This window comes from Lissotriton helveticus, chromosome 11, assembly GCF_964261635.1.
Source record: "Lissotriton helveticus chromosome 11, aLisHel1.1, whole genome shotgun sequence".
Classification (NCBI taxonomy): Eukaryota; Metazoa; Chordata; class Amphibia; order Caudata; family Salamandridae; genus Lissotriton; species Lissotriton helveticus.
In genome coordinates, this window is record NC_136072.1 from 367,704,604 (window position 1) to 367,848,782 (window position 144,179).

A 144,179-nucleotide genomic window follows, 5' to 3' on the forward strand; every position below is an offset into this window, starting at 1 on the left:
TGTTTAAGTTTTCGGATGTTGTATACAGTAATAAGTTTATTTTAACAAGGCTGACGTTGAAACACAGTTGATTCATAAGGCAAAGGAAAAAGTTACGCTGCCTTGTACAGGTGTTTTAAGTGGTAAATGATCATTATATATTTAAGCACTATATTTATTATTTTTGCAAGGTGCTAACGCTGAGTGTTTTTGTCTGTGATAATGGGTTGCAGTCCCATAGTCCTTAGGGGTGGGTTTTAAGTCCCATATCCTATTTCTTTTTATCTGAAGGAATGGGTTTCAGTCCCATAGTCCTTAGGGGTGGATTTTAAGTCCCACATCCTATTTCTTTTTGTCTGAAGGAATGGGTTTCAGTCCCATAGTCCTTAGGGGTGGGTTTTAAGTCCCATACCAAATTTTAAACGCCAGTGGTTTTTCCGAACTTCAGGCTCATTCGTAAACTTTTATAGGGGGTTTGAGTCCCACCTATACAAAAATTGGTTATATCCATTATCCAATTTTTAGAGGGTGTTAGTCCCACCTAAGTTTAGGGGGTGTCAATCCCACCTGGCAAGGGAGTATTACTCTCACCTTTGTTTCTATTTTTGGTCTTAGTATCATTTTCTTAGTACTAAGGAACTTACCTATGTTTAGGGGGTGTCAGTCCCACCTGTTTAGGGGGTGTTAGTCCCACCTGAGTTTCTAAAATTTGTTTTTAAAGTCTAAGTCCCATTTTCTTAGTGCTAAGGGACTTTGTTGGGTTTTATTCCCATGTACGTAGTCTACACACTACTTCTTCATTGTAATAATTTCTCTACATGCTTTTGTATAACTTATTGGTAAGAAAATAGGTAATTCTGTCTTCTTTTGATGTTACAGTTTTTATCTGTTTTCTCTTGTATTTATATTCTTCCTACTCTCATGTTGTATTTCTTTAACGTATATATTTGAGGGTTGGATTTTTAACGCTATCTTGATTCTTATACTTGTGTCTATTCGTCTTGCATTCCTGTCTGGCCAGTAGGTGTGCATGTCGTTTAGCCGTTGGTATTTTCAATTTTCGTCTTCCTTTCTGCTGTTTTCTTATCTTTCTTCTGTTGTTGAAGGGAGAGTGTATAGGTTATTGTATATTTGCCTGTCTTATTCATGTTTCTATTCTAAAGGAGGATGGGTTTTATTCTTCTGTTTGTTGTATCTTCTTTGGTTCTTTCTTAACGTAGTTCTTTTTGATCTTTGTTCTTTCTCTGTTTGTTTTCAATTCGGACAAAAGGGGAAATGTAGTATTCTGGTATCCTATCAATGCATTACATGTTCTATCCCTTTCTACCCCAGCTTGTGGAATGTTGCAGCTATGATGCATTGTGGAATGTTGGGGCTCTGTGGACTGAAGATTTCAGTTAGCATTGGGCTGAGCATCATGTTAGATGTTCCTGGTGGGGCGTTATTACCATCTTGTCTACTTTATTATAAATAAACAAATTTAAATGATCATCAGCGTGGACATCATCACTACACAATTCCCTTGGGGTCTCCTTCTCCCTCTTCTTCTTTGTCTGTTACTGCCAGTACTTGAATTGTTGCTTGACAGTGAGTCATTGCTGGAGGCATCCGAATCTTGGTCTACCTTAGTAGGTGCGATGTAGTCGGGGTCGGAGTATGGATACGTTTTTACATAGGAAAAGTGCTTCAAATACTTTTGGACCTTTTGTTGGGTCAAATTTTCCTTATACTCGTTGATCTCCTTATTTAAATTCTTCCAATTTCTTTTTAGCCCCGCTTTTCTCGTACCCAGGTTGTGGCATTGAGTGTGTGCAGGAACCGGGACGCCCATGAAGCCGGCCATTTGAGCGCTTGCATTAAGCGCGTCCTCTTGTATAATTTTCTTTTCCCCACACTACCTGGAGGCTCGGCCCTTGTTTAGTAACACGGTGGTTACTGGGCGTCTGTGTATCTGAATGTGTTTTGCGAAAGCTTTTAAAGTTGTAAATACGTACGTATGATATTTCCCATCACTTTGTGAGGAACCCGACACCCACTGATAATCTGTATGAAACTACCCACTCATGATTGAATCTGACGAGTGGGTTGAATGAAAAACTACACAGTACCGAGTGGGTAGTACGAATCACCAACACAGACGCAGTCTGTCACCAAACAGCACGATCGTCTGTGGACTTTATTCTGACTAGAATCACTAGTCATTAAAAATCATCCTAAACATTGTCTTCACATGTTTGGATGCAATGCATGAGGAGAACCACAAGCACCATATATGTATATAGCACATGTACCGTGCTTGTGTCTGTTTGTTGCCCCAACCCCCTCCCTCTTTATTTTCACAGGTTTTTTTCCTAGGAATCCTGGAGAAGAAAACGACTTTTTAACAAACCATGAATTTGTAGTTTCTGTTTTTCCACGTAGTCTAGGGCAGGGTACACCTTAGCATGTGTACACCACCCAGACTACAATCACTGGTCCTGATGAAAACCTTATATTCACATCATGGTTGAAACATGTAGACCAATATTTTAACTCACCACACGACTTTTTTGGCACCACCAGCCTACCTAATCAGGCAAATGGTGTCCCACATTATTTTATCCGTTGCCCAATCACTCCAGAATAAATTCGACGAGTGAGTAGCATTGGACAACTTTTAAATATTCACTGACAATTCTGTACATATAAAACAAAACAAAAAACCCGCTCCACTGTAGTCAGGTGTCGAAGCACACCCGGATGGCACTCGGCTGTCCGGGTGGGACTCCGATGATGAAGCATGTCACCAACTAGGTTGGTGAGTGAGGAGTCTTCTAAAGGACAAAGTCTGTCCTGTGTTGTGTGGCACTGTGTGCACCTCGATATCTTTAATTTAGAGGCATTATCTAGCCTCTAGGGGTTACTCCTCCACTTGTTGTTAAATATTGATTAAGGGGACCAGGAGTTTCCTCCCTACAGCCAAACACCCTTTCTCTCCCCTTTTGTTTCACATACGTCTGTATAGAGTGGCATGGCGAGTGAAAAGAGATGGATTGGAATTCAGCCTAAGTGATCGCCAATGGCTGAAATTAATCCAAGCCTTCTATTCTTCACCTTGTTGTTTTTTGTTGTCTCTGGCTAATTGAAGCACAGGCGTGTGATTATGTGTGACCATGTGAAAAGACAATATACAACATCAAACTTTAAGACCTAAATTGAATGTTTATGGAGCATATGTCCTGCTAGCTGGACTTCCGCATAGAGCTGAATATGTGATAGAATGTGGTGTAAGATTTCATGCTGGTCACACAACGAATGCAGCTCCAAGGGAGTCACTTGGTAGCTGACTAAGGTGAGTAGTGGGCGGAGTGTGTTATTTACAAAAAAAACCTTTCATCCTCATTCAAATCTTGTGTCTACACCAAGACTCTTCAAGAGTTGATGAGGGCCTGCACAGATGGAGAAGACTTAGACTTACAGCACAAAAGACCAGACCCATACTGGGTATCTGAACCACCTATGGCAAAAATGTTGAAATCGATTCCTTATAGCACAGGTGAGGCAGTGTAAATAGCGAGCCAGACTCTCTCTAGTGGACGTGGGCAGTCTATTTTCCCCTAAAGACAATTTTACAGATACTAGACCCAAAGGTTGCAATTCACAGGATATTTATCAAATATATTTGCCTCAGTATTTTTTGTGTGGAGCATGATATTCCAAAAGACCACAGTCCACCAGGGAAATGCCAGAATACCACAATGGGCTGTGTGACTCAGGAAAATAATATATAGAATTTTGAGAAGGAATTGGGGAAGTTGTGTAGCACTTTTCATTGGTTAGTACTCCGGTCATAAGAACTGAAACTTGATTTTATTGTCCACTGCCTGGGGTCAGCGTGTGGAGACAACAGATATTTGTGGACTTGAGAGTGTCTGTCAGCATGAACCACCCTTTAGTGTGTGCAGTGCTCATGAAGAGAAGAGTGAAGCTGCTTGTGAGAGAGCGTGTTAAGGTTGGGCCCAATCGGAGAGCATGATTGCTAATTTCAACTTGATTCCTATGTAACCATTCCTGCCATTTTCTCAAAGGATTACTGTGCGGTCCACCAGAAGATTTTCAGTAATAAGCAGTGCAGACACATGCTTCGCTCACCTATATATTTGGTACTTTCTTCAAATGGGTCTCCACGTTGACATAATACTAGTGGTGACTAATTTTAATCTAAAGCATTGAGACATGACGCATCCCACAGCTTCTCTTGATCATTAGTACCTTGGTCGAACTTGTTTATTTTAATCTTTCTTGTTTTTCTTTTGCACTTTTCAAACTCACCACCACCATGTGATATTTTGGAAAGAAAACTTTAACAGTCTGTTGACAATGTTTGAAGCATGTGAACTAAATTTGGTATAATAGGATCTAGGGGGGAGGGAAACCCACGTTCAAATTATACATTCCTATCCGGTATTGTGAGACTTTTTATCTCAGTCAGTGTAGCGTGACCTATACTCACTTTTTTGGGAAAGGAGTTCATAGAGTGTCAAGTCCACTTTACAGTATGTCCCACTTTTTTGTAGGATTTTTCAGTTGTTTTGAACCCGTTTTGCCCTTTAGTTGGGTTATTAAACTTATGCGAATTATTGTTCAAGACTGTAATCCCTGTGTGAGTTGTGGTCTGTGCAGGTTTTTTTGGTTTATTGGACCCAGGGTTTAGCCATTAAATTCACACTGTATAATTGTAGATTTTTTTTAGATTTTTGTTATCGTTTCACATGTTCTTTGTAAACCTCCAGCACAAAGTCACTCCCATGCTGCCTCGAAGCCTGGCCTTTAATTCCTAACTAGTGCATCTTCTCTGCAGCGTCGTCTTCCATAGGTTCGGCTGAGTATCCCAGACTGCGCGCCCTCTCTATGAAGGGTTCTCTGCAGGCAGGAGGAGAGCTACTGTTATGACTAAAGCAGACACTGAAGGGTATCTTTTATTTGATTTCATACTGGAATTTTATATAGCGCAGAAAAATCCATTGTTGATGTCAGAAACCCTTAAATAAATGCAGAAATCTATAAAAAGTGAAAAAATACTGCTAGCAGGCAATACATATAAATATATACCCCAAGCCACAATAAACTTAAGAAGAAGAACGCAGCGTGTTGGGACCTGTTTTTTAATTGGGAACGGGTTTGCTGAGTTACACACATACACACACACACACACACACACGCACACACACATACACACACACACACACACATATATATATATATATATATATATATTACAAAAGTAAAGGAGATTACACACTGAGTCATCCGATTACACACTGAGAACTATGCAAAAGTTAGATGGGGAAAGGGTGGTGAACTATCGAAGCCCATACCCGTGAGCCGTGGTGTGCGCCAAGGCTGTGTGCTGGCACCTACGCTCTTTTAATTGTACGTTAATGATATACCCACGTATTTAAGGGACTGTGACCACGACTCTCCTAGGTTAGGAGACGAGGCAATCACGGCATTACTCTTTGCCGATGATACAATCCTCATCTCACAGACCCCGAAGGGTCTCCAAAACCTGGTGAATTCTTTTTATGGTTACTGTGTAAAGAAGGGGTTGGAAATAAACTCATCTAAAACAAAATACATGTCAATAAATCCGCAAAAAGTCCTTTAGGAAGAATTTGTCCTTAAATAATCAAAAAGTGGAATATGTGGGGAGTTTTAACTACCTAGGTATTACATTAGATAGCAATTGCTCATGGAAGGGACACCTGACAAAAAGTAGGTTGGCTTTCAAGCAAAACTCTATGCCCATTCTAAAAGTGCACGGAGCTAGTGACTCCAAAGCCATCACGCCGGCACTGGAAGTTTTTAAAGCAAAGACTCAATCGGCTGCACTTTACGGTGCTGAGGTCTGGGGGCATTGCTGTAAACACAACTTTGAACGGGAAGAAAACCACTTTTTGCGCAGGTTACTAAAAATACCGACCAGAACCCCCCAGTTCCAGTATTTTTAGATTTGGATTTGTGCAACTATAAAAATGGATTGATAGAAATTACTCAGATCGATGAGTACAAGAAAATTGCGTGGTTAAAACACATTGAACTCTGGTGTATCAGGCTAGGACTGTCCCATTTTTGGGACGAACCCCAGAATATGACCTCTGTGTGTAAAAAGATTTTTAAACCTACCTATTGGCCTTATGTTAATGATGAGCCATCTCACCATCCATCTACTGGTATATTGACTCAGAAATTCTTGTCCATAAAATACAATGCTGCATTCGAACCGTTTATGGATGAGATAAGTCCACCAATAGCAAAAACCTTATATTTGCAATTCAGATACGGGGTATTACAAACCAATGCTCATACATGTAAATGGGGAGGTAACAATAAGGATGGTATCTGTACCCTTTGCCCATTAAAGGCCAAGGAAGATGATGCTCATCTATTGTTTTTCTGTCCCGCTTATGCGTCATTTAGACAGCGCTGGATAAAATCCTTGTGTAAAAATATGGGTGTCAGGACGTATAAAGAGGCGGAGCGTATCATCGACGATTCTGACGACGGGGGCAACATCCCACCCCTCTAGGAGGGGAAGACATGTTACTTACTGCAAATGCGGTTAATCCTAACCAAAGCCCCAGCATCACAAAATGGATGTTGCTGCCACAGACACGAGTTTGGCCCCCTGCTGCTGACCGAAACTCGACAGAGGATCTCCTGTCACAGGGAGGTGTCACACCACCCCAGACAGGAGATAGTGGATTGTAGCAGGGAGGGATGAAAGAAACTAGACACTGCCTGGGGCGCACAAGGTGTCCCTGGGCAGATTCTAGTCAAACCGGTTCTGGGGGCATCCTGCCCCAGTCCTGACGCGAAACTGGACAAAGGGAAAGGGGTGTAACCACCCCCTTCCTGGGTCCCACCCATAGGAGGGACCTAGCAGGTAATCCAGCCCCTTGATTTGGAATAAAGGTAGGAGCTGTGCAGATGCACATCAGATTATCCTGACTGAAACTTATGAAACAAAACTCTGGACCCTTCGACATCCCACTCGACATGGAAGACTGAAGAATCTCCCTTGTGGTCAAGGAGTGACCACCCTGTGCAAACAGGCACCATCCAGCACCTCGACGTTTGCTCTGTTGTAGTTCCCGCCGGAACTCGAGCGACAGAGATCAACAAGAGCCAACGATTCTGACTTCTAACAGCCCGATCCACAGTCTATGCAGATCTGGGACCCGTAGAGGTGACCTGAAGCGTGGGAGCGGCTATCTTGGAAAAACCGCAAAGCGCTGACCGTGCAGCACCCGAGGCTCCCTCGAAGCTGTGCATTGGAGCGTGAAATGCTCCAGCCCCGAGCAGCTTTTGCACTGAAGCTCACCCCTCCACACTTGACGAGTGATGCGTGGGGCCCTTTTGCATTTTCCTGCTTGACGCGTTGGTCCGGTCACTTGCCCGTTGGCTAGTGGCCCCAGAACCGATGAACCTTTGAATTTACACAGCTGGTCTGGTTGCTCCAGACTGGCACTCGCTCCCCTGAAAAGGAGCACCCGCTCTGACCTTGCTGGTCCCAGTATTAAGCCTTCTTCGAATCCTGCATGGGTTGTCTTTGCCAAGGTTTGTTGACTCCGATCCGGAAGTCGACACCGCCGACAGCGAGAGCCTTTGTGGGACAGCTCGTGATCCACTCCTGGACATCCTCGGTGCCCCAGAGTCCACGTGGCAGCGGAGACAAGCTTCACAACATCAACCTGATTGCGCCCGACATTGCCTGGTTCCTTCCTGGTTCCTTCCTGGTCACTGGCTAGTGACCCAGACTCTGTCCCCTCTGCTTTCAGGTACCCTTCAACTTTGATCCACCCATGGATCGCACCGGACACTTCTCTTCTGGACGCCTGCAGCATCTTCATCTCCAGGCACCATAGAACTGCGTGAATAAACCCAACACATCTTTGCACCTGTGCACCCGCTTCCTGTGGGTGAGGTAACTCTTGAACGCCGATGCTCCTGTAGAGGTTTACACCTCTAGTGTCTAAGTCTAAAGTTTTGCCCTTCTAGTCCAGTCGGAAGACTCTTAAAACTGTAAAACGATAACTTTTATGCACCATTGACTTTACATTGGTGCAAGCTTGTGCTTTAGGCACTGCACCCGAATCCCGCGGGCTACTCCGGTCCTAACTGTGGTTAGTCCAGTATAGTCCAAGCGATTCCCAAGGCCCTAGGCCTTACCCCCGATCGATTAGTGATTGTTATACCACTTTTTTGATATATGGTTTGAGTGGCCACCGGCCTCATCCAAAAACGTGCGACTTGTATATGTTATATTGTGCTTTTGTTTAAACGCTTGTGCTTCATTGCTCATAAAGAGTAGTGGGGATTATCCTGAGAATAAATACATATATTTTTATAATATATAACTTGTGTGGTGTCCTTTCATTTGGTATTACAGGATTGCATATGGTAAAACGGCTGGCTTCACATGCCCTCTTGAGTTAAGCCTTTAAGGCTGCTTAGTCCATGCTACCCCTAGGATAGCTTGTCTATAAGGTTGACTTACAACCATCACCATAAGGGATTGTTTGGACTGATACAAGGTGCCCACAGAACTGTGGACATCATATACCAGGCCAACTTCTCACATTGGTGAGCAGCGGTGCGGATTTGAGCTTGCTGTTGTTTTTACCATTGCAATCTTTATATCAAATTGAAAGATCACATTAAGTACCTAGGTACATATAAACAAAGCTTAGCATATTTAAGGTCTACTGAACTTAGTAGTTGTAGGTAGAAGGGCTTAGCACACGCTGACTACAACTCACTAGTAAAGTACAGTAGGAAAACACTTAGTGTAGGTAGGTGCATCACTTACACCACACTAGAGTCATGTCTGGCACAGGTGAAGCTACAGGCTCTCTACCTGTGACAGTTGACCCTCCACAGGCAACCTCCAACTATGACAAATTCAGCCAAAGAGACTTGCGTGCCTTGTGCACAGCAACGAAGCTGAGAAAGGGTCACAACCCTACCATTCCAATCCTGATAGCCATCCTGGAGAAGGATGATCTTGAGAAAGCTAGAATAGTTCCCTCAGGGTCAGGAGAAGGAGTGGATCCCCTAGAGACCGAGAACACCTCCCCAGAAGTAGAAGAGTAGGCAGACCCTGAATCAGAAGTAGAAGAGGAAGAGTCAGATCAGGAAACAGGGGATAACCAGGTATCAGTTGCAAGGCTTAGTTAAGCCAACTTGGTCCTACATGGAAATCGAAAGGGCCAGCCCCTTCCCAGAGTACATATCAGAGTTCTCCCAGGCAATAGGAGGGAGAGATCACGTTCCAGAGACTCTCACATTTCTAGTGCCTCAAGAGAATCTCAAAGGGGAATGACTCCTGCCCAGAAATTGGAGCATGAGACCAGGATGAGAGCTGTTAAACTCCAGATAGAGAGGGAGGAAGTAGCCCTGGCCCAAGCTAGACTTGCCTTGGCAAGAGAGCAGACATTGAGTGGTGAGATACCCACTGGTGGCAGCATTATCCCAAGAGATAAGGACAGGTCCTATGATAATAGAAACCTGAGTACGATTGTGCCCCCCTACAGAGATGGGGATGACATCCACAAATGGATAACTGCTCTGGAGAGGGCCTGCATGGTACAGCAGGTCCCTTCAGATCAGTGGGCAGCAATCTTGTGGCTCTCCTTTTCTGAGAAAGGGAGAGATAATATCCTCACAGTTAGACCTGAGGATGCTAAAAACTACTCTGTCTTGAAGAGTGCTCTTATTGAAGGGTTTGGCCTAACCACTGAGCAATACAGGTTGTTGTTCAGAGACACCCAAAAAGCACAGACTCAAGACGGGACTGATTTTGTTGATTGTGCCACTAAGGCTCTGGAGGATTGGTTGCAGGGAAGTCAAGTTTCAGACTGTACAGGATTGTACAATCTTATAATGAGAGAACAGATCCTTAATAACTGTACAAACCAGCTGTTGCATCAACACCTTGTAGACTCTGATCTGACCTCTCCCCAAGAATTGGGAAAGAAGGCAGACAAATGGGTCAGAACAAGGGTTAAGCAGAAACCCCAGAACCAAGGAGGTGATCAGAAGAAGGCAGACCAGAAGGGTCGTAATCAGAAAGATAAAGATCAGAAGTCTTCTACAGGCCCCCAAAATAGTAATAAGGAGGGTGGTTCCCAAAATGGAAACAAGAAAAAGAAGAATGATGGCCCAAAGAAACCTTGGTGCAATACTTGTAAGTCCACTTCCAACTGGGGAAGTGAATGCACTAAGAAAAATCCAGTCCCTACCACTGCAGCCCCTAAGGCAACTGCTCCCCCTAGTACAGTCAGCAGTGGAGGTACACAACCCAAGGCTATAGTAGGGTCAACCCTGGGTACTGAGATGGAGACTGGCTTAGTCAGGATCCCTACTCAGTCAGTTCTGATCTGTGAGGGGGACATAGCTATGTCTTCTACTGTGAGTCCTAGTAACCTGGGCAAGTACAGGCAGACGCCTTTAATTAATGAGAAACTGGCTCAGGCCTACAGGGACACTTGTGCCAGTGTCACTATGGTGACACCTAACTTTGTGGACCCTGAACAGATGATACTAGGTGAGAACTACCTAGTGACCAATGCTAGCAACACCACTACTACACATAGTGTGGCTGTTGTTAATTTCTCCTGGGGAGGGGAAACTGGCCTCAAAAGAGTTGTTGTTAGTGCAGACCTCCCAGTTGACTGTTTGTTGGGCAATGATCTGGAGGAATCAGTATGGTCATAAGTGGAGTACAGGACTCATGCAGAAATGCTAGGGATTTCTGCCCATGTCCTTGCTGTAACCAGGTCCCAGGCCAAGAAGTGCCTACCTGAACCTGTGGTGGATCTTGAAACAATAGACCAACCACACCCCAAGAGAAGGAGCAAGAGGGTGAAGGCAGAGCCTTCCCACTTGCCCCAGGTTGAGGATCAGACCTCACAGGAGGGTGATTCTGTGATCCAAGAGGAGACTGTCTCTGAAGAGCTTGAACCTGATCAGGTTGAGTTTCTGGGGACAGGGGGACCCTCAGGGCAGATGTGGGGCAGGCTCAGTTGACTTGCCCTCACTTGAACCCCTCAGACAGCAAGCTTCTGCTGAGGCTGCAGGGAATGCTCAAGGTACCCATAACGTATATTGGGATCATGGGCTCCTTTATTCAGAGGCTAGAGACCCCAAGCCTGGTACAACCAGGAGGTTGGTCATACCTTTGCAATTTAGGGGCTTCCTTCTAACCTTGGCCCATGATATTCCCCTTGCAGGACACTTAGGCCAGAACAAGACTTGGGACAGGCTTGTCCCTCACTTTCACCGGCCTCATATGTCAGAGGATACCAAGGAGTTTTGTCGCTCCTGTGTCACCTGCTGTAGGAGAGTAGGGTCTGCTATCCTATGGTCACCCCAATTTTTGCTTTTTTACTTCACTGGTTTTCGACTTAATGTGGCTGTGGGCCTGCTAATCAGACCCACAGCCTGCTGTTCTCTCTCCAAATTCACAGACATGTACTATAGGTACATAACCCAATTGGTACTGGACTCCTTGTCAGCCCCTGTACGGTGCACTATAGGTGCCCAGGGCATAGGGGCATCCAAGGCCTACCAGGGGCTGAAGCATAGCTTTTGCCACCCCTGGCTGGTTCTTAAATTGACACAACTGGCTGATCACTCAGCTGGGGCAAGGTGGTGTAATCACCCCTTGCTTAGGTATAGTATACCTATGTCTAAACCTATATCTGGACACATATATACCTATCAGCCACTCCTATAGCAGGCCTTAACAATCCTGGGGGCAGAGTGCTTGGTTTTATGTGAGATAGTGCTCAGGCATGAGCTGAGCCTGTCTGCAGCTTGCGGGACCATTTCCCTATAGCTGTTCCAGTGATACTGCCATACCATATGCTCTTAAGTGCATTATAATCCTTACGGTTATTGCAACTCCGGTTTGGCTTTATCAAAACATGTCGTGTTTGGTGTCATACAACGTGGAATGCTACCCCCTCGACGATTCTGATGGTGGGGGCAGCGTCCCATCCCTCCAAGAGGGGAAGACATGTTACTTACTGCAAATGCGGTTAATCCAAACCAGAGCCCCAGCATCACAAAATGGATGCTGCTGCCACAGACACTAGTCTGCCCTCCTGTGCTGACCGAAACTCGGCAGAGGAGGCTTGATCAAAGGATCTCCTGTCACAGGGAGGTGTTACACCACCCCAGACAGGAGATAGTGGATTGTAGCAGGGAGGGTTGAAAGAAACTAGACACTGCCTGGGGCGCACAAGGAGTCCCCCAAGCAAATGCCAGCCAAACCAGTTCTGGGGCTTTCCAGCCCCAGTCCTGGCGGGAAGATGGACAAAGGAAAAGGGGTGTAACCACCCCCTTCCTGGGTCCCACCCATAGGAGGGACCTAGCAGGTAATCCAGCCCCCAGATTTGGAATATAGGTGGGAGCAGTGCCAATGCACATCAGATTATTCTGACTGAAACTTATGAAACAAAACTCTGGACCCTTCGACATCCCACTCGACGTGGAAGACTGAAGAATCTCCCTTGTGGTCAAGGAGTGACCACCCTGTGCAAACAGGCACCATCCAGCACCTCGACATTTGCTTTGTTACAGTTCCCGCCAGAACTCGAGCGACAGAGACTGACAAGAGCCACCTATCCTGACTTCCAACAGCCCGATCCACAGACCATGCAGAGCTGGGACCCGTGGAGGCGACCTGAAGCGTTGGAGTGGCCATCTTGAATTTTACCACGAAGCGCTGACCGTTCAGCACCCGAGGCTTCCTCGATGCTGTGCATTGGAGTTTGAGAAGCTCTAGCCCCGAGCAGCTTTTGCACCGAAGCTCACCCCTCCACACTCGACGAGTGCTGCGTGGGGCCCTTTTGCATTTATTTGCTCGACGCCTTGGTCCGGTCGCTTGTCCGTTGGCTAGAGGCCCCATAACCGACGAACCTTCAAACTTGAACAGCTGGTCTGCTTGCTCCACACTGGTACTCGCTCCCCTGAAAAGGAGCACCCGCTCAGACCTTGCTGGTCCGAGTATTAAGCCATCTTCGAATCCTGCGTGGGTTGCCTTTGCCAAGGCTTGTTGAATCCGATCATAAAGCCGACACCGCCGACAGCGAGAGCCTTTGCGGGACAGCTTGTGATTCACTCCAGGATATCCTCGGTGCCCCATAGTCCACGTGGCAGCGGAGACAAGGCACCCGACATCGACCTGATTGCGCCTGACATTGCCTGGTTCCTTCCTGGTTCCTTCCTGGTCACTGCCCAGTGACCCAGACTCTGTCCCCTCTGCTTTCAGGTACCCTTCAACTTTGATCCACCCTTGGATCGCACCGGACACTTCTCTTCTGGACGCCTGCAGCATCTTCATCTTCAGGCACCATCGAACTGCGTGACGAAACCCGACACACTTTGGCACCTATGCACCCGCTTCCTGTGGGTGAGGTAACTTACTAGCGCCGGTGTTCTTACACTGGTACACACCTCTAGTGCCTAACTCTAAAGTTTGGTAGTCCAGTCGGAAGACTCTTTAAACTGTAAAACAATAACTTTTACGCACCATTGACTTTACATTGGTGCAAGCCGTGCTTTCTGCACTACACCTGAATCCCGCGGGCTACTCCCGTCCTAACTGTGGTTAGTCCAGTGTAGTCCAATCGATTCTCAAGGCCCTAGGCCTTACCCCCAATCGATTAGTGATTGTTATACCACTTTTTTGATATATGGTTTGAGTGGCCACCGGCCTCATCCAAAAACGTGCAACTTGTATATGTTATATTGTGCTTTTGTTTAAACGCTTGTGCTTCATTGCTCATAAAGAGTAGTGGGGATTATTCTGAGAATAAATACATATATTTTTATAATATATAACTTGTGTGGTGTCCTTTCATTTGGTATTACAGGATTGCATATGGTAAAACAGCTGGCTTCACATGCCCTCTTGAGTTAAGCCTTTAAGGCTGCTTAGTCAATGCTACCCCTAGGATAGCTTGTCTATAAGGTTGACTTACAACCATCACCATAAGGGATTGTTTGGACTGATACAAGGTGCCCACAGAACTGTGGACATCATATACCAGGCCAACTTCTCACATTGGTGAGCAGCGGTGCGGATTTGAGCTTGCTGTTGTTTTTACCATTGCAATCTTTATATCAAATTGAAAGATCACATTAAGTACCTAGGTACATATAAACAAAGCTTAGCATATTTAAGTTCTACTGAACTTAGTAGTTGTAGGTAGAAGGGTTTAGCACACCCTGACTGCAACTCACTAGTAAGGTACAGTAGGAAAACACTTAGTGTAGGTAGGTGCATCACTTACATCACACTAGAGTCATGTCTGGCACAGGTGAAGCTACAGGCTCTCTATCAGTGACGGTTGACCCTCCACAGGCAACCTCCAACTATGACAAATTCAGCCATAGAGACTTGCGTGCCTTGTGCACAGCAAGGAAGCTGAGAAAGGGTCACAACCCTACCATTCCAATCCTGATAGCCATCCTGGAGAAGGATGATCTTGAGAAAGCTAGAATAGTTCCCTCAGGGTCAGGAGAAGGAGTGGATCCCCTAGAGACTGAGAACACCTCCCCAGAAGTAGAAGAGTAGGCAGACCCTGAATCAGAAGTAGAAGAGGAAGAGTCAGATCAGGAAACAGGGGATAACCAGGTACCAGTTGCAAGGCTTAGTTAAGCCAACTTGGTCCTACATGGAAATGGAGAGGGCCAGCCCCTTCCCAGAGTACATATCAGAGTTCTCCCAGGCAATAGGAGGGAGAGATCACGTTCCAGAGACTCTCACATTTCTAGTGCCTCAAGAGAATCTCAAAGGGGAATGACTCCTGCCCAGAAATTGGAGCATGAGGCCAGGATGAGAGCTGTTAAACTCCAGATAGAGAGGGAGGAAGTAGCCCTGGCCCAACCTAGACTTGCCTTGGCAAGAGAGCAGAAATTGAGTGGTGAGATACCCACTGGTGGCAGCATTATCCCAAGAGATAAGGACAGGTCCTATGATAATAGAAACCTGAGTAAGATTGTGCCCCCCTACAGAGATGGGGATGACATCCACAAATGGATAACTGCTCTGGAGAGGGCCTGCATGGTACAGCAGGTCCCTTCAGATCAGTGGGCAGCAATCTTGTGGCTCTCCTTTTCTGAGAAAGGGAGAGATAAGCTCATCACAGTTAGATCTGAGGATGCTAAAAACTACTCTGTCTTGAAGAGTGCTCTTATTGAAGGGTTTGGCCTAACCACTGAGCAATACAGGTTGTTGTTCAGAGACACCCAAAAAGCACAGACCCAAGACTGGACTGATTTTGTTGATTGTGCCACTAAGGCTCTGGAGGGTTGGTTGCAGGAAAGTCAAGTTTTAGACTATACAGGATTGTACAATCTTATAATGAGAGAACAGATCCTTAATAACTGTACAAACCAGCTGTTGCATCAACACCTTGTAGACTCAGATCTGACCTCTCCCCAAGAATTGGGAAAGAAGGCAGACAAATGGGTCAGAACAAGGGTTAAGCAGAAACCCCAGAACCAAGGAGGTGATCAGAAGAAAGCAGACCAGAAGGGTGGTAATCAGAAAGATAAAGACCAGAAGTCTTCTACAGCCCCCCAAACTAATAGTAAGGGAGCCTTTCTCTGCATTCACTTGGGATCACTGCAGCAGCGGAGCGGACATTTCGTCTTTTCCGGCCACTTCGCCATGCCTCGCGGCTCCCGCTCCGCGGGCGCTGCTCGTGGCTGTTGTACTTGCCGTGGGCACTGCCTCTGGGACCCGCCTGGCCGTTTGAGGACCTGTGAACTCTTTGGTGACCATCTGCCCCACACACACACGGACAGAGGCGGGACTGCGAGGACCAGCTCGCACAGTGGCGCTGATCGGCTGCAGCTGGTCCTCTTCCCGCCCCCTCCAGCACCTCCCCCTTTTTAGGGAGTAACTGCCACGCGCACGCGGGACGCGCGCGGGACTAAGGCCGGGGCTAAGCCCGGGCAAAGGGCGGGCCGTTTGAGGCCGTTCGAGGACGGCAGAGACCGGGACCGGGCCACCCCCCGTGGTCAGAATCTCCAGCTACCCCAGTTGCCACCTGGCCCCCTCCACATCGAGGTCAAGATGTGCACCAGGGAAACAAGGAGCAAATCGATGCTGGCTGCGGCAGGAGCTGTTAAAGGTACCATCGATAATTATTTTGTCAAGGCAGGATCACTTTTGACAGATGAAATTTCTGTGCTTGAAAGACGCATCTCTCAGGAAATTGAGTGGGTGAGGAGATCATCAATGGGCCCATTGGCCCTGGCCAAGACCCCTGAAGGAAGGCCTGAGGCTAACATTACTAACCTTGAGGGGTCGGGGGCGAATCTATCAACTACCAGCCCAAACCTCACTAGGGAGGCCTTAAATGACCTTGAGGACATTAGTCTAATGACCCTACCGGTGGGCCAAATACCACCCACCCCATTTCTAATTCCCAGGTCCGGATCTGACTCTGTCACAGCCACTACGAGCGAGAATGTTTCGGATCTTGCAAGGGGGGTAAGGGAAGGGGCAATTCAAAAAAAGAGGAAAGGAGGGCAAACGAAGGGAGGATGTAAGGCAAAAACACCTAAGGCTACACCCGCAAGCGATGTTGCCACTTCTGGCACCAACACCCTTGGCCAACTTTCCAAGATTAGTGCGGAGGCTCCTTCAGTACTCACCGTACCAAAGGGTACTTCCTCTCACCCCATTAATAATTCATTGGATTCTTCTAGTGAGGATATAACACTCACAGACATAGGCGCACTTTTTAGGTCTTTTCTAGCCCCCCTTGAAGCACGGCAGATTAAGATCGAAGCCGGACTGGTTAACATTGAAAAATCTACAGTCCAGCTGGCAGATAGCCTGAAAATAGAAATTAAGGGAGCTAAAAGGGGGCTGGAGCCAAACCATAACAAGGGTATTGCGAAAAAAGACACAGTTAATTCTCAAAACATACAACACAAAGCCAATAAAACCATGACCCCACAACCCCAGGCTATAACAAATATAACATCTTCGCTCGCACTAACCCAGCCATCATCGCATCCCCCCCCAATTACAACCACACATCCCAGAACTATTGCTGCTTCTTCATCAGATAAACCGCAGAGTGACCCTAAACCTAGAGATAACATTCCAAACAATCCTTGTAAAATTAAACCCATGAACCTACCACCAGAAGCCTCTCCCTACACAGTCATCTTGGTGGGAGTACCCGAGCTAAAACCCACTGCCACAGAGACGACCACCTCCCTCAGGAACAAAGTCATTAACTGGTTGTCCATATATAGACCTCTTCCGCAAGGTACAACCAGTGATGTTCTTATGGTGAGACGAACTGCCTAGGTTGGAAACACAAGGAAAACAATTAGAGGCAACTGTGTGGTGGTTAGTTTTAGAGAACACAGGACAGCCTCTTACATCTGTAGCTGGGCCCTTGAAGACCAAGTGAGCCAAATCCAGTCCCTCCCTCTCTCATTCTTCTACCCATCGAACATGTACCATTCAGAAGACCAAAGATGGGGATACCATCAAGAATTATTAGAAGAGTGGGAGAGAGATCGTGATGGGAGGAGGGACACCTACTTCCACTGGAGTACGGCCCCCGAATATCCACCCCAATATGGCGACGAAGAGTGATGGGAGATTAGCACTAGGAGGAGGGGCGGTAGGGGGGGAAGAGCTAGAGGAGTCCCGGGGCCCTATAGAATTCACCAGCCAGCTTACCTCCAGACCTCAAATAGGTATAACAGCCTCGAAATGGTTGATTGACTGCTTAAGCCCACGGTCAGGGACCTGCACCAATTTCCTCCATTAGACGATTCCGAGGATGGAATCATCCCCTGTCAACAACCCCAAGCTTTACGAGAGGGGATAACTGTTTCTAATGACCTTACGCTGTCCCGAGATCTCGGTCTTCCCACAACTGATACACTGGGGAAGGGTAGGAAACCAGGGCCCGGTCACGAGGATTTGCCACAAGATCCAACGGCAAACCTCGTCTCCAAAGTTTTACCACCCCCAAGACCTCCATTCCTTAACTTGATTTCATGGAATATAGCCGGGCTGGGAAATAAAACGGATTGTCCTGAGTGGGTTCTTTTTGTTAATTCAAAAAGCATCTGCCTCTTTCAGGAAACTTGGACAAGAGAGGAACATACACACCCGGGGTTTGCAGTGTTTTCAAAACCTGCTAAATGGGGGGGTAGGGGACGTCCATCAGGAGGGTTGGCAACTTGGGTGGCCTCTCATCTAGGTTGTCAGGCTAGACAATTACCAGTTGACTCAGAAGACATATTACCGGTTCTTCTAGAATGGCCAAATTCTACCAAGTTGATGACAATAAATGTCTATTCGCGACCTGTAGTCTTGCAACGCGAATTTAATACCATTGAGGAACTCTCTGCTTTCCGGAGTGAAATCCCAAGAGACCTCCCATATGTGGTTGGAGGGGATTTGAACTCGCACTACGAGCCACTGCCGGGCCTTCTTGATGGGCCCTCCCTAGAGGAGGATTCAAGATGGCTGATACCTGCTACGGTGGCACCTCCTCCAAGAGCCTGGACCTCCCTCGCACTACAGATCACCGCACTTACCCTTATCCATGGTCTAAGGGCTTGTAATGAGCGCACTAAAACAGATACCCCAAGTAAATGCACCTACAATAAAGTAGGAAGGGAATCTAGATTAGATTACGTCTTAGTTCAACTGTCCTGCTGGCAACGAAATATCGATTTCAGGGTACTGGACAGAGGGGACAGCGATCACAACGCCCTCAAACTCGAATACGCCATACCAGGCATCGAGGACTTGGGACAGGACAAAGAAAGTCCAAAGACAGGGTTATTCCTGGAGAATAACAGGAGAAGATTCAGGTGGGGGAAACTGGTTGCAAGTGGCGATAAGTTACCCAGGCTTTACGCTAGAATTACCCCTGTGCTGGAAAAAGCTTTTGATCTCGCTGCAGATCTGGGGAATGTGAAAAATAGAGATCAGTTATGGCGAACCCATGGATAAGTAATAAGCACCATGGAGTTTGATCTCTTTTCAAACGGCATTGTTAGACCCAGTGGGTTGTATAAAAAGTCCTGGTATAATGCCACATGCCGAGACTCGAAACGTGAACTCCTACTCGCTATCAAGGCGCGTAGTTGCAGAGAGGAGATACAAGCCAGAAGACGGGCATATAAGACACTACTGGTAAATGCCAAGGCCGAGTGGGACCAACAATACTGGGAGGAACTCTCAGGGGCATTAACCACCAAGGATTCTCGTAAATTTTGGCGGTTAGTCAACAACGGGTCAGAAGACCTGCCATTGGCTATTGAATCCAATATTGCCCCGAGCGTTTGGCAAAATCACTTCCAGTCTCTATACGCAATAGAGGACGCGGCTGTGTCTACATCCTACCGCACTTGAGTCAGTGGCGAGGAGGGTGAACCCTTTACAGAAAAGGAAGTCCGGGCAGCAATCGCGGGCCTGGCAGTAGGTAAAGCACCAGGCCTCGACGGAGTGCCTGGAGACCTCTTTAAGCAGGAGCCAGGGATATGGGCTCCCTATCTCCTGTTAATATTTAACGCAATTCTCAAGGGAATGGACGTACCGGATACTTGGCTGGGCGCAGAGGTGGTCCCAATATATAAAAAGGGTTCCCCTCTCCTCCCAGCCAACTATCGTCCAATAAGCCTCATTGACGTATCCCAGAAGTTGTTCGGTAGGCTGATCTTGGACCGATTGCAGAACTGGCTCGAGGAAACAGATACCCTGAGCCCATATCAAGCAGGTTTCAGGAGTGGGGTCTCTACAATTGACCAATTGTTCAGATTAAACCTCATGTACTGGAAGACTGCATTGATCGAGGGTGGCACCTTGTACACGGTTTTCGTGGACCTATGTGCCGCCTTCGATCTGGTGCCAAGAACAAAACTGTGGAGGGTAATGGAAGAGCTAGGTGTTCCCAATGACATTCTCGCAATCTTGATAAGATTAATTCACAACAACTTTGCACGCGTCAGGTGCGGGAGAAGTGGCAATTTAACTGAAAGATTCCCCGTTCGCAGGGGGGTGAGACAGGGCTGTGTGCTCGCACCGACCCTGTTCTGCCTCTTTGTGAATGGGGTAATCGCGCACCGGGCGGGGATTGCAAACACCGATGCCCCAAAACTGACAGGCAGCAGGGTGCCCGCAATTATGTTTGCAGATGACACCCTGCTGCTGTCCAAATCCCCGATGGGCATACAGCGGGTGTTAGACGGTTTCCTTGAATTCTGCACGGAAAGAGGACTTGAAATTAACCAGCAGAAAACTAAATTCATGATCCTAAACCCCACGCCCTTCAAGCGCCCAAACCCCCTGCTTGGCACAGTGCGCTTGGAAAGGGTTCACACTATAGAGTATTTGGGTATAACACTTGACCAAAACCTCACGTGGGCGGAACATCAGATAAAGGCAAACATGAAATTGGCCCAGAAGGCAGGTGGTATTATGAGAATTGCGACCAAGTCATCACACCGCCCTCTCAGCCCTGCTATCCAAATCTACAAAGCACAGGCACGGGGGGGGGTGCTACTTACGGGGGAGAGATGTGGGGCCACACCCCATCGTCCTCTTTGTTAATCACAGAGAACAAATTTTTGAGGCAGCTGACTGCTCTTCCACCAAGTACCCCACTGCTGCCCTTGAGACTGGACCTGGGCATGAGGCCTATCACGGAGGAACTAGGGCTCAGACCATTAACATTTTAGCGTCGCATTTGGAGTAGCCAAGATCTTCTCCCCTATAGATCTGAGTTGCAGGAATTTTTATCCCTACCCAACGCCACTAAGATCCCTTGGCTAAAATATATCAAGACAACCTGTGCGACCCTCGGATTACCTGACCTATGGTCAGACCTGGGAAGCACATCCATCAGGATTCCAAGGAAAGCGCTGTCCAGGGTATATTATGATAAAATGCTTTCTCGAGCTCTGGACGGTGCACGCGAGGGTTCTTTGTCACATCGTTTTATTAAAATTAAAGACTTCTACAACCTGGAAAGTGTTTTGAATGGCATGACCGCTGCGTTAACTAGGAAATTATTCCTGCAATGGAGATACGGGACCCTTCCTTTAACGTCCTTCACCAAAGCATGGTCACGTCGGCCGCCTACAGAGAAGTGCCCGGCATGTGACCATGCAAAGGAGAATGAGGCCCACGTGATTTTCTTTTGCCGTGCCTACCAGAGAAGCAGTAAATTCTGGTTGGTTCCCCTCCTCAAAAACTTGGGTTTTAGAACATTTTTACCTGCTTACAGAATCTTAAAAACAGACTTATCTCCGCCAATTGTGTTTGCTGTGGCAATATTTTTAACTGCGATGTGGCACACCCGAAATCGATTGATTAAGATGGCTGGAGAATCTTGAAAATTGCCACCCCTTGACTTATTGCTCAAATCTTTAATGCTTTTAATATTAATGATTTACTTGTAATTTTAATTTTAATTAAATACAGCTATTTTGTATATCTTTTATGATCTTGTGATCAAAATAAAGATTTGAAATGAAATGAATAGTAAGGAGGGTGGTTCCCAAAATGGAAACAAGAAAAAGAAGAATGATGGCCCAAAGAAACCTTGGTACAACTTTTGCAAGTCCACTTCTCATTGGGGAAGTGAATGCACTAAGATAAACCCAGTTGCTATCACTGCAGTCCCTAAGACACCTGCACCCCCTAGTACAGTTAGCAGTGGTAGTACACAACCCAAGGCTATAGTAGGGTTAACCCTGGGTACTGAGATGGAGACTGGCCTAGTCAGGATCCCTACTCAGGCAGCTCTGATCTGTGAGGGGGAAATAGCTATGTCCTCTACTGTGAGTCCTAGTAACCTGGGCAAGTACAGGCAGACACCTTTAATTAATGAGAAAATGGCTTAGGCCTACAGGGACACTTGTGCCAGTGTCACTATGGTGACACCTAACTTTGTGGACCCTGAACAGATGATACTAGGTGAGAATTACCTAGTGACCAATGCTAGCAACACCACTACTACACATAGTGTGGCTGTTGTTAATTTCTCCTGGGGAGGGGTAACTGGCCTCAAAAGAGTTGTTGTTAGTGCAGACCTCCCAGTTGACTGTTTGTTGGGCAATGATCTGGAGGAATCAGTATGGTCAGAAGTGGAGTACAGGACTCATGCAGAAATGCTAGGGATTTCAGTCCATGTCCTTCCTGTAACCAGGTCCCAGGCCAAGAAGTGCCTACCTGAACCTGTGGTGGATTTTGAAACAATAGACCAACCACAACCCAAGAGAAGGAGCAAGAGGTTGAAGGCAGAGCCTTCCCACTTGCCCCAGGTTGAAGATCAGACCTCACAGGAGGGTGATTCTGTGATCCAAGAGGAGACTGTCTCTGAAGAGCTTGAACCTGATCAGGTTGAGTTTCTGGGGACAGGGGGACCCTCAAGGGCAGACCTGGGGCAGGCTCAGTTAACTTGCCCTTCACTTGAACCCCTCAGACAGCAAGCTGCTGCTGAGGCTGCAGGGAATGCTCAAGGTACCCATACAGTGTATTGGGATGATGGGCTCCTTTATTCAGAGGCTAGAGACCCCAAGCCTGGTACAACCAGGAGGTTGGTCATACCTTTGCAATTCAGGGGCTTCCTTCTAACCCTGGCCCATGATATTCCCCTTGCAGGACACTTAGGCCAGAACAAGACTTGGGACAGGCTTGTCCCTCACTTTCACTGGCCTCATATGTCAGAGGGTACAAAGGAGTTTTGTCGCTCCTGTGTCACCTGTCAAGCCAGTGGCAAAATAGGTGGCACAACAAAGACCCCCCCTTATACCTCTACCTGTGGTGGGGGTGCCCTTTGAGAGAGTTGGGATTGACATTGTTGGACCAATGGATCCCCAAACAGCATCTGGGCACAGATTTATCCTGGTGGTAGTGGATCATGCCACCAGGTACCCAGAGGCAATTCCCCTGAGGACCACAACAGCTCCTGTTGTGGCAAGGGCCCTACTTGGAGTTTTCTCCAGAGTGGGCTTTCCAAAGGAGGTACTTTCAGACAGAGGTACTAACTTTATGCCTGGATACTTACAGGCAATGTGGAAGGAGTGTGGAGTGAACTACAAGTTCACCACATCCTATCACCCATAGTGCAATGGGCTTGTTGAAAGGTTCAACAAGACCCTCAAGGGAATGATAAAAGGATTACCTGAAAAGCTCAGGCGTAGATGGGACATCCTTTTACCCTGCTTACTCTTTGCATACAGAGAGGTCCCACAGAAGGGGGTTGGCTACAGTCCTTTTGAACTTTTGTTTGGCCACCCTGTGAGGGGTCCATTGTGTCTTGTGAGGGAAGGATGGGAGTTACCTCTCAAAAAGCCTAAACTTGATATTGTGGACTATGTACTTGGTCTCCTCTCCCGGATGGCTGAGTACATGGAGAAAGCATCCAAAAACCTGGAGGCCAGCCAAGAATTACAGAAAGCTTGGCATGACCAAAAGGCTGTTCTGACTGAGTACCAGCCAGGACAGTGTGGGTGTTGGAGCCAGTGGCCCCAGCATCTCTCCAGGACAAATAGTCTGGACCCTACACCATACTGGAAAAGAAGGGGGAGGTCACCTACTTGGTGGACCTTGAAACCCCTAGGAGCCCCCACAGGGTGCTCCATGTGAACAGATTGAAAGCATTTGTTGACAGGGAAAGCATGGGCTTCCTCATGGCTACAGATGGGGATCAGGAGGGAGAGAGTGACCCTCTCCCAGACCTGCTTTCCCAAAACCCTGATGATGGCTCAGTTGATGGAGTAGCCTTGGCAGGCAGCCTCACTGACCAGCAACAGATGGACTGCAGACAGGTTTTGCAAGCCCATAGACACATTTTTTCACTCACACCCAGTCAGACTAACTGGTGCACCCATGTGGTGGACACTGGTGACAGTCTACCTGTGAAGAATAAAATTTACAGGCAACCTGACCATGTCAGGGATTGTATCAAGGCTGAGGTGCAGAAAATGTTAGAACTTGGAGTGAATGAGCCATCAGAGAGCCCCTGGGCCAGCCCAGTAGTCCTTGTGCCAAAACCTCATACCCAAGATGGAAAGAGAGAAATGAGATTTTGTGTGGACTATAGAGGTCTCAATGCTGTCACTAGGACAGATGCTCATCCCATTCCAAGGGCAGATGAGCTCATTGACAAATTGGCTTCTGCCAAGTTTCTGAGCACATTTGATCTGACAGCTGGCTATTGGCAAATCAGGTTAACTGAGGAGTCTAAGGCCAAGACAGCATTCTCCACCCCCAGTGGGCATTATCAGTTTGTGGTGATGCCCTTTGGTTTGAAGAATGCACCTGCCACCTTCCAAAGGTTGGTGAATCAAGTCCTTTCTGGGTTGGATGACTTTTGTGCAGCATATCTAGATGATATTGCTGTCTTTAGCTCTACCTGGGAGGATCACCTGATCCACCTGAAGAAGGTTCTGGAGGCCCTGCAAAAGGCAGGCCTGACTATCAAGGCTACTAAGTGCCAGATAGGGCAGAGCAGGGTTGTGTACTTGGGCCACCTAGTAGGTGGGGGTCAAGTTCAACCATTGGAGAGCAAAATCCAGGCCATACAGGACTGGGCTCCTCCAACTACCCAGACACAAGTCAGAGCCATCTTAGGCCTGACTGGGTATTACAGGAAGTTTGTAAAGAACTATGGGTCCATTGTGACACCATTAAATGATTTGACATCCAAGAAGATGCCCAAAAAGGTTCAGTGGACAGTTAGCTGTCAAAAGGCATTGGATGACCTGAAGAAGGCCATGTGCTCTGCACCTATCCTGAAGAGTCCTGACTACTCCAAACAGTTCATTGTTCAAACAGATGCTTCTGAGTTGGGGGTGGGAGCTGTGCTTTCACAACTCAATGTAGATGGTCATGACCAGCCCATTGCTTTTATTAGCAGAAGGCTGACCCCTAGAGAGAAACGTTGGTCAGCTATTGAGAGGGAGGCCTTTGCTGTGGTTTGGGCCCTGAAGAAGTTGAGACCATACTTGTTTGGCACTCACTTCCTAATTCAGACAGACCATAAGCCCCTCTTATGGCTTAATCAGATGAAGGGTGAAAATCCCAAACTGCTCAGGTGGTCCATTTCCCTACAGGGGATGGACTTTACAGTGGAGCACAGACCAGGGACTGACCATGGCAATGCAGATGGTCTCTCCAGGTATTTCCACTTAGAACATGAAGACTTATCTGGTCAAGGTTAAGTTTAATGTCCCTGCGTTGGGGGGGGGGGGGGGTGTAGGAGAGTAGGGTCTGCTATCCTATGGTCACCCCAATTTTTGCTTTTTGCTTCACTGGTTTTCGACCTAATGTGGCTGTGGGCCTGCTAATCAGACCCACAGCCTGCTGCTCTCTCTCTAAATTCACAGACATGTATTATAGGTACATAACCAAATTGGTACTGGACTCCTTGTCAGCCCCTGTACAGTGCACTATAGGTGCCCAGGGCAAAGGGGCATCCAAGGCCTACCAGGGGCTGAAACATAGCTTTTGCCACCCCTGGCTGGTTCTTAAATTGACACAACTGGCTTATCACTCAGCTGGGGCAAGGTGGTGTAATCACCCCTTGCTCAGATATAGTATACCTATATCTAAACCTATAGCTGGACATATATATACCTATCAGCCGCTCCTATAGCAGGCCTTAACAATCCTGGAGGCAGAGTGCTTGGTTTTATGTGAGATGGTGCTCTAGCATGAGCTGAGCCCCTCTGCAGTGTTGGGACCAATTCCTTAATGCTGTTCCAGTGATACTGCAATACCATATAGACTCTTAAGTGCATTATAATCCTTACGGTTATTGCAACTCCGGTTTGGCTTTATCAAAACATGTCGTGTTTGGTGTCATACAACGTGGAATGCTACCCCCTCAACGATTCTAACGATGGGGGCAACATCCCACCCCTCTAGGAGGGGAAGACATGTTACTTACTGCAAATGCGGTTCATCCTAAGCAGAGCCCCAGCATCACAAAATGGATGCTGCTGCCACAGACACGAGTCTGGCCCGCTGCTGCTGACCGAAACTCGACAGAGGAGGCTTGATCAAGGGATCTCCTGTCACAGGGAGGTGTCACACCACCCCAGACAGGAGATAGTGGATTGTAGCAGGGAGGGTTGAAAGAAACTAGACACTGCCTGGGGCGCACAAGGTGTCCCTGGGCAGATTCCAGTCAAACCGGTACTGGGGCCATCCTGCCCCAGTCCTGGCGTGAAACTGGACAAAGGAAAAGGGGTGTAACCACCCCCTTCCTGGGTCCCACCCATAGGAGGGACATAGCAGGTAATCCAGCCCCTTGATTTGGAATAAAGGTAGGAGCTGTGCAGATGCACATCAGATTATCCTGACTGAAACTTATGAAACAAAACTCTGGACCCTTCGACATCCCACTCGACGTGGAAGACTGAAGAATCTCCCTTGTGGTCAAGGAGTGACCACCCTGTGCAAACAGGCACCATCCAGCACCTCGACGTTTGCTTTGTTGCAGTTCCCGCCGGAACTCGAGCGACAGAGATCAACAAGAGCCAGCGATCCTGACTTCTAACAGCCTGATCCACAGTCTATGCAGAGCTGGGACCCGAGGAGGCGACCTGAAACGTGGGAGAGGCCATCTTGGAAAAACCATGAAGCGCTGACCGTGCAGCACCCGAGGGTCCCTCAAAGTTGTGCATTGGAGCGTCAGAAGCTCCAGCCCCGAGCAGCTTTTGCACCGAAGCTCACCCCTCCACACTTGATGAGTGCTGCGTGGGGCCCTTTTGCATTTTCCTGCTTGACGCATTGGTCCAGTCGCTTTCCCAGTGGCTAGTGGCCCCAGACCCGACGAACCTTTGAATTTACACAGCTGGTCTTGTTGCTCCAGACTGGCGCTCGCTCCCCTGAAAAGGAGCTCCCGCTCTGACCTTGCTGGTCCGAGTATTAAGCCTTCTTCGAATCCTGCGTGGGTTGTCTTTGCCAAGGTTTGTTGACTCTGATCCGGAAGCCGACACCGCCGACAGCGAGAACCTTTGTGGGACAGCTCATGATCCACTCCTGGACATCCTCTGTGCCCCAGAGTCCACATGGCAGTGGAGACAAACTTCACAACATCGACCTGATTGCGCCCGACATTGCCTGGTTCCTTCCTGGTTCCTTCCTGGTCACTGGCTAGTGACCCAGACTCTGTCCCCTCTGCTTTCAGGTACCCTTCAACTTCGATCCACCCTTGGATCGCACCGGACACTTCTCTTCTGGACGACTGCAGCATCTTCATCTCCAGGCACCATAGAACTGCGTGACGAAACCCGACATATCTTTGCACCTGTGCACCCGCTTCCTGTGGGTGAGGTAACTCTTGAACGCCGATGCTCCTGTAGAGGTTTACACCTTTAGTGTCTAAGTCTAAAGTTTTGTTCTTCTAGTCCAGTCGGAAGACTCTTAAAACTGTAAAACAATAACTTTTACGCACCATTGACTTTACATTGGTGCAAGCTTGTGCTTTAGGCACTGCACCTGAATCCCGCGGGCTACTCCCGTCCTAACTGTGGTTAGTCCAGTGTAGTCCAATCGATTCCCAAGGCCCTAGGCCTTACCCCCGATCGATTAGTGATTGTTATACCACTTTTTTGATATATGGTTTGAGTGGCCACCGGCCTCATCCAAAAACGTGTAACTTGTATATGTTATATTGTGCTTTTGTTTAAACGCTTGTGCTTCATTGCTCATAAATAGTAGTGGGGATTATTCTGAGAATAAATACATATATTTTTATAATATATAACTTGTGTGGTGTCCTTTCATTTGGTATTACAGGATTGCATATGGTAAAACAGCTGGCTTCACATGCCCTCTTGAGTTATGCCTTTAAGGCTGCTTAGTCCATGCTACCCCTAGGATAGCTTGTCTATAAGGTTGACTTACAACCATCACCATAAGGGATTGTTTGGACTGATACAAGGTGCCCACAGAACTGTGGACATCATATACCAGGCCAACTTCTCACACCCAGCTCGTTTTTTTGGCTCTTTAACTAAGTTTGACCAATGCCTTGGGTCTGACGACGCTCTGCCCATGTATTCTCTGACTTTCTCATCTCAATTAAAAAACAACTGAGTTGGTGAGTGGTGGTGACCTTGAAAGCAGAGTCATAAGAAGGAAATGAAGTGGTAAAGTTCAAAGGGAAATGCTTCACATGTGGCTTAGTTGGACATATGGTGAACATAATTCAGTAATGTAAATTAAAACATAGACATAAAAATATCTGTGGGTGGAAAATGTACCTTTGTTTCAAAGCAGGTGTATTATAAACTGTACGGGGAAGGTAACATTGATAAAACACAGATATAAACCTAGTAAATATGGTGTCAAGCCTTTTTCATATGCAAGAGTTTTTTTAAGCTTGAATTGAAATACAATGTATGAAGTTGGTTGGCAGTGTTCATTTGTTAGTGAAGGGAGATAGTGGTTTGAGTTGGCCACAACAAAAATATTAGATCCCAATGCAGAACTACTGATAGTGGTGAATGATGTACGTGTGGAGTATGTAGATTTTAAGAACGAATTTCCTATAAATATTAAGGAGCAGCATAAAGAACAGTTTGCTTCAAGGTTCAAAGCCCATAGTGAGAAAGATGATGAAACTCCTCATAAACGTTTTGGGAGCAGTATCTTTAGGAGCTGGGAAAGTTATGTAAAAATGTTTTTATAAAACCAATACAGGCCAGAGAATAGTTAGCTTTTGTGGTTGTGGCAAAAGAAAACAGGGGGGTGTCAGGCTTTGAATAGATCCAAGATATGTGAATAAATGCGTGGTAATAAAAAAAATCCATTGACTAACATAGGAGAGATCGTTTTTTTTCCTATTATGGCATGGTTTTCACTTTGCAAGATCTTTCTTCAGCCAATCATTAGGTACATTTAAGTGAGGAGTCTAGAAACCTAACCTTCTTCATAAACACCTAAGGACAGTCCGCTGCATCAGTGGATTATTCTGGAAACACCATCTTATGCTCCACTAGTGTAAACGTGGCGCATCTCCCACCTCTATCTCTGCAGAGGATTCACAGGATTTGTAGTATGGGTTTCCCACGACTTTGATTCTTGGGGGAACCACTTCATCAAATTCTACAGGATTCAATATGTGTTACAAGGATGGGTTGCAGTGAGACATTTGGGCTCCTATTACAATGTGGGTCGGAGTTGCCTCCAACCGACACTGCTGCGGATTCGGAACCAACCGGCCTCAGGTCGACGGTTCCGACCGCATTATTTGGATGCAACCGCACATGGTGAGTCACAAACTCCCATTTCTCAATTGGAGCTTGTGCGGCATGCGGAACCCTCCCACAGCACAAGCTCCAATTGAGAAATGGGTGTTTGTGAACATCCCTGCACCGTGTTGTGCCCCCCAAGCACAGATGCGGAGGGCCGGGGGGGAAGAGGTCCCTGCTAGGGATCCCCGATTTCGCTTTCTGACAGCCTTTCCATGTTGGAAAGGCCAACATGGAAAGGCTGTCGGAAACCAATATCATAATCCCGATGGCGGAAACGCCGTCCTTAGGGATTATGAGGCCTTTCCGACTGTGTCCGTCGGTCCCTCCAACTGCTGCCTCCGACCGCACGCATCGTAATGCGTTGGTTTGACCTCATCAGTAGATGGGGTTCGGACGGCAACTGACTGAACTGCATCATAATGAGGCCCTTGGTATCAACGTCAATTATACATAATCCTGTGTTAGGGTTGTTAGCATTTGTACTTGTTCTCCACATATTTAGACTGAAATGATGGGGTGCTTTTGTATTTGTGTTCCCTGTTAATGCTCAATGTTTGGTATAAACAGTAGATTTGTTTCATGGTGCTTGGCTTGTTATATAATGAGGAGGTGACAATATTCTATGCTGATCAAAAGATTTAGAGCTCGGCGTACGGGTTACTCCATCACAATGGTGACTGATATCCCGTCCATCAAAGTATAAAATCCCATAGAATATAACAGGGTTTATATTTCGGTGGATGGGGTATCCGTCACCATTGTGACCATGTAACTTGTCCGCCAAGATCTAATCATGAACAAAGTCAAAATTCTTTAACAGATCACTAAGGGAGTTATTGGATGGGTTCACTGACAGAATATCGATTCCCTTTATATTGCAATACAAAAATATTGCGATCAAAATATTGATGACAAAAATATCGTCATCAGGAGGAGCTTCGCGGGCATCCAAGATGGTCGCGTGAGCACAGAGCTCCCCGGACCCGCGCCGCCCTTCGCAACCATCCTGACTACATCCTGATTCTGAAGATGGGCTTCTGTTCGCAAACCCTCGCTGATCTTGATATTCTTTGAAAAATCGAATTCGGACGTTGTGGTCCACTTTTACATCGTCGTGAACTTTTGCGGCCCGCCCCGTGATGAACCGGGGGCTCGGTGGTAATAATAATAATAATAATAATCTTTATTCGGAATTTCAAAGTTAGAAATCCATAAAAGCATAGCAACACATACTAAAACAGTTATATATAAAAAAAATGCAAATTGATTACATGTAACAGGTAAGTTCCACATCTGACTTATAAAAACATAAATTTGTTTAAGGAAATCACTTTAAAGATTTTTTCTGTGTCTGTGTATACACTTCAGAAAATTGAGCACATGGTAACAGGTAACTTCAGTGTCCAAAAGCTGTAAACACATCATGGCAGGACGACATTGTCTGAAACCCCAGGATTTTAATAAAGACAATAGCCAAACCTTGCGGTGATCGTGATAAAACTTGCAGAACAAGACAGTGTGCAAGGTGGTTTGTGTTGACTTTTCATCACAGGGGCATAGGGGTGGATTCGGATCCCAAACGTTTGGTGTTGGAAAAGCTACCAGTCTGTGAAACATGTTTAGTCTGAATCTTATCAGTAGGAAACGATCAAAGATACCAATATCTGCCGGGGAGTAGTTAAACAACAACACGCTGAAGGGGTCCCCTCTTGGTCGACCCAGCCTGACTTTCAGTTTCGTTTTCTACTCCCGGCCCGGATTGATGAGAGTGTTGCCTTGATTGACCCTCGGCCGGCCTGGTGTTTCTATACCGCCTTGAGCTGTCCCTGTTGAGTGCCTTGTCTCCAGCCTCCTGGCATTTCTGCTAATTCTGTCCAGTTTCGTTGTCTGCTTGGCCACTCTACACTCGGCCATTTTTACCAGGTCGCGAGGGCCCCTCCGGGGTCCGTTCTCCAATATGGCCGCCAGACCTGATCCAGAGAGACGTAAGATCAAGACACCTCTCCGTGGGGGTCAGACCCAGACGAACATTATGGACCATTATTCTCAGTTAAAGGGGTCCCCCGGCGGTATGGGTCGCACCTCCGACGATCCTAAGGTTGATCCTACAGCGCCCTCGGAAATATCTCTGAAAGACGTCATGGGTGCCATTACCAGCATGAAGGCCTCCATGGGACAGCAGTATGAGGCCCTTGCCTCTAAGATCGACACGGTGGCCGTGGACATCACGCTGATTAGAGCGGACTTGGCGAAGACCAACGAGAGGGTCAAGTCGTTGGATTTGAAGACTTCCAGTCTTATTACGGATGTCACCGATGCTCAGTCTGAGATTGGCAATCTGCGTTCCTCTCACGACATGATGGCTCGTCGCCTTGAGGACTATGAAAATAGGGTCCGCCGCTATAATGTGCGCCTTATTGGTGTCCCTGAGAATCCCGAGATGCCCGCAACCAACCTTCTGGTGGAGGATCTGGTCACAAATTATCTTGCACCCGCCGGTCTCAGCAAATTCTTCTCTGTTGAACGTGCCCATCGAGTTCCAGGCGGGAAGGCGAAGCCGGGTGCCCCCCCAAGGCCCATCATTGCCAGACTATTCCACTTTCGGGATAGGGACGTTATCCTTCAAGCTTCGCGGGACAAGGGCCCTGTGAAATTCGAAAATGCTTCTGTGGCCTTTTATCCCGACTTTACACCGCTCGTTCAGAGGCAGCGGCTGGGATTTCAGGGTGTAAAGAGACGGCTGCGGGACTTGGGCCTTAAGTACGCCATGTTGTTCCCGACCAGACTTCGGATTGAATATGGGGAACGTACATTCTTCTTTGATCGTCTGGACAATGTTAGTGACTGGCTTGACTCTTTGCCCAAGAGAGACGATCGTCCTGGACACCCCGGAGGCGCCGACGGAGGCGCGCCAGAGTGAAAGCGGCACCTTGGATCCTGGCGTCTGAACTTTTTCTATTATTACAGCTGAGTCGAGACTTTGGTTCTCTTGTTCTGAGTCTAGATTGGCCCGAGGGTGGTGGGGGGTTAATGGGGTCTCTTCCTCCTCATGGGTTCTTCGTGTAGATTAGTTTCATGATGGGGCAACAGGCACACTGTAAGTTGGGGTGGCTAATGAGTCGTAAGCAGGGGTGCAGGGTGGGGGGTGTTGTAACGGGTTCAAGTTGGGGGGTGGTGGGGGTGTGTGTGTGTGTTTCTTTTCATTCACAAGGCATCGTATTGTTCTTTTTCTTTGTTCTGATCTGTGGGTCTTGTGTGGGAATTGCTCTGCCTACTTCTTGGGGATGGGGGGTGGCGAGTTGAGACTGCTGTCCTGGAATGTCAATGGGCTGGGAGACAGGATAAAGCAAGGAGTCGTGTTACGGTTCCTTAGACGTCATACTCCTGATATTGTCCTTTTGCAGGAGACGCATCTAATAGGTAATGCATGTCAGACCATGAACAGGCGCGGCTACCAGCTGGTGGCTCACTCTGGGTTTACTTCTGGTTCCAGGGGGGCGGGCATTCTTATCCGGTCTTCTCTCCCTCTCGAAATTGATGAAGTGAAGCTTGATGATAGGGGGCGCTTTGCGGCGCTCACTGGTAGATTGGAAGGAAAGACACTGTCCGTACTCTTGTTGTATATCCCCCCGTGCCTACAGGCCTCGACTTACGCCGATCTCGGCAGGGTTATATTGGGGCTTCCTGAGGGCCTCCTGATCTTGGGTGGGGATTTTAATTCTGTTGTCTCCGGCACTTCTGATCGTTGTCCTCCTAGGGATTTGCCTAGGTCCCAAATGTGGCTGAGTGACTTGCTCGAGACCTTCGGGCTGGTGGACAGTTGGAGATTAATGCATCCCACGCAATTACAGTACACTTTCCCTTCCGGGGCCCATGGCAGTCTTTCCAGATTGGATTACTTCTTAATGCCGTCGGTCCAATCCTCCTCCATTAAAGAGATTCGTCACCTTCCTAGGGGTATCTCTGATCATTCCCCTCTGTGGCTCAGTTTTGAGGTCGGGGCGGGCAGTGAGGGTAGAGTTTTCCCTATTAATCCCTGGTACTTCCGCAATCCCAAGACCCGCTCTGAACTTGTGAAAGCTATCGATCACTATTTCGATGAAAATGTGGGGTCTGTTACTTCTGCTGTTTCATTGTGGGAGGCCTTTAAGACGGTTGTCCGTGGGCAGTCCCTGTCGCTGATTGCCGCCGCCAAAAGGGCTACTACTGTTGAACTTGTACGATTGGAAACTGAAATAACTGCACTTGAGGATGATCTTGAATCAGGTGTCTCCCCCGCAAAGCTGCACTCCCTTGGTCTGAAACAAGCAGATTATAGAGCTCTTGTGACTGATGCGGCGAAAATGATGTATAGGGAGCAAAAGGGTAGGTTGTATGATGTGGGTGACAAGGCTGGTAAATTGCTTGCGTGGCTGGACAAGAAAGAGAGAGTGAATCGTGTGGTTCCGGTGATTGTTGGGCCTGCTGATGAGTGTGTTACGGACCCGGTTGGGATTGTTCAGTGTTTCGTAGATCACTTTAAGATTGTTTACGCCTCGGTCTGTGGTAGAGATGAGGAGGACTCCCGCTTGCTTCTGCGGGATATCGCATTGCCCTGCCTCTCTGACGCTGACAGGGACCTCATGGAGGCTCCACTCTCAGTGGATGAAGTTGCTGTGGCTGTACGTTCCCTCGGTTCCGGCAAGGCAATGGGCCCCAATGGTTTGCCCATTGAACTGTACAAGCTGCGACCCGACAAACTGGCGCCCTACTTAAGGGAGATGTTCCTTGAGGCTTTGGAGTCTGGTTCCCTTCCCGCGGACCAACGACTTGCTACCATTGTAGTTATCCATTAGGAAGGTAAGCCGTGGGATCGTTGTGCTTCGTACAGACCTATTTCTTTACTTAATGCCGAGCCTAAAATCCTAGCTAAATTGTTGGCTGACCGCTTGATTCAGGTGATCGGAGACTTGATCCATCCAGATCAATCTGGTTTCATTCCACACCGAAACACCGCTCTGAATCTTCGCAGACTCCATGGAGTTCTCGCGAGAGCTGGGACGCTCACCGAACTTACCATTTTGGCTTCCCTTGACGCTACCATGGCCTTTGATACCATCGAATGGCCATACCTTTGGGCGGCCCTCTAGAAGTTTGGTTTTGGGTCGGGCTTCATCGCCTGGGTGAAGCTTCTTTACGAGCAGCCTTTGGCTCAGGTGGTAGTTAATGGGAAAGCTCAGCCCTCCACAGGGCTTGGTCGCCCCACTCACTCCTGCCTGCCTTTGCCGCCTCCTGCCTGCAGATTCCTTCGCTCGCTGCCCGCTGCTCCTGGGAATTTCCCGCTGCTCCTGGGAATTTCCCGCTGCCCGCTGCTTCTTGGAATTTCCCGCCGCTGCCTCCCTGCGGCCCCGCCCCCCTGTGATTCCATTCGCCGCCCGCTCCCGCCACCCAGCTGCTCCTCCCTCCCGGCTCCTTACTTATGACGCCCCCAGAGCGACCGCGCAGCGGACGCGCGCAGCGGGAGCGCCGATTGAGCGCCGAAGGTGCGCCAAAGGTAAGCCCGTCTGCGCCCGTCCGCGCCTGGCCCGTGCCCAGCGCCAGGACCCCTGACCCTCCCCACCGAGGCAAGACGGCCCGACTGACCTACGACGCCGCCACTCTCAACGCACTCAATGCCGGCCGGACCCACGCCTGCTGCCGAGCCACCCTGAGACGCACCCACGGACCCTTCACCTGCTGCACCTGCAAGTTCACCTGCCTCCGAACCTGCCCCGCACCCGCCAAGACAAACACCAGCAGCAACCACCTCACGTGCATCCTGATCAACACCCGCTCCGTCCACAGACACGCCGTGGAACTCTGGAACCTTCTCGACGCTACATCACCGGATGTCGCCTTCCTCACGGAAACCTGGATGAACGCCTCCTCTGCACCCGACATCGCCATCCCGGACGGGTACAAGATCATCAGGAGGGACCGCATCAACCAGACCGGAGGTGGCATCGCCATCGTCCACAGGAACACCATCCGCATCACGACCGACGCCAACGACTCCTTCGCCGCAGCTGAACATCTCCACTTCCAGATTCACACCGACCCTAAGACGACCCTCAGAGGCACCCTCGTCTACAGACCCCCGGGACCACGCACACAATTCAGCGAAGACATCACAGACTTCATCAGCCCGCACGCCCTCCCCTCCACTGACTACATCCTCCTCGGGGACCTCAACTTCCACCTGGAGAACAACAAGGACCGCAACACCACCGCCCTGCTGGAAAACCTCGCCAACCTCGGACTCAAGCAACTGTTCAACACCCCCACCCACTACGCCGGCCACACGCTTGATCCCGTCTTCTCTTCCAGCAAGTACATCACTTCAGCCACGCCACCGGACTCCACTGGACCGACCACAGCTGTGTCCACTTCAGCTTCAAAAGATCCATGACCCACCACCACCCGCAACAGGTACCTCACAGGAATTGGAGCAAGATCACCGCAGACCAGCTCACCACCTCCCTCAGCCAGAGCCCACCCGCCAACACAATGGACCCCAACGAAGCAGCCTGCAACTTCACACAGTGGCTGACCGCCTGCGCCGACGACCTCGCGCCACTAAAGAACCCTCCCAGCAGACCCAGAAGCAAGAAGGCATCCTGGTTCACCGACGACCTCAAGGACTCCAAGAAGACCTGCCGCACCCTCGAGAAAGCCTGGCTCCTTGACCGGACCACCGACAACATGACCGCCCTCAAACACGTTACCCACAAGAACCACCAGCTCATCCGCACCACCAAGAAGAAATCCCTGAAGGAACGACTGGACAACAACGCCCATGACAGCAAAGAGCTCTTCACTATCGTCAAGGAGTTCTCCAACCCCAGCACCGGCACCAACGACATCACTCCGTCACAAGACCTCTGCGACTCCCTCGCCTCGTTCTTCCACTGCAAGATCGCCGACATCCACAACAGCTTCGGCGCCCCACCCACGCACCCAACCGTCTAACCAACGCCCCCCACCGCCACCCTTCGCACCTGGACCACGGTGACCACCGAAGACACAGCCCGCACGATGAACACCATCCACTCCGGATCACCGACCGACCCCTGCCCACACCACGTCTTCAACAAGGCCGACTCCACCATCGCACCCCAACTCCGGAACATCATCAACGCCTCCTTCAACATCGCCACCTTCCCGGAGAGCTGGAAGCACGCCGAGATCAGCGCCCTCCTGAAGAAACCTACAGCGGACCCCACCGATCTCAAAAACTTCCGCCCCATCTCGCTCCTCCCTTTTCCTGCTAAAGTCATCGAGAAGATTGTCAACAGACAGCTGACCGCCTTCCTCGAGACGAACGGATCCCTCGACCCCTCGCAGTCCGGCTTCAGAGCCAACCACAGCACCGAGACCGCCCTCATCGCAGCCACCGACGACATCTGGACCCTGCTCGACAAGGGGGAAACAGTGGCCCTCATCCTCCTGGACCTCTCCGCTGCGTTCGACACGGTCTGCCACCGCACCCTAGTCCAGCGCCTCAGCAACATTGGTATCCAAGAGAAGGCACTGGAGTGGATCATCTCGTTCCTCGCCGGAAGAACACAAAGAGTCCGCCTCCCCCCGTTTCGCTCCGAGGCCACCGAAGTCATCTGCGGTGTCCTGCAAGGATCTTCACTCAGCCCCACCCTCTTCAACATCTACATGAAACCTCTTGCAGCCATCGCACGCCAGCACAACCTCAACATCATCTCTTACGCCGACGACACCCAGCAATCCTCTCCCTCACCAGAGACCCCGACACCGCCAGAACCTGCCTACACGAAGGGATGAAAGACGTCGCCGAGTGGATGAAGGACAGCCGCCTGAAACTGAACTCGGACAAGATGGAAGTCCTCATCCTGGGATCTTCGCCCTCCGCCTGGGACGACTCCTGGTGGCCCCCAGCCCTGGGCACCGCACCCAAGCCAACCGACCACGCACGCAACCTGGGCTTCATCCTGGACCCCTCCCTCTCGATGACCAGACAAGTCAACGCCGTCTCCTCATCGTGCTTCAACACCCTGCGTATGCTTCGCAAGATCTTCCGCTGGATCCCGACCGAGACCAGGAAGACTGTCACCCAGGCACTCGTCACTAGCCGACTGGACTACGGAAACGCCCTCTACGCCGGAACCACAGCCAAGCTACAGAAAAGACTCCAGCGCATCCAGAACGCCTCCGCCCGACTCATCCTGGATGTCCCCCGACGCAGCCACATCTCCAGCCACCTGAGGAACCTGCACTGGCTCCCCGTCGACAAGAGGATCACGTTCCGGCTCCTCACCCACGCACACAAGTCTCTCCACAACCTGGGCCCCAAGTACCTCAACGACCGCCTGACCTTCTACATGCCCACCCGCCAGCTACGGTCCACCAGCCTCGCCCTCGCAGCCGTACCACGAATCCGAAGAGCCACCGCCGGCGGAAGATCCTTCTCTTACCTGGCTGCCAAGACTTGGAACTCCCTCCCCATCCACCTTCGGCTGACCCAGGACCATCTCGCCTTCAGGAAACAACTCAAGACCTGGCTGTTCGAGCAGTAGCATACCCCTCCCCCCAAGCGCCTTGAGACCCTCCCGGGTGAGTAGTGCACTATACAAATGGCATGATTGATTGATTGATTGAAAGTGTCTTGTGTTTTCACGCTTGGGCGTGGTACCCGGCAGGGCTGCCCACTGTCTCCACTGCTTTTTGCCATTGCTCTAGAACATGGGTACTCACAAACTTTCTCTCTGGGCCAAATTTACAGTGTGGTTTTTGTCTGAGGGCCGCACCGGTGGGGGCGGGGTCAGTGGGGGCGGGGGCAGGGCTAGAAGAAAAAAAAACTGACCATGAGGTTGATCACAGGTCCCTGCAGCGGACCCCTTCGTCCACTGAGCCACCAGACCCGGCATACACACATTTCTCTCTCCCTCTCTCTCTCTCTCTCTCTCGTTCTTTCTCTGTCGCTCTCTCTCTCTCTCTCTCTCTCTCTGTCTCCCTCCCTCCCTCTCTCTCTCTACCTCTCTCTCCCTCTGTCTCTCTGTCTCCCTCCGTCTCACTCACTCTGACTGTCTCACTCACTCTCACTCCCTCTCTCCCTCTGTCTCACTCACTCTGACTGTCTCACTCCCTCTCACTCCCTCTCTCCCTCTGTCTCACTCCCTCTCTCCCTCGGTCTCACTCACTCTGACTGTATCACTCTCTCTTTGTCTCCCTCTCTCTCTCTGTTTCCCTCTTCCTCTCTCTGTTTCCCTCTACCTTCCTCCATTTCTCTCTCCCTCTCTCCTTCCTTCTCCCTCCTTCCCTCTGTCTCCCTCTCTCTCCTTCCCTCTCCCTCCTTCCCTCTGTATCCCTCTCTCTCCTTCCCCCTCCCTCACTCCTTCCACCTCCCTTACTCTGAGGTCTCCCTCACTCACTCTGAGGTCTCCCTCATTCACTCTGAGGTCTCCCTCACTCTGAGGTCTCCCTCCCTCTGTCTCCCTCCCTTGATCTGTCTTTCCCTCGCTCTCCCTCTGTCTGCCTGTCTCCCTCCCTCACTCTCCCTCTGTCTGCTGTCTCCCTCCCTCGCTCTCCCTTGCTCTCCCTCTGTCTGCCTCTGTCTCCCTCGCTCTCCCTCTGTCTCCCTCGCTCTCCCTCACTCTGCTTCCCTCGCTCTCCCTCTGTCTGCCTGTCTCCCGCCCTCTCTCTCCCTCTGTCTGCCTGTCTCCCTCCCTCACTCTCCCTCTAGCTGGCTCTGCCTCCCTCGCTCTCCCTCTGCTTCCCTCGCTCTCCCTCTGCTTCCCTCGCTCTCCCTCTGTCTGCCTGTCTCCCTCCCTCTCCCTCTGTCTGCCTCTGTCTCCCTCCCTCCCTCGCTCTCTCTCTGTCTGCTTGTCTCACTCCCTCACTCTTCCTCTCTCTGCCTCTGTCTCCCTCGCTCTCTCTCTCCCTCTGTCTGCCTGTCTCCCTCCCTCCCTCTCCCTCCGTCGCTCTCCCTCTGTCTGTCTATCTCTGTCTCCTTCCCTTTCCCTCCCTCTCCCTCTTCATCTCACCCTGCCTGTGTATGCCCGGGCTGAGACAGCTTCTGGGCACACACACACTCAGCAAGCCAGCCAGCCGCACCCGAGCACTTAACAGGTCTTTAAAAGACCATTCGCATGCTAATGAGGCTTTGTTCACCTCTTAGGCCCCTGCAGCCCCACTCTGACGGAAATCGCTCGCCCCTCACAGAGAGTCTCTGCATCGCGCTGCAGCAGGGGTGTTTGCTGAGATTCTTTAAGGAAAAAAACAAACACGGGTACGATGTCTGCACGGTCCGCGGGCCGCCAGGGAAGGCTTGCCGGGCCGCCCCTGGCCCGCGGGCCGTATTATGAGTACCCGTGCTCTAGAACCTTTGGCGGAATGGCTCCGTTGGGAGCCTTCGATGCGGGGCATTCGGTGGACTCGTAAATCCTTGAATGTACTTTTTGATGTTCTAACCTCCTTCGGTAAGAACTCGGGTCTCATTATTAATTTGGCTAAATCCTGCATCTACGTTTTGGCGGGAGATCTCCCTCCATTGCCTCGTAGATTTCCGATTCTAGTAACTGAGACCGGTTTCAAGTACTTAGGGATTTACGTCTCGTTGGACCCCTTGGTGCGCTACGAGCGTAATTTGCTGCCCCCCCTTCAGCGGCTCAAGCTTGATGTTGCACGCTGGCATAGGTTGCTGTCATCGCCCCTCGGTAGAGCGGCGTTTTTTAAAATGATGTCGCTGCCACATTTTTTGTACGCACTTCAGAATTCGTTTGACACGATTGCTTCGGGCTATTTCCGTGAAGTGGAGAGCCTGCAGAGACGACTGGTCTGGGACGGGCGTGCCCGCATTGCTCTCTCCAAGCTCACGCTTCCGTGGTATGATGGTGGTATCGCTCTCCCGGACATTAGGCGTTATTACTGGGCTTTTCAGTTAAGTGCGATCAACCACGCGACTTACGCTTACGGCCCTGCCACGGCCTTTTCAAAGGATACATTTCTGCTACCAGGAGGGACTTTCAACAGGGCACTGTACTCCAGGAGACTCCAAGGAACACTGACCGGTCCCACTAAAATTGCCGTAAGGGTGTGGCAGGATGCGAATGTGGCATTGGGATGGAGTGGTAGGTTTACCCGTGCGACCCCTTTGTATGATTCTGAATGTCTGGGACATCTGTGGAGAATGAAAGGTTTTGACAAATGGGATATGATTGGTATCAGCACGGTGGGTGGTTTGTGGACAAAGGGTACCGTCAAATCCTTTGATGTGTTGAAAGCGGAGTACAAGCTTGGTGACGCGGAATTTTATTTTTAAAATTAAAAAATTAAAAAAAATATATATATATATATCGTCATCATATCTTTATAATGGTAAGTACAAAAATGTTGGGGGGGAAATATCGATGTAATTAATATTGTTGTACTAAATATTGTTTTTAAATATGTATCAAATACATTGCTAAATATTAAATAAACTAAATAATAACAGTAATTAAACAAATTAAATAAATGCAATATATATTTTAACAAATATAACACATTAACTAAATTTAAAAAAGTGAAAAATACATATATAATAATTAACATATATATTGACATATATTTACTTTAAAAAAATGGATAATTTTAATTTATATTATAATTTTAAAATTACTAAATAATGCAAGATTATAAAATGAATATAAATGTATATATATATACAAATATATATATATTTTTTTAAACAGACCATTCTATTTAAACAAAATTCACATATACAAACATCAATAATAAAAACGTTATAATTTTAAATTAAAACAGACAATAATATAAATTACAAGATCAAATAAAAAATAAAATATAAAAATTGAAAAATATACTGATCCCACTACAATTTATTTTAAACTACCTAAAGTATTATTATAAATTTATACAAAAGTACAATTCCGGAGTCGTGGCCAGCAAAGATGGCCGTGTGGAAGTAACCCACTACGCCTCCGCAGCTGTAGTCCCGATAGGACGGGATAAACCCAGCACCGCACACACCAAAAATGAGAAAAGTATATTGGTGAATGCCCAGGGCTGACAGGATCTGCTTAAACCGGCAAGATTCTGAGAGAGGAGACCAGCGTGGGACAGATTTTGTCAGGGCAGGAGCGGCCTGGCTGCGGCCCATGAGAAAGGCGGTAACCGCAGTGGTTGAACCTAAGGAAATAGCGGCAGGGTGCCCTGCCCCATGAGAGTTTCCAGAGTTACTGAGATGGGGGCGCCCTGCCCCGTGTGCGGTACCGGTGCTACTGCGTGAGAGGGGAGCACCACGAAGTGATGTACGAAACGATAAAGAGGGAAAGGTGGGGTTACTTACGAGAAGCCAAGCATAACAGAGGAGTGGTCCCCAGCTGAGCATCGGGGACTTTTGAGAGGCTACTTGGCCAGGCATCCCCAGACAAGGAACAGTCCTCAGCATAGAGAGACGAGAACAGAAGGGATGGGGACCAGAAAACACCAGCCTGATAAAGACAAGAAAGTTTGTGAAATAAGCTCAAGGGACGCTGAGGGGGTCCCCCATGCCTCCCAAAAAACAACAAAACGATAGAGTCTCCTCGTACTTTAATGCTACACCAACTAAAGAAACCTCGGCACCCGCAGGAGGGGGGACCGCCATGGCAATTACTAAAGAGGACTTGCTAGCCACCCTGGGAGAGTTTAAACACTTAGGGGCACATTAGGATGGCGGGCGGACTTTGTCTGCCTGCCATCATGTCGTAACAAGGGATCGCCCACCATAAGGGCAGGGGTCCCGTATGTGCCATTAGGATACACCCACCACAGTGGCGGGTGCATCCTGCATCACTAACATTGTGGCGGGCGGTGCACTCAGCACCGCCCGCCACATTGCCAGGGAGGCATGTTGTGCACTTCCATGCACAACATGGCAGGCACCGCGCAGTGCCTGCCATGTTGTACACTATGGTACCCCGCCATGTGCACCCCCCACCCCCGGAGTCCCTGGGGGCCTGCAACGGGCCCACCAAGCAGACTCCACATGCCTTTCCGTGGCGGCAATGCCGCCACGGAAAGGCATCTGTTAAGACACATTCTAATATGGCTGGCGGTGTCTAATAGACACAGCCACCATATAGAACCCTTTTCTGCCCGGTCCACATGTGGATCGGTGGGAAAAGCGGCGGACGGTCTATCTGTCCGCCGCAGACCCCCCAGCCATAATAATATGGCGGGGGGTCTTTTGTACAGGGATGGCTGGCAGATTGTCCCCGCCGGGCCGGCAGTGACTACCGCCGGCATGGCGGGGGCAATCCGCCCGCCATCCTAATTGGGCCCTAATTACGAGAGGAACTAAAGGCCGGCATGACTCAGTCACTAGACTCGCTAAGATCTGATCTCAGCAGCAGACTTTCTACACTGCAGCAAGACGTAGACTCAGTGGGCACCAGGGTGATAGACCTAGAAACCAAAACAGATACCTTGGAACGGCGGACAGAAAACCTGGCACAGACCACGAAGGAACTTCAAACTCAACTGCAAGCAATGCTATTGAAAAATTAAGAACTAGAAAATAGGTCACGGTGAGAGAACATCTGCATTCGAAACTTAGAGGAAGGAACAGAGGTACCAGACCTGGAAGCCTTTGTGACATGACTCTTCGTGGAAATTTTGGGTAGTGCAGTGCCCAAAATCAAAATCGAACGTGTGCACAGAGTAGGAAGACAATCTCAAGGAGAGAAGCGCCGATCTCGCGACATCTTGGCAAAAATGCACTTCTTCCAGATAAAAGAGGCTGTCCTGCAAGCGGCCAGGAAAATGGACTCAGTGTGCTTTCAGGGATGCACACATGACCTCTATCAAGATGTTCCCCTGCCACACTAGCGCGCCGACATCTTATCAGGCTGGTCACGGAGAGGCTCAGAAAAGACAACATCAGATATCGATGGGCCTACCCCTTTGGCAAAGGGATTGACTATCACAACAAGGTGCACCATTTTACAGAGGTCAAAGAAGCCTTCTCCATTCTGGGTCTTCCTATGCCAGAGAACTATCCAGAGGAGAATAACAGTGGTCCCCAGGAAGGTTACTCATATGGAGCAACACCAGGAAAACAATGGCAAAGTCGACTCCCACCGAGAGGACAGGAGAAACAGGAAACCCCGGATGTACCATACGTGATTTGAGACCCTTCACAATTTAAGAAATAAAAAGATTCTGGTCTTGCCAGAAAATTCCAAGAGATGGAGGTGCCATCACAACTCGTTGTCCCCACCGATGATTAAAAGGAATAATAATAGGTAGTAGGACAAAGGAGGCCCTTTGGCGATATCTCGAAAACCAGTGCCATCAAACCCATCCACGACCAAACGATCCCAGATCAATAAACTAACACATAATATAGACTACGGTAGCAAACAATGGTCCTATTCGCCTTGTATGTTTGATATATCATCCACGATAGGGACTAGTTGCCCCGAGGTTATCAGAGTCAAAATATGTATTCTATTCTCTACTGTTATTTTCTCTCTTCCTTTCTATTTTTTTTTTTACTTCACTATCGGGGACCAGGGTGACAAGGGTAATAGGTATAACACACAGAAGGGCTTTATACATTGGAGGCATGGGTGCGAACACAAGGAAAGATACGGCCACAAGCGGGGAGGGGAGGGAGAGAGAGGGGGAGGGAGCGAGAGATGGGGACAATTCAGAGCGAAAGTACAAATTTACACAGACACAATGGTAATCACCACACTATCATGGAATGTTAAAGGGATGAATGCCCCAGTCAAATGTCAAAAGATTTGGAAATATCTCACCGACCAACACTATTATATTGTAGCGCACCAGGAAACTCATCTCAAGAGATCAGAAGATCACAGACTAAAACATAAGACATACCCATTGTTATATAAATCATCAGCCACTTCAAAACATAACGGAATCGCCCTTCATTTCCATGCTTCCTTTAAGTTCCTACCAGAGGACTTCAAAACTGACAGGGAGGGGAGGACAGTATTAGTTAAAGGCAGGATAAGAGGGAGACTGTGCACAATTGCGGCAATATACGCACCCAACAATAACCAAGCGGGATTCCTACACAACGCCTTATTTCTCCTGGGGGGCGTCACAGACGGAGATATAATCCTGATGGAGCATTTTAATTTGACATGGAATTCTGGGGTAGATAGCACACACCCACACAGAGCCGACATAGGCAGCTTTCCTAAGAACCTGAAACACTCCATTCACAATTTGGTGCTTAGAGTCAAGTGGAGGGAGGCACATCCGGAAGAATGGGATTACACGTTTTTCTCACATTCCCATTGCATCTATTTGAGACTAGATTACATCTTTATGAGTCACACATTAAACAGACAGGTACAAGAAACCATAATACATCCAATCATAAACTCAGATCATGCCCCGATACAAGTCTTCCTGAACTGGAAAGGCCCCAAACAGAAATTTAAGAGATGTTTTTTACCCAATGCCATCACTAGAGACAATACCATGCATGACGCCCTGCGTACTGTAATTAGAGATTTTTTTGCCATATAAATAACCCCCAAGACACGACACCGGCAAATAATTGGGACGCGTTTAAAGCTATGATAAGAGGCCAATGTGTAAATCTCATGGCAGCCCTAAATAAGGAAAGGACTGTGGAAAGATTTAAACTGGAGGGGGAACTTAAAGCATTAGAATGAAAGGACAAGACTACTCCTTCGCTCATGCTTCAAAGACAAGTCACGGCTCTGAGGGGGAAAATGCATGCGATATACTCAAATAGTGCAGAATTTAACATATTACGACTCAAACAGATATCATATGCACAGGGCAATAAAGTGGGGGGCCATCTAGCGCGCCAACTCCAAGTGAAAAGAGAGAAGGAGTAAATTGGGAGCATAAAATACGCTAAAGAGGTACCAACACAAAATGAAATTGGGAAGGCAAAAATCTTCAAAGACGTCTACAAGTCCCTATACACAGCTGATCCTCCAGCTCTCAAGCACAATCGGAACATCTTAACACAGTAGATCTTCCACAAGTAACATCAACCCAGAACGAACAATAAAAGGAACCCATAACAGAGGAGGAAGTACGACAGGCGCTAGCGGGTCTGAAACTACATAGGTCACCTGGCCCTGATGGGCTAACCGCTCAATTCTACAAAACTTTTAAGTGCAGAATTAATCCTTCAGTTGACTTTTTACATTTTTTTTTTTAGGCTACTTATATAGCGCTCGAATCACCGTGAGGCATCTCGGCGCTTGCCTTGGGAACCCGTCCTGGCTTTTCCCAGTGAGATAACCCGTACTGGGTATCCCCAAGGTGAAAGCCAGGCATCCCGCCACGGGGGGGCCGTTGTGGAGATTAAGCAAGCTTAATGCCCAGAGTTGCAGAGTGTGAACCCGTGATTCAAGTAGGCACCGAAGCGAGAATTATCGAGTCCGCTGCCCCTGGTCCACGACCCTGTCGCGTCGGCAATTGAACTCTGGTCCCGGGCCGTTCTCTGCTTCAGGGTCTGCCTGCTCTAACCAGTGAGCCACACTTCTCCACTTCTCTTTTTGACTACATTGCGAGCGCTAAGCAGACTACGCAGTCCATGAGTGAGGCCCTTATTACAGTGATTCACAAAGTAGGGAAAGACCCGCAACATTGCTGTTCCTACCGCCCCATAGGATTGCTTAACCTCAATGCCAAACTTTATTCCAAGATATTGCCCACTAGGCTAGAGAACACGCTACTGAATCTCATTCATCCTGATTAATCGGGCTTTATTAAAAAATCCATCTAATAGAGAAAGCCTCCAAAAAACGAACGCCCTGCAGTGCTGGTAGGCCTAGACTCCGAGAAGGCGTTTGATCGAGTGGATTGGAATTTTCTCTTTCGAACTCTTCAACAATTTGGATTTTGCGACACTTAAAAAAAATATGATTGCCGCCAACTTTTCAGCTCCGAAGGCCAGAGTTTGGTCAACGGAGTAGCTTCAGAACCTTTTACTCTCGGTAGGGGAACACGCCAGGGCTGTCCTCTATCTCCGCTTCTTTTTGCACTAAGCATTGAAAAGTTGGCCACAAAACTAAGAGAAAATCCAGAGATTAAAGGGATAAAATTTGGCCAAGACGAGCATAAAACGTCACTGTTCGCGAATGATATACTTATGACACTGTCAGAGCCGCAACATTCCCTAACAGCACTGCTGAGGGGGCTTGAATGTTTTGAAGGAGTAGCGGGTCTACGCATTAATTTGTCAAAATCCTCGCAGCTCAATTTGACACTCACAGAGGAGGTAATGGAGGGTTTGGGGGTGTCCACACCCTTCCAATGTGCCAAGAAAGAACTAACATACCTAGGGATAAGACTGACCGCCAAAATATTAAGTTTGTTTGCTGCTAACTATCCCCCCCTCCTGCGACAGCTCCGAGCCGACCATAAGAGATGGGCACCCATGTATCTCTCCTGGATAGACAGAATCCATGCCATCAAGATCGTTACTCTCCCAAAATTCCTACACTTATTTCAGAGCCTACCTGTTGAGTTAGAGAGAGACTTCCCACGAAAAGCTCACTCAATGGTCAGTGTTCCATTGTGACTCGATGGGTTGTTTTTTACAGTTTCTTCGAGATGCACATACATCTCTTCATCCCTGTTGAGCCCCAGAGGGATCTTGGTTTTAAACCTGACAATGAGTTTGGACTCCATGCGTCTCAACTTCAACGTTCTATTACCGCCTCTTTCGTGCGGAGGTATGGCAACCAGACCGGAGTATTTCATATCTAGCCAGGTCTCGCCCTCATGTGTGTTCATGTGTTTAGCAATTGCATATGTTATGTCATGATTTTGTGTGGCTCCTACATGTGCAAGTATTCGCTTTTTGAGTGGGCATACAGTGCTCCCTATATACCTTTTCCCACAGAAGAACTCAATTAGGTACACTACATATGTTAAGTCACACGTGATTGTCTCCTTGATGTCAAACTGTTTTCCTCTTGGTGCCGAGAGGACTACGTATTTATTTTTACACTACCAACCCACCCAGTTATCAGGCCAGAGATGCTAGAAGATTGGGGCGGAAACAACATGGACTGCTCACATACCTTGATGCTAATAATCATCAAATATGCTAAGAAATATATTGAGGATTTACATTTTAAAATTGCGGAAATTGAATCGCAAATCCAAGCATCTAATCAGAAGGGAGATGCTTCAAAAAAACTGTGAGCAGACATCGACCGGAACCTGGATAAACACGAAAACGAAGTACAAGAATGCAAACAGCGTAAATTTAGGAGGGATGAATGCAACTATGAGTATGGAACAATACTGACATTTGCAAAACGGTTCGATGTTTTAAAGCAGCAACTAGACAGGAAAAAACAAACTTTGCAAGAGTCTCCTAACACCACTGAAAGCGAATCCGAGTTGGATTTTAGTGAAGGCGAATTGAGAACAACAGCAACACGCCAACTGTCTTTTTTAGATGAGATGAAGCTGCTATATCAGGACCAACAAAATCCTAGAACCAGGGTAAGAGGACGTGCAACCGGAAGAACCAGGGCGAGAAGAAGAGGAATGCTGGTTAGCAGAGAAAACGGCGCAAGACAAGAAGAAGCTCCAGAAAAAACAAGGGGATACTGTCTCAGAAACCGCACTGTAACAAAGAAGTAACTAACAATGTCCAAAGAGCAGAGGAACCCGATTTAATCATTAATTTGTCAAAATATATAATAACAGAAGTGGAACGTAGCTTTATGAATAAAGGCTTGACATTTTGTCCAGAGAGACATCAGAACTATGTGGAAACTAAAATACACTTGTATAAATACATCCAAATACTGAAACTAAAAAAGATTTTCACCAAATTATCGGAAACCCCTGCAACAGTCAATCCAACAGTAGAAACAATGTTAGAGCAAGAGGAGCAATACATGATTGCGGAAGTACAAGGCTTGAGAACAGCATCTGAACTAGCAAATGAAATTAATGAAACAGAACTGTCGGACACCAACTTTTAGAAGAAATGGGCATTAATGTGAATAAACATCTTCAAACCAAATTTAAGAATCAGTCAAAATTTTGCCCGGCGCTTCACCAAGTAAATCGAGTTGACACCTTCCATGATCTAGTGGTGGCAGAACTAGATGTAATGGAGAAAGTCAAACATGGGATCAAAAGTGAAAATCTATCCACAAAGGAATGCAAAGCCCTAGAAGCACTGCAAAATAACACCATGACCGAAATCAAGCCAGCAGACAAAGGTGGCAATATAGTCATTATGGACAAGCAAGATTATATTGAGGAAGCAATGTGCCAACTCTATGACACAACAAACTATCAAGTGTTAAAAAAGAATCCCATAAATGACTTGACCATTGATATAGCAAAAAACTGAGGGCCCGATTCACAGAATTAACTTAAGACAAAATCCTAAACTTACTACTTTTGGTATTCACAGAATGCACTTACTACTTTTGGTATTCACAGAATGGATTTATGACTACTAACTTTACGTCCGCACTCGGGCCGGAATTTAGCTTCCGGCCCGGAGGCGGAGCTTCCGGCTCGGAGGTGGGGACTTAGCCATGGCTGAAATCTCCATCTCTGGGTCGGAAGCTCCGCCTCTGGGCTGCAAGCTCCGCCTCTGGGCTGGATGCTCCGCCTCCAAAACAGGAAGCTCCGCCTCCGGGCCAGAATTTTCGGCCCGAGTGCGGACGTAAAGTTAGTAGTCGTAAATCCATTCTGTGAATACCAAAAGTAGTAAGTGCATTCTGTGAATACCAAAAGTAGTAAGTTTAGGATTTTGTCCTACGTTAGTTCTGTGAATCAGGCCCTAAAATATTGGTATGAAAATTGCCTATTAAATGAAGACCAAAAGAACTTCCTGATGGTGGAAAACTCAGTCAAACCTACCATATACTTCCTGCCTATGGTGCACAAAACCTTAAATAAGCCTGCGGTGCGCCCTATAATATCCAGCTGTGATGCCCTTTATGAGAACATAGCATCCTATGTAGAGTACTTCCTAGCACCCATAGTGCCAACCCTAAACTCCTTAATCAAGGATACGGGAGATTTTTGGGGAATATTGATAGAAACAAATTGGCAGCTGGATTACTTACTTGTGACAATTGACGTTGTCTCCTTGTATACTTCAATTAACCACGATATTGGAATATGGGTCATTATGTACTTCCTATAGCAGAGACCAATAAGATAATTAAACCACACAACTATGCTAGTTGACATGATTGAACTATGTCTGAAGAACAACATCTTCTTATTTAAGAAGAAGTTATACTCTCAAAGCTGTGGGACTGCCATGGGAGTTTCCTTCTCTCCAAGCTATGCCAACCTTATGATGGGTTGGTGGGAGAAAAACATAGCTTGGAGAAAGGAAAATGACCCACACACAACCAAGGTGGCCCTTTGACTTTGATTTATCGATTATCTCTGAGGGGAATAGAAGCTGAGTTCTTGAAATACTTAGCTGTCCTCAATGACAATGAAGTGGGATTAAAATTCACCCATAACATTAACTCCAAGAGGATTGACTTCTTGGACACGAGAGTGTATATCAAATCTAACAAAATACAAACAACAGTCTTCAGAAAAACAACTGCCGCAAACAGTCTGCTTCACGGTTTTAGTTTCTATCCCCAATGCCTTAAGAAAAGTATACCTCACTGGGAATTTATAAGAATGGAGAAGAATTTCTCTGAACCTAAGGAAATAGAAACAAAATGTATAGAAAACAAAACATGCTTCCTCAGGAGAGGATACAAACATAGCAACATCCAACGTGGGGAAGAAAAAGCAAGACAAATAACCAGGGCTCAGACTTTCGTAGATAACAGGCAACAGAAAACAATATGGAAGTACATTCACAAGAAGGGATACCTTGGTTAATTCTAACCTAGAGCAAAGAGAGCTTCAAAATTCAACAAATCCTATCCAAGTACTGGAATTTCCTGAAAAAAGATCTGGACATCTGGACAAAAATAGGGAATCGCCCCTTAATATCCTACAGGAAAGCACCATCTCTTTCAGACTGACTGGTCAACAGTCACTTTGAAATGAAGAGACCAGAAACCTGGTTATAGACCAGACAGAAAGGATTTGGAAAGTGCAATACTTGCAAGGTGTGCAAGATTGGAAAACATCTGAAATCAATCAAGAACCCAAGAGGAAAACAGTTTGACATAAAGGAGACAATCGCGTGTTACTCAACATATGTAGTGTACCTAATTGAGTGCTTCTGTGGGAAAAGGTATATAGGGAGCATTATATATCCCCACTCAAAAGGTGAATACTTGAACAAATAAGAGCCACACAAAATTGTGATACGACATATGCAATTGATAAACACATGAACACACATGAGGGCAAGACCTGGCTAGATATAAAATACTCAGGTCTGGTCGCCATACCTCCGCACGAAAGAGTAGGTAATAGAACATTGAAGTTGAGACGCATGGAGTCCAAACTTATTATCAGATTTAAAACCAAGATCCTTCTGGGGCTCAACAGGGATGTAGAGATGTATGTGCATTCTAAGAAACTGTAAAAAAACAAACCATAGAGTCACAATGGAACACTGACATTTATGAACAAACTGGTATTCCTGCAACAATACTATTATGCAAATGTGCAAATGGCTCATAATCCGAATGAATTTGAAAGGACCTGAGAATTTTGATCATAAAAGTAACAGTAGTGATGTTCCTTTCGATGTGTAGACAGGTTGATCTCTGTAATGTACCCAAGAGTGGACTAGTGACCCATGATCAGGCTATAATGACATCAAGGCACTTAGCCCATATAACTGTAACTGACACTCAGTCTTGATGTAGCGCGGAAGAACTTATAATAAGCAATTCTACCATCCTCGATATCAATTGTAGATTAGGGGATTATGACATTGTCATAAGAATCGATTGATAATGCCAGAATACTAAAAGGCGTATTGCATGAAACAAATAGTAGGTTTAATGTGTGATAAGGTAGAACCATGCGACTACAGAATTGTATTGGTCATTAACAGCCTAAATATTGCCTTAATAATTATTAGGGTTTATATGAGGTTGTCAAAAACATCAAATATGTCATTTGTATCGTAACAAAAAATAGATTGTATTGTAAACTACAAGTCCCACAATGCCTTATTATAGGTAAAGTGGTGACTCAGTATAAATAGTGGAAAGTGACAAGGGACTGTGTATACTACCTTGATCAAGACTGTGATGGTCGAAACGTGTAGGAGGAGGAGAGTGAAGGTCTGAATAAAGAGCTGTAATAACCATGAAGAGTGGCGCGTATTTCTTCAACTTGTGGAATATATTTATATATACAATTTGCTCAGTCCCACAGTTTTAACATCACTTATATTTAATTCAGCACCAACGAACAGTGTTCGTTTTAGGATGGCACTTTATCGTTTTAATTGCACTAGGCACTTTAAATTAAATATTATACAGACAGAAGCAATGAAAGTAGGCCCACTTCAGCCACATGGTTTGTGGTCAAAATCCCAGAGAAAATGACAAAGTTGCTATGTAAGATTACAGGCATTGTCTGTGGTAAAATCAAAGACCACATATAAATCACTAGTTTTTTAATATGCAATACATTATGTATAATCAATGAAATCTATTTGTTTTTATAAGGTCTTTATTTTTTGGACAAAAACATTTATATTATATTTGTGTTGCAAAGTATGTGTGGTTCCCAATGAGCATTATACTTTTATCAAATATAATGTATGTGTCCATACCTTTCCTGTGCAAGATGACTCACATTTATAAGAGTATGTCTTCTCTGTTTATCAAAGTTCATACCAATTGTTTATGCTCTCATTACTTTAAAAATGGGAACTTACTCTGCAGCCGAGTGATGTGATTAACGCCTGCTCAGGCCGAAATGCGTCATGGCGGTGTAATGGTTTAATAAGAACACTATGCACCAGTGAATTTTGAGTCATCACTCGTTCTTCCCAGCCAAGGGGATTTACAAGGAGCTAAGGTTGAAGGAATGTAGATTGAAGAAGGCTGCTGTGACAGGTGAAAAGTGTCTCTCTGTGTTGCCGTGTTGGAGGAGGCCCTATGAAATAAAAAATACCTTTGAACCCAGGATTCTTCGCGCATACTCTCTTCCATGTGGAGTAAGGTGGGTTAGTATATATATATATATATATATATATATATATATATCTTTCAACCTTTTGCTCTTTACGCGGTCCAGGCGCTGCTTCCAGCCGTGCGTGACCTCGCGGTCGAGCAAACCGCCGTCAATTCCAAACTCCCTTTCCTTTACAGAAAGAACTGGGTCGCACTCCACCAATATGTTCAAAAAGTTCAAATTAATTTATTCCAAAGGATTTCCAAACATCCAAACCACCAACGCGTTTCGATCTCCTACTGAGATCTTGCTCACGGTAATGCCCCCATGTTTCCAACTTCATTTAAAGGGAACATGCTCTCATGACGTCGTTGCCTCTACTTTTCACAATGGGGCATTATGGTTAATGTAGTGCTCTATATACAGTGTCATATTCATATAAAAGAAATATTTTAAAGAAAACGTGATTTAAACAAAATTGAATACCTTCTCCTTATACAGTGCCATAATAATTCTAATGTGACCATTCCATTCAACTAAATGTGTGGCTTTTAGGTACTGTTATACCTTTCAACAATAATACACTCCATTATTTGTATCCACATTTCTGATTTGTCCCACTTTCCTATTTCAATGCCTCCAGTGGCTTTTCGAATTGCAGTGAAATCAAATCAGCATATATTATTTATTTCATATTATGCCTCTGATGGCATGTCATATTCTAGGAGTTCTTTTCTTTCTCCCAAAGTATCCTGCCACACTCACTGGTCCCACAATTATAAATCCTGTTCTAACATAATGAAATGTAAACATATCAAAAGGATTATGTAAATAATAATGTGCAGATTTAAAAACTAAATCTTTACCCGTGATGAAAACGACTCAGCTACTAGCCTGTACATTATGTTCTATACATTATCATGTTAAACCGCAACTCGGGCGTTGTTATTCTTCACTATATGATTATTTACAAATGTATATACATTTCTTCACTTTGATTAAGTCCATATGGGGTCATTGAACGTAAGCTAAGAATGTATCTTGATTCTTTCACTCTCAAAGATTTTTCTCTATCCCCTCCTCTCGCCTGTTTTTTCACTGTGTCAATTCCATAGAAGATCAGACTTTTCCAGTTGCTATTGTGATGTGACTCCATATGTTTGCCAACTGCATTGCTTCTGTTCTGGTGTATGGTCGCCCTTACGTGTTCCAAAATCCTCTTTTTTAGTTCGCATTTCGTACTGCCAACATATTTTAGTTGGCAGGGGCATTCAATTACATAAATTACATATTGTGTCTTACAAGTGAAAAGTTCCTATATATTCCAGATTTTTCCATTTGACAACATTACATTTTGGATATTCTTAGCAATTTGACACACTTTACAGTTGTAACACTTTTTGAAGCCCTTACTCTGCAGCAATGATTTTTTTTTTCTTTACAGAAGTGGCTCTGAGTTAATCGATCTTTCAAATTTGGTGCTCGACGGTATGTTATTTGTGGTGCATTTCCCACAATCGGCCAATGGTTGCATCCAGTTTCAAAATTTTCCAAATTGTCTTCAAGATACTCCTTTTTTGTTTTGATTCGTTTGAGAAGGTTGTTATGAATCTTATTACGTCATTGTCACCTTTATTGGTGATGGGTTCCTCGTTTCTTGATTGTAACAGAGTATTCCTGTTTTTTTGATGCGCTCTTTCCCATCCCTTTTTTATGTGCTTTTTTTTTAATACCCTCTTCTGATGAATCTTCTTGCCGTGGATGCACTTTGTTCTTCCCATTGTGAGTCTTCTAAACATATTCTCCGGAGTCTCAAAAGCTCGCCATGCGGGATGTTTTCAAACAAACATTGCTGATGAAAACTGCTGGCATGCAGTGTTGCGTTGGTGGCTGTCTTTTTTCTATGTAGAGTAGTGTGTACTTGATTTGATTCAATATACATTTCTGTGTCAAGGAACGTTACTCTTTCATCACTCATCTCGTAAGTAAATTTGAAATTAGCCGGTGTGTTATTTAGGATTTCAAAATACTCTTTGAACTCATTTTCCGATCCATCCCACACTAGCAGGAGGTCGTCAATAAATCACAACCAAAGCTCAACTTTATTCAGAAGCAGGTCATTCTCAGCTTGCCAAGCCCATTTCTACTCCCACCATCCCATGGTGAGGCAGGCAAAACTAGGGCTAAAAGAAAAACCCAAAGCTGTCCCTTTTGTTTGGGCAAAAATGTATTTTCCGAAATAAAATACATTTTGATTCAAACACAATCTCATAATTTCCTCCAGCATTTTATTATGGCGAGAAAAGTGAATATTTCTTTCTTGAAGAAAGAATTTACAAGCCGCAATCCCAATTTCGTGATCAATGTTTGTGTATAACGATATCACGTCCATCGTTATCAGCTTGTACGTTGACCTCCAAAGAATTCCATTAAGTTATTTCAACATGTCTGTCGTGTCTTTTATGAATGAACTTAATTTTGAAACATACACGACAGACATGTTAAAACTGCAGGGGGCTGCAGGGCTCGGGGCTGCAGGGCTCGGGAGCTGCAGGGCTCCAGGGCTGCAGGGCTCCGGGGCTGCAGGGCTCCGGGGCTGCAGGGCTCCCGGGGCTGCAGGGCTCCGGGGCTGCAGGGCTCGGGGGCTCCAGGGCTCCGGGGCTCCAGGGCTCGGGGACTGCAGGGCTCCGGGGCTCCAGGGCTCCGGGGCTGCAGGGCTCCGGGACTGCAGGGTTTCCAGGGCTGCAGGGATGCAGGGCTGCAGGGCTCCGGGGCTGCAGGGCTCCAGGACTGCAGGGTTTCCAGGGCTGCAGGGCTCCGGGGCTCCAGGACTCCGGGGCTCCAGGACTCCGGGGCTCCAGGGCTCCGGGACTGCAGGGTTTCCGGGGCTGCAGGGCTACGGGGCTGTAGGGCTCCGGGACTGCAGGGCTCCGGGGCTGCAGGTCTCGGGGGCTGCAGGGCTCCGGTGGCTCGGGGGCTGCGGGGCTGCAGGGCTATGGGGGCTGCAGAGCTCTGGGACTCCAGGGCTCGGGGGCTGCAGGGCTCCTGGGGCTGCAGGGCTCGGGGGCCGCAGGGCTCCGGGGCTCCAGGCCTCCCGGGGCTCCAGGGCTCCCGGGCTCCAGGGCTGCAGGGCTCCCGGGCTGCAGGGCTCCGGGGCTCCAGGACTCCGGGGGTGCAGGGCTCCGGGGGCTGCAGGGCTCAGGGGCCGCAGGGCTCAGGGGCCGCAGGGCTCCGGGGCTCCAGGGCTCCCGGGGCTCCAGGGCTCCCGGGTTCCGGGCTCCCGGGCTCCAGGGCTGCAGGGCTCCTGGGCTCCAACCAGGCCGGGGAGATCAGGGAGTCTGCCCAGGCACGAGGGACCCCTGTCCCAGGCACACGGACCCTCAGAACGCGCCCCCGTTTTCCACAATTTTTCCCCCAAAATTCTGCGTAGTGGTGCTACGCAAACTACGCCCAGCCCTTCTCTCTTGTGTGCTGCTTACCTACCCAACAACCCGGAACCACTGCTTCCCCTTCACCCACCCCGGTTCCTAATTGCCCCCCATCCCCTGCGGTCATTTGAAAATATTTTCTTTTTATTTTCTTAATACTTTTTGGAGGGCCTTGTAGCAGCCATTTGCTACAATCTGCTCCACATTCTAAGGGCTTTCAGCCCCTTCCGTTGCTCCCTTGCCTGTGCCCCGCCCTTAGGCTGCCCCCACCCGCTCCTTTGTTATAACCCCACTCTACTCGTGGTCATTTTATTTCTATTTTATTTTTTGGAGGCTCTGACTGCTGCCCGTGCTTCCAGGCCGCTCCGCTATGCGAGAGCGCCTTCATGCAAATAATGTTACTTTTTTTTACTGACCGATCTTAGAGGGGTCCCTCATCTTGGATCAGTAAATGTAAAAAATGGTCATTCCATATGCCTGGCAGTACATGCAGCTGCACACATCATCAGGCATGTGCACACCTATAGAGTGACAGTCCTGCAACTGTGGATGCATCATCACATCTTTATTTAATTTTTGGTTTTTTCCTCGGTTGTGAAAAAATTGGTAAAGCCAATCGGTCTACAAGACAAGACCTATTGGCTTTGCTGGTGCTTGTTCTCCCTTTTCTACCTTTCTCTCTGTTTCCCCTGGGCCAAAGTCTGATGAAGAAAAATAAGTCCTGGTCTCAAAAATGGAGTGGTGGTTCCCACCATGAGCAAGCACCGACACAAAATAAGCGCAGGTTATAAGCGAGTACAAAGAAGCAAATTATGTCTGAAATATCAGAAAACGTCACAACCTGAAAATACAGCAGGTATTATGTGAGGATGGGAATGCAAAATCAATGAGTTTCAAAAACGGAAGTGTATCTTATGTGATTTAACGAGAGGTGTCCAAGTGCCAGTCAAAGGGCTCCGACCGCCCTGTTCGGGTGATTTCTGTTGCTTGAGCATTTTTGTTACGCACGCATTTCAGACCTGCGTCCTTCACCAAGGCAAGGTCGTAGAATTGCAAACAAAAGGCCGTTTTGCACAATGCAAGGCATTCGGTCTCTAGGGCAGTTTGTAGCAGATCAAACATGAGCACGGCACAGAACTCAACGTGGATTTTTTTTTGTAGATAAGCTTTCAGAAAAGTTGCAAGACCAAGGTGACACCGTAAGACCCGTGAGGACAAAGAGGCGGTGGGAGAGTGCGGCCGTTTCTAAAAAAAAAATGGTTTCGTTGTTAGAGGTATTAAACGTACATTTGGTAACTTTAAGTGTCAGGATTAGTGGATTCCCAAAACGGACATTAGCCTTCTGTGGACAGCAGGGCCGCCTAGTTTATGTATCCACAGCCAATTCGCCATTTATGCAGGCTAGTTAGCAGGGGTGTAGCTTGGTCATCAGTAAGATTGGGGGGTGGGGTGGATGGGGGGGATGAGCTTCGGATTTCCCAACAATCACGCTGGCCTATAATGTTAACATGCAATATTTTGTGTGAGTTTAAGATTTTCCTATAATCACGCTGGGATATAATGTTAAAATACAACATTTTGCAAAGTAACCCACATTTTTGAAGACTTACAAAACAGAGAGTGAGAGAGGGTGAGCGAGTGTCTGCTTTTTGTCTGTGTGCATGGAAACATTCCTTGTGAAATCCAACAGAGACCTCACCATACCTGATTGAAAACACCTGTACCCAACTATTTACCAGAAAATAGATTTATTAGGGGAACACCCCAACCGTCCCCCCCCCACCCGCTTCTAAAGCTAGGCCCCTGCTAGTTAGGGCTTGGGAATCTGCAGCAGAGTGTGTCCAGTGAAGTATTTGATCCGAAAGGAGCCACTTGAAATGCACCCTCCACAATGACGAGCCTGCCCCCAGGCATGCTAGGCTAATGAGAGGCTTCAGCAGACAGGACAAGGAGCTTAATTTGCTATGCCTCAATGCCAGGCCCTACTTTCAGATGACATGGCAGCCCAGGCATTTAGAGTCATTTACTGAGGAGCCTAAAGGTTGTGGGAGGAGGAGTCATACTAACAATGTGTGTCAAGTCCTGTAGGGCACTTCCTTGGTTATCTCTGCATCCGGCCTGTAATATATCGTTTCAGCTTGAGTTTTATAGGTGAAATGTTTTGCCCCAAGAGAGTACATCATAATACATTACACACTGGGGCACATGCATCAACCTATTTAGGAAGTGCAAACGGTGCGAATCGGTAAATTCGGCCGTTTGCACTTCCTAAATACGTTTTTGGGATGCATGAAACAATTTTTCAAAATTGGCTTTTTTTTGCATTTCCTAAAAATGCGAATGCATTTAAGGAATCATATTTGTGCGATTCCTTAAATGCAATGCATCAATTTTTAAAAAAATGCGAATTTTGAAATAGGAAGTGCAAATTAACACGAGGTTGACCCTCATTTTAATTTGCGAAAATCTTTAAAAAAGCACAAAAATGCATTTTGGAAAGTGTCATGTTACAGACACACATGTCCTTAGGACATGTGTGTGTGAAACATGCACTTTAAAATACATTTCAGGGGTGCAGGGGGGGTCCTTTGGACCCCCCTCTGCACCCTTGCAATGCATCAACAAATTGCGAATTCCAAAAAAAAGAAATGCAAAACGGCATTGATTCCTATGGGCCTCTATGCCCATAGGAATCAATGTAATGCCATTCCTTAATTGCGATTCGCAATTAAGGAATCGCAAATTCCGAAAATTAAGAAATCCTAAAAACTTTTAGGATTTCTTGATGCATAGGATTTTGCACTTCCTAAATTGCGAATCCTTAATTTTCGCAATTTAGGAAGTGCAAAATCCTACAATGATGCATGTGCCCCTAAGTTCTAGTTCAAAAATGGACTTAAAAGAAAGATGGAAGAAAGGCTGAGGAAAAGCTGATGGTAGAAATGAGTCTCATAAAATTGATTGTCTCCATTGGAATTGAAGGGTTTATGATTTTCTATGTGATGTTGCAGTGCGATATTGCATAAAAATGAAATACAATGCAAAATTGGTTGTGAGTACCTTAGAATTTCCCCCAACTTTGGCTGTTTCACAGATATGGGGAGGTCTTATACCACGTAAGGAATCAAAACTGATTGGACCTCCTCCTTTTGCTGCAGCAGCTGATATTACGCACATGGGTGGAAGAGGTGTGGCGCAGCGGTGGAAGAGGTGTGGTGCAGCGGCTAGGGTGCCTGACTCCGGACCACGGGATTCACAGTTCGATCGCTGGTGGCAGGTTAGCCCAGCGCCATGTGACTCTGGGCAATAGCTCGCTTAATCTTCCCGGTGGCCCCCAGCGCCAGTACACAACTCCGGAGGTAGCTGTGCGCTTTACAAATGCTGGTATTTATTTTAATTTAATTTGTTTCATATTCTAGGCACTGTATTTCAGAGGATCCTCGATTGCATGTTGATGAACCCTAGATATTGTGAACTGGTCCTGCATTGGAAGGTTGTAAGGCATTTCAGCGGTACAAAAGGGGGTGGTGATGGACGGAGCATCTGAACCAATCAAACACTCACACCCAGTCAACAGATCTGGGTTTAATCCATCCCCCTTTCTTTAGCCCACTCTGCCACCCCAGTAAGGCATTTCATTGCTTTGGAGGTTCAACCTCGTTGGCAGGTACTAAGGGTTGACCAGTAATAGGCTTTGGTCAATGTTTTACTAAGTTGGCGAATTTGGTAAATTTGCACCTCAATTAGATGTGAGCAGTCCAGACTGTGACCCCTGGACCATACCTAGTGGCATAGTAAAACACTGCCACGTTCTTGAGCCTGATGTCCTGGCTAACATGGATGGGGAATTAACCAGCAGGAATTTGTTCTGGCATCTAAAATCTCGCAAAGCAGAATATATTAGATACCAAAGCATTGGTATTTGGATGTTGTAAAACCACCTAGGAATGGGGATTTAGGTGGAATTACGAATGTTTTCCTTTTTTCAAGCTATGAAACTTGGAATAAGAACCATTTTCCTCACCCAAATTCGTCCTGAAAAACAAATGGAGGCTTACATTTGTGTAGCTAAATACTGTGGCTGTATTAATATTTCACAAATAGTGTTGTAATTTGGGGGCAGTCGCCACTTGTGCTTAATTTCAGATTTTGTGTGGCACTTGCATGAGGGTTCTTGTGGGGTTTTCTGTCACATACATGGTGTCAGTAAACAAAATGGACACAGCAACAATAGCCATTATGTCGCCTTCTGCATCAGAAACATAATGAACAAACAAACAGAACCCATCAGACTAAAATCCATAAAAAACAGCCAACGCTGCCTGGCCATGCCACAGAGCATGCAACACACGCTCAGACTACGTCTAGGTGCTGGACTCCACTCTGCTATGGAAACATGAAAGCAGTGTGCAAAAGTCCAATGTGCTAGAAGGCTATCTTAATAGCACATTGTGCGCTGTACAAAAGCGATAAGGGAACATGAAAGCAAGCGCACTTCCACATATACAACATAACTATTGTCCAAATCCGTTGAAATAAAAGTAAATATTTGTGATTTTATTGCTCTACTGAGTGGCACAACTTTCAGGGTATTTGAAGAAAATGGGCAAATGCAGTGGTCTTAGACATTGTATTTAGCCTGTGTTAACAAGTGGCCTACTTAAGAGTTGCTTCTCTAAAAACTGATACGCTGACTACAGTGAATCACTGTATCTAAATTCTCCAACAGGATACCTAATGGACACGGGTTCACCTTACTGGTCACACAGATCATCCCGACCTGCAACTTTAAAACAAATGGGAGTAAGGCAACTAACTAAAAGTGGTGCTTCAGACTCTAAAATGGTGTTAAACACCCAGCAACACGGCATTTTTAATCATCAGTATCTTAAATATTGTGCATCTTTCATCATATCCTGAAAGATTAGATGGAATTCACTGGATCCATTGCCAGATTTAACAACAATGCAGGAGGGACGCCCTGTGCTAATCAGGATATCCCAGTGGAAGAGTTCAACAAGTCATCCCTTGCCCCGATGGTATGTACAAGGAAGCAATATGTATTTTCACCAAAATCTACCTTGACGCATTCCCACTCTCTAATCTAAACGAGCTACCTAGTCACCATCTAGGCTTAGCAAGCAATGTTTCTTCCTAAGGGGCTGCGGTTTTATAGTTCAAAGCTCCTAGGATCAAAAGTATTGCAGATCATACGTCATCCATCAACATGGATAGTCTTGGCCATTTCAACTTTATCACCATTTAACTTTCAAATATATAAAGCATAAAAAACTGTCAAACTTCACCCCAATGTGGAACACAATGGTGGGCAATTGAGATCAGTAACTAGACAGAAGGTAGTTTTCTGGTGTCCGGGTTACATTCTGTTAAGGCTCTGAATGGCCCTCGGCGAGTTTAGTCAATTCTAGAGGGCTATGTAGCTTCCTTTCTAGATGTAAAGTACAGTGTCCAGTTTGTGAAGAACTTTGATAATAGACTGAGGACCTTCAGAGAAACACATTAAATTCGGGACTGATCTTAGAACTGTAAAATATCAGAATGTTTTTTGGGTGGTGGATGGCTGTCACACTACACTCCCTCTGAACTGTTTTCATGGATTATCACTAGGGCTGAGCTCACTGTTTTCTTTTTCTGAATGTTTCTGTTCTGGAGTTCCATGATTCTTGTAATTTTTAATATGGAAATGTAATACTTACACAGTGCTTCATACCCATTGTTGAAATGGGTGATGGCTGTAGTTTGGCCCATATGGGAGGTGTTTGGTGAGATGTGTGAGACATGGAGACATTTTCTAAATGTGGTGGAGTGGTGTTGTTGTGCATTAGAATGAAATGTTGCAGTGAGTGTGAAAATAGATGTGGGTGAGCAATACCTACTATGGTTAGATAGGACTGTATCGCAAAGGAGAAACCACCATTCATGTGGATCAGTGGGACCAAAGTTCATGTACTCTATGGGTTTACTATGGAATGATTGAGGCCTCCCCTTTGGGCCTATTAGGTCATCAGAGAGAAGACTCCGGTTTCAATCCAGGATCAACAGAAACCCAGCCATGGAAATGGAAGGTTAGCAACCAGAGAGTATCAAATGGAGGCAACCAGTAGTAGCAGAAGCCAAACTCCTGGAAGCACTTTTAAGCCACCTGTAAATATTGTGGGCCCTATTATGAGATGCATGCTATAGGCTATCCACCTGTAAACACCCGCGCTGTGCAGAAACAACTGCCTTCACTATGTAAATTATGGTGAATCCCCAAGGAATAGGAAATAGTCGAGTCATGTGAATCTGTTTATTTCAGGTCAAATTGCGAATGGAATTTGCATATTCCTGTGGCTTAAAACACTCTTTTATCACCTGCTGATAGCAGGTGATAAATAAGAAGGGAGGGGACTGTGGAGGTTGGGAATAATAGAATGGATGGTAAGGATATCAGTGGGCAGGGCTGACCGTAGACTGTCAAAGGCAACATTGCGTGCTGCCCCCAGTCCTACACGTGTGGTCGAGCGGTACAGTATCCCACCTGTGTATATCAAGCTGCACGACACATAATCAGGGCCTTATACACAGAGTCTACAAAGGGGTAACAGATGCCAAATTTCTAGAGGCCCTGTTTAGCTGTCTTTAAATAATGTATGGAGTACACTTGTGAACATGAGACGAGTAACAAGCAATAGATTAGCATTAATGGAGTCCATTCAGGAGCTGCTGAGATATACTCAAAGAACTGGCATTATACATCTGTGTTGTGAGGGCTGTGTAGTCCCCCCAAACCACTGGTGTGGGCTAGTGTAAAGAAACGTTATGAGCTAAAAAATGCAGCCAACAAAAATGTTTCCTGTTTAAAGAGGAAACAAATATATTGCACAATGAGGTTCGAAGACTTACATAATGCTCAATCTCTGTGTGGGACCTGCTTCTGGACCACCATCTTAGAAATTGATAATTTCTATAATCATTTCTCTAATACTCAGACACTTATCAAATATAGGATCATACTACAGAGGTAAATAACAAAACACAAGAGAAGAAAGCCCAGGCTAATCATGGCTTCTTTCATGTGCAACTTCAGTCGTCCGCAATAGTGAATGTCTGTCGATTCACACACTACTAGGTTCCTTGTTGGGCACCATTATAAACGTAGAATCATTCCATATAGTTAGAGGTAAGTTCAAAAGGATCATTAACCAGTGTAACACTATCAACATGAACACTGTGACAGCGCTGTTTCTAAACAATCCTAGAAGCACCCACTTGCTGTCATGGAGATGGGCTTTGCCTTTACACTGTGTTAAGTTAGCATGAGATAATTAGAAGTTTAAACGCCATTTTTCCTCTCTGCTGCTTTTGCACACGGCACACAATATTATAAATGTTTAGAGTCTAGCAGAATATTTTGCTTCACACGAGAATACTATGATTTCCTATAGTATCAGCCTTGCTTGGTAAGCTATGTCAGAACAGTGAGTGCTGAGGCCTTCAAGGTTATTTCAACACAGTGGTTGTTGTTCGGTCTGATCAGCGCACGTCCTAGACATAACACATATGCAGCTGTGGCCACCTCTGATTTTGGCGCGTTTAATAATGCACTGCGCAGAGCATGCACACACAGTTGGAGAACATTCGCATGCAGAGAGCTGGTGTAGAAAATGATGTGATACCTCTCTACTAGGACCGGAGGTATGGGGCCGCCCTTGGAATCCCAAAGAGACCTTCTGTAGATATAATATAATATACTATCAAGGGAGGGTAAGACTGAGATGCAATTTAGCCTTCTTCCCTTTAGCATTTTAACATGCTTTCTCCCTTTGTATTTTATGGAATAGTAACTATGCTGATAACCTTGTTGCTTAGAATATGTCTGCTTGTATTAGCTAAGATACTGCGCCTGAGAACACATCATTAGAAATAAATATTTCAAACTTGCAAGTGTCTTCATTTACTCCTCGTTTTGGACTGGTATGATAGTATAACGGAAGAGTGTTCGTGTGTTCCACGTTACCTGAGGTATTCTAAGTTCATGTTCTGGGTTGTCTAATCATTGGGGGTATGGAAGAACCAATGAGACACTGATTGCTAGTCTGGTAGGGGATTTTGGATACTAAGGTGAGTTTTGGTACACCCTAATTTACTGAGGTTCCAAGTCTCTGTGCACAGTTCTGTGTATGAGCAGAATACTCAGACACTTATCAAAGATAGGATCATACTACAGAGGTAAATAACAAAACACAAGAGAAGAAAGCCCAGGCTAATCATGGCTTCTTTCATGTGCAACTTCAGCCGTCCGCAATAGTGAATGTCTGTGGAGTCACACACTCCTAGGTTGCTTGTTGGGCACCATTATAAAGGTAGAATCATTCCATATAGTTAGAGGTAAGTTCAAAAGGATCATTAACCAGTGTAGCACTATCAGCATGAACACTGTGACTGCGCTGTTTCTAAACAATCCTAGGAGCACCCACTTGCTGTATCTTGAGTAGCATGGTCTGGTATTAAAGAGGTCACATTCTAAATCCGACAGAGTGATTGTGAAGTATAGGACCCGAACCCCCCAGGAAGATCCCCCGCCCTGCCCCCAAGTGATCCATCCACAATCAATACTACTACTTCCAGAAGGTGGGTATAAATTGGCCATGTTTAATTATCAACAATCATAAACATGGACAGACCGATAAGAAGTGAGCAAGTCAGCACAGAACTGTAAAACCCTAAATACACTATCACTGGCAGCCATTTTAGAAGTGATAAAAGGCACAACAACAACCCTTGAAAATAAATTAGCCACAATATCAGAGGACCTGGCATTCATCTAAGAAGATTTGAAAAAAAGTCACCTAAAAAACAATAGCGTATGATAAAGTGGTGGAGGCCATGGAAACAAGTGGAAATAGCTAATCTAAATTACAGGAATGCAACTGTAACTTACAGGAAAGGGAAGAAGATGCTGAAGGGAGGTCAAGGAGAAACAACTCTGCTTCATACGGTTCCCGGAATGAGCAGAAGGACCGTCTGCGGAGCTCCTCTTTGAACAACCATTTCTTGAAACGTTGAGACAGCAGGATACTGGTGGTAATCCCGTCCTTAATTCACCAAAACCAATCAACACACATGCCTAGATGCAGTCAATACATAACCTACGTAGAATGGCACACAGCCGACACATGAAGGAGAATATTTGTTTACAATACTAGATATCCAGAAACATTCAATACATGGGTGTGAGTTTCTTTTTCAGATACTAGAAACATACAGTTTTGGCCTCCACATAATGCAATGGATCAGGGTCTAGTAAAACAGACTGGCAGCTCAAGTGAAACTCGCCAAACTTGTATCAAACAGATGAATATTGGAGGGGGGCACGCAATGATTGTGAGCATTGTTTGCACTAGCAGTAGAACCCTTGGCACGAAGCTGAAGGGAAGAACTGCCAAAAATGAGGATCACAGTGGGGGGGCACCGCTCATGTAATATCACAATATGCAACTGACACATTAATATTTCTAAACTCCCTGAGACATCTGTACTGAACGTGCTTCATCTACAAGTATTTAAAAAGGTTTCTCAGCTGCATGCAAACTGGAATAAATTGAGGTTTTTTCCCCTAGGACAATGAGCACATCCAGCAGACACAATATACCTGAACTTGGGAGTCAAATAGGAACTACAAAAATCAAATATATGGGTATTATACTGACACACAATAATGAATTTTGGATTTGAGAAAACAGAGACAAGATAGTGATGAATATTAAACATCAGGCAGAGTTCTGGAAGAAATGACAGCTCTTAATGATAGAATAGTTTTGTTAAAAATGGTTGTAATACCGAGATTTCTGTATGTATTTCTGGGAATGTATGTATTGCTGACTAGGAAAATATTAAAGGAATTACAATATTCAAAGAGCTAAAGTGGTCATTTAGGAGACCAGATTAGATGTAATACACTGCAGCTGTCCTATAAAAGGGTGGGAACGAGAGACCCTAATATGGAAGCTTACTACTTTGCTCTGCAGATGCAGTATCTGCAAAAAGCATTGAGCAGTTTATGACAACAAGGGAAAAAAGACTATTATAAAAGTGTTTTGGTGCTGCAAGAGATGCTGTTTGCAGAACAGGCACCATTATGGGACCTTAAAGAATTTATACAATTGCTTGGGAAGCCAAGAAAGTAGCACAGATAGAAGCATGAATGCAATGCATGAGGACATATATACAGAAGATTTGTTTCGCACAATTGTTGAAACAACAGTATACTTTGACATGCTCAGGGGACACTTTCTATTGTATACTGGACTGTGAAAGGCGGCAAGACAGTCATCCGAAAGATACCCAGGCAGACTGCAGGAATCATCCAGGTTAATGGTAATGACAGGACCGACAACAAGGGGAAAACCTTAGTGACGTTGTACAAGGTCAAGCCAGAATGGCCAAGACGGTGAGTTTAAGAAAACTTAAACCAAGATACCAGGACCATATTAACACACACAAAACTGAAACGGATGCAAGACTATCTGCAAAAAGTTTCCAATAACACAAGACTCAGACTTATACATATAAAATATCTACATATAGTATATCAATTCAATTTTCATCTTTATTCGGGTACAACGGTATCCATAAACATCCATTAAAATGTAATAAAAGCCACATACAATGTGCAATAAAACATATAAATAGTTAAAACATTCAATTAATAAATAGAGCATATATGCTACTGACAATCATTAGCAAAATAGATCCGGGAGCATGCTCAGACTGCCCCAGGTATGATATGAATGGAGTGGATTTCATGCGTTTGGTGAGCATGTGTTCCTTGGTTACTGTATACTGGAAAAGTGTAGTTCGAGATTACAAAAAATGGACAAACCATGATAGACATGGACATGAAATAATGTATATTGAGACTACATAAACATACAAAGGGAAAAAAATGCAGTACACATTTTTTGGTCCTAGGACTGATTGTGGCATGCAGAATGATAGTGATACATGGGAAGTGGACAGGGGAACCTACATATGCACTATGTAAAAAGATATTTTGGAATGAACATTGACAGAGGAACTGCACTTGAAAGTGGTCCATAATGACCCCAAAGCATAAATGGATATTGCAACATGGAAATAACTGTTGTGTACTTTAACACAAAAGGTAAGAGAGCCACAATTATAGAGACAACAATCATTGGATTTAATCCTAAATAAATAACCACGATGACAGGAACAACTTTTTTTTCTGTAAATGTTGAAGTGAATCCTTTTTATTCAAAATGTATACAACACAGCCAACGCGTTTCACCCTAGTGGGCTTCTTAAGGGATGCAGATTACAATACAACACAATCGCAAACTTGATGTGGATGACTATTGACAAAATAGCAAAATTATACATTAACAAATATTGACAAAAATACAAAGTCACACATTAGTACATATTTACAATATATAACCAAGGCATAAAAAACACAACAGCTGTATGAAGGACATACATCTCAAAACAAAACAAAAACTAAACAAAACATGTAATCAATGACTACAAGTAATAACTAAAACTTTCACATATGGGCGCATATACCCTGTTATGCCACCTCAAAATCAAGAAATGGTGAGCAAAAAAGAACTAGATTAGCAACAGCCAATAGTACAAGAGGGATCAAAACAGGGAGGGAGAAAAGTACCTGGGAAAGGTAAGCCAATAACTTTAAAACTAAAGAAACAGAGTAACAAAAAAGGAAGGAAAAGGCGGGGGTGAAAATCGAAAAAGAAAGACCAAGGAAGAAACAGGGGAAAGGAATAGGTCACAGAGGTAAAGACAGACAGGTGTCCGAAATAACCTGTTTGTGAGCATTGCTATCCTCTAAAGAGAACCCTGTACCCTCTATTACTCAAGAGTTTAGAACAGAACACATCCAATACAATTGTTGGCGTAAGCCGGGTCCAAGAATTCAAGAAACACACAGCAAAAACACTACAACGCTTGTTGGTGGGCCAGTCCTGAATGGGTAAAAGAAAATCTATGCTTAAATAGATTACATTTAAAGATCACCACATCCAGCCCACATAACAATCAATCAAAATGGTACCCACCAAAGTATGATCCACAAAGCAACAAGATTCCATTGGGTGTTCGCCCAAGTAAGAGGATGACGTCGGTAATGGAATCCTGATCCAATATCTAAAAGAACACAGAATACAATCCAACTACAGTTATGTCAACAGAATATGGAGAGGCACAAATCACACTCACAGACCCGTGTAGTCGGAAAGACGTAAGGGATAACAAACAGAAAGAACAAACTCCAAATAAGTGCACATAACAACCATCAATATAGGTAAATGAAAAAGGGATTCATGCAGCAAAGAACTGAAGTGCAACCATGCCACAGTGGTAACTATATACTTAATGCGGCCGCGGATCAGGTACATGATCCCGTCCAGCATGACCCCCGTAATAGATTCAGAGGTAAGTGCTGTGGTGCGTACCTCTGTGACGGAGTGGAACAGTGAAGGAAAAGGCACACAGTGGCCAAAGAAATTGAAATTAACCGACGACATCCTCTTACTTGGGCGAACACCCTATGGAATCTTGTTGCTTTGTGGATCATACTTTGGTGGGTACCATTTTGATTTATTGTTATGCGGGCTGGATGTGGTGATCTTTACATGTAATCTACTTAAGCATAGATTTTCTTTTACCCATTCAGGACTGGCCCACCAACAAGCGTTGTAGTGTTTTTGCCGTGTGGTTCTTGGATTCTTGGACCCGGCTTACACCAACAATTGTATTGGACGGTTTCTGTTCGAACTTCTTGAGGAATAGAGGGTACAGGGTTCTCTTGAGAGGATAGCAATGCTCATGCACATTGTTTGTAGGGTTATTTCGGACACCTCTCTGTTTTTACCTCTGTGACCTATTCCTTTCCCCCGTTTCTTTCTTGGTCTTTATTTTTCGATTTTCACCCCCTCCTTTTCCTTCCTTTTTTGTTCCTCTGTTTCTTTAGTTTTAAAGTTATTGGCTTACCTTTCCCAGGTACGTTCCTCCCCCTCTTTTTTTATCCCTCTTGTACTATTGGCTGTTGCTAATCTAGTCCTTTTTTGCTCGTCATTTCTTAATTTTGAGTTTTGAGGTGGCATAACAGTGTATATGCACCCATATGTGAAGGATTTAGGTGTTACTCATAGTCATAGATTAGATGTTTTGTTTAGTTTTACTTTTGTTTTGAGATCTATGTCCTCCATACAGCTGTTGGGTTTTTTATATGTTGTTTATATGTTGTTTATATGTACTGATGTGTGCATTTATATTTTTGTCAATATTTGTTAATGTATAATATTGTAATGTTGTCAATAGTCATCCGTATCAAGTTTGTGATTGTTTTGTATTGTTAATTGCAGCCCTGAAGAAGTCCGCCAGGGTGAAACGCATTGGCTGTGTTGTATACATTTTTAATTAAAAGGATTCACTTCAACATTTAAAGAAAAAACTGTTGTTCCTGTCATCGTGGTTCTTTATTTGGGATTAAACCCAATGATTGGTGTCTCTATAATTGTACCACTCTTACCTTTTGTGTTGATGTGTTGTATTTGAGACCATGAACGATGGCTGGTCGTTAGAGGTGGGCATTTTTTAGAGACTTTGTAATGAGCTATTACTAGTTTATCTGATTACTCTTTTGGACAAACACCGGTAGTTGGTGTGGCACTGCATACCCTGCCACCGTGACTGTGTATGTGAGAACTGTTGTATACTGTGAGTTCAAAAAATATGGAAGAAGACTACATAATGTTTATCTCCACACATGAGAAATGCCACTGCAGACCCAAAAGGATAACTGTGTATTAGCATTAACTGCCAATGTAAATAGCATGGGAAATCAGAGTCATAGATGTGTGCTATACATGTGTTCATTCCTGGTAGATATGTAAAATATTGAGGTTTGCTGGACAGGTATATTGAACATCATATGTTAAACATTAATAAACACATTTTGTTGTTTCTATGTAGTGCTTTGTTGATGGCGTATCATTTGAAGTTGTAACTTACATAAACATGTAAACACAAATGAGAGAATCTACATTAGTATCGGAGACTCTTCTTATTGAGAAACTGATGCATGTATTTGATGTTACAATGGCATCCACAAAAATCCATACACTATCTCAGGAGTTTAATATTGATTTCAAAAGAACTCTGGTACGTACAGTATTCGTAGAGATGAGCTACGTGTGCTACATTTCAAGGATCTCTGTTCATGTTCTGGTACCTATTGTAACACTGAAACTTTGACTGGACATTGAAGCAAAACTGAGTCCATGCAAATTGTTGATTCAAGTGTTCCTGAGGGTTTGCAAATCATGGCACCATTGATTCTACAAATAGTAGTGCCTCACTACTATCTAAGATTATGCTATGATAAAACCAGTGCTGTAACTAGTAAGAGCATACACTTCCGCTTTTCCTCTAAATATATATATTAACTGTTAATCCAAGCCTGTGTCAAAGACCTCATTTTCAAAAGTGTTTGCGTTGACAGGATATATACCTTCATTGATTATGATAATTTGTAGACTGCATTGTAAATGGCACCAACTTGCATAGCATCTCATTTGACCACTCCATACAACTATCACTGACGAGTCCAGAGGCGCCACTGCGAACTCGGGCACGCCGCGCATATGGTGGTTGTGCCAGTGCCCGCGACACATCTCCTGTGGGGGCGGGGTCAGCCAAGACTGATGACGCGGCTGGCGCCCGCCCCCCACGTATAGTTATTGGATGAGCGGGTAATGGTCCAGAAGTGTAAGAGCACTTCCGGAGCAAAGTAGGAAGAACAGGTCCCGGATCCTGCTGGGACCTGTTCCAACTGGTTTCTGGGCAAAAGTCCCTTTATAAGGAGCGCAGAAGTCTTTTCCTCGCCGGTCCGCATTAGGGAAGATCTGCACGCCTCCTTCCATGCAGAGGTCTGCATAATTGCACCTTTTTCTTTCCCCACCCACCATCCCCTGAGGCAGCAGTTCTAAGGACATGTTTCATGTGGAGGCTTTATATAATGCTTTCTCTTGCAGGTGTGAATTTGTTGGTTTTCTTTTCAGGTATTTCAACGTTGTGCTATGTATGTCATATCGCTATGTTTTGTATTATAGGGCAACGTCATTTTGCTTGTCGTATTTTATGTTTGAGTATCCTTGGTCTGCGTAAGGTCATGATTGGTTGGTCAAATTTTCCATCTCTTAGTATGCATCCCATTATTTAATGGGGATGCCTGGGGGAAAACAGTGATCTCTCATCACACTCCCTGGGGTGTTTACAGCCGGAAGATTGAAGGGTGCGGTGGTATGAAGTTCCTCTTCCGGCAGGCCCTTGGGCCTATCCGTGTACAGGCTCTTTGGCACCAAGCTGGCATAACATCAGTCCCTGGGAGGTAGTAGTGGAGGGCGTAGGGTGTGCCCGAGTGAAGGAATCTGATGGGCAACTGGGCCTCCTGCCCAAGGTCACTCCGGTAAGAAGGGGTACCTAGCAAGTAGGTAGGACCAGTCATGACCTTGCACGTAGGCTCATCCAGGATACGCAGAACATAAATTGTACATATTTCAGTTTAGGTTAGGTATGGCTATGTATTAGACATCTGTTAAGGTTGGTCATAAAATGTGTTAATACATTGTATATGAAATGTATAAAGTTATTGAATATGTGTGGGTTTTCTGTGTATTGAAGTTTCTTATTAACATTTTTATTATGATTTTCATTTTAATAAATTACGGCCGGGGTTCTACGACCCCTAATCCAAGACTGTGTTGAATGATTTATTATCTATGCCTCTGGAGTAAGGGGGGGACGGGACATAACCCAGTGTCTCTGGAGGGAAGGTTTGGGTCAACCTACGGGTAGGGGACTCGGTAATACCTAGCCATATTAAGGCAACACATTTCTTGGCTGGCTTTTGCAGCCTTGATATCCGGAACCCTGCACCAGTAGGAAAAACATGTAGGTTCACTATTGACGCTGCTGGGTGCACACTTCAACCATTAGGATCTAGAAGATATAGCCTAATCAGGTGTGATCAATCCATAGCCGCTGTGTAAGAACGCAAAGGATTAGGGAAACTGAAGGAGAGTTAACTGATGATTGAAAGTGTTTTAATTCTAAAGTTACCTGGAGGCGAAATTAATGGCATTCATGAAAATAAGAGTACTGGGGACAGGAAGACACAAACTAGGTTTAATGATGGACAAATGTAACAAAGGGCAGACACAGAAGCCAGCTCACAGCAGAACATGTAATAGAGGTCACCTAGTACTTAAACTAAAAGCACTACAGCAGGCGTGCTACAGGGGAACCCACGTAAAAGTGTGCTCAGACTAAATTGGGCTGATTCACAAAGGAAAACTCACACTTTTGTGTAAGTTTACATTTGTTTTTGAATTCACAAAACTGCATTTTGATAGTAAAGTTTACAAGTGCGGAGACTCCGCAGTCGGGGCGCCGAACTCCGCACGTAAAACGATACGACATGCCTATTTTTTTATGTACAGAGATCTCCGCCGGACTGCGGAGAGTCCGCACTAGCAAACATACTATTAAAATGCAGTTTTGTGAATTACAAAAAAAATAAACTTTTACAAATGTGTAAGTTTATCTTTGTAAATCAGGCCCTGAGAACCTGATTCACGAACTGACCTGTGTGCGTATATGAAGACACACATTGCTGTAGGTCTACTACTGTAAATGTGTTTCAGAATAAATAGTATTAACATAGTTTAAGATGGGACTTCTGCCTGTGCATATCCCTATTTATTTGTATTTTTCCAGTTTTATGTAGCACAAACTTGGCCTACTCATTTTTTCGGCACGGAGAGGTTAAATGATTTACCCAGAATTACAGGATGTTGAGCGGGCAGTGGGACTCCAACCTGGTTACCAATGTCGGGCCTGCAACCTCGCTTCAAAGCCTAATTGTGTAACTTTCATGTAGAACGCCAATGCCTTGAGCTACTTTAATTGTCTGGGGCCAGGGTTGATGTCACATTGGATAGTAGCTATTACTGGACACTTATAAACACAAGGGGTACCTTCAGACACCCCCATTATATTGAGACCGCAGCTCCTGTCACACAGCAATTAAGACATGAAAACAGTTTTAGGGCTGAAACTGTGTGAAGGATTTTTCCATTGCAGGAAAAGTAAGTGAAAATGGATATATGATCAGGCAATATATCTTAGTAGTGCCATTTTAGGTCTTGGCCTGCGTAGGCTGCGCTTGCGCAGTCTTGCCGGCGAGATCTTATGTTTTTCAGAGTGGGGCTTGAACCCGCCCCTCTTCTTCATTAGCTGGCTTCCTAAACGGAGGTCAGCCATTGGGCATTGGGCAGCCCTTGAGAAAGCATTAGTCATCTGTGTATTTGCAAAGAACTTCTGAGTAGGTGGTGGACATTTGGGAGGGGGGGAGGGATGGGACGTTGGGGATAGTTAGTAAATGTTGGGAGATTCCATAGCGGGGAGAAGAGGAAAAGCAGACGAGCACATTTCCAGGAGAGAGGATTACACCAGATACGCCTTACCAGGCCTTGAGAATTCTTCTTTTTACCGCCGCCCGACCTCCGGGTTGTGGGCCTCCAGGCTGTGTATAGAAATGATTGGAGACGGAAGAATGGAAGAGCTAAGAGGTGTTAATTCTGTGATAAAACTTCTGTATTGAATGTCTGCAATAAAAACTATTTTTCAAAAAATCGGTGTATTTGCAAAGGTATCGAAATTCATGTACGATGCGCTATAGTTACTATATTCAGGCGTCTATAGCCACTCATTTGCAAAGCATGGAATACCAGCCTTGCACCCTATTTATATTCTATATCCCCCCACCACCCCCACTCCTGTAATTGTGCTCATTTGCACAACTATTCGGAAACATCCCTATTACAAAGCAGCTCAGCTTAGTAATGAGGCTGCCTCTATTCCCTGGCTGTGCTCGTCTTTTCTTGCCTCTGTTCCCTGGCTGTGCTCGCTTTTCTTGCCTCTATTCCCTGGTTGTGCTCGATTGTGTGTGTGGCTCTCTGTGTGTTTGTGTGGCTCTTTGTGTGTGTGTGTGTGTGTGTGTTGGGCTCTGTGTGTGTGTGTGTTGGGCTCTCTGTGTGTGTGTTTTGGGCTCTGTGTGTGTGCGTTTTGGGCTCTGTGTGTGTGTGTGTTGGGCTCTGTGTGTGTGTGTTTTGGGCTCTGTGTGTGTGTGTTTTGGGCTCTGTGTGTGTATGTTGAGCTCTGTGTGTGTGTGTTGGGCTCTGTGTGTGTCTGTTGGGCTCTGTGTGTGTGTGTTGGGCTCTGTGTGTGTGTGTTGGGCTCTGTGTGTGTGTTGGGCTGTGTGTGTGTGTGTGTGTTGGGCTCTGTGTGTGTGTGTTGGGCTGTGTGTGTGTGTGTGTGTGCTGGGATCCCTGTGTGTGTGTGTTGGGCTCTGTGTGTGTGTGTTGGGCTCTGTTTGTGTGTGTTGGGCTCTGCGTGTGTGTGTTGGGCTCTGCGTGTGTGTGTTGGGCGGCACTGTGTGTGTGTGTTGGGCTCCGTGTGTGTGTGTGTATTGGGCTCTGTGCGTGTGTGTTGGGCTCTGTGTGTGTGTCTTGGGCTCTGTGTGTGTGTGTGTGTGTGTGTTGGGCTCTGTGTGTGTGTTGGGCTCTGTGTGTGTGTGTTGGGCTCTGTGTGTGTGTGTTGGGCTCTGTGTGTGTGTGTGTGTGTGTTGGGCTCTGTGTGTGTGTGTGTGTTGGGCTCTGTGTGTGTGTGTTGGGCTCTGTGTGTGTGTGTTGGGCTCTGTGTGTGTGTGTTGGGCTCTGCGTGTGTGTGTGTTGGGCTCTGTGTGTGTGTGTTGGACTCTCTGTGTGTGTGTTGGGCTCTGTATGTGTGTGTGTGTGTTGGGCTCTGTGTGTGTGTGTGTTGGGCTGTGTGTGTGTGTGTGTGTGTGTGTTGGGCTCTGTGTGTGTATGTGTGTGTTGGGCTCTGTGTGTGTGGCTCTCTGTGTGTGTGGGTGCGTGTGGCTCTGTGTGTGGGTGCAAATGCAATAGGTCTCGCATTTGCGAGAGATTAAGCTATTGGCATTGTATATGACAATGCCATTTATTTATCGGTTTTCAAAACCAACACATAAATAAAAATGTTGTCATTTACAATGCCAATAGCTCTAACTTTTGCAAAGGCGAAACCGTTGCATTGTAAATGCTTGTTATATTATTTTTTGCTGTGACACTATTCTTAATTTATGGCCAGGGCCACTGGAATTATGAGACCAGGGAAATCTAAATTACGGAGCCGGATTAAGTAAATTATGTGGCAAAATAAGCCAAATTACACTGCTTAATGCAGCACATTTTGGAATGGTATTACTTCATTATTTTTACATGTTTAACCCCTTGGGCGCGGCCGCGATTCTGCGCCTGTGCGGCAGAATCGCGAGTGGGCGGGTTTATGACGGCCCTCAGCCGTCATCAGCACACGAGCCCCGTGATGCATGACGGCTGGGGGCCGTCATCAGCATCGAAGAGGTTAAACATTAACACTGTCACGTCGTTAGTACTAGTTTAACACCAAAATCAGCAACAGACAACTGAAAGGTGACCTTTGCAAAGGGCCTTCTACTGCACAGCAACACATGTTGCTGCGTTTGTAGTAACTTTTGATCCATTTGAGTGAGAAACTGTTCTTTGTTAAAATATGCAAATTATGCAGCCGATGATGGATTATGTGACAAATGTGGCAAGTCTATAACTATGCAGAATTCGCTGCAGAATCGCATAATTCCAGTGGCCCCTGTTATGGCACACTATTAAGCAAAATAATAATGACAATGGCACAGTTTTGACTTTCCTTAAGTTAAAAGTCTTGTAACGTTTCACTAATACAACACAGATACAGAATAGGAATAAGCAGTGCAAGTTCCTATTATACTAAGAAATGCAACAGCAACAATTCCATGACTGTACTGATAACATTTGCTGCAGCTGGCCTGCATACTCTCAATCACCTGAGGTGCTCGCAGAAGGCGGATCTCGCTAATATAATTAGAAGGAACTTAGGTATAGATGCATCAAAGGAAAAACCGGTCGCAAACGGGCAGATTCTCAGAATCGGCCCCTTTGCGACCAGTATTTTTGCATTTGGGATGCATCATCCCAAATGCAAAAATCACAATTTAAGAAATCGCAAAATTGCGATTACTTAAATGCAATGCATCAAAGTAAAAAAATTAGCGATTTTGCTATTAGGGGGAGCAAATTACCGTGAAGTTGAACGTCATGGTAATTTGCAAAAACTTTGAAAAATGCACTAAAGTGCATTTTTCAAAGTTCCATTTTTTGCGATTTCTACATGCATAGCCTTTTGCTATTCCTTATTAGCAAATCTTTATTTTCCGCTAATAAGGAATCGCAAATGGCATTATTGATGCATCTATACCTTAAAGAACAAACACCCCACTTTGGGGCACTTATGATTGCGCATTTATTCTCTCCTAACACATTCTCTAATTTTATCACAAGTAGATAGAAATGGATTATAGTCTGGGCCACTGGAATCGTGATTCTGGAGACACAGTTTGTTCTGCGTAATTATGGATTTGTCACATTTACCACATAAACCATCATCTGCTGGACAATATGCAGATTTGAACAAAAAAGACATCTTAAACATATCAAAAGGTAATAAAAACGCAGTGACATGTTGCTGCACAGTGGAAGGCTCTTTCTCAAAGGTTTACTTGCCACCTTTCAGCTGCTTATTGCTGTAGTTGCCTTTTAAACTGGTACTAATGTGGGCAAACTTTTTTTCCAGACAGTGTTAACGTGTAAAAAAGTAAAAATAATAACGTAATTCTACCCCGCAAAACGCTGCATAATTAGTCAACCTGCTGCATGATTTGGTCCTCCCACATTGCATAATTCCAGTAGCCCTGATTATAATGCCGCTGTTGTTCCTCTGATCCTAAACTGAAAAGAGAGAAACAGGTGAAATGGAGATAGAAGACGGTGAAGCAGAGGGACGGGAGGGTAATAGGAGGAGACCAACAGCCTGATTCATCATTCTCCCGTTTTGCGAGCCCCTAATAGCGATTCATAAGGAATCGCTATTAAGGACTTGCAAAACGGGATTCATGTAGGAATTGCAAAAAATATTGCGATTCCTACATGTTCCTTATTTGCGATTAGCAAATTGCTAATCGCAAATAAGGAATAACTCCCCATGCATGGGGAGTTATTCCTTATTTGCGATTAGCAATTAGCTAATCGCAAATAAGGATGCGATTTCAAGGGTGCAGGGGTGTCCAAAGGACACCCTGTAGCACCCCTGAAATGTAATCTACATTGGTGTTGCGCACACGAAATGTCCAAAGGACATGTGTGTGTGTAACATGCAACTTAGAAAAATGCATTTAAATGCATTTTTCTAAGTTTTTGCTATTTACCACGAGGTCTGACCTCTCGGTAAATAGCGGCCCAAAATTGCAATTTCGCAATTTTAAAATGATTCATGAATTGCATTTAAGGAATCTCAAATAGAGATTCCTTAAATGCCATTCTTCGCAAATGTGCGAATTCTTTAATAGCGAATTTTGCAAAAAGGCAAGATTCTGAGAATCTTGCCCTTTGCAAGTGCAATTTAGCTTGATGAATCAGGCTGCAAGGGAGGAGGGATGATAGCGAGGAAAAAAAGAGGATGGTGAGGGGGAGAGAAGGAGAGAAGGAGGCCGAGTCGAAAAGGCAGGAGGGAGACCCGAGAAAAGGGATTGTAAGAGAGAGAACGCTCAGGTGGAGAGAGAAGAGTGAAGAGGAAATAGAAGGGTGAAGTGGAGTTAGAATAAGTTGACGCACAGAGAGAAAATGGTAAAATCACAGACAGAAAAAGTGGGGTAAGGTGGAAAGAGAGGAGGGTGAGGTGACAGTAGTATGAGAGTGAAGTCCGGAAAGAGAGAGGCACAGCACATAAACAGGAGGATAAGGTGGAGAGTGGGTAGAGGGCGAGGTGAACAGGATAGCATGGTGAATTGGAGAGAAAGGAGTGGGAAGTTGAGAAGGAGTATGGCGAGACAGGGAGAAAGGAGAGTGAGGTGAAGAGAGCAGAAGAGATCAAACCCATAGGCTTGAATCTCTAGAAATATATTAATAAAACTAGTAGACAGAACTGAGGACGAGGTATGGTATGCAGCTCACACCCATATAAGATGATACAGCATGCCTAAACCCAGCCCTCTGACACCTAGGAGTCTTTTGGACAACCCCACTCATATTTATGGCCTACCCATTCTTTTTCATGGCCCTCCGAGATCTCAAATACTAGATCCAGGCCTCGTGGGAGGAGAGAAGGCCTTAAAATGAGAAGATGCTGTCTGGCCAGCTATTAAAACAGTTTCTTGGGGATGATCATATTGTGTTTTCTGCACTAAACCCCTATAACATGTATACTACAACTATCCCATGTGCTAAATTCTCTATCTTTTCAAATCCCAGCTGAGTCGACCCAATGTTGAGATTTATGTGGCAATTTGTGTGCTTCTCAGTAGACATATATTTTGTATTTATTCATGGTTCTTGGTGTAGCTCTATATCATACCTACAAGATTGGAGTGAAAGAGCCTTACAGCCAGTAATGTGGAAATACTATCAGGTTATAAGCAACATATTAATGGCATGATAAGCAACCAAGGTACATAGAAAGGGTAAGAACAAGGAAGCAAGAGCAAATAACGAGCAATGCTCTATGATAATAAGAAAGGGCATAAATATACATGTAAAAGATCTGTACCATCAGAGGTGTCGTACCTCTTCCTAAAGAATGCTGCTAACATACTGCCAAAGCAAGAAAGTGCGTAATCTCTTCTCCTTAAATTAGAAACCTTACTTAAAAATGTCTACCATATGACATTCTTGCTCTCATAAAAAATTAATGTAATTTTTGCTACTTTCCCTATCACCCATTCATCTGCACAAAATAGAATTATGGGTTTTCCTGAGTGTATTTTTTCACATCTGGTAAAGGAACTCTAGTTGTCCGCTTTTTAGAAACCATCCATGGCCCCTAGATTTGACAAACGGGGAACCAACCAGCAGGCTCTCTTTCCTGGGTGAAATCCTAGAGAAAAGAATTGCACTGCAGTTCCAATAAGCTGAAAAACCCAAGGTATGAGTCACCACTTCCACGAAGGTCCCTTCCTTTAAGAGAGCATAAATTGCCCTATCTCTAAAAGATCAATCTGCAAAGCAAAGGCTTTCCATGTTGGGGCTGCTGGATGTCTCGGCCAACGGTGATGCTGTCAATCCTTGCCCTTCGAGAGTGACTAGGAGGCGGTACTTTCTGAATTAAGGCAAGGCTTGGGAATCGGGTACCTTGAGGATGAGGGGGTAATAGACATTGACTTTAGATGGGAAGCAAGGTTTGGGAGTGGCGTCTTGCCGATTAAGAGGCAGTGAATTTTGGACAATTAATGGCTGGGAAATAAAGTATCTACTGAGATGGTGAGGTGTGGTGCAGCAGCCAGAGTGACTGACACTGGAGTGTTGGGGTCACAGTTCGATCACTGGCGGCAGCTGAGCTCAGCACCATGTGACTCTGGGCAATAACCCACTTAATCTCCCTGATGGCCCCCAGCGCCTTGAAAACCTTAAGGGGTGATACGTTTGCGCTTCACAAATAGGAATTTGTATTACTGCTGTTTTTGTTGATGGTGATTCTGGTGACAGTTTGTGAAAAGGTGAAGCTTGGTCAGTAAGATGGGGGGGGGGGGGGGGGGGTAAGCTTCAGATTTTCCAGCAATGACGCTGGCATGTAATGCTAAAATACATTATACCCAAGCAGGGCACATGAAAGTGGCTAAGGGGGCAGTGGAAAGGGAGACGAATGCAGATTTGTTGGGGTACTAAGGGGCTTATTTACAAGCCCTTTGCACAGCCGGGCTTCACCCTTATTGATGCACCGGCTGTGCAATGGGCTTCCCAATGTTTGCAAGGCCATGTAAAATTACCCTGCATGACTGTTCATGTCCTTGTAAATATGTTTTCCTTTCACGCATAACTCTGAATGAAAGTGCTGTTCCATGGATGTTGCTGTGGATGTTCCCACACAACATCCATGGAACTTGACACATTCCCAGTTTTAAAACATTTTCTAAACCTTGGAATGCGTCAGAATCCTATGCCTCCACAGGGGAGGCGTCAGGAGGCACAGTGAGGAGAAAAAGAGAAAAAGGCCTTTGATTATTCTTTTTGTGCAGGAAGGTGTCCCTTCCTGCACAAAAACAATCATCCCCTCAGAGCAGGCACCCTTGCAAAATGACGCAAGAGTGTCTGTGCTGGCGCACTGCTGCTCTTTGTGTGCTGGTTTCAGGAGAGAATGACAGGAATGCGCCATATCTTGTAAATACGTAGCATTCCTGCCCTTTTTTTCCTTCCACAGGTTCTTAAATCGAGTATTATTAAATTGGGTAATAGTAACATCTGTTATTTACAGCACTTAGGAACAGTAGAAGTGTTGTGTGAAGTACTGCACAGCAGTCAAGTTATTAGTATAATATCTGCAAGCCTTACGAATATGGGACAATGTCAGTGTGTGCCATCCCCACACACTACAGTGCCCCAGAGATAGCAGACTCAGGAGGTCTGTGCCAACTTCCTGAAAAGAGAAGCCCCAATTAAAAGAGACAGTATTCCGTTCAGTCCAGGCCTAGAGGCGAGGTACACTGTATTGTGGCCCAGACTCCTAAACAGCTTAGGCACCACCACACTGCGTGCGTCCAAGAGCATTCAACCCCCGAGATGAGAGGGTTGTTTCCCACGTGGTAGGCTGATAGCCATTCACCTTTAGGATTGGACGACTCCATCTCTAGGTTCCAGTTCCCTAAATGCTACCCGAATAATGGTGAGTGACCCTCTGTCCATGTGTCACCTTTCTAAACAAATTCAGCCCTTGTGGTGATGTTTGCGCCACTAGGAACCGTGCTGTCCACCTATATCACCCAGTCTTAGATAAGGGAGACTCTGAAGTCTGGAGAGAGCTGTCTAAACTATCTACCCCATCATACAATGTAGCTCAGCGAGTTAAGCGCTTGCTGCTGAGTTCTGGGTGTAATTTCCTTATTGAGGCTCTCGGGTCGATAAACTGCTGTCCATTCACTTAAACACTAATAGCACTGTTTACAGCAATAAAAAAGAGCAAAAAATATAACCGGCGCTATAGAAACACAAATTCATATTATCAAAGATGGGAGTCTGGGCCATTGCCCATGCGCGCGCCCCCTGGCACCTCTCTTATTCTCCCTACAGCTTCCAGCATCAAACAGGACTCGTAAAATGGGGCCGCCCACTTCCTAAAATTCTGAAGGTCTATCCCTACATTGTCGCGATTCACCCCGCGGTGACCCCGCCCCCTAGATTCATCTGCCTGATCCCTAATCAATAAACTCTCGGTAATTGGCAAGTCATTAGTGATAAGATCTCTGCTCCCGGGCTGCCTGGGTAACATCAGCCGCCCTCTCTGACCATCTAATGAAGGCATTGTCTGCCGGGCCCGGCCAGCTGAGGAGCAGGAGCCGCCGACCCGGCAGAGGCGGGGGCGGGCTCCAATTACCAGAGCAGATTGCATTAGGGGTGAGGGTCATTCATACTGACCTCAGAACACCTGCCGGTGTGTATCTCTATCTGCACATTTCCCTCCCCTGGGGGTGAGCAGACGGGTGCTGGGCGACGGGGGTGGGGGTTCAGATCGGCACACAGGACGCAATGTATTATCCATCTGATCTGAATGTCTGTCCATTGTTTGCTCTTCTGCCTTTCCCCACCTGTTCCCGCAATTGTGTATTCGGTCTTAGCATTCCAGAAAAAAATTCTGCGGGACCCCCTATAAAACTTTCAGTTTCATGTCCTGTCTCCTGGGGAATTATTGGGTTGCCCCATTTGTGTTTAAGGAACCCTACCTGATTTGTCACATTTTTTCTGCATTTGCTAACAACTGTGACATTTTGGCTGTTCGTTGTGATTTATCAGTTACACTTGGGGTGGGAGGAAAGTTTTAGCATGTTTCGCATTTCTCGGGAATATTTCTCCCTGCATTAATATTGACACAATATTATGATTTCACTCATTCCAGGATGAATAGTTTTTGACGTACATTAAACAGGTGTAAGTCTTCTAGCGCTTGTACCACAGACACCTATCATTAGATTCGTTCATTCACCCATTCTGTTCAAGAGGTTTGGTCTGTTTAAACTTTCACACATATTTGAAACTCTCATCATATATATTGGTGTCTGTAAGAGAGTGGGGTGTTAATTGAGGAGTTATTTAGCCACTTCAAACAATAACCACGAGCCTTGTTAGGGTAAATCACCAAAGTCACTGAATTAACCTGAGCTCAAACCTCTGGTAGCCATTGCACAGAGCAGACAGCCTTAACTTAGAGGCAAGATGTAAAGAATGTATGCAGTACCAAATCAGTAATAAAGTAAAAATGCAAAACAAGAAAAATGTAAACCAATTTGTGAAAAAAACACATTTAAAATAACACCAAAACAACAAAAATCCCAAGGGTGAAACTGGAATTAAACATTTTAAAGTTTTAATACAAAAATAGCGCTAAAACAGTTTTAAGCGCTAAATGAGGTCATCTGGTTGTGCTTAAGCATTACCTACGCATAAGTTAAGGCTGACCACAATGGAGCGCGGGTGGGATACAGAGACTAGATTCGCCTGGTCAGAACTTTTACCTTCAGACTTAGGCCCAGATTTACTAAACCTTTGTGTTGTCCTTGCATCACGCAAGGCGACGCAAGGACACCGCAAAGTCGTCTGTAAAATTTACAAAGCTGCACAATGGGTGATTTGCGTGGCTTTGTAAAGGAATGTAACGCAATGCAGCAGCTTGCTCCGTGCTACCTTATGCTTGGAACTGGTAGGCGTTCCATGGGTGAAGCGTGAGTATTTAAGTCCGTCCACTGATGGATTCAACACAATTCCAGATTTCCAAAGGTTAGTAAACCTGTGATTGTGTTATTTCGGTATGCCTCCCAGAGGGTGGCATAACCAGGAGAATTATTTCCCTTGTTATTTCCTCTTTCTAATGCCTCTTTGGATTGTGCAGGGAGATATCCTCTCCTGCACAAAAACAATACTGCCCATAAAACAGGCACCTTTGCCCTACGGTGCAAGGGTGCCTGTGTTGGTGCTAGACATGTTTGTAAATATGGAGCATTTCTGCTCTCTCCGTTTCAGGCAATGCAGTGCAGCAAGTTTCCTTGTTAAATTGCGTTGCATGAAATATTGATAAATATGCTCCCTAGTCTCTGAAATGTAAGTCAAAATTCTTCAGCCGTGCAAGGCTGCCGTTTGTGTTCGAAAAGGGTTATACATTGTCTTATAGCCACTGGATGAGTTCTTGGGGAAGCAGTTGACTTCTGGCATAAAAGGTAGAGTAGTAGAAATTGGAATTCCGTGCCCATTAAAGGTCCCTCCATGGCCAGATACTTTCTGCACCTTTGCCTGGTGAAGATTTCTACCTTCTGACTTCGTCTTTTTTTGGAGATCAGACTTTTCAGAAGGGAATTGCTGTAGCCATATACCTTCTCATCGAGGTCCGGCTGAGTCGGATTTGCTTCTTTGGGAAAATTCACAGCCAGAGAAACTTGAATAGTTGGCCGAGCAGCAACGAGCCTTCAATGTATTGGTTTGGTCTTGGTCCTCCAGGGTCTTTGAAGCTGAAAAGATTCTAAGTTCCAGGTTTCAAGAAGATTTATGAAGAGTACACTTTGACACCAGCCAAGAGCCCATGACCTTGGGGACAGCACTTGGTGGTCAAGTCTCACCCAGCAGAGGCCAGCAGCCAGGACTTGGCAGGTCAAATAGGAACTAGTTGGCATGGAGCTTTCAGTAATCAATCATTCATTTGTAAAGTGCTGCACTGTCATCCTTAGGGGTATCTGGGCACTGTATTTTCCATGCCTATGTCAAAAAGCCAGGTCTTGAGTTTCTTTCTGAAGACTGCCAGGGAGGGGGCTGTTTGGAGATGGAGGGGCAGGTCATTCCAGGTCTTGATGGTGATGTAGGAGAAGAAGCGGCCTCCGCCTACGACAGCAACAGATGTATGGGGTGTGGGCTCAGTCCAGCAAGGAGGAGAGCAGGTGTCTGGTGGGTAGACTCAACTATGGCAACACACTCTATGCAGGCACCACCCAGAAACTCCTCAAAAAACTTCAGAACATTCAGAACGCTGCAGCCAGATTAGTCCTCAATCTCCTTCGCCGCAGCCACATCTTCGAGCACCTACAAGAACTCCACTGGCTCCCAGGTAACAGAACAGTCACCATCAAGCTCCACACACATGCCTACAGAGCCCTCTATGACGTTGGACCTTCGTAACTGAACCACCGCCTCCCATTCCACACACACACCAGACACCTCCACTCTGCTCAACTTGCCACCGCCCCTTGGCTCTGCAAGACCAGGACTAGAGGAAAATCCTACTCCTACCTCGCCGCCACATCCTGGAACTCCATGCCTCTTCATCCTCAGGCTCTCCCTGTCTCTGATGCAATTCAGAAAGGAGATCAAGTTCTGGCTCTTTGAATGAACCACAGCGCCCAGTCAGACCTGCAAACCCACGCCCCCTAGTGCCTGGAGACCCTCACCGGTGAGTAGCCATGCTTAACAAGCACTGATTGATTGAGGAAGTTTAGTCGATGGTTGATGTAGGCTGGTCCTTGATCGTGCAGAGCTCTGTAGACAAGAGTGAGGATCTTGAACTGCATCGCTTCTGGATGTGGAGCCAGTAGAGGTTTCTGAGATGGGGGGTGATGTGGGGAGGTCCAGGATGAGTCTGGCTGAGGCATTCTGTATGGTTTGTAGTCTTCTGAGGAGCTAGGTGGAAGAGCTGGCGTATATGCTATTGCCGTAATTGTGATGGCTGGCTACAATGGCCTGAGTGACAGTCTTTCTGGTGTTTACTGGGATCCATCTGAAGATTCTAAGGAGCATGCAGAACGTGCCAGGGTGCTGCTGGCCACCAGCTGTAGTCCCAGGTGGAGATGAGTACTTCTGTCTTGTCGGAGTTGAGTTTGAGGAAGTTGTCTCTCATCCTGTTGGCTTCTTTGATCTTGCATAAAGTGGTTTTGATGTTGAAGGGGTCTTCAGTGCACTAGAGGATTAGTTATGTGGTGTCTGTGTGGGACATTATGTAGATATGTTGAGACCGTGGGTCTGACGACATCTGCGAGTGGGGTCATGTAGGTGTTGAACAGGGTGGGGCTTAGGGACGATCCCTGGAGTACACTGCATATGATGTTCTTCAGTTCGGAGGTGAATGGGGAGGCAGTCGGATCCTCTGTGTGAATCCTGTGAGGAAGTAGGCGATCCACTTGAGGGCATTTTGCTGTATGCCAATGTTACAGAGTCTGCTGATGGGTGTGCGGTGGGAGAAAGTGTTGAATGCAGCTGAGAGGTCAAGGAGGATCAGGGCCACAGTGTCTCCTCAGTTGAGGAGGGTTTGGATGTTTTCTGTGGCGGCAATCAGTGCAGTCTCAGTGCTGCGGTTGGTGCTGAATCCTGATTCGGAGACATCAAGTAGGTGGTTTTGCTCCAGGTATTTGGGAAGCTGTTGATTGATGGCTTATCGAGTACTTTGGCTGGGTAGGGGAGCAGGGAACTCAGACGATAATTTTTTACTTTGCTGGGGTCGGTGGAGTGTTTTTTTAGATGGGGTCTGACTTTAGTGTGTTTCCATCTGTCCGGGAAGGCTGCCGTGGAGATGGAGGTATTGATGATGCTGGTGAGTTCCGTGCTGATGAAGTTGGTTCAGAGGTTACAAAAGTGGTGGGGGCAGGGGTCAGAGGGTGCCTCACGTAAATAGATGCCATAATTGTCGCAGTGGTTGGGCGGTGATTGGCGACCAGGTAGTGATAATTCGGTTGGTGTGAGGTGGCGGGTTGTGGTTGCTGAGGTTGGGAGCGGTGGGTTGGGGGGGCAACGTTGTAGTAGATGGTGGCAATCTTGCTGTGGAAGTAGTCAGAGAGGTGTCACAGAGTTCTGAGGAGGGGTGGATGGTGTTCTCTGTGGCAGACGTGTTGGAGAATTCCTTGACTATTCAGAAGATTTCTTTTGTGTGGTTTACCGCTGTGTCGATGCGGGCTGTAATGGCTCCTCCCTTGGCTTCTTTGATGCGCCAGTGGTAGTTGCTGAGAGCTGCCTTGTGAGCTGGTTTGTCAGAGGGGTTCTTTGTGACTCAGAAACGTTTTCCACGTAATTTGCAGGAGCGCTTGTTTGTTCTGAGCCCTGGGGTGTACCAGCTGGCTTGCTTGGGAACTGATTTGGATTTGGCAGGTTTCAACGGCGCAACACTGTTGGCGCAATTGGTGATCCATGCAGAGAAATTCGGCACGGCCTGGTCCTGGTCTGATGAGGCTTCAGGTTGGGAGGTGCTGAGGGCCTGTCTCCAGCGTGCCTCCGTTGCTCTGCCCCAGTTGCTGTGGGAAGAGCTGAAATGCTTGGTGGTGGTGTGCTGGGCATTGGAGAAGGTGAAGTGGACGATCACGTGATCGTCCAGGTGAGTTCTGGGATGTGGGCGAAGTTGATTCAGTCTCTGGAGGTGAAAATGGCGCTGAGTGTGTTTCTAAAAGTACCTCTTCCAAAATATTTATTATAAATCCTACTTTCCCAGTGAATTGGGATTGTAATAAATATTTAAATACTATTACATTTGTAGTAGTTTACTAGCCTTATGTTACATTATTACATTTGATATTGTATCCCAATTCTTTCCTATGGAACAGCCAACCCAGCTACAGTGAAAATAGCTTTTTGTTTTTTTTCACTATTAAGGACAAGTTTAGCATGACACTTTTACATGTCCTACTTTTAAATACCATACACCCTGCCTTATGGGCAGTCCGTCTTACTTAGGGGTGTCTTGTTACTATTCAAAAGGAAAGCTTAGGTCTGTCTAAAGTAGCTATTTAGACAAGTTATAATTGCAGTCTTAAAACTGCACAACCAGGCTACAGCAGGAAGCTTGTAATCATGTTTCACTGTCACTGTAGTGGATGGCACAATGAGTGCTGCAGTGACTTGTGACATTTAACTTACAGGCCTGGGTACACTTTGCACCATACACTAGGGACTAATAGGGCGGTTAAATATGCCAATTAGGGGTATGACAATTTCATCATGTTGAAGGGGGGGAGAACAGGCACTTTACAAATGGTTAGTAGTGGTAAACTGGACAGAGTTCTACAGCCAGTAAAAACTGTGTTGGCAGAAATCTGCGGGTACACAGTGCAAAAAATGGTAATTTCCCAAAATGCCTATGAGAGAATGAGGAGAGCCAGAGGACCTGGACTGTTTCCTTCTATATGCCTCATTATACATTAAATACCTGTGTGTAATATGCATACTTAAATTAAACATAACATGTGGTAGAAGTGGGTGCTTGACTGCAGCGCAGTGCAATGCAGCATTGTGAAGGAGAACTCAAAATGGGAAGGAACTTTTTTATTATGAGACAAGTCTGACAATTTTACTCTCTGGTAAAACCACAGTAAGAGTACTAGTCAGAATAAATCGTAATGAATTTGGAGGGCGGCACCTTCAAAGGAAACTAAAAAACAATCCTTCTCATCCTCTTCTCTTCTTCCACCTATGTAAGGTTCTCCCTCTCCACCTGAGGCAACTGGTATTCAGAAATGGATGTAAGACCCACCTTTATGGTCTGGTGTTAGCCAAGACTTCTTGATTTAATAAAATGATATATGTAATATACTTACTTAAAGAGGCTTTCAGCACGTACTGTTCATCCATTGGTATGATGTCTTGTCAAAGAGATTTTTCTTCCATCCACTATAGCATACAGCATGGGGAATGGAATAGCCCACTTCACAGTGAGGGATGGCATTCTACCCCTTGACAAAGAGCATAGCCACACAGAGTAGTCCCTTTCTGAACCAGCGAAGGCTAAGGTAAGGTGTGCATTGTGAGGCCAAAACATTTTTACTATAAGCCAATGTTTTTTTTTTTATTGGAGAGGCTGCTCCTCAAAAAATAAAGTATTCACAAAAACCATGACAAAAAAAACAAGTACTGACAAAGCCAAAAGGCTGACAGCCAACTCATATTTATTGGTTTTACCAAATCATATATTTCTACCTCCCAGTCCTCTAAATTGTTGGCACAAGCAAATTGGCAAGGCTGTGTGAAATATATGGATGAATGGCTCCCTGGAATCACAGATTCCCTTACTCTGCTCTAGTAATATAACTCTTCACAATTCCTGTAAATGTATGATGAATTTGCTAATGATCAAACTATGTTGTTTAATATGCTAACTTTTGTAAACATGTCATGTGATAGTATGTAATTCTGTGTGCAGAGTAAAGTGCTCGACTGCACTTGTGAATAGGTCTACGCTACACGATTAACTCAATAGGAATGCAAAACAAGTATGAAAATGTAAAAAAAAAACTAAAAATGTTTACAAAAATGATAAAACCCACAGGAAACTGGACATATACCACCAAACTCCTTGGTGGCACGACCTTCAATAATCAGATTGCTGTGCAAGTCCTTGGTCAGATGTTCGGCCATTAAAAAAAGTACCTGATGCAGTGAGCAGTTCAGTGCCATGCCTTCAAGACTCTGTTAAACTGAACATTTGTAGAACATGCAAACTCAATCAAGGTGCCCTAGAATTGAAATGCGTTGGGGATTCTGCTTTGGAGGAGGACATGAGAGACAAAAGACTTAGTGTATGTCTCCAAGAGAACACTAACTTATACAGGATTTGAGGCTATTTCTTGCCGGCTGGCTTTATGTCCTACTTCCACATCTGGCACAGGGTCAAAATAAATCGTTTTCCCAGTCAGAATCAAGAAGGTCTATTTATTCCCTTTCTATATCTCAGGACTTCTCTTTTACTAGCAAGATGTCCAATCGAAAATAAAATTCTGAGTTTGGATATAAAATGTTATCAGTACTTATGTTAATGGTTATTAGCAGAGAATGACCACTCATATAGAATTAATGTTTAGTGGCTACCAGAATAAAAATGCTCACCCAGACGAGATGAATGGTTACCGAAAGTGAATGATAACTCAGATGGACATGGGGGTTAGCAAAGTGAGCATTCATCCACAATGAACTGTTAATTAGAGGTTACACAAAGATAACAAATACCTGGAAAGCGATGTATTAAATTATTTATTTTGAGGAGTTGGATAGTTAGGTATTGTGTCTTTCAATTACTTCATGTGTTACTCAGGATTCCAGATCCTACACTAAACATTTCTGGTTGGGACATAGCAGGGTGTCAGGTTCTGTAGTTATACTGTGCCAGTTCCCTGGTGGGCTTTATTTTAAGTTCAAATAAAAATTTTATTAATATAACAGAGGTGTCAGTACATCAAAAGGAGTGAGATACAATATCATCAATAGGTAAGGCAAATTAGGTAAAACCGTAAATAAGGGAGGAAAAAGAAAATGAGGCTAGGAGTATAAAATAAATGAGGCTATGTACATGGGGGAAGGCATTATAAATTATACATGAAAAATTGAATAGTAGAGAAATTAAAGGAACGAAAGGTAATTCAGGGAGGTTTAGAAACTTCTTGCTGAAAAGGGGGCAAATGAGAGGGACGTTTGGCACAAACATCAAGGTACAAGGTAATGGGGAGCCAAAGGGAATGTCTTTTCGGGGCAAGGTTAAGGGGATATACAAATGCAGTATCAAGTCTATGGTTATGACATACATTGAACCACCAAGCTTTGAGAGTAATGTCATTTGAATTTTTCCAATGAACAGTAATCTGTTGGAATGCAACAGCTAATAACAAATCTATAATTTGAACATTTGCATCAACCGTAGTCCAGGAGGATGAAAGTGAGCCAAGAAAAATATCAGTAAAGGAGAAGGGGATAGAGGTATGAAATATAGTATTAATTTGGTCCCAGACTTGAGTCCAAAAAATGTGTGTGAGGGGACACAAGAAAAGCATATGAAAGAGTGTAGCGTTGGGGAGGGAGCAGGACCAACAAAGGTCCGGAACCATGGGGAATCTTTTGTGAAGGAGAGATGGCGTATAAAGGAGTCGATTATAAAGAAAGAAAAGTGTTTGTGTGAGGGAGGCAGCTCTAGAGGATTTGCGGAGCTTACTCCAGATTTTATCCCAAAGGGAAGTAGGCCAAGACGTGTCGAAATCAGATTCCCACTGCTCTTCCACTGTGGATTTCGGCCTGGGTGAAAGAGGTTTGTGAAAGGAATGGTAAATGGAAGAAGCTGAGGGGTTGGAACTTAATAGGGAATGGAGTGAGGAAGTTGGGGTGGGGGAAACAACGGGAGGAGGGGAATGAGAAAGGGAATCATATACGGACATAACAGCAGTCCTGAGTAAGACGAATTTGTGAATAAAAGAGGAAGGGAGCGAGAAAGTTCGACTAAGGGCAGTAAAGGACTGGAAAGTAGACCCCTGAAAGAGTTGGGAAACCCAAATTAGACCTCGCTGCCTCCAAGTTTTCCAGAAAAAAGATTTCTGGTTAATGAGAATGCTGTTATTATACCAAATAGTGGTGTTGAGAAACTCAATAACGGAGGAGGGAGGGTCTGGAGCAGAAGCTAAGAGTATTTTCGCCGTGTATTTGTGGATTGGGGAAGAAAGGAATTGGGGTTTGCGAGAGAAGGAGAGATATTCGGCGAACGAGAAAGGAGAAAGAGAGAGACGTTCAAGTACAGCCCAAAGGGGAAGAGGCTCGGTAGGGTCTTTGAGCCAGAGGGAAGCTTGTTTCAGGAGAAAAGCTTTGTGGTATGCAGGGAAATTTGGGAAATTAACCCCACCCTCTGATTTGGGCAGACGCAAACGTAACAAAGACATACGTGGCTTCTTTCCAGACCATAAAAAGGAGGAAAGGGTTTTGTTGATCTTAGTAAAAAATTTGATAGGGATAGGTACAGGAATATTTGAAATGGTGTAGAGGACAATTGGAGTTAACATCATCTTGATAGTGTCAAGACGACCCCACCAGGAGAGATAGAGGGGGTGCCATCTGGATGTAAGATCTGATAATTTTTGGGTGCATTGATTAAGACATAGTGATACAGTATCTGAAATGGAAGAAGTAATGTGCAAACCAAGGTATTTTATATGGGCCATGTTCCATTTAAAGTTGGATGCCTCAAAATCAGGTTTGAAGGTGAATTTGGTAAGAATCTCACATTTATCATTATTCAGTTTATAACCAGAAAGTTGAGAATAAACGTTGACTTCGGTGAGGAAAGCAGGGATGGAAACAGACGGTTTGGAAATGAAAAGTAGAATATCATCCGCATAGGCAGCTAGTTTGACCTGCGAGTTAGAGAGCTGAAAGCCATGAATGTTTGGATTCTGACGTAATTTTGATAGGAAAGGTTCTAGGGCCAAATTAAAGAGGAAAGGGGAGAGAGGGCAACCCTGACGGACTCCTCTACCAAGGCTAAAAAATGATGAAATCAAGCCATTGGCACAAACCGCAGCTCTAGGGTTCGTATAAAGGAAGGAAATGAGGGAAATGAAATTAGGGCCAAACCCAAACCACTTCAATGCAGAGAAAAGGAAAGACCATTCCACTCTATCAAACGCTTTCTCAGCATCTAAGGCGATTGCGGCAAGGGAATCCTGAAAGCGTGATGACTTAGAAAGTACATTGAAGAGGAGTCTGGTGTTGTCAGAAATGAAACGTCCCTTGACAAATCCCGATTGTTCAGGGCCAAGAAGCTCTGGAAGAAAAGGATCCAATCTGATGGCTAACGATTTGGCATATAATTTGTAATCGATATTGACAAGTGATATTGGCCTATAATTTTTACAATACTGAGTGTCCTTCCCCTCCTTGGGTATAATACAAATGTAAGCATCAGAAAAAGTACCTGAGGAAGCACCATGTGTGTTGAAAGAGTCGAGAAGACGGTGAATTTTGGGTAACAAAAGGGTTGCAAAGTGTTGATAAAATTCGACAGTGAAGCCATCTGGGCCAGGAGCTTTGTCTTTCTTAAGGAGGTTAAGGGCAGTATGTAATTCGTGGATGGTAATGGGAGATTCAAGGGTGGAAAGGTCAACAGGAAAGTTGGGAGGAGGTTGAATGCTTGCAAAGAAGGCAGAAAGGGAGTGAGCAGAGGGTTGAGTCTCAGAAGAGTAGAGTGTAGAGTAAAAGCGAGAACATTCTTTCAAGATATCGACATCTTTATGTTGCAAAACTGAATTAACATCAAATACAGACTCAATATTCAATTTGTTTTGCTTAACTTTCAAGTAATTAGCAAGAACTTTCCCCGCCTTATTCTTCCCACCATAACATTTTGAACTGGATTTTAATAGGTACAGTGAAGCATCTTCAGTGGATTGTTTATTATATTTCATTTTGGCATGTACTAGAGCTGTCAGACTTTCCTGAGTGTGGGAAGTGTAAAAGGAGTGTTCTAGGGATTTAATCTGAGATAACAGGTCACTGGTACGGGTTCGGGCATCCCTACGTTTCACAGAAACATGTCTGATTATGAAATCTCTGGCCGCAGCTTTATATGCGTCCCAGATGGTGTGATTGGCCAAGGAGGGGGTATCATTAATAGCAAAAAATTCGGTAGTGAAATCAGTGAAAGAGGCCGTAAATTTGGGATCAAGAAGAAGGGTGTTATTGAATCGCCACCTCTTGGGTCCGGTGGATTTGGGTAAAATATCAATGTTAATTGTGACTGGAGCGTGGTCAGAGAACATTATGGGACCAATCTCAGCCTGAGTAAGGGATTGGGACAAGTGACGGGACAAGAAAATATAGTCGATACGTGATTGGGAATGGTGCACCGGGGAGTAAAAAGTAAATTCGTTACAGGTTGGATTGCATAATCGCCAGGCATCAACAAGTTTATGTTGAGAAATGGCATGCGTAAAAAGCTTATGAGATTTATTAGGGACAAAAAAAGATTTGGAATGCCTGTCTAAAAAGGGATCCAAAGGCATATTGCAGTCGCCTGCTAAAACAAAATTGTCCTCAAGATATTCAGTGATACGAGAGGTGAACGCACTCCAAAAAATAGGATTTCCAGCAGTGGGGGCATAAACATTGAGTAGGGAGAGAGGGACACCTTTGGAGGAAAGTTTGACAAATAACCATCTGCCTTCAGGGTCAGATTCGAACTGTAGAACTGAATGAGAAAAAGACTTGCGAATTAACAAAACAACACCATTTCTTTTACCATCACCAGGAGCAGAGAATACAGCCCCCACCCAACCCCTTTTAAGTTTAGCAGCTTCGGCATCAGATAAATGGGTTTCTTGCAAAAAGGCTACATCTACGTTCAATTTGGCTAGGTGGGAGAGGATTTTTTGCCTCTTAATGGGTGAGTGCAAACCTTTAACGTTCCAAGAAATAATACGTATTGACATCAAAGAAAATTAAGAGGGGATAGCATAATAAAAGTAAGGAATAAAAGTAAAGCCTCGTAATCTGGAGAAAAGGAAAAGAGAAAAGAAAGAAAACAGAGAAAGAAAGAGAATAAAGGGAGTAAAAGAAGTAAGAGCACAAAAGAGACTGTAATAATGGAAAAAACCATTGAAGAGGAAGAGAAGAACAATGTAGAGGAGTGATATAGTAAATAGGGAAGAACATAAGAAAGCTGGAGAAAGAAAACATCAAGAAGAACAATGCCAAGGGCTTTCATGAAGGAAAAAAACAATATGGGAAAATGAGTGAGCTGTGGGAAGAAGGTAATTGCGAGCCATGAATGAGAAAAGGCAACTGAAAAGAAAAGCCATAGGAAACATATAGAAAATGTGATAAAGAAACAGCAAGAAGAAAGAAACAGAGCAAACCAAGAGGCTAGACGAAATATAGTGGCGAGAGAATATAGGAAAAGGACGCGAATAACTATAAAAGACCAAAGAGCGCTGAAAGGGAGAAGAGAGAAAAGGGAAAAGGAAGGTAAGAGCAAGCGAAATGGAACTGACACCAAAAAAGTGAAAAAGAGCAACAAGAATACGAAAAAGAAAATAAATGCATTAAATGAGAACATGTTACAGTACAATGAAGGGAAGGTACTTACAAGGAGAGTGGAGGGGGTAGACGGTCTACGTCGGGATAAAAGGGGAACAATACGGAAATAACGGGAGGGAGGTAAGACCAACCAACGAAGGGCGAGCACAGAGGGCAGCGAAAAGTCCAATCGGAGAAAACATGACGGAACGCTATGGAGAATCTGTGGGAAAAGGAGAACATCGGGATTAGAGGTTAAGAAAGACCAAAAACACAATCAGATACCGTGTTGACAAATGAAAGAACGATATCAGACTCGTCGGAGAGTCTAAAAACATGGAACTATAGAAACATGAGTGAGCAATGAACAAGGTGACAAGGAAAAATCAATGAGAACAGCAACAAGAGTCATGGTGGAAACGAAGAGGATGGGCTGGAGAACTCCATGCCTGTAGAACCACAAGAATTCAGAAAACTTCGGAGTCTCACAGGGTCCTCAAAATTGGTGGTCTTGTTATTATAGGTAACTTTAAATAGGCACGGGTGGAAAAGTCCATATCTGGCTCCAATGGAACGAAGGTCAGGTCGCATATCTAGAAAGGCTTTTCGACGGGCAGCAGTGGATTTGGTGTAATCTTGAGCAAAAAATAAGGTGGAACCTGACCAGATGATACGTGGAGAGGCCTTGGCAGCTAAGAGGACCTTCAGTAAGTCCGTGTATTCAAGGAAGTACATTATCACACCCCTAGGTTTAGTGGAGGGCGAAGTAGAGGAGGGGAGTCGTCCAAGCCTGTGAGCACGCTGAATGTTGAGTGAGGTACCTTCAGGTAAGTGCAATAGCTTGGGAAGAAAGGACTGAAAGAAATCAATAGGATCATTCCCCTCGCTTCCCTCCTTCAGGCCGTAAAGACGTAGGTTATTGCGCCTATTCCTGTTTTCAAGGTCTTCGACCTGTTTTTGAAGAGAAGAGATCTGAAGATCCATATGAACAACCTTGGTTGCCGTTTCCTGAAGAGACGAGACATCTTTTTCCACAGTGGAGACCCTGGCGTCCATGTTTGACCAATTGTCGGTAAGCGTTTGCAGTTTGGCATTGGTATCTTCCATGTAGGGACGCAGGGCTCGTATTTCTTCGAGGAGTAATTCGATTGAGATAGAGGATGAGGAGTGCGAGGGGGAGGGTGGGTCTTTCTTCAACCTTTTTGGGGTGGTTTTGGTTGCCACCTGAGAAGAAGAGGCCTCCATGTCAGCTGTCGCAGTATCAATGGGAGGGTTTGTAGAAGCTTCCAGGTTAGCCAGCGTTGAAAATAGCTTAGAGTTCTTGACAAAATTGCGCTTGGGGGGCTTGTCGAAACGCTGCGCCATTGAAATGCTGATGAATCCGGCGTCAGGGATAGCGCAAGATAAAGCAAAACAAAATGGCCGCCCAACCTGAGGAGAGCAGCTAATTCGAACCAGTCACAACAAGTCAATACCAAAAAGTGGAAAAAAGTCACCTGTGCTGATTGAGAGTAGTTCCCATCACGAAGTGAGAAAAAAACGGCATCAAAAAAGGTCCATGAGAGCTGGTGGAGATTCGTGCGGTGGAACGCACAGCTGCGAGAAGCACCGGCAAAAAAAAACAAAATGGCGGTCGCGACCCGGAGGAGCCGCGACTGGAGTGAAATCCGGTGAAATGTAGCAACGCCGGCGCGCTAGATGAGTAAAAACCAGCCTGGATGGTGCCCGGTTAATTCCGACAACATGTGCAGGTCTCCATGTCTCGTCAAAGGGGAGCGAACCGCCTGTTGACTCCGGTGTGGACGGAGCCGCTACCCGCTTGCTGCCATCCGTGTCGGGCGCTTAGCCACGCCCCCCTGGTGGGCTTTATTAACAAACCAAGAACCCTGAAATTCATTCTTGTAATTACTTGAAGCCAGTGCAGTGCTCTTGGTATGGTCATGCTTGCAGAGGTTGGGCACATTCTGGCTGCAAGGTTCAATAGCCTTTGCAACCTGCCAAAGAGTTTCTTGGGGAGGCCACAGCAGGCAATATTACTGTAGTCCCAATAAGCCATGACAAGGACTCATGTTAGCATTGTCTGTTCGGAGTGGCAGGATTTTCTGGAGCAGAGAGAGCTGCAGATTGACACACTTTACCACTATGTTGACTTGAGAAGTGAATGAAACTTCAGAGTCTCATAGTATTCACAAGTCCCTTACCATTAAACACATCTTTTGAAAGGTTCTTTTAATCAGGCTGTCTTTCTACCACTACCAAAATATCTGCTTTGGCTCAATTCCAAGAGACGAATTTCCCAGTGTAAAATATGGCCCAAGCTTGAGGTGATGTTGCCTCAGTTTCCTGATCTGTTATCCAATCGTAGTAGGTTGGTTTAGATGACATTTATATATATTTGGAAATTCACCAGACAATCCTGTTTTAGCAGTGCCAGGCGGGCATAGATAGCTGTCAAAACGTATACGAGAGAGAGATAATCATTGGGCAGCGTAGCACAATATTGGGTGGGAAGATGACTTGAGTGGCCCAATCATAAGTTCTAGGCTGTGACCAATGATAAATGATTGGATCTATAGCAGTGCAGGTTCACAAACAGTGTCATAGGTAGGAGAGGTCACGGAGCATAGGAAATGTTGTTTGTGGTTGCCCAAACATAACAGAGCTCTTTCCTTTATATTGCTGTGGGTGGATTCAGGGCCCCTCTCTGGCCTGACGTCTGACTGATAGTTACAGAGAAGATGGTCTGTTTCCAGATGCTTTTGTAGAAACGTTTCCGGGTTGCTTGCAATAAAATATGTAGACTATCTTGAAAAGAGTGTAGGATTGGTTGCCAGAAGTATATATTGACCTGTAAAGTATATTGTAAATTAAGAGCACAAGATACTGTTTCCAATGTCACCTTGTAAGTGAAACCAATGTTAATAAATCTGCGACCTGTATTCTTAGAAAAAAACAGTGTGGTTGAATGAATGCCCTCTGGTTTGGACTGAGTGGGTGAAGTGCACGCTGTTAAATGGAGAGTGAAGATAGAGTTGCAAATTGTTTTCTGATGGCCAGGTTTTGATCAAATGTAGTGACAGAAACCATAAAGACTGACTAGAAGGTCTCTAAAGAGATTAGGATAGATGGAGAGATTTTGAGAGATTTGGTATTTTCCTATTTGTTTACTATGTTGGCTCAAAAGGCAAAGAAAATATGGAATGCTATTCTAGGACCAACCATTTCACGTTATATGATGCTGTTTACTTATATACAGGGCCACTGGAATTATGCAATGTATGCCCAGAAAGTGTTAACAAGTGAAATTGTTTTACAAAAATAATAAACTAATACTATCACAAAATGTGCTGCATTACGCTATATTATTTGACTTTTCTTGCCACATAATTTAGTCAATCCTGATGTCTAATTTAGTCCTCCTCTGCCGCACAATTCAATTGGCCCTGCATATATAGATCTTAATTCTCCCACCAGGTCACTTCAATGTTCTGAGGGGGCAGGAGAGCTAAAAGTGGGAGCGCGAGAGGTTAAAGGTGGGAACACATTAAAGGTAAGAGGATTCAGAAGACTTTCCCAAAACACTGTTATCACACCAGGCAGAAAATTAGGTGTTTTTCACCAGGAGCTATTGATACTGACAGAAACAGACTTCTACCATATTTTTATTTTGGACTACAGAGTAACAACAAATATCAGTGTTGAAAGACATGGTCAGCCATTGCATTCATGGCTGTTGCGAGTATGAAGTTTTCTTGTGTGTGTCTACAAACTGCCTACAATGACCGTTTGCGTTTGCCACTCCCCATTGGTTCTGCTTGTGCATCGGAGAATGCATGCCAAGTGACTAAATTACAGTAGGAGAGCCCTGATTAATAAACATAATATTTAATGATTTTCTCTGGCTATTTGTCGTAATACATCATTTCAAGGGTTTTCACATGAGCACACGAGTTAGTCAGTCATAAAACCTTATTTTGATTCATCAAAAGGAATCATAAAAGTATACAAACATTTTTTTTAAAAACACAATTTTACAAATGGTTTATCAGGTCCATAAACATATAACGATAAGGTGCAATATGCAATACATTCCTAGGTATCCAATATAAACTGATGCTGCCCTACATACAAATAGGCTTACATTGCCCAGAGATTTACGTCAAATAGTTACATAGTACTACCGATAAATCAGCAAACAAAAGAAAGATTTTCAGTATCGTTTTCTGATAGTAAGTGCCAGTCTAATAAAACTAAGCATGGCACTACACGTAGCAGCAGTAGACAATGATTTTAAATACTCATAACCTTTTTTATAATTGCATGGTCGAATATCCAATAAAATAGGTTTAATAAACCGATTTCTTGGATCTTTATACAAAGTACAAAAAAGAACAAGGTGTAAAGTGCATTGTTGTGTCTTGCCATCACACGGACAAGGTGGTAGCCTGTCACACCAACCACCTTGTTTCGGGAAAGCAAAAAGAAAGTGCAGGATATTCAATCGAAATCTCGTCAAGTAAAAACGCCATTGAGTGCATACAGTAAATGATAGATAATATTGATGCTGCAATTTACACATTTCATACGGAACTCGTTCGTTATTTTTCAACAGACCCAAAGTACTACGATAAGCATTTTTAATTATAGTCTTTGTATCCTGCTGAATAGATTCTGGATTTTCATAAATATGACCCTGGCCAATTTTATAAAAGGTTTCCTTAACATATGATAAACATGGAATCTGCATAACATGGTCTAATTTCATACAGTCCCTCAGAATTTCTTTTGAGCGTTCCAAATCTTCAGATAGCCACATTTTACCCCATAAAAGTAATGGAGAGACATGAATAATGTCACTAACAAATTCTATGCCCATCTCTGTATGACAAAAGATGTTTGAAGAACAAGTTGGAATTGATAAGAGGCGCTTTAAGAACTTATTTTCCATAACTTGTATCTGGGTACATTTATGTGTCCCCCACACCCCCGCCCCATAGGTAGCAACAGGCAGGCATTTAGCCTTATACAGGGTCTTCAATTCCGCAATTGGTTTTTGACCCAAATTGCTAGAAAAGCGAAAAAGGGCCTCTATGGATTGTGTGGTCTTTTGTACACGAGCCATTATTAATGGATCCCAACTCAAATTTTTGTTAAATAGGTTACCCAAATAGTTAAAGTTTTCAACTTTTTCAATAATCCGATTTTCTACTGCAAACCTACGGGTTTTTGACCCTCTGGGGCCACAAACCATAACAAAAGACTTTGTAAAATTGACCCTAAGATCTAGGTCCTGCATAAAATTATTAAAAGCATGCAGGCAGGTTTGCATACTATTAGCAGTTGGGGTCATTAATACAGTGTTATCAGCGTAGGATAACAAAGGAATCTGTTTACCATTTACTTTGGGAAAATCTGTACAGTTCTCCAACAAAAACCTTTCCAAACCATTCGTATAAACTAAAAACAGGAAGGGTGCCAGAATGCAGCCCTGGCGAACGCCCTCAGTTGATGGGATGGGTTTTGTCTTTTCTCAGCCCGGGCCATATCTAACAATCACAGTGGTAGCAGCATGTAATCTACGGAGCATTGTAACCAAAGGTTCCTCAAACCCCATGGCCTCCATCATCCGCCATAACTTATCCCTACATACCGTGTCGAAGGCACTGGATAAGTCCATGAAGGCCAGATGTATAGAAACACCCCTGGCCTTCATGTACTTACCCATGATTAAAGCAAGGTTAAGACACTGCTCTGTCGTCCCCTTGCCTCTCTTGAACCCGTACTGTGAATCCACTATGATACTAGAGGAATCTGCCCATGATTCCAAGCGAGCTAGTATGACCCTACCCATAAGCTTACAAGAAGCATCTATTAGTGAAATCAGCCTGTAGCAGCACGGGTCACGTTTTTCACCCTTTTTAAAAATTGGTACAACTACCGCCTCATTCCATGATAGGGGAATACGCCCGACCACAATCGCCCTGAAAACATTAAGTAATAATGGTGCCCACACATCAGTATTATATTTAAAAAGGTCCAGCGGGACAGCATCTGGACCTTGGGCTTTTAGCAGGATACCTTTCCTTAGGGCCTCCTCAACTTCGGAGAGGGAAAGTGAGAGGCTGAGTGTTAAAGCTGTTTCGTAACAAAAATCAATATGCCCATCACTATTAGTTGTTAAACAAACATTATTTGGATTAAAAATTTTGGCATAATGAGTTTCCCAGGTTTCCTCCGTTATATGGGTAACCATGTTACCTTTTTCCTGACTATTTAGGAAGGGACGATTTATTACCTCCCAAAATAGCCTACTATCCCTCAAATCTGAAGCTTTTTCAAGGTTATCCCATGCTTTCTTTTTTAATTCTAATTTCCGTTTAACAATAGAATCCTTATAGGCCTTCCTTACATTTTTGACTAGCTCCTTGTCCCGAGGGACTTGATGCAATGCCTTTTTTAATGATGTTTGTGCTGCGGAACATTCAGCATCAAACCATTTACACTCCCTTTGTTCACCCTTACCTGCCGGTCTAAGAAGGGCATTGCCACACTTCCACACAGAGCCTCAAAATTCTGGATTATCATTTCAGGATTGGAGGTGGGCGTTAAACAAATGTCTATCTCTAGGCTATTTGCTTCAAAAATCTTTTCCTCTAGCCTCCTCGCATCAATTCTATCCCATTTTATAGTTACACCCTGATTTACACTATATTTCATCGACTGTTCGGATGCCTGATTCCTCTCAATGACAGGACACAACTTCACAACAAGGGGATTATGATCACTTACGGGGTTTATTTCTATCTTAAATTGATCAACAAAATGAATATACCTACTGGAAACTATTACAAAATTGATCACACTCATTTGACCCCCCGTCCCTTGAAAAGTTGGTATTGGCGAGGAAGAGGAGGATGACATATCCAAATTACAAAGATCATTTATCATAATGATATTATTCAGTGCTTCACCCTGTAATGAGTGCTTAAAGTGCGCCAATGGCTGCTCATTAATATCAACCCAACCGCAGGCCCTAGACCCATTAAGTTTACATACGGAACAGTTAAAACCCCCTACCCACATAATAAAAAGGGAGATTGAGCTGTTAGCCACTTTAGTTATCTCTTCCTGTAATTTATCGATAACAAATGTGGTATGGGGATCAAAGATATTATAGTACCAATTCATAAGAAGCAAAGGAACTGGAAACAACTCTACAATCAGAAGCAATTGGTCCACTAGTTTGAAGGTTTTCACTGTATTATATTTTACAGAAATAGCGGTCATTAATCCACCCTTTGCCCTTCCAGCCTGCGATGGTTCAGCATGCACATTAAAAGATTGATATCCATCCGAGTCTTGATCATTTCTGCTCCAAGTTTCTTGGAGACAGATAATGTCAAAACCTTCTATATAATTTGTCCATGCCTCATCCTGTCTTCTACGTGAAAGACCTGCTATGTTCCATGAAATTAGGCGGAAAACGCCCCAATCAAGATGTTTACTCGAAGGTACCTGATGTGTATTTCCTACGCATTGTGTAGTCCCTACTTTCAATTGGATACCATTTTCCCCACCCTGAGCATCTTCAGTGTATCCATCAAAGCGATAGCACTTGTATTGATATCAGTACCAGCCTCCTTTCCAGCCGCTACAGGTCCTTCTACTATATGTTCCTTCGCCGACCTTATTGGGCTACCAGAGGATGCCATACCAGTTTCCTTAGACTTAATATTCCCACTAAAGCCATTCGGGAGACAATCCACCCCCTCCAGCCCTATTAGCGAGTCAAACCGATTTCTCAATGGGAGACACTGCGCTGCCCAAATTGGTTGATTCCCCCCATGAGATCTCCCCCTACGTTGGCTGATTAAAGGGCGAGATAATCCACTACTCACATGGGGATAAAAGTAGTCTAAACCCAGCGATTGAATATCTCCCATTCTAGCAAACCTTGGTTCACGGCGAATGTAGTCGACTGCCCATGTATCTCTAAAGTTCACGATGACACAGTCACCCTCAAGATCCTTCGAACTACGGCCCACCCAACTCACCCTTCTAACATTTAAAATCTCTTCGTTAGAAAAGGGGGGGGTGTTCTATTTTTATTAAGCCAAAAAGTGACTTTATTTTTCAGCTCCCTTTGCGATTCTAATTGTTCAGACCTAATCCCCGAAACGCCCGTTAGTATAATCGTATACGGTGCAGATTCGGGGGGAAGGTTTACGCAAAGCAGCCGTTTTGTTGGATCATCGTTGCCCAGTGATGCAGGCCCCTTTGGCTGTCTTCCTACTGGATTTACATATGATGCAGACTGCGAGCTGGCCACCATACCCACCCCTGAACCCCTATCTCCAGTACTACCTACGGGTTTTCCCCCTACACAAGTTTGAGGGGTTGGGTTTGCAGGACTTACAGCATTTACTGGTTGAACGCCTTTAGTAGAATTTCTAGGCTCTCGGGCTGAGACTGATGGCGCTTTAACATTTTGATTCTCTGTGCTTTTTGCCAGTACATCCAACATACCTGTGTTCACAGTTACTAATTTTTCTAGTTGGTTACGTTTTAAATTAATTACTTTTGTTCTTTCCAGTATGGGTAACATCAGTGATTTAACAAGTTTTTCCATTTTGTCAAGAAAGTCCCCATTTATACTGCTTTGGGTAGGTGATTGAATAGCATCATGGGGTGCTCTAGACAGGCTAGGAGACTGAACTACAATAAGTGGGTCCTGATTCAAATTTTGTGTTTTTGATATTTTATTCTGACCACCTTTCCGATGACCACCCCCTCTTTTCCTTTTAGTTGTTTTCAAGGTAACTATTGGGTTTTCACTTACTCCCAACACCTGGTTTGAAACTATCGACGAGGGTATTTTTGGCGATGGGGATTTAGTAGCTCTATAACTTGAGTCACTCGAAACAATGCTGGTTAAATTTGGGCTTAAGACGGGGCAAGCCAACAAATCATCAGGCCCCGCCAACTGTGAACAAGAGTTGGGACTCGGGTCAACCAAAGTATGTATTACTCTGCAATTTTCGGGCGTCACCGCTGACCCAATCGTGCCTAGAGATGAACGTTTCCCTGTTAGTAGATCTACAGACAGACGTTTCTCCGTGTAGGCTATTTCTTTTTCCAAAATCACAGTTGCCCGTTTAATGAAATTATCGAGAGTCCCAGTGACAGTCCCTACATTAGTATTAAGAGTAACTTTTTTGCCCCTCCCTGAGCGTAGTGACATTTTAATATATTAACAAATAGCACATACACCAACAGCTAACCATTCAATGGAAGATAGTAAAACACTACACAGTACCAGATTTCCAAAGATCAGTCAAAAGAGGGGGGCCCAGCCTGGCCTCAAACGTCCTCGGACGGCTTCAGACGGCCCGCCCTTTGCCCGGGCTTCACCCGGCGCCCACCCGCGCGCGTCCCGCGTCGTGGGAGAGTTGTAAATATAAACCTCCCAGGCGGGGGCGTGGCCACTGAGGGAAGAGGCTGCAGGTGTGGATGGAGTAGCCTGCTGGGCCTCGCAGTCCCTCAGTGTTGGTACTTTGCAACGCTGGAATCCCGTGAACGGCACCCGCGGAACAGTAGGCACAAGATCCCTCCGGTGTCCTCCAAATCAGGCACGGCAGGCAAAGGCTGTCACAGCGAGCGGCTCCCGCAGAGCGGGGGCCGCGGAAAGTTAATGTAGATCCAGACGGGGGCGTGACCACTGAGGGAAGAGGCTGCAGGTGTGGATGGAGTAGCCTGCTGGGCCTGGCAGTCCCTCAGTGTTGGTACTTTGCAATGCTGGAATCCCGTGAACCGCACCGGCGGAGCGGGGCCATGAACAGTAGGTACAAGATCCCTCCGGTGTCCTCCAAATCAGGCACGGCAGGCAAAGGCTGTCACAGTGAGCGGCACACACGAGTTATGTTTAAAAAGTAGACATGCATACATGCTAACATTAGGAATCAGGAAAGAGGGAGGTTTTGAGGAAAAAATTGGATTTTTATACCATTCTCTTACATTGAAAGGCAGGCAATTTTAGGTGGGAGACATCTAACATGAAGCAGTTTGTGGTTTGAAAACTCAGGAATCTCCCACCTGAATCAGGTGTGGTGGCAGTATGCACATGGCTCTGTAAAAAGTAGATAACTAGTAGTTTGAAGCTTGGATACAGCTACCACCTTGTTAGCATTTTACTGACAGACCATATTTTTTTAACCTCTACAGTGCTCATGACGATCCCCGGCCGTCATGAGTCACGGTGGGCGTGTGCACACGACGGCCGGGGGCCATCTGAGCCACGCCCACGAATGGAATGTCCCAGCACTGCGGCGGAATTCGCGCTGCAGTGAAGAGGTTAATAAAAAGGCTTAAAAGAGTGTAATCCTGAGACACCAGTTTTTAAGGTCTCGCCTACAGTGTTGAAGACTTATTGTGGAGAATATCAATATGTACAGTAGGCTAGGGGTCAACCCTTTGCTTACCATGTCCCTCGCATCTGTTACACTTCTGAACAGTTAAAGGAGATAAAAGTAAGGGCTCCCTCACTTCATTGTTATCCTTTGCCCCTTGTGTCTGGTCATATATCTTCACCCACACCTTGTTCCACATGCCCATTCATACTCCCTGTTCCTCGCCCCCTTATTCAGCCCCCCAACTTAAGCTACGGTCCCCTTATCGTGCCGCCCTCATAAATGCATGCTCCCTACCCAAGCACAACCTTGAAATTATGGAGCTGATCACGAACCAAGAGCTGGACATTCTGTTTATTACGGAAACCTGGGGTGATGCGGCATCAGGGCCAGACTTCTGCACAGCTATCCCTGAGGGTTTCTGTGTGTCAAGACTAGATAGACCCTCAGGCAAGGGCGGTAGACTCGCCATCATTCATAAAGTTATATATCCTATAAAAACCGAACCTATTCCCAGTCTGGACTGTGAGGCACTTAAGTATTCTATTTCACTGAACAACAACCAAGTGTTCAAAGGTACTCTCCTCTATCGACCCCCAGGTTCACGCAAACGTTTTCTCTCAACCCTCGATGAGATGATAGAACCTCTGATAGGACCATCGGACTACACTATTCTAGGAGATTTCAATTTCTACCTAGAATCCCCTACTGACAAAGATACGGCCCAACTCACCACCGACCTGGCAGCGGTAGGTTTACATCAGTTGGTTTCAGCCCCGACTCATCAAGCTGGTCACACTCTTGACGGGTTGTTCACTAATAGCCCGGATATATCCCTGCTTAAGGTGCTTCCCCTGACCTGGTCAGACCATGAAGTAGTTATCTTTAGCCTAAAGGCTCACAACCCCAACCCACCACAGTCTAAAGCGCAAATTGAGCAAAGTATCCGAGATTGGAAAAACCTAGATGCCCCTCTTCTTACTCAGATCCTTACCACCTCCCCTAATGAGGCTTCCTCAAATCCGACTCAGGCTTCCAATAGGTACCAGGACTGGCTCCTGGATGCCCTTAGCTCAGCAGTCCCCACCAAATAAATCTTTCCAAATCGATCCACTCCGTCTGCGCGATGGTTTTCGAAAAAGGACCTTAGACTGCAGAGGCAGCACTGCAGGAACCTCGAGAGACACTGGCGCAAACATTATAGCCCTCAGGACAAACAATGTTATAAAGACGCCTTAGCCATATATAAACGTTCCATAGTCTCCCATAAGAGTGCCTTTTTTCTATCTCAAATCGAGTCCGCCCAAAACTCGTCCAAGAAGCTGTTTCAAATAGTCAACACCCTCTCCATTCCCCCATCAGGTCCCGCTATTGAGCCATCCCAAGACCTATGTAATTCCTTAGCCGATTACTTTGCTACCAAGGTCACTAATATATACTTAGCATTCTCCTCATTAACCTGCTCAGAATGCTTGGTCCCTCGACCTGTGCCTACATCGCTGTTCCGACCTTTTCACTCTTTCACCCCGTCTCGGCTGACACAATCAGTAAATACGTAGCCACCATTAGCTCAGGCTCCCCTTTAGATCCCTGTCCACCTCCGGTATTCAATCTGCTCACCGAAACCATTACCCCTCCACTTATGGACATCTGCAATTCCATGTTCCTCTCAGGTGACTATCCGGAGAAATGGAAAAAAGCAGTAATTAAGCCTCTGCTAAAAAAAACATCCTTGAACCCCTCAGAAATAGCTAGCTACAGACCCATAGCCTGCCTCCCTTTCCCAGCAAAGATATTCGAATCTCTCATGAACCATCAGCTTTCGGATTATATCAATCAACACTACCTGCTGGATGATACACAGTTTGGGTTTAGGCAAGGCCATGGTACAGAAACCGCATTGATAAAGGCGTCTGACGAGATCAGGACAATCCTAGACCATGGCGGGGCGGCGGCCCTCATATTGTTAGATCTCTCCGCCGACTTTGACACGGTCGATCATTCCATCTTGATCGACCGTGTCTCAACATTGGGGGTCAATCACCTAGCCAGAGATCTTGTGGCTTCTTTCCTGGCTAACCGCACTCAATCTGTGAAATTGGGCACATTCTACTCGCCCACTTCCACCTTGCCATGCGGAGTGCCCCAGGGATCATCGGTAAGTCCGACACTATTTAATATCTATGTGTCGGACTTGGCGAGGGTCTTAAAATCTCATGGGCTGAGTTTAACCACCTACGCAGATGACACCCAACTGGTGCTGGCTGTGCATAAGGATGGGGTGGCAGTTGCATCGAGATTCCAGGAGGGGATGCTAGCCATAGGCTCCTGGATGTCGAGGAACTGCTTAAAATTAAACTCATACAAGACTGAGGTCATGATTTTTGGCAACCTCTCCCCGGGATGGCTGGACAACTGGTGGCCAAGTGAAATGGGCCCCCCGCCAGAACCGGTCGCCAAGGTCAGAAACCTTGGGGTAATGTTTGACACCAAACTAACATTCCACCATCATGTCAACACAGTGATCTCTTCCTCCTTCTTCATCCTTAGCAAAATTAAAAAGCTACTGCCATACCTACCTGCTGCGGCAGGAAAAACTCTCATAACTACCTTAATATTTTCCAAATTGGATTATTGCAACGCCCTCTTGCTGAATGCTCAGGAACAGGTTTTAAACAAACTGCTGTGGAAAATTAGTACGGGTTGGTAAACATTATCTGCGCCATCTTGCCTTTTCCCCTGATGCCACACTTTTTGTCATACGCACCCGCCATTTTAGGTGCCTCGATCAGAACCACCCTCTGCACGCCACTGGCCCCCAGCACAGCCCTTCGCCCTCACAAGCCCTCCCACGCACTGGCCACCCCCCGCTCTCACATGCCTTGGGTCGTAAACCCCTCTTCAGCGCAGCTCTGCCTCGGAACCCCATCCTGTTCCCAGCGCGACACCTCCCTTCATTCCTTTCATGGTCCCAGACCCTTTGATACAAACCCCCTTTTCCTGTGTGCCCGTTTGTCTTCCTCGTTCCCAGGCCGCCACCTGGCCCTGCGGATACTGTTTATTGCCCCCCCGTACAGTAGGAAGCTTCCCCCATTAAAGGACCCTCGAATTGATCAAAGCCCCCACCCTATGATATCCGATCAACCCCACACATTCCGTGAATCGGCGGAATGTCCAGCTGCGCGATAATCATCACCTATTGTGACCGGGGTGGGGACTTCAACTGTAAATGTGTGTGGGAACGGGCCTGAAGGGGAGATTCCGAGGATGTCCTTTCATACTTCAAAGCATTGCAAGAATGTGTTACCTGCAATAAAAATCATAAACCTGTGTATAAGAGGCCAGGCCTCAGAGATGCGGTTAGAGCACCTCGTGACGATACTGGCTGTCCGAACTGATGTGTTCTCCTCCGGAGAGAATAAACCTTGTTTCCTGCCTTCCAGTCTCCAGCGCCTGCCTCTTCATTGATTAATATTTTGTGGGTTAAAGAGGCGATACCGCCGGGCAAATATTGGTTGTCCTTGACCTTTTTTTACAATTGGCGTCCCAAGCGTGGGGCCCATCAGCGACACGTGGATCCAGTGGGAGAGGTCCTGACGACAGAGTGAACGACTGCAACGATCGGGAGAGCTCTTGCCCAATAGACCCTCGTCTGGCAGCCGATCATCCGAACTTCACTGGTTCCGAACAGACCTCTCTCGAGTGATCAACGGTCCTGACTGGGAACCATCAGGAGTGCCGCGAAGAATACGAGGAAAAGAGGACGATCGGGCGCTGGATTCGGAAGACAAGAAACTGTCCATACGGTCCGGGTAAGGTCGTGTAAACACGACGAATTGCGAAATGATTGTTTGATTGTTCGTAAAATACTAGTATTACTCTTTGTTGACTTATTTGGAGATTCACTGTCTGCAAACGGAGAAACAACAGGCTCTCTCTCTTTGCAAACAGTGAAGGATAGGTAACGCAGCCAGCGTGCCTATCTTTCTCCCCCACTGATTGATTGTTTGCACTCGAACTACGGTTCGTGGATTGTTCTCGGGAGATTTCCCTCTCCCACACTGATTAATTGTTTTTGACCCCGAACTACTGTTCGCGGATTGTTTTCTGGAGATTCTCTGTCTGCAAACAGGAAAGAACAGGTTCCTCTTTGCAGATAGTGAAAGGGTAGAGGACGCAGACCTTTTGCGGGCCTACTTATTCTCCCCACTGATTGTTAGATTGACCGAGTATTGACTGTTCGATATTGGTTCATGAGGTATTCACTGCCTGCAAACAACGTAGAATAGAAATATTCTGTCTAGTCTTTGCACGCAGTGATAAGATAGGCAGTGCTGACTTTTGTCCTCGTTGTGAGCCGTCATGTCTGTCTTCTCCCCACTGATTGGTAGTTGGTTCAGCCCGGACCGTTTATTAGAGGTGGACCATCTAGCTCCGCTGGAAGGCACCCCTAATAAAGACATGTTCACAAAGTATGGATTAGTTACCATAGCCTATAGTAAGCTGTGGCACAAGTATACCAAAGAAAATCAAGAGAAACAGTGGCCACTGATAGGATCCTTCGATCTTGATAAAATAGAAACGTTAGAAATAGCCCTTTGTAGTAGTAAGACAACGCCTATTATGCTCGACAGTCTCGGTATGTGGCGCAAAGAAGCAATGCAACGAAAGAAAAGAGACGAAGTCAGAGTAGGTAAAGAAACGCGACAGACAACCTTCCAAGCATCTGGTAGGCAAAAGGAAGGATAGCGGCAACACGGTTCCAAGGAGTAAACGCAGGAAGGGAACGGTGTAAAGGGATATATCGACAGGACAACCCCAAGACACAACGACCCGAAAGTAATCCCCCGACACTACGCGCAGGACGACCAGACTTAGGGCAAAACCAATTTGCTTTTTGTAAATATTCCGGGCACTGGAAAGCCCAATGCCCGACTCTACTGAACAAGGGTAAGAGCAGAGGGCCGACAGAAATAACAGGCCGCCAGAAAGGGAAAAGGCGTGAGACAAAGATGAATCAGACTGACACGGACAGGCCAGATAGAACCACCACGTTTGATTACGCCCGATGGCACAGATTTCGCCGGACCGATTTCAGCGACATGTTTGAGTCCTCATAGATCGAGCAACGCTAAGACGGGAAACCCAGTCTAGCTCTAAGTTACCCGGTGACGAACCCCGTACTACCGCTACTGTTCCCTAACACAAAAAGCCACCCTTTTCGGATAACCTACAGAAACAATACACAGAGTAGTCTCGGACAGATTAGTATACACTCCATTAATGAACTCAAACTTCGAGTGCAATGGGACGGATTACTCTCTGCTGCCCCCCCACTCTGTGAAAAAGGAGCAATTACAGGCCTGCATAGACAACCCCCCATTACCCAGACATGCCTGTCCAAACAAAATACCTACCCCCACTCCGGAAGTTCCCGAAATGCCGCAGGTCACCGGTCACGCCCATCCGGAAGGTGAAACACACAGCACGTGTGGGGCGGGGCCTGCTGACAGCCATCGATCGAAAAGATCGCCAGTGGGATGTCCAGGAGGCACCACGGGCCCGGCATGAAATGGCCTTCCCATCCTCTTCTTCCTGGGGTGGCATCCCCTGGGCCACGAGTAGGGAGGGGGAGGATGCAGATGACCCCCTCCCTCGTATCTCCTGGTCCGGCCATCACAAATACCTCCGCTGAAGAATTGGTACAGGGTGGGCTGGGAGGGAGAGGCGACGCGAACGAGCCTCTCCCACCTCCCCGGATAGGAGGTTTCCCAGCCCCGGCCCGGCGCCGAAATCCTCCAGCCGGGCGGCGGCCATACTTCCGCAGCACAGGACATGCACCGCGGCGACCATACTTGCGCAGCACAAGACATACGATGGCCCTCAAGTGTACTTGTGGAGCACGGGATGTGGGGTGGCCATCATGTATGCCCGTGAGAAGGGGTGGCGTGGGGTGCACTGGGAGAGGGAGGCGGCGCGAACGAGTCTCCCTCGCCCCCCCAGGTGGGGGCGCCACAGCTGCACCCTAGCCGAATGTCCTGCTCCTACGGCACGGTGTTCCATTTTTTTCACCCCAAAGGTCTCTTCCACTCTTGCAGACTCGACGAAGGGCGGCTGCTGAGGGGTCTCAAAATGGCGTCTGGGCCCCCTGGAAGGCGGGTCTAGGCCGCTAGAGTAACTTTGACCAACAATGTAACTCGGACGCTTGCCCACCGGGGCACGAGCCCCCACCTCTGACAGCATCCCCACAGCCTTGAAGATTCTACAAAAAGTCCCAGGAGCCCTCGGCCCCTGCAGGCTTCCGGTGAGGAACAACTGCCTTGATCGCTAACGAAATAACCACGACATAGCCACCCCTTCTGTTAGCACGAGTTTTTTGAACTGCCGATAGGGACTCTGGTCCAACCGCCGGTTGTGGGAAACATTTTGTCCCTGATGCTACTTCCGGACTAGCCCGGCCCCGCCCAAAATGGCGCCGGTGTCAATAAGAACTTACGAACACCTCGTGGTGTTTTTTTGCTAATAAGACTTGATGTTCTGAGATATGTATATGATCCTTTGTACACTTGACGAAAAAGAGGGAGGGTTCACTCGATGAACATGTAAAAGGATCCCGTTAAAAATGTTGGTTTCAATGTACGATTTATTATGATATTATTGTAACTGATACATAACCTCGCTTGTGACACACGCCCACGGTATGCATTTAGGAAATTTGATTGCAACTAGTCTGACTGTGCTTCCAATTATGAAATAAATGCCCCTTGATCCCTCACCTATTGATAGACCTTTTTAGTTTCCTGCAAATGACTAAATAAACCCTTTTAAATGTTTTTAATGCTGCAATATAGCCCCCCTTACTGTACGCGCTTCAGCCATCGCCGTGTCCGGCCAAATACGATTGCACTCTCATATCTACATGCTGAACGATTGTGCAAATAAAGGTTTTCCAAACTATGAACAGGTATTGCATGCTTTTGTAAAATGTGGGATCAGTGGGAGAGTTTTTCTGTGCGCCCTGCTTTGTTCTCTTTTTAAGGTTATTAGAAGATGGTTGCTCAGCCCCGGATGGAGGATCGAATCTAAGACACGATACTCTCCCTCCAAATATGCGACTGGCCCAGGAACTAACGCATGGAGAAGGACCTCGACTTCTGAGGACGGGTAAAGTGAAGCGGTGTAAATGATAGAATGTTATAAAGGTACGGCACTCAAAGGTACTAGGGAACAGAGTTGGCCGAAGAGCTGATATGCCTTAGAACATCACAGCGTTGGAAAAGATTTAAGGACCCCGATAGCTAGATACATCTACCAACTAGATACCTCGCACTAAGCGCCTCTGATTTTTAACGTTTCCCTACACACGGCCTATAAGGACACTGCCCCCCCCCTGGCTTCAGAAACCAAGACCCCAGGGATTCTATCCCGAGGAGATAAGACGAGTATGTGGTAAGTAAAGGACTTTCGTGCCCATGCATTTGATATGCTCGAATGTTGTCCCCCTCCCTTCCCCTCTTTTCCTCCCTCTACAGGTTACATTGGAATCACGACTGAGGTATGGTGAAGATCTGAAGCCTCGCCATGTCTGATACATGAAGCGGACTAACGCTGCAAGGTGGCACCTAAGGACACCCACAAACTACTCTTGTAACGAAAGAGCCAATAAGTTGTATGATATGATGAAACACGATCACCCCTAATCCGTGTTGCGTGAATATGCACATGTCACGTATGTCTGAAACTATGAGAAAATGTTTTTATGCGACTGAAGCGTTGACTTAACTAGTCAAAGGACCGAGAGTGCGAGAAATGCGACACAATGGTGCCCTTTACTCAATGCATGTCCCTTGTACCCGGCCTAATGCTCGTCCGTCCCGAACTGCATGCTTTCGAAATTCTAACACAGACCCGTAATGTCTCATGTTGTGTGATGCGCTGAATAGCCTATCTTAATACACGGCCACTCCCCATGTCGCACGTGTACTATTTAGCCTATTGTTGCACATCTCTCTCTCTCTCTCTCTCTCTCTCTCTCTCTCTCTCTCTCTCTCTCTCTCTCTCTCTCTCTCTCTCTCTCTCTCTCTCTCCTCCACACTCTCACTCTTCCGAACGACTAGCACCTAATTGGCAAACCGCCACCCCTGGTGCACCACCCAATTGGCTCCAAATACCGCAAGTATTTGCACAAATTTGTCTGAAATAAAATCACCTTGATGCCGTGTCACTACCTCTCCTTTCTGCTAAATATTGATGAAACCTAGAATTGGCCAAAAAGGAAAGGACAGGTAAGACGACTGAGGTTCCCTAATCTGACCCGTAATAAGGGAACTACATGTCAGTGGCTTCTATGATAAAAAAATGCCTCAGATAAGGCGACCTTCCCCGTCCCGAATTGTCTTAATACCCAAACAGTAAAAGTGATCGAAACATTCCCATCTTCCCAGAACGCCCCCAGTTTTGTATCAGCTGCCCCGGACGAGAGTTTAAAAAAAATGTCCCTCACCCCCGGTTGTAAGAGGTGGGTCAACTTACAACTAACACAGGTCAGCCGTTGTTCCTAGAAATGATTTGTTGATGAGCAAGCTACAGAGTTTAGAATTCGAGAAATGTCACTGAACGCTTACCAACTGAACTGTGGCCTTCTGCTAGATAACGCCCTCATGACACAAAGCAAGACTATAGTCCCTCACCCCAGTTGCTATATTCCTAGTTGTTTTCCATAATACCCCGGTCACCCCAAGGAATGAGTCGAATAGTTATCGCAAGCCCCCCGGTCTTTAATGAAGTAGTCAGGTTGTAAGAGACTATGTAGAAATTAGAATGATGTTTGCAAAGTTAAGATTAGACCGAAATGAAGAAATTGTTGCAATAAACCCTGTTAAAAGTAGAATGTTTAGCTGAAAGGTAGGATGCATTGATAGAATGGAAAATTGTTTAGCCTATGTTCGCTCCTCAGAAAGATACCTATCAGACCATGGTGATAGCACGTTGCACTTTTTCGTAAAATACAAAGCCCTGGAGAACGGTATAGCTTCGTAAGGCTCGTACTAGGAAAGTGGGTCTCTGCCAGAAGAACTGACGTAATTGTAATAAACAAAATGCAATGAATAGGTACCAGATCTCGTACCACGACAATGAATGTAACACCAACAAACACCAAAGAAATAGTTACGAAGGAAAGTTATAGGAAATCCAGCAAGCCCATCATCAATTATTTATAGGTTGGTTGTAAACCCCAATGTAACGGATGTTTCTCAGTTGCTTGGAGCTGGGAGAGAAATAGACCTATGTGATTACCTTCCTCTGTCAATTCTCTAAAGACTGTCTTTTCAAACTCATTTAAGGGTACCACTGTCGGAGGAGAGAGAGACCGGATGTGGGAGCGCGCGGCCTGACTACAGATCGTGGAACATCTGCGACATCGGCCAAGGCGAGACCGCAACAGTAAGGAGTCGCAGGACGAGGCACTGTTTCCGACAAAATGAGAGGAAAGGGCTGACCTGATGCTCCTGCTCGATGATCAACATGTGCCGAAAAGTCCCCGCTCTCTGAACTCGGTCATGGGCCCGCCTACCTAAAATTTTCCGTCCCCCTGGTCTGTTCCCGATCTGGCCCTGCTCCATCCCCTTTTCCTCCGACCTACCCTAAGGACTACTCACACACCCCCCTTCTTCCACCTGAACTCTTTGACAATCGACTCGAAAGGACACAGGGCGAAAAGGACCTTTTTGACCAGGAAAGCGAGGAAAAGGTCTGCAACGCGGGACCTAGAATAGAGCTGGACACATAGCTCCACCGCCGGTGCTCCACAGTGCCAACAGAAGACGACAAAGAATGCTGAGAACTCACTAATAATGGTCCATGACAATAAGACTTCCCCTTCGAACAATGACACCCCTGATTATCGTTTTTACTACGTCTCATTTCTCTCCCAGCCACCATTGTATTGATTATGCTCCAACCGAATACGAAAAGAACTTACATATGTAATAACCTATCAGTTCATATTCCGAATGACTATAAGCATCTATGAAATGTACCCAACGCTCTCACTACAGAATCGTTTTTGTCCGCTATTGCATTACTATGACTTTCCTGCAAACGAGCTTATCGATAGGCCCGCCTCCTAAGATGAAAGATTTTAAATGTAATGTTTATAGCTCCTTCACCTGGGTTCCTACTTCTTTACTTATGACCGCCACAGTAGACATGGATAGGAAATAGGCCAGCAAGATGTCTTGGGAATGTTAAAGGGAGGACTGTGGAAAATTAGTACGGTTTGGTAAACATTATCTGCGCCATCTTGCCTTTTCCCCTGATGCCACACTTTTTGTCATACGCACCCGCCATTTTAGGTGCCTCGATCAGAACCACCCTCTGCACGCCACTGGCCCCCAGCACAGCCCTTCGCCCTCACAAGCCCTCCCACGCACTGGCCACCCCCCGCTCTCACATGCCTTGGGTCGTAAACCCCTCTTCAGCGCAGCTCTGCCTCGGAACCCCATCCTGTTCCCAGCGCGACACCTCCCTTCATTCCTTTCATGGTCCCAGACCCTTTGATACAAACCCCCTTTTCCTGTGTGCCCGTTTGTCTTCCTCGTTCCCAGGCCGCCACCTGGCCCTGCGGATACTGTTTATTGCCCCCCCCGTACAGTAGGAAGCTTCCCCCATTAAAGGACCCTCGAATTGATCAAAGCACCCACCCTATGATATCCGATCAACCCCACACATTCCGTGAATCGGCGGAATGTCCAGCTGCGCGATAATCATCACCTATTGTGACCGGGGTGGGGACTTCAACTGTAAATGTGTGTGGGAACGGGCCTGAAGGGGAGATTCCGAGGATGTCCTTTCATACTTCAAAGCATTGCAAGAATGTGTTACCTGCAATAAAAATCATAAACCTGTGTATAAGAGGCCAGGCCTCAGAGATGCGGTTAGAGCACCTCGTGACGATACTGGCTGTCCGAACTGATGTGTTCTCCTCCGGAGAGAATAAACCTTGTTTCCTGCCTTCCAGTCTCCAGCGCCTGCCTCTTCATTGATTAATATTTTGTGGGTTAAAGAGGCGATACCGCCGGGCAAATATTGGTTGTCCTTGACCTTTTTTTACACTGCAACCTATCCAAAATGCGGCAGCTAGAGTATTACTCTCCATTCCTAAGCACCATTCTGTCTCTGCTGCTATACGTCAACTCCATTGGTTGCGAGTCAGAAGCCGCATAAAATGTAAGGCCCTCTGCATTGCCTACAAGGCTATTCACAATTCCAGACCACGATTTCTCAGTAAGGCTTTCGCGATCTATACCCCCAACAGGCCTCTTCGTTCAGCATCGACTTGTCTCCTACCAGTCCCTCGCACCAGAACAGTCGCCTGGGAAGACAGACGCTTCCTAGTGGCCACTGCGAGGCTTTGGAACTCTCTCCCTTTCACCATCAAGACTAGTCCCACACTTTTAATTTTCCGGAAACAATTGAAAACCTGCTCTTTGACCAATGATCTCCTTCAGCAAGGTGTATGTCATCTTGATAGTCCTATGCGTCGAGACACCTTCGGGTATTTGTGTGCAATACAAATCCAATAAACATAAACATTAGTTTGCTTTCTTGTCAATCTCATTTACATGCTTCTCATTCTATAGCTTTCATTCCTCTTATTGTTATTGCTCCCTGGAACACAGTTTGTTTAGCATCCTTTTTGTTGGGTGACATAGATTCTTCCACTATTTACATGCAGAGATTTTTTTTTCTTTCAGCCCTTCACATGAGTGTTGTTTTCTTGCTCTCTTCCTCTTGTCCTGCTTACCGTCATGCTCTCCAGGTTGCTCTCCCTCCCACCTCGTCCATTGCTTGTCTCATCACTTCCATCTCTACCGGATTATTGCTTTAAAATTTGTTTTAATTCCCATCTCCCTGCTCTTCCATTTCTCTCTCCACTCCACCTCTCGCTCCCTACACCACCTCTTCCACCAACTTCAAAATAGCTTCTCTCTCCACGTGTCTGTGTTTTAAAAAATAAAAAAACACACACAAACATATATATTTATGTTAGAGTTTTGCACTATTTCAATAGAATAATAAAAAAGATACTGCGGCTGGCAGTATCAGCAAAGAAGCAGTTGTCCATCTCTCTTTCCGGTGCCTTTGAGTGGTAATTGGATATATATATATATAAATATATTCACTGAAAAAACCATAGGTTTCCGGTCATATATAGTTAGGTATTAGCATTTACAAAACCATTGAAATTGCTCCTATATAGTTAGTTGGACTAACTATATTTCGCGCACCCGCAATCCACTGCTGATGATGTCACATATTACATCATTCATGACATGGTCAGTGACATCACTGATGATATCACTGATGACATCTCAAATGACATCACTGATGACATCATCCAGTGACTGTGTGTTTCTGTAAAGTTTAATTATGTTTTACATATTGAAGAATGAGTAGATGTATAAGAGTCTGGATGAAGGATTTAGTAGGCGTGTGACTGACTGTATGAGTGAGTGATTAAATGTGTCTTACTGAATGCATGGGTTAGTGACTAAACTGACTGAATGTGTGCATCAGTATGTCTGTTGTTGTGTAAGATGCTGTATGTGTAAATCAGTATCTATATGAGTGGCTATATGGGTCATTGATTGGTTGCCCAAGTATTTGTATGTGAGACTGAGTGTGTGTGTGGGTGACTGGGAGGTGTGTGACTCTGTGCATAGATGTGTGAACAGTTGATTCACTAGGTGTATGAGTTCAAGAGTGCATATGGAAACAGCTGTATGGGTGGTTTACTGTGTGCATTGGTGTGTTGGTGAGTGAATGTATATCTCAGTGCAACATGTCCAAGTAAGTAGATATGTAAAACACAGTGCATGTGAGAGTTGGTATATATAAATGACTATACATGAGAGCCAGTGATTATGCAAGTGGCTGTATGGATCAATGTGTACTTGTATCAGTGATTGTTTAAGAGAGTAAGTATGTGTTAGTATATGTTTGAATAAGTAAGGTGTTGTGTGTATAACTGTATAGATGAGGAAATGGGAGTGTGGTTGATTCTTTGCATGACTGACTAGGTGTGTGAGAAACTCCATGGATGAGTGAAAGTGTGTGAGTGTCTCTATAGGTGTATAAGTGCATATGATAGTATTGTATTGAAGAGTGAATGTATGTATGAGTGATTGTATGGGTGAATGAGTGGATGTGTGTGTAGACCTAGGAATCAGTGAGTGCGTATGTAGTAACTGGTATTGGTGTGTCAATGGTTTCAAGAATGGTAGTTTGTATTTAAGACTGGGTGTATCAAAGGTTAGATTAGAGTGTGAGGAGGTGCATCGTATTATCACATGAATGATGTCATCAGTGATGTCAATTGAGATGTCATCAGTGATGTCATCAGTGATGTCATTTGAGATGTCATCAGTGATGTCATCAGTGATGTCACTGACCATGTCATGAATTATGTAATATGTGACGTCATCAGCAGTGGATTGCGGGTGCGCGAAATATAGTTAGTCATACTAACTATATAGGAGCAATTTCAATGGTTCTTTAAATACTAATACCTAACTATATATGACCTGAAACCTATGGTTTTTTCAGTGAATTTGCACGGTTTTTTAAATGCTAATTCCTAACTATATATGACCTGAAACCTATGTTTTTTTCAGTGAATTTCCAATGTTTTTTAAATGCTAATACCTAACTATACATGACCTGAAACCTATGTTTTTTTCAGTGAATTCGCAAGGTTTTTTAATTGCTAATACCTAACTATGTAAGGCTTCAAACCTATAGTTTTTTCAGTGAATATATATATTTTTTATTTTCAAGTTTTTTTTTATATGATTACAGGGTCCGCGCACCGTGAGCGCTCCGAAAGCACACCGTAAACGCTCTGAGCTCTTACCCCGACAAATTTTTAAAAATGTCTAAAACATAATATCTATGTTTTTAACGTTGATTTTAAAGGTAGACAATATTTGCTTTAATGTAGAAAATGGTTTTTTAAAACTTTTAACAACAGTATATTACTTTTTAAAGTATTAACAAATCTTGCGAGGGTGCGTCGCACGTGCACGCAACGTAAGAGCTCCGTCCGCGCAACGTAAAAGCGTCGAGCTCTTACCCCCGAAAGTTTTATAAACTTTAAATCGTTATATCTACGTATTCATTGCACAATGTAAAGGTACACATTATCTGGGATTATAAAGAACATGTTAATTTAAACTTTTAAAGACCATATATAACTTTATTAAAGCAATTATAAATCTCGCGAGGGTGCGTACTACGTAAGCGCATCGTAAGAAGACGTAAGTGCTCCGTAAACGGAACGTAAGCTTACGTAAACGCAACGTAAGCTTACGTAAGCGCTCCGTAAACGCTCCGTAAACGCTTCGTAAGCTTACGTCCAACCATGTGACCTCAGAACAAAAGATTCTATTGGTTTATAATACTTCCTACTCTAATTCTTGAAAGACCCCTCCCATCTTCATCATTCTTCTTTGGCTTTCGAGGAAGCAACACCTTTTTTCATCAGCACTTTGCTCTTGAAAAATCTACTGAAATGGCTGAGCAGCAGGAACCTGAGAAACCCCTAGAACAGAGAGAGAGTCCATAGTACAGAAATGTTTTAAATACCCAGAAAAATAGAAAAAGGTAAATGTGTCTTTTGTCACATGTAAAATCTGTGACACAGTACTTTCAAGAGGGGATCCACAGCTTTGGAACTTATACCATGGAACACCATGTCCGAAATATACAACCAAACAATTGGAGTAAAGCTGCAATGAAAAGATCAGAGGAGCAGGGCTCTGCTCCCAGCACTTCTTCTGAAGCAACAGCACCACCAATGCAAGCATCAATGGTTGCAAATATCCAACCTGAACTTAACAATTTGATGATGCAATGCATTCGTTGCCAGAAACTAATAGCCTTTGGACAAGAGCATTCTGAACACAAGGAACTTGAGGATTCTTCTACTTCATCTTCAGAAGAGTTTGTTCCTGAAACCCCTAGAACACAGAGAGAGTCCATAGTACGGAAATTTTTAAAAAACCCAGAAAGAGAGAAAAAGGTAAATGTGCCAATTTTATTACTCTGCATGCATTTTCTGCTAGCACCCATGTCAAACATTGCGCAAGGGGCTTGTAAATATGCCTCTCATTTTTGTATATTCCATCTCAATTTATACCATTAGTAAAATCCTTTACAGATCTCTCAAAGCATTTCATATTCTTGTCTGTGTGGCAATTTTATTACTCTGCATGCATTTTCTGCTGGCACCCATATCAAACATTGCGCAAAGGGCTTGTAAATATGCCAATGAAAACATTACACTATCTCTATACCAGCATTAATGTCAAACATTGCGCAAGGGGCTTGTAAATATGCCAATGAAACTATTACACTATCTCTATACCAGCATTAATGTCAAACATTGCGCAAGCGGCTTGTAAATATGCCAATGAAAACATTACACTATCTCTATACCAGCATTAATGTTAAACATTGCGCAAGCGGCTTGTAAATATGCCAATGAAACCATTACACTATATCTATACCAGCATTAATGTCAAACATTGCACAAGGGGCTTGTAAATATGCCAATGAAACCATTACACTATCTCTATACCAGCATTAATGTCAAACATTGCACAAAGGGGCTTGTAAATATGCCAATGAAAACATTACACTATCTCTATACCAGCATGTCGTGCCTGCATGAACCGCAGGTACGTGGTTGGCGTTTCTCCCGAGGGGAATGGTTGGCAAGGTGTCGGAGACGTTTAAAGCGCATGCGCGGAGGTTGGCGCATGCGTGCAACACGTTTAAAAACCTTCCTCGCTGTTTACAGAACGCTTCGCGTTCCTTCCGGGTTAGAAGTCCTGATTTGCTTCCGGGTCACGGTGGTGGCGTTTGCGGTCCTCGTCGGGTTCATCAATCGGCGTTCCAGTTCTTCGTGAATCCCGTTTGTTTTGCCTATACAGGTATTCAAGTCATAGAGCTGGTGTTTAGCTATACGTTTGTTGTGGCGCCTGCCATTGGTTTTCGGTTCCTTGTACTCTTACCGGATCCGAGTATTGGAACTGGTGTTTAGTGTGTTTGAGTACTTAGCAGTTTCGTTTTGGACTAGAGCGTTTAGCTCCCTATTTCTTTATTTAATTGGACTCAGGGTTTGCTGATGTTCCAAGATTGATTATCAGTTGCTGAATACCCCCACATAGGTATATAGGGCTGTGTAGACCTCTATATAGATATACTGGGTTCGTGTAGTTACATAACATTAAATTGTTTTGCATATTGTTTCACAGAGTGTATACAGTACTATACCCTATATTTCCTCTTGTGAAGACAGCAGGAGAATATTGACAACATTCCTTCACTAAGGTACCCATAGATCCCTTCAGCTATAATACTCTTTATAGATAATACACACCTGGGTTCATGACATATACTTACTTTATAGGGTGTTTCCAGCATTCTTTTCCCTATTTTACCTCTGCACTGTGGAGTGAACAGGACATTGGTAATCTCTAAAGATACACACATCCAGTGTACAAACAGGTAGTCGCATACATCATTTCCCACATATCTACATAACAGAACTATAGGATTGATATTAACCTCCATGCTTTGTCTTTTAGGAAAAGGTTAACAGAAGATTATCTGTCCCTCGTGCAGACTGCCTTCACTACTGTATATGAAGACTCTGTGTTTCCCCTCCTTACCTTGTTTTGTTTCCCTGCTTTCCCCACACGGGCATCACTTCTTGCCACCAGTATATATATAAGTTTGGGGCAGAGTGAACCGGTGAGGGAGAGTTGTGGACAGTGCTTCAATTCCATGGTGCTTCCAAGGCAACCACATTTACCAGCTTGACAGAACGCGAAGCCTTATATATTTGCCACCCAAGCACCATGGACGTGACGCTAGGTGATTTAGCCAACATGATGGGAAGCCTCCAATTAGAAACCCAAGCCTTAGCAAGTCGGTTAGATAGACTTGACAGAGATGGAGTGGGAGGAGCTTCGGGTTCACAGAATCCAGTCATACAAGTAGTCACTTCCTCACCCCCAATACCTTTAGCCCCTCCTGAAAGATTCACAGGAGACCCTACGAAATGCGCTGCATTCATAAGCCAGTGCCAACTACATTTCATGTGTAAGACAACATGTTTCCCTACAGATCAGGCCAAGGTCGCTTTCATGATTTCTTACCTAGGGAGTTCGGCTGCCAATTGGGCTATCCCACTAATCGAAAGGAATGATCCATTATTATTGGATTATGAGTCCTTCAAGGGTGAACTGCGCAAGCTGTTTGATAAACATACCTTCACCCATACAGCGGATACTGAATTACTTAACTTACGACAGGGTACGAAAGATCTGCCTACATATATTGCGACCTTTAACAGACTAGTGGCTGAAGCTGGCTGGCCTCGGGAAAAACGCAGCGCTTTATTTTACAAAGGGCTACGTGAGGAGTTAAAAGATGCCTTGGCCCATGTTGTTGATCCCCCTGATTCTTGTCCTGAATAAATTGATTTAGTGGTAAAATTAGACCACAGACTGGGAGAATGGAGGAAGGATAAGACTAGGTTTGTCTTTAACAGAACCTTCTATAGAGAAAAGAAAACTGAAACAGATTCAGGTTCGGTACCCAGTTCTGACAGTACAGAACCCATGCAAATTGGGAGTGTGAAAGGTCCGCTAAGCGAAACAGAAAAACAAAGAAGAAGGGACCAGAAATTGTGTTTATATTGTGGTAAGGCTGGGCATTTTTAAGAGACTGCCCCATTAAACCAAGACAAAGTAAGAAGTCGGAAAACTAGAGGACCCGAAGCCAAAAGAGACTGAGGCATCGGGTCGTTCCGGATCTATAGTCTCCTCCCTCTCTCATGTTCAAGGCCATTTCTTTGTACCTTCTTTGTTGCAATGGGAACACCATCAAACAGAAATACCCATTAAGATTGACTCGGGTGCTTCGGGAAACTTTATGGACCTACACTGGGCTCAAGGTTGTAATCTTACTATACGTCGCAAAAACATAGTAGAAGAAGTGTTCACCATAGATGGGAGCTCCTTAAAATCAGGTCCTATCACTCATACTACTGTCACCATTATGATGACATTAGCAAACCACCATAGAGAGTCCATCCAGTTCGACCTTATTCTGTCACCTCAATTTCCTGTAGTTTTAGGTCTTCCCTGGTTAAGATTACATAACCCGTCGATTGATTGGCAGAAGGGTACAATGCTCTTTGAATCGTTATCATGTAAAGAACACATGGACATTATGGAAGTCCAGAAAATGGACATTAAGCAGGACAGGATTAGTATCACGGATCCCAATCAAACCCCAGACAAACCCATTTTTAATGCCACTATCAAAGACCTTGACATAGATGAACCAGATGCCACATTACCTGAAGAGTATTTGATGTTTCAGTCGATATTTGATGCTAAGGAAGCTACATGTCTACCCCTCATAGGGTATATGACTGCCGTATCAATTTGCAGGCAGGGGTTCGCATACCAACTAGTCGCGTCTACGCTTTAACTGAAAAAGAAAATGTGTATCTGAGAGACTACTTGGACAAAATGTTGGACCTCGGGTTCATTCGTGTTTCTAGGTCCCCAGCCTCATCTGCTCTCTTCTTCATCCCGAAGAGGGAAGGGGGATTGCGATGCTGTATTGATTATCGCTCCCGTAATGCAGTTACCATTAAGAACAGATACCCTCTTCCACTCCTCTCCTCCCTGCTTGATCAAGTGAAAACCGCCAAATACTTCACGAAGTTAGATCTACGAGGGGCGTACCATCTTGTAAGAGTAAGGGAGGGAGATGAGTGGAAGACGGCGTTTTGCGCAAAGTTCGGATTATTTGAGTATCTAGTGATGCCATTCGGCTTGTGCAATGCACCCTCAGCTTTTCAATACTTCATTAATGATGCATTAAAGGACCTATTGGATAAATGTGTAATTGCCTATATTGACGATTTACTAGTGTATTCTGCCACCCTGGAAGAACACGTCATTCATGTTCAATCTGTTTTACAGAAACTAATGGACAATCTTTTATTCTGCAAACTAGACAAATGTTTTTTCCATAGGTCACATGTAGCTTTTTTGGGATATGTGATATCATCACACGGGCTGGAGATGGATCCCCATAAGTTCAAGCAGTGATACAATGGCCCTCACCTAAGACAGTTAAGGAAGTGCAGCGATTTATAGGATTCGCCAATTTCTATAGGCGCTTTGTTAGTCACTTCTCTGAAATTGTGACCCCCATTACCAGGCTATCACGGAAAGGCATCCCGTTTGTGTGGTCTTCTGAAGCGGAAAAAGCCTTTAACACCTTAAAAGAGGCATTCACGAGCGCTCCAATTCTCAGGCATCCTGATCAACAGAGTCCCTTTGTAGTTGAAGTAGATGCGTCACAAGTAGCAGTGGGAGGTGTGCTATCACAAGTCCACCCCGAAACGGGAGAATTACATCCAGTGGCTTTTTATTCTCACAAGCTTACCGCTCCTGAAATCAATTATGCAGTGGGGGAAAGAGAACTCCTTGCAGTAAAGAAGGTACTAGAAGAATGGAGGCCGTATCTGTTGGGTACACAATACACTGTTACTATCATAACAGATCATAGAAACCTGCAATACCTTAAGACTACCAAGGCACGATCCATGAGGCAACTAAGATGGACCCAATTTTTTAGTGGGTATGATTTTGAAATACACTTCAGGGCTGGTAAAAGGAATGGGAAGGCAGATGGCCTGTCTCGCATTGGTTTTGATCCCTCGCCTTCATCAGATGATCCACCCAACATCCTAGATCCCAACAGGATAATAGGGGTACTCACTGCCGAAGAAAGGTTCATGAATGAAGACAAGGAAGCTCAACAGATTCCTAACACCCTTGAGTATCTTAAATCCCAAGACTCCCAGTGTAGACAAGGGGTGTATTATGTATAGGGGAGTTTGTATATTCCCACTACTCAACAGCGACAGAAGGTGTTACAGTGGTGTCACACTCAGGGAACAGCCGGTCATCCAGGATATAAAAGGATGAGAGAAATGGTGAAACGTTATTGTTGGTGGCCTAGCCTTTCACAAGATGTACAGGATTATGTTAAGACGGGCCACATCTGTGCCCAAGGAAAAGCATCCCATGTCAAACCAGTAGGTCTTCTTTGTCCTATTCCTACGCCACCGGGTCCATGGCACACCGTGTCCATGGACTTCATTGTGGAGTTGCCATGCACTAGTAACGGAAATACTACCCTGTTGGTGGTGGTTGACTCATTCACCAAAACTGCCCATTTTATTCCTTTGCCAGGTCTTCCTACTTCAATGAGGTTAGCACAGGTGTTTTTACAACACATCATCATATTACATGGAATTCCCTTTGTTTTGATAACTGATAGGGGTACACAATTTATATCTAGATTCTGGAGACAATTATGTAAGTTGCTACAGGTGGACGTTCGTTTGTCATCCAGCCACCATCCACAGACGGATGGACAAACAGAACGCGTTAACCAAAGCCTTGAGCAATTCGTGAGATGCCAATGTATCCAGTCTAGTCAAGATTGGTACGAAATAATTTGGTTGGAAGAATTGTCTTACAATAACAGTCATCACTTCTCCACTTTGTTCACCCCTTTTTACGGATCTCATGGGTTCCATCCCCGGGTGCTGCCTATACCCCTTTCGGCCGTTTGTGACACCCCAGCAGTGTCGGTATTGGTCCAACATTTACAAGTAGTACACAATTCCATCCAGGATAATCTTGATAAAGCCAAAACACTGTACAAGAAAGGGGCGGACGCACACCGGACACCTGAACCCACATATCAAATAGGGGATAAGGTATGGTTGTCAACCAGACACATTGCATTGAGAGGGGCATGTAAATTTCAACCTAAATACATAGGTCCCTTCCCTGTGTCCAAAATAGTAAACCCTCTTGCCTTGAGGCTTGATCTTCCTCCGTCCATGAAAATACACCCTGTTTTTCATGTATCACTCCTTAAACCTGTTGCACCTGGTACACGTCTTCCATTGACCCCCACCCCTGTTGTTGTTGATACTGAAGAGGAATACGAGGTTGAAGCCATCATTGACTCCCGAAGAAGCAGGGGCAGACCGCAGTACCTGATTCATTGGAAGGGTTATGGTGTTGAGGAGCGCAGTTGGGAGCCTGCTAGCCAAATACATGCGCCGAGGCTGTTGCGTTTGTTTCATAGAAAGTACCCTGGAAAACCCAAACCGTTGGTACGGTGTTTAGGAGGGGTGTACTGTCGTGCCTGCATGATTGGCAGGTACGTGGTTGGCGTTTCTCCCGAGGGGAATGGTTGGCAAGGTGTCGGAGACGTTTAAAGCGCATGCGCGGAGGTTGGCGCATGCGTGCAACACGTTTAAAAACCTTCTTCGCTGTTTACAGAACGCTTTGCGTTCCTTCCGGGTTAGAAGTCCTGATTTGCTTCCGGGTCACGGTGGTGGCGTTTGCGGTCCTCGTCGGGTTCATCAATCGGCGTTCCAGTTCTTCGTGAATCCCGTTTGTTTTGCCTATACAGGTATTCAAGTCATAGAGCTGGTGTTTAGCTATACGTTTGTTGTGGCGCCTGCCATTGGTTTTCGGTTCCTTGTACTCTTACCGGATCCGAGTATTGGAACTGGTGTTTAGTGTGTTCGAGTACTTAGCAGTTTCGTTTTGGACTAGAGCGTTTAGCTCCCTATTTCTTTATTTAATTGGACTCAGGGTTTGCTGATGTTCCAAGATTGATTATCAGTTGCTGAATACCCCCACATAGGTATATAGGGCTGTGTAGACCTCTATATAGATATACTGGGTTCGTGTAGTTACATAACATTAAATTGTTTTGCATATTGTTTCACAGAGTGTATACAGTACTATACCCTATATTTCCTCTTGTGAAGACAACAGGAGAATATTGACAACATTCCAACATTCCTTCACTAAGGTACCCATAGATCCCTTCAGCTATAATACTCTTTATAGATAATACACACTTGGGTTCATAACATATACTTACTTTATAGGGTGTTTCCAGCATTCTTTTCCCTATTTTACCTCTGCACTGTGGAGTGAACAGGACATTGGTAATCTCTAAAGATACACACATCCAGTGTACAAACAGGTAGTCGCATACATCATTTCCCACATATCTACATAACAGAACTATAGGATTGATATTAAACTCCATGCTTTGTCTTTTAGGAAAAGGTTAACAGAAGATTCTCTGTCCCTCGTGCAGACTGCCTTCACTACTGTATATGAAGACTCTGTGTTTCCCCTCCTTACCTTGTTTTGTTTCCCTGCTTTCCCCACACGGGCATCACTTCTTGCCACCAGTATATATATAAGTTTGGGGCAGAGTGAACCGGTGAGGGGGAGTTGTGGACAGTGCTTCAATTCCATGGTGCTTCCGAGGCAACCACATTTACCAGCTTGACACAGCATTAATGTCAAACATTGCGCAAGCGGCTTGTAAATATGCCAATGAAACCATTACACTATCTCTATACCAGCATTAATGTCAAACATTGCGCAAGCGGCTTGTAAATATGCCAATGAAACCATTACACTATCTCTATACCAGCATTAATGTCAAACATTGCGCAAGGGGCTTGTAAATATGCCAATGAAACCATTACACCATGGGTACTCATAGTACGGCCCGTGGGCCAGGGGCGGCCTGGCAAGCCTTCCCTGGTGGCCCGCTGACCTTGCAGACATCTTACCAATGTATTTTTTTTTCTTTTAAAGATTGTCTGCTGCAGCGCGACTCTGAGAGTCTCTGCTGCTCTGTGGGGTCAGGGGCGGGCGATTCTCACTTAGCCAGAGTGGAGCTGCAGGGGCCTAAGAAGAGGTGGAATACAACAAAGCTTCATTAGCATGCAAATGGCCTTTAGCGACCTGTGAAGTGCTTGGGTGCGGCTGTGTGTGTCAGGAAGCTGTCTCACCCGGGGCTGACACACAGGCAGTGTGAGATGAAGAGGGGGACAGAGGGAGGTCGAGGGACAGAGACAGAGGGAGGGATGGAAAGAGAGGGAGACAGAGGGAGAGAGGGGGAGGGAGAGAGAGAGAGAGAGAGGGGAGAGGGAAAGGGAGGGAGAGGGACACAGAGAAAGGGAGACAGAGGGAGGGCGGCGACAGAGGAGGACGATGGAGGGATTGAGGGTGACGGAGGGAGTGAGGGTGACGGAGGGAGTGAGGGTGACGGAGGGAGTGAGGGTGACGGAGGCAGTGAGGGTGACGGAGGGAGTGAGGGTGATGGAGGGAGTGAGGGTGAAGGAGGGAGTGAGGGTGACGGAGGGAGTGAGGGTGACGGAGGGAGTGAGGGCGACGGAGGGAGTGAGGGCGACGGAGGGAGTGTGGGCGAGGGAGTGTGGGCGAGGGAGTGTGGGCGAGGGAGTGTGGGCGAGGGAGTGTGGGTGAGGGAGTGTGGGTGAGGGAGTGTGAGGGGGAGGGAGAGAGAGAGAGACAGACAGAGGGAGGGAGAGAGGGAGGGAGGGAGAGACGGAGGGAGAGAGAGGGAGCGAGAGAGGGAGTGAGGGAGAGAGGGAATGAGAGTGAGGGAGTGAGAGAGTGGGAGCGAGAGAGGGAGCGAGGGAGAGAGGGAATGAGAGTGAGGGAGTGAGAGAGAGGGGAGTGAGAGAGAGAGGGAGTGAGAGAGGGAGTGAGAGAGACAGACAGGGAGGGAGGGAGGGAGGGAGGGAGAGCGAGAGGGATCAAGGGAGGAGAGATGCAGCGAGAGGGAGAGGGAGCGTGAGAGGGAGGGAGAGTGAGCGTGAGAGGGAGGGAGAGAGAGAGCGAGAGAGGGAGGGAGAGAGGGAGACATTGCGCAAGCGGCTTGTAAATATGCCCCTCTTTATCTTATATTCCATCTCAATTGATGCCATTAGTGAAATCCTTTATGCATCTCGCACACCATTTCATATGGATTTCTATCTGCCATTCCTATCCCTCTCCATACATTCACTGCTTCCACCCATGTTAAAGGTTGCACAAGGCGCTTCTAAAAAAGGAGCATATTTACAAGTCCAATGAAACCATTACACGATCTCTATACCAGCATTGAATCCAAGCATAAAAAACAATTTAAAAAGAAGTCTACCTTGTAAACTAAAAAATACAAACTGTAAGCACACACAGCTAACATTATGGAAAAAGGTAAAAAAATAATTCCTTAATTCACACACACACTCACTGTGATCCTTGTCAAAAATCTTTAAGCCACACATGTTATCAAAAAACATTTAGCATGGCAAATCATTTTACACACAGAGCACAACCCATTTAAATGAACACTACACTACAATGCAGAAACCTGACTCATTTTCAAAATACAACAGGAATTAAGCCCAATATGCTTGTTATGCTTCCCAATACTGCAAACAGCACTCTCTCTATATTACTCACCTTTAAAATCGCTTTTGAAAATATAGAACAGTGTCAAACACACAGCAGATTTTCTTAAGCAGAATCTCTGAAATGCACCTCAGACACTGAAACCAGAAATGGCACACTTTCCCACTTATTCTTCACACATAGTTCAGGTCTTAACCAATGAAATCTCTTCCCACACTATTTCAAAACTAAACTAACATTTCAATTGGTTCTACATTCCCACAATTCCAAACTCACATAATATTCACCCATCCCCCTAGTGCTCATTCAACCTGTCACCATGGTAATTCCCACCTAAGGAAGAACAGAGTTTAAAAGTTCATTATACTTTGTTGCAAATGAATCCACCAAGGTTGTTAGAGCTTTCAAAATAACAGCTAATCATGTGCAATGTTCCTTTCAATTACCTTTTCTGAACCAATAGAATTGCTTCTTTTAAAAAACAAAACGATGCACCCTAATATGCTCTTATCCATTTTCAGAAAGCACCAATCATTTCTTAAGCTTCAAGTGCAGTGAATGTCCTCTTTTTTTCTGCAATGCAAGCTTTCCAACTGCCATTTCATTTACAGCCCTCATCTGAGTACAACCAGACCTGCCTTGAAGATGCCTTCAGTATGGTTTGTAGGACACAGTTTTGTATTCTGGTCTAAAAGGTATGCAACAAACAGAGGAATTTTAAACCTTGATTTACCAAATGTGGATATTTTATGGATTGGCCAGAGAGGATTGAGATGTCACCAATTGATACCATTGGTGAAATCCTTCATGCATCTCCCACATCCTGACCTTATAATTGTGCACTGTGGTGGAAATGACTTATGTACTTTGACTGGGGTTGGTCTAGAAATGCTATTGAAGGACATCTTTGGACAATTGATGTCACTTTTTCCTCAAACTGCCTTTGTCTATTCCAATATATGCCAAAGACAAAAATGGAATTGGTCCAATCAATTTTGTCCACAGATTGAGAAAGCAAGGAAACATGTAAATAAATCTGTTTCTGCATACATGAGAGACTATGGAATGGGTTGTATATACCACAACAACTTGCGTTACAACATGCAAGGCATCTATAGGACAGATGGTGTACATTTCACTGATGAAGGGAACAGAGTCTATCTCTGTAACATCAGACTCTGCATTGGTACTTACTTGTAGGTACCAAAAAAAACACAATGAACACAACGGCTCTTTTTAGAGCCAACTAACATGTAAACACTCAAATATAATTTTTAACTTTATTTTTTGTATTAATTTTTACCAAGGTCCGCGCACCGAGCACTCACCGAGCACTCCCCGTGCGCGGACCTATCGTGTTTTCTTTTATTTTTAAAAAAAAACATTATTTTTAACCTTAGGAGTCCTTGAACGACCCCCTGAGAAGGCATAAGGGGTCAGGGACACTCTACCCTAACCCCTTCCCACGTTTTAAGTTATATTTTTCACTCTCTTCTGAAACCACAAAATGACGGCGATAGGGTTCGCGCACCGTGCATTTACCGAGCACTCACGGTGCGCGGACCTATTGGAATTTTAAAAAAAACAAAAAACTAAATGGAAATGGACATCGTCTCCTCTGTAGATACCTTGTATGTTGTAATGCAAGTTATTGTAGTATATTGAATCCATACTATAGTCTTTCAGGAAAGCAGAAACAGATTTGTTCACATGATTCCTTCCTCTCTCAATGTGTGGTCAGAATTGGCGTAGGGGGTCATGAGTTCCTAATATGGTAAAACACACTTGCTGTTCTATATACTTACTTATGTTGTAAACTAGTGCATCAGAGATAGTCAGTGACAGAAAGGATACAGGACATGAAGAACACAAAATTGTATCACTTTGCTACTACCTCATAAATTACATTTAAATAAGTATAATTTTCAAAACAATTTTTCTTTACTAAATTAAAATTTATTTATCAGAATTTTCAAAATCTAAAAGAACTTGTAGGATTTCTTCATCAGAAATTTCATCCATTAAAGTGTCTGAAAATGATTCGTCAAACTCGACAATGTCTACACATTCCATTAATTCCATATCTAGTATTTCATCAAAAAAATCTGCCATGGTATCTCCTTCATGTTCTTCATGATTTGTTTCATCTATAGGATCAATATACACCTCAGAATAAGTTGCCTCAATAAACGTTGCTGTTATTTCAAAGAAGATGTTGGTAGGCTCCTCATTTTCATTCATCATTTTATGTTAGTGTACTATTAAAAGAAAGAGAAACTTACTGCATGATTTTCTGCTCTGGTGAGACACACTTGCTGTTCTTTAAACTTACTTATGTTGCAATCTTCTGCATCAGAGACAGACAGTGAGAGAAAGGATGCAGGACATGAAGAAGAGATGTCAAATACACATTTAAGAAAATTTGGGGGAAGAACGGAAGTATTTATGAGTAAACTTACTATGTAACACAAAAAATTATCAGTTTACTACTACCTCATAAATTACATTTAGTTAAGTATAAATTCTCATACAATATTTATTTACTAAATTTAAATTTATTGTTGGGAATTCCCAAAATTTAAATGATCGTCTAAGATTGAATCATCAGCAATGTCAATTTTGAAAATCTCCCAAAAAGAATCCTCAAACTCAATGAACTCCAAAGCTTCCATTAAATCTGAATCCAAGGATTCATCATAGAAATCGCCCATGCCATCTCCTCCATCATAAAGCTCTCCTTCAGGATTACTCTCATCACAGGAACATCCTCAATAACAGTCACAAAAATGTCTATAACGATGTCAAATGACTCTTCATTTTCAACCATTATTGATGTAAGTGTACTATTAAAAGAAAGAGAAAGACAGTGAGATGTTGCAGGGTAAGAGTGAGATAGGGCAGAGAAAAACTATTAAATTCTATAAGAAGAGTTACTACTGTGTAAATCTCACACCAGAAATTGAACACCAAAATGTCCACACAAAAGTACCTCAGACACTATAGTCACAAAATGGCCGTGTTTCCCTGAACAATGTATAGTATCAAGCAAGAATTAGAAATATAAAGCACTGCATCTGATGTTGCCCTACTCAATCCATAAGTATAACAGAAAAACATTAAATAACTAACAGAAAACATTTTTCCTATTAACTTAAAGTGAACAACAGAGTTCTCCTTACAAATTAACAACTCACCTTCTAGAAAACTGTTGTACAGTAAATTCTGTCTCAATCTCACACCTCAGAAGTATACCTCAAACACTAAAATCTCAAAATGGCTGTGTTTCCCTCTCATTTTTCATACATATTCAAATACCCAGCCAATCACATTTCATCACACACAAAATCAAAACCAAAGTAACATTTTAATTGGTTCAAATTATCAACACATTCAAACTCACATAATCTTCAACCTACCCCCAATGCTCTCTACCAATTACCATACTAACTCTCCACAAAACACCTACCTAAACCCAAAGATGAAAGAGTCATCACTCAATGTTGCACTCAACCAACATCTAAACACTGAAACTTGTTATTTTAATGTATTTCTTTTTTGTCTTTTTGAGCCGCGGTCCGCGCACGGTGCGCGGACCCCGCAATTAAATTTTTTTTGTAAAAATGTTTTTCAACCTTCGGGGTCCTTTACAGACACCATGACAAAGCCTAGGGGGCTCAGGAATCTCTACCCTGCCTCCTTGTCAACTATTACACTTCTGTTTACAACCACTATCATCTGCCACAAAAACAAGATGGCGGACAACACTTCCTCATTTCGACTGAATGGAATGTTGACAGACGTCCAACAACCAATCAGAATTCCGTGCGCGCACGCTAAGGTCCGCGCACGTGCAAGGACAGTGCAAGGACGGTGCAAGCCCGTGAGCGCACCGTGTCCCGCCTATAGATATATAATTTGAAAAAAGTCGATTTTATCAACAATTACTGAAGGGATTTTCACCAAATATACAAAAGGCACTTCTGCATACCAGGCTCTACCATTTTGCCAAGTTTGCAGTAATTCCATTCAGCCGTTCGGTCTGTAGCTGTGTCTAAAGATCCTATGGAAAATTGCATTGGACTCAATTTCACATTCAATTTTCTCAAAAGCTACTGGAGGGATTTACACCAAACATACAAAAGGCACTGCTGCATACCAGTCCCTACCATTTTGCCAAATCTGGTGTAATTCCGTTCAGCCATTCGAGCTGTAGCCTTGTCAGAATGTCCCTATGGAAATTAACATGGGAAAAACACGTTTTGGGACCCCCCTTTTTTCTCAGCCCCCGCTTGACGAATCCCCCCGAAACTTTCAGGGAAGGAGCGGAGGGCAGCGAGGCATATTTCAGGAAAATTACAGGCAGATCCCTCAATCGGCGCTAAAGTTATTCACAATAGAATGTTCGCAATTTCCTATAGTAACTAGGTCCTAACTAAATATACCTACTGGCGACCGCCAGTAGGTAATATATATATATATATATATATATATATATATATATATATATATATATATATAACCTACTGGCGGTCGCCAGTAGGTATATATAGTTAGGATTTTTTCTCTATGGGTTTTTTGAAAATTCTATGTCTAATAACTTTGGCGTTTGTGGACGGAATTGGCTGACATTTTCAGGAAAATGGCACATTTTGTTTCTGAGCAGCCCTTGAAAATTTGGGGGGGGTTCGTCCAGTGGGGGCCGAGAAAAAAGGGGGGTCCCAAAACGTGTTTTTAACATTGAGTTTTCCATAGGGCGGTTGGCCTCACTTTTAGCCCGAACGGCTGAATGGATTTGCACGAAACTTGGCAAAATTGTAGGGACTGGTAGCCCGATGTGCCTTTTGTAGGTCTCAATATATGTGCTCCAGTGGATTTTGAGAAATTAACGTTTAAAAAAAGATATATATCTGTAACAGCGGACCGGGCAGCGCTCTGGTTCGCGGACTTTTCGCGCAACGGAGCTTTGTGAAGCGAAGCTGATTGGTTCTCCGGCGTCTGTCAACATTCCAAACAGTCCGTAGCGGCCGCCATCTTGTCTCTCGGTAGGATCGAGAGACAAGAGGAGGTCAAAACAAAGGGGGAAATAACTATAAGGGGGCATAGTAGATCCTCCCTGACCCCCTAGGTTTGATGTGGAGGTTTTAAAAGGGCCCCGCGGGGCAAAAAAAAATAATAATAATAATAATTGAACGGCTGAATGGATTTGCACGAAACTTGGCAAAATATTAGGGACTGGTAGCCCGATGTGCCTTTGCTAGGTCTCAATATATGTGCTCCAGTGGATTTTGAGAAATTAACGTTCAAAAAAAGATATATATCTGTAACAGCGCTCCGCTTCGCGTAACGGAGGTTTGCGAAGCTGATTGGTCATTCTGTCACTGGGCTATAGTTGGGCTACATCTGGCTGATATTTGGGCTACATTTGTTTTTTTGTGTGTCTGGCGGCCATCTTTGGGCTACATTGGGCTACATTGGGCTTCATTGGGCTACATTCGGCTAATTAGCAAATAGCTCATCGCAAACTAGGAATGGTAAAGAATCGCTATTTATTCCTTAAAGTTCGCTATTTAGGAAATGCAAAAAACTTTGATGATATATATGGCGGTTCATCTCTAACAAGATAAGAAGCATAGGGATACATTTATGATGACTGGCGCATCACCAGGGATGTGTTAGTCATTCTGTGCCGCTGTTCCGTCACCTATGGTGTGCTGCATTTACAATGCGGCGCATCATGGGGCAAAAACAGCACAGATGCGTGATGTATCTGTGCCGTAAAGGTGGCGCATTGCTGGAGTTGTATCGCAAGTGTGATGAAGCTCCAGCAAGGGTCGGGGGTGCCCCTGTCGCAGGGTTTCTGTTCTCACACAGAACTGTGGACAGAGGATTGGAACCTCGGCGAATTAGGGTGTCCCAAAACTCACGTTAGTAATCAAAAACTCCTTAGCAAGCTAGGTACAGTGTCACATTGGATATAACAAACTCTCAATGTTTAGACAATCCAGAATATGAACTTATAGTACCTCAGGATACGTGGAACTCATGAACAGTCGGTCGTTATAGATTTCTTAGAAACCAGAACAGGGAGTTAAGAAGAACAGATGTGTATTTGAAATGTTTATTTACTAATGCCGTCTTCTCAGGCGTAGTACCTTAGATAATAAAAGTACACATATTATCAGTAGCAAAATTACCAGCATAGTTACTAGTACATAAAAAGTGAATGGTGATAGTATGTTAACATGCTGTAAATGAATAAGAGTTAGCAACACTTATAAGCAGCCGCGGGCCGTGGAGGGAGTTACGGTGAGGCAGGGAGGCGGGGAGGGGGAGAAGCAGGGTGGAGAATACAAGTACACATATTATCAGTAGCAAAATTACCAGCATAGTTACTAGTACATAAAAAGCGAATGGTGACAGTATGTTAACATGCTGTAAATGAATAAGAGTTAGCAACACTTATAAGCAGCCGCGGGCCGTGGAGGGAGTTACGGTGGGGCAGGGAGGCGGGGAGGGGGAGGGGCAAGGTAGAGAGGGCTCCACCCTGCTTCTCCCCCTCCCCGCCTCCCTGCCCCATCGTAACTCCCTCCACGGCCCGCGGCTGCTTATATCTCACCCTCCCTAATACACATATTATATTATTTGCTAAGAAGGTCTCTTTGTGTTGGTTTAGGGCGTGCCCATACTTTAGTGTCTTAGATTTGAAGGAATCACATCAGCATACACCAGCTCTCTCTTCATGTGAACCGCATCAACTGTTGTGTATGTGTGTTCGGCAAAGCAATATAAAACCCGCCTCATGCCCAGAATTGGCAGAAGTTGCACTTATGTTATGAGTATGAAGTCGTGGAGATCAGACCTCATAACAATTCTGTATCGTGTTGTTCTTGAAACTTTAGCACTCGCTGTACAGATATAGTTTAACAAGTAAAGCAGATAGTAGACCAATAACATATTATTCTCATGTAAACCACGATGAACTACTAGGTGGAAAGCTAAAGCAACAACTAAGTGTTGTGTGCAGAAGTTGCAAAAACGGAAAAATGGCGTTTAAACCGGTAATGAGCCCATGCTAACTTAACACGGTGTAAAGATATCCAGGACCTAGATGACACCTCCTCATGATCCGGAAACGAACTGAATAAGATAATAGAAGTGCCATCTCATGAGAGCAGATTGCAAGTTTATATGTGGACGGTCCGCAAGGTAAAGCATTAAAAACTAGGAAAATGTAATGCTAAAGAAAAATAAAACAGCCAAGTACTTTATCGAGTCTTAAGCCAATAGGCAAGGTAAATAATAAAAACTTGACAAATAAGTCAATGAATTGTCAATGAAATGCTAGTACTCAGCATATCAAACATGAAAAAGGTCTATGACATAACTGTGTATGCAAAATAAGCTGCAACAGCCTCCAATAGGAAGTCACCGTCTTCATCCGAAAACAGTTCAGCCATCCAATTTAAAAGCGGAAAAGAACATACGTGCTCTCCCAGCACCGGATCCTCTATCACCATCAGAGGACAGCTCGGTGGGTTTTCAAGAAAGCTCTCTTCCAAGAAAGACTGTGCTGCCGCCAGTAAATTCCAGGGACCAAGTAGTCCATGCATCAATGCCACAGCCATAATCCTTTCGCCAGGACAAACCAACTCGTGAGTAATGATAGGAGTCATCAGCTGATTAAAGTCGACGTCAGGAGAAACCGGTCCGCAGAGACACAAATCAATGGCCCAATCGAAATCACAGGTCAGGCAGTGAAATACAGGCTGGACACAGGTGAAGTAGGAGAACCGAAAAGATAATCCATATGCCGTGCTTAATATCGCCAACGGCATTGTGCCATAATATTCTAGCATGCGATTGCGGAACAGTGTCAGCAGCTGCAGGGTCGGAGGTTGCATAGGAGGGACATCCATATTTAAAAATGTAAAAAAGCACAAGAGCGTCCGCTGGTAATGCAAGTAAAAATGCCAATCCACGAACCAGAGTGCAGAAAATACAATGAAAGGAAGCAGGGATGACTCCAAAGATTTTCTCAAATGAAGTCACGAGACCACTGGTAACAACTTTAAAAAAGTGCACCAGGAGGAGCCAAGATGGCGGCGGAGACGGACGTGTAGTTGCCCGGCTCCCCGAGCCTGTTCTACTAAAACTTCATCCTGATTGTTATCCTGAGGCGCGGTGGCCGCGAAAAGACGAGGGAGGTGCGCTGTCGCTGGTGGCGTTTCTCCGGTGCTCTTCCCGGCCCGATTACTGGTGATAAATGCGGATTTCCTCGACGACCGGTGCCGAGCCCTGGACCTGTGCCCCGGGTGGATGTGCTCCGCTGTAGACGGCTAGAGCTTCTCGGAGCCCACAGACGGATGCTGAGCCTGTGTCCCCTGCTACGATTTTTGGCCGGTTCGGTGACCGTGCCGATTCCTCCTGTGACGGAGCTGCTTGACCGGCACTGGTCTTCGTCGCTTCCTCCCTTCATGGCGGTGTGTGGTGAGCTGCGCTATATTGTGTGGTGAGAGGAGGAAATGGCCGCTACAGCTCGCCTTTGTTCCACGCAGGATCGGGTCTCCATGCCGAGTCCTGCATGCGTTGTTGTACACTGTTGAAGGGAGTTCTGGACTTTGCCTGTGCCTGCACCCCAGCTACCTATCCTGGGACCCATTCCGGTGTAGTTGCCCCTGTGTTGGTGCACAATATGGCGATCGTCCCCTCAGTGGCGCGACTGGGTTCCGTCTTTGCCCCTAGTGATGGTGCCCTCCATGGCTCTAAGTGGCGGCCGGCACACCTCGCTGAACTCCGCGCTGCCGATTCATTAGCTCAACCGCCTTGCATCACTCGCGCCTCCATCCTTGCAGCGCTGGCCGATTTGAGGGCAGAATGGCGCGATTGCTCCTGTGCACTTGGCGCGAAGTTGGACGCGGTCGCTCTGGGATCGGGGAGTGCCCCGCCAGCCGGACCCCCTTCTGAGGTTGATCGACTTTCTCCTGGACTTGCAATCGAGACATTGTTGCGGCGTACTACTCAGCGGGTGAAACGCTCTGTGACTGGATTCTTTTCAGGACTGCCGCCACTGTTTTTCGTGCAAGCTACATTGTTTCCTATCCTGTGTGGACCCTTATCCTCGTTTGCGGCTCGATTGGAGACGCCATGGTGTTCCTACGCTGCTCAGGATGGCGATGCTGAGGGTTTCTATTGCTGTTTTATGCTGGACTGGGTGGATTTTGGTGCGGCGATATCCTGGATCTGTGCCACGCTTAGTGACTGGGTTTGTACTATTTGTGCAGGGGGCCCTTCTTCTTGTAGAGGGCGGCCATTTTAGCCCTTTGTTCTCTGTGGGGCGCTGTGCTATCCGGGGTCGTATTTGGATGGCCGCTTGAAATCTGGCCAGGGTTAGGGGTGATCCTGTTTGTTTTCTTGTTCTTGATGGGCGGGTGGGGGGCCCGGGTTGGGACGCTTCCTCGACGCGTGCTACACTAATTCTGACGTCTCTCCCTGCTTCTTTCCGTATTGTCGCTCTAATCCTGTAGTTCTGGGTGGTGGAGAGACTTACCGGCCGGGGAGTCCGGGTGCTTTGGAATTCGGCCCTCCTCTGTTATTAGGGTATTCTTTTTCTGTTTCTTTCTTTCTTTTTCTATATTTCGGGTTCTTTAGTGGGCGAAAGACACGCTGTCGGGGGGGGTAGGCCATAGCCTCCGCTTTGTTGTAGGGTGGGGGGTGGGTTTTCATTTCATACAGTTCATTTCTATGGGCCTTATCTATTTTCTGCGCTTTTCTTTATCTGTTTCTGTTCTGGGTCCGGGGGACGGGTCAGTGGAAGAGGGTGGCGTGCTACATGGCGCGTACTTGCTAGTCGCAGCTCTTGTTCTTTGCCCCTGATTTGCCATGTTGTTTTTTGATGCTCGCTTATGGGTTTGCTTCCACACTATGCTGTTGTTTCCTCCTGTTCTGACGTAATGTTTCGGACTCAGTACTCCTTGATCTCTCTCCTTACTGTTTAAGTTTTTGTTATAACTCTTAAAACTAACCTTTCATGCTCCTGTTTCCTGGTAACACGTACTCGTTTGCAGGGCTATTTCTTGATTGTTGCTATAACTCCTGGTGCTGCTGGGAACTTGTCCTATTTGCTTTTGTGCTTACTGTATCGTGCCCGACCTGTAGGTTGTGGGTCCGTATTTGTTACTTTTTGTGCACAATAAAGGTTTTAAAAAAAAAAAAAAAAAAAAAAAAAAAAAAAAGTGCACCAGGGACTTTGTGGAGGATGCGTTAAAGATAGTCGGAAACATGTTGCTGAAATTGAAAGGCAAATGTTAATTGAAAAAGGTTTTGCACCTCTGTATGGGTGTTCGCTATGTGAAGTACGAAAGTTTCACGGGCCGAACTCAAGGCCACCTCTCTCTGAGACAAAAGAGCTCTTATTCTTGCCATGCCGTTGAAACGTGTCTCAAGGTTGGTATTTGTGGCCAGATTGAAAACTCCCTATGTTCATGTGTGGGAGGAAATAGAACATTTCTGCAGCAAATAACCCGTTCACTTACTGTTACGATAAAAGGAATACTTTTAATTAACTCAGAACAATCTTCATTATTGAGCATCAAATAACTACCATTTTCCAACAACTTGAACGTGGGGATGATAGCAGGAACTGGCGTGCCTTGCAACACGCAAGCCATATTTGGTCGGTGTTTGTTGCATGAACCGTGTAACTGTATGTGCCTACACATTAGTGAATGATCTGGCGTCTCAGTGCATTCCTCTCCATTCAGATAAACTTCTTGATCATCTTTGAAACATCTGTATGTGTATGGAAGCGACCAGACCTCATGAAGAAAAGCACTACCTAAAGGTTCATAACGACCTATTGGTATATATTTCATACAATTTGAAAACTTATATAAAGCAAAAGGCAGCGTTATTAAACCGTGGATAAGGCATGTTGCCAAAAAACCCGCAATCCTCTGCTGATGATGTCACTGAGCATGTCATGAATGATGTAATATGTGACATCATCAGCAGTGGATTACGGGTAATGGTATCTCTAGTTTACTCCCTTATAGCTGTCTTTCTTTTAACATAAGTGTCTGTTTCCTTCCCTTATACTTACTGTTTTTGGGTCGCTTCCGGTTCGCGTACCCGCGAGCGAACTGGGAAGCGAACTAAGAGAAATAGAGGTTGGCACAGTTCCAAATATTGTACCAATTTTTTAATAACGGGGAGGTAGTTCTGAAAAGAACTTTTTTTTTTTTTTTTCTGAACATTTTTTTACTGTTTTTGAATTTTTTGGAACAGTTTTATATTTTTTTGGGTTTTTCTTGGAGGGGGCAATGAAAACGATTCATTGCAAAGGGCTCAACAGGAGCAACAAAACAAAAAAAAGAAGTATTTATTATTTTGGGCGTTTCGGACAAACTTGCATATGATAGTCAATAGCTCTGTTGATCAGAGTGATGCTTTTTTCTCCGTAGGAAATGAATCCATCGCAAAATGCGCAGATGTGTTTTACATCACCAAATCTCATTTGTATATTTGGCACCATCTCCCTGCTCTCTGGTCCCGTTACTTCCGGTACAACAGATCTTCTGGCCATAATAGGGAGATTATCTAGGTCGTTCCGAAACTGTGCAGCACTGTAGTTGTTAGGATGCCACCTAGTCATATGGCGATGCATTGTGTAGTTTCCGAAACTGTATTTTTTGTCGGTCCCTCTGGACAGTCTATCTTGACATATAAGGCAAGTTACGTATCTTGCATTTACTTTTTTCTGACCTTTGGGAATTTTAAAAAATTGCCAAATGAAGTTTTCTTTCCGGTGAGACGTCCTGGGCTGCTCAGGCAAAAACTGCCTCTCTTCGTGCTCGTCCTCCTGTTCCTCTTCTTCTTCTTCTTGTTGAATTACAACTTGAGCAGGTGGTCCACTCTTCCTTGGATGTGGTGGAGGTGGTGGGGAAGCACCAGCTGAAGCTACTAAAGAAGCCATTGCTCAGTGATCACAAAGGGTCTTTCTCTCACAATGATGAAAGTCAGAGTGAGGAAAGAAGGAGGGATTTTCATCATTTGGGAAAAACAAGAGTTCTCAACCAATCAAAAGTGTTCATTTTAGATTATATGACCTAGTCTTACATCATTAGGAAACCAAAAGTGAAATGAACCAATGAAAAGTGTTATTACCAAGTCACATGACTTGCTGTGTTTACGTTAAGCGCTTTGCAGGGCCTCCCGGTTTGCTTCCAGAAACCTGCGCTTTGCGACTCGCTTCGCGTACCAGTTCGCTAACGTAGCACGTCATATGACGTATCACGCGACAACGTGAAACGTCATGCGGACGGGAGGCGTCACGATGTTGTTTTCTAACGCGGCACTTGCGGTAAAGAAACGTTTACCGGCTCGCGGTCTATTTCGCGGCATCAAGGTCAGCTAACGGGAAGCTTCCCGATTCGCGAAGCGGGAACGAAGAAAAAAAAATATTTTAAAAAAAAATTATTCATAAACATATAAAATATATTTTTGGATTTAAAGAAGAATACATTTTACAGCTACAGATATTAGCTGTTAAAAAACCAATGAAATTCACAGAAAAAACCATAGGTTATAGACCATATATAGTTAGGAATTAGCATTTACAAAACCTTGAAAATTCACTGAAAAAACCATAGGTTATAGACCATATATAGTTAGGAATTAGCATTTAGAAAACCTTATTTTACTCACACAAAACCATTGAAATTCCATATATAGTTAGTTGCACTAACTATATATCGCGCACCCGCAATCCACTGCTGATGATGTCACATATTACATCATTCATGACATGGTCAGTGACATCACTGATGACATCACTGATGACATCTCAAATGACATCACTGATGACAACATCCAGTGACTGTATGTTTCTGTAAAGTTAAAATATGTCTTAGATATTGAAGAATGAGTGGATGTATAAGTGTCTGGATGAAGGATTTAGTAGGTGCGTGACTGACTATGAGTGAGTGATTAAATGTGTCTCACTGAATGCATGGGTTAGTGACTAAACTGTCTTAATTTGTGCATCATTATGTCTGTTGTGATGTAAACTGCTGCATGTGTTGATCATTAGCTATACGAGAGGCTATATGTGTTATTAATTGGTTGCCCAAGTATTTCTATGGGAGATTGAGTTTGTGTGGGGGTGGCTGGAAGGTGTGTGACTCTGTGCATAGATGTGTGAGCAGTGTATTCACTAGGTGTATGAGTTCAAGAGTGCATGTGGAAACAGCTACATGGGCAGTTGACTGTGTGCATGAGTGTATTGATGAGTGAATGGATATCTCAATGCTACATGTCATAGTAAGTACATATGTAAAACACAGTACATGTGAGAGTTGGCATATATAAATAACTGTGCATGAGAGCCACTGAATGAGTGGTTGTATCGATCATTGTGAACTTGTATCAGGGATTGTATAAGAGAGTAAATATGTGTTAGTATATGTTTCAATAAGTAAGGTGTGTATAACTGTATAGTTGAAGAAATGGAGGTGAGATTGTTTCTTTGCATGACTGACTGGGTGTGTGAGTAACTCCATGGATGAGTGGCAGTGTGTGAGTGTCTGTATACACTGAGTGTATCTAAGGTTATATTAGAGTCTGAAGAGGTTTATCGTATTAGCACAAGAATGAATCCAAATGAGACGTCATCAGTGATGTCATCAGTGATGTCATTTGAGATGTCATCAGTGATGTCATCAGTGATGTCACTGACCATGTCATGAATGATGTAATATGTGACATCATCAGCAGTGGATTGCGGGTGCGCGATATATAGTTAGTGCAACTAACTATATATGGAATTTCAATGGTTTTGTGTGAGTAAAATAAGGTTTTCTAAATGCTAATTCCTAACTATATATGGTCTATAACCTATGGTTTTTTCAGTGAATATATATATATATATATATATGTATATATTCACTGAAAAAAACAGAGGTTTCACAATCGTTATAGTTAGGAATTATCATTTAAAAAATCTTTGAAATTCACTGAAAAAACCATTGGTTTCACATTTGTTATAGTTAGGAATTAGCATTTAAAAAACCTTTGTAATTCACTGAAAAAACCATAGGTTTCACACCAGTTATAGTTAGCTGAACATTTTACTCATAAAAACCCATTGAAATTCCCACGTTATAGTTAGTTGGACTCACTATAACTCGCGCGCCCGCAATCCACTGCTGATGATGTCACATATTACATCATTCATGACATGGTCAGTGACATCACTGATGACATCACTGATGACATCTCAAATGACATCACTGATTACATCACTGATGACATCATCCAGTGAATGTGTGTTTCTGAAAAGTAAAAATATGTTTTATATATTGAAAAATGAGTGGAAGAATGAGTCTCTGGATGAAGGATTTAGTAGGTGTGTGACTGACTGTATGAGTGAGTGATTAAATGTGTCTTACTGAATGCATTGGTTAGTGACTAATCTGTTTGAATGTGTGCATCAGTATGTCTGTTGTTGTGTAAGCTGCTGCATGTGTTGATCAGTAGCTATATGAGTGGCTATATGAGTTATTGATTGGTTGCCTAAGTATTTGTATGTGAGGGTGAGTGTGTGTGTGGGTGGCTGGGAGGTGCGTGACTCTGTGCATAGATGTGTGAGCAGTTGATTCACTTGGTATATGGGTTCAACAGTGCGTGTGGAAAGAGCTGTATGAGTGGTTGACTGTGTGCATGGGTGTGTTGGTGAGTGAATGGATATCTCAGTGCTACATGTCCAAGTAAGTACATATGTAAAACACAGTGCATGTGAGAGTTGGCATATATAAATGACTATACATGAGAGCCTATGATTGCGTAAGTGACTGTATGGATCAATGTGTACTTGTATCAGTGATTGTAAAAGAGAGTAAGTATGTGTTAGTCTATGTTTGAATAAGTAAGGTTTTGTGTGTATAACTGTATAGATGAGGACATGGGAGTGTGATTGATTCTTTGCATGACTGACTAGGTGTGTGAGTAACTCTATGAATGAGTGGCAGTGTGTGAGTGTCTGTATAGGTGTATGAGTGCATATAATAGTGTTGTATTGATGAGTGACTGTATGTATGAGTGATTGTATGGGTGAATGAGTGGATGTGTGTGTAGACTTAGGAATCAGTGAGTGCGTATATAGTAACTGGTATTGGTGTGTCAATGGTTTCTGGAATGGTAGTCTGTATTTAACACTGTGTGATACAAAGGTTAGATTAGAGTGTGAGGAGGTGCATCGTATTATCACATCAATGATGTCATCCGTGATGTCATCAGTGATGTCATTTAAGATGTCATCCGTGATGTCATCAGTGATGTCATTTGAGATATCATCAGTGATGTCATCAGTGATGTCACTGACCATGTCATGAATGATGTAATATGTGACATCATCAGCAGTGGATTATGGGCGCGCCAGTTATAGTGAGTCCAACTAACTATAACGTGGGAATTTCAATGGTTTTGTATGAGTAAAATGTTCAGCTAACTATAACTGGTGTGAAACCTATGGTTTTTTCAGTGAAT

The 144,179-nt window shown here is 45.0% G+C and overlaps 2 pseudogenes; both read right to left on the minus strand.

Annotated features, from left to right (window-relative positions):
- Positions 1–62,808: 62,808 nt before the first annotated feature.
- Positions 62,809–63,046, minus strand: LOC144790796 (protein cornichon homolog 4 pseudogene; annotated as a pseudogene).
- A 970-nt stretch (positions 63,047–64,016) lies between these two features.
- On the minus strand, positions 64,017–104,431 carry LOC144790797 (protein cornichon homolog 4-like; annotated as a pseudogene).
- Positions 104,432–144,179: the final 39,748 nt, after the last annotated feature.